This window comes from Theropithecus gelada, chromosome 20 (genome assembly GCF_003255815.1).
Source record: "Theropithecus gelada isolate Dixy chromosome 20, Tgel_1.0, whole genome shotgun sequence".
Classification (NCBI taxonomy): domain Eukaryota; kingdom Metazoa; phylum Chordata; class Mammalia; order Primates; family Cercopithecidae; genus Theropithecus; species Theropithecus gelada.
In genome coordinates this window covers 29630439-29774617 of record NC_037688.1, presented here as the reverse complement: position 1 = coordinate 29774617, position 144179 = coordinate 29630439, and the positions used below count along the sequence as shown (strand labels likewise).

The following is a 144179-nucleotide window of genomic DNA, read 5'->3' as shown; positions in this document are numbered from 1 at the left end:
TTGAAGACAGCATACAGTTGGGTCTTGTTTCTTTATCCAATTTGCCCTTCTGTGCCTTTTAATTGGGGCTTTTAGCCTGTTTACATTCAAGGTTAATATTGATATGTGCAGATTTAATCCTGTTATCATGGTGTTAGCTGGTTATTATGCAGATATGATTGAGTGGTCACATTATAGTGTCAATGGTCTATGTACTTAGTGTGTTTTTGTGATGACTGGTAATGGTTGTTCCTCTCCCTATTTAGCAATCCCTTAAGGGCCCCTTGTAAGACAGATCTGGTGGCAACAAATTTCTTTAGCATTTGCTTGTCTGAAAAGGATCTTATTTCTCCTTTGCTTATGAAGCTTAATTTGGCTAGATATAAAATTTGTGGTTGGAATTTCTTTAAGAACATTGAATACAGGCCCCAATCTCTTCTGGCTCGTAAGGTTTCTGCTGAAAGATCTGCTGTTAGCCTGATGGGGTTCCCTTTGTAGGTGATCTGCCCTTTCTCTCAAGCTGCCTTTCACATTTTTTCTTTCACTTTGACCTTGGAGAATCTGATGACTATGTGTCTTGGGGATGGCTGTCTTGTATAGTATGCAGGGGTTCTCTGCATTTCCTGAATTTGAATGTTGGCCTCTCCAGTGAAGCTGGGGAAACTTTCATGGATGGTATCCTCAAATATTTTTTCCAACTTGCTTGCTTTCTCTCCCTCTCTTTCAGGAAAACCAGTGAGTCACAGATTAGGTCTCTTTAGAGAATCCCATATTTCTCGGAGGTTTTGTTTATTCTTCTTTATTCTTTATTTTTGTCTAAGTTATTTCAGAGAACTGGTCTTCAAGCTCTGAGATTCTTTCCTCAGGTTTGTTGATCTGCTGTTAACACTTGTGATTGTTTTATGAAATTCTTGAAGTGAGTTTTTCAGTTGTATCAGTTTTGTTCTTTCCTAAAATAGCCATTTTGTCTTTCATCTCCTGTATTGTTTTATTGTATTCCTTAGATTTCTTGGATTGGGTTTTGACTTTCTCCTGAATCTTGATGCTCTTTGTTCCTATCCATATTCTGAATTCTGTTTCTGTCATTTCAATCATTTTACCCTGGTTAAGAACCATTACTGGGGAATTAGTATGGTAATTTGGAGGTAAGAAGATACTCTGGCTTTTTGAATTACCAGAGTTCTTGCACTGGTTCACTTATTCTTTGTGGGCTGATATTCCTTCAATCTTTGAAGTTACTGTATTTGGATTTTTTTTTCTCTTATCCTCTTTGATGTATTTGGGGGTTTACTTGTAGTAAGGGGGGGTTGAGTCAACTGGTTTCATTTGTGGAAGATTTCAGGGGACCAAGGCTCAGCTCACTACTCATGGACTGTGTGCTGTAACTCTTGGGGGGCTGGTACCAGGCCCCTGGCTTTGTTCTCTGGCCCCTTGAGATTAGGAACCTGCTGTGCTGGAGGGGCTGAGGTGTTCCCAATCTGTTGGTCACTACACTTTAATGGGTGGTGCTGGCCAAAGCACTTTGTCAAGATGGTGGCAGCAGGATCCATGGTCACTTGGATGCTAGCAGCCATGGCAACACAGTGGGGTGTGTGTGCATCAGCTGGGATGGGGTACTGGTGGGAGTAGGGATGCAGCACTCCTGCACACACTTGTGCCAGTGGTGGTGGCAGAAGGCAGGAGCAGGGCACTGGCAGGGGTGGGGTTGCTGGTGTCCATGCTTGCATTCACAGTGGTAGTGGCAGCAGGGGGCAGGACACTGGTGGGCACAGGATGTTGGTGGATGTGGGATGCTGGAAGGCACAGGCATGCTGGTGTCTGTGTGTGTGTTCACCTGAGGAGTGGTGTCAGGTGGAGGACGAAGCTGCTGGTGTCTATGAGCATATTCGCATTGGTGGTGGTGGCGGTGCAGGGGGGGTGGTATTGCTAGCACCTGTGAACATTTTTGTGTTGATGATGGTAGCTAAAGTTTTTAAGTATATAAATAAATCATGCTTTTAATCCATTCTTCTACTGCCATTTAGTTGTTATTTTTTCCCCCAGGTTTTACCATTATAAGCAATGTTGATACAAACAGTCTTGTAAACGTTTCCTTTTGCATATCAACAAGGTATTATAGAGTAGTGATTGTCAAGTAAGGTGGGGTATTGGACCCCTCCCAAACTTGGAAGTGCTTGGAAATGTATAAAAACAGTATGGGTTATCAAATTACTGGCAGTAGTACTACCAGCTTTAATACTGGGAACCAGAGATGCTCAATGTTCTTCAATGCGTTGGGTGGTAACACATAAAGAACTATCCCACTCCGAATGCAAATAAGTCCACCACTAAGAACACTATTCTAAATATATCTCTGTATGTGACAAAACTGTATCAGAGTATGTAAATCCTCCTCAACTATTTTGATATTGAAAGATGGCTTTTCCATCTAGTTTTACCAATTTATAACCCCACCAGTTCTTATTAATGCCACAACCTTGTCAACACTTGTGACTATCAAAATTTATAATTTTTTGCACATTTAATAAAAATTAAATTGTGTTTCATTATTTTCTTAATTTGCATTTCTAGGGATACTAGTTGAAACGAAACATGTTTTCATGCAGCCATCGTAGTCTAGTCTTCTGTTCAGTCTAGTCTGTGAAATGTCTATTCTTATCCTTTGTTTACTTTTTTATTGCATATTTATCTTTCCCTTATTTGTTTATAAGAGTTGATTGCATCTTGGATACATTGTGGCTACAAATTCTTTGTGTATATTGTGGCTACAAATTCTTTGTGTATATTGTAACTATACATCAATAGTATATATTATAGATATCTTGCCTCACCTATCTCTTACCTTTGAATTTTGTTTGTGGTGTCTTTTGTAGAATAGGAAATTTTAAAAGTTTTAATGTAGACAAGTTTATTAATATTTTCTTTTCTGGTTTGTGCTTTTGGCATTTTGGTCAATATGTTCCTTCTTACCACACTCTCCTATATTTTCTTTGTGAAGCTTAATGCTTCTGCTTACTCCATCCCTCATATCTGGGTGTTTAATCTCTAGCTTTTTTTTTTTTTTTGGTGAATTAGTTAGAAAACTAATTTTCTTTTCATATGGATTACCAATTGGTACATCAAATTAATTTAACTGTCATTCTCCCACTGATTTCTAATATCCCTTCTTTGAGTTTCAGTTGTTCTGTATTCTTGCCAACACTTGTTACGATCAATATTTTTAATTTTAGATATTTTAATAGGCATATAATGGTATTTCATTGTGGTTTTAACTTACACCTCTCTAATAACTGATGCTGCTGAGCATATTTTCATGTACTTACTTACCAACTATATCTTTTTTGGTAGTGTCTTTCCAATTCCTGCCCATTTTAAGTTTTTCTTTAATTGTTGACTTTTGAACATTTTAAAATATAGTCTGGATATAAGTCCTTTATCAGAAATACATTTTGCAAATATTTTCCATTCTGTGTCATATCATTTCATTTTTCTACAATGTCTTTTAAAAAGCAACATTTCAAGGTTTTTTATAAAAGTCAATGTATCAATTTCTTCTTTTATGGTTTGTGCCGTGTTCTACCTAAAAATCTTTTTCTAATCCAAGAAATTTTATATACAAATGCACTAAGGGCTGAGATTATTTTTCTTTGCAGACGTATGTATAATCGTTCCAGCTCCATTTGTTGCAAAACTATCCTTTCTCCATTGAATGGCCTTGGCACCTTTGTCAAAAGTCAAATTGGCCATATGTGTGGATCGATTTTTGGACTCTCTATCCTGTTCCATTGATCTACAGATCTTTTCTTATACCAGTTTGAATGTCTTGACTACTGTAGCTTTCTATTAAGTCTAGAAATTAGATGGTATGAGTTCTCTAATTGTGTTCTATTTCTCAAAAGTATTTCCCCTTTGGTCCTTTGCTTTTCTAAAGAAATTTTAGAAACAACCTAACAATTCATAGTGGGGAAAAAAGCTGCTGAGATTTGGAAGATCAGACTTGCATTGAGTCTCTAGACCAATTAGAAAACTGATATTTTTTTCCATATTGAGTCTTCCTGTCCATAAATATGGTATTATTTTTCAATTTATCTGTATATATTTAAATTTTTCTTAGCAATGTTTTACATTTTCAGGCTACACATCTTGCACATATTTTGTTAGAACTGCCTCTGAGTATTTCAGGATTTCTGATGCTATTGTTTTTGAATTTCATTTTCTACTTGTTTACTGCTGCTATATAGAAATGCAATTGATTTTTATAACATTGGCCTGGTAACATAAGACTTGCTAAACTCACATATTCGTTCTAGGAGCCTTTTTTTGTAGATTATTTGGAATTTCCAATAAACATTATTATGCCATCTGTGAATAAAGACAAATTTTACTTCATTCTTTCCATTCTGCATGCCTGTTATTTCCTATTTGTGCCTTATTGCACTGGTTAGTGCCTTCAGTACAATGTGTTTTTTTTGTTTGTTTGTTTGTTTTGTTTTGTTTTTTGAGATGGAGTTTTGCTCCTGTTGCCCAGGCTGGAGTGCAATGGCCAATTGCAGCTCACTGCAACCTCCACCTCCCAGGTTCAAGCGATTCTCCTGCCTCAGCCTACCTAGTAGCTGGGATTACAGGCATGTGCCATCACGCCCAGCTAATTTTGTATTTTTAGTAGAGATGGGGTTTCTCCATGTTGGTCAGGCTGGTCTCAAACTCCCGACCCCAGGTATCTGCCTGCCTGGGCTTCCCAAAGTGCTAGGATTACAGGCGGGAGACAATACACCCAGCACTCAGTACAATGTTAAAGGGCTGCTTTGTTAGTGATCTTAAGAGGAAAACCTTCAATGTCTCACTATTAAGTTTGATGTTAGCTGTAGGTTTTCGTTGATATCCTTTATTAATTACAGGACATTCCCTCCTATTCCTAACTTGCTGAGCATGCCTTTTTTTAAAAATCATGAGCAAATGTTGGGTTTTGTTAAACACTTCTTCTGCACCTACTGAGATGAATATTTTTGAAGGGAAGGAGACTGTTTTATTTGGTGATTGTTGCCATTTTTGACAGATACTGTTTGTCAGGTTAATGACATTTTCTTCAATTCCTAGTTTCTAAATTAAAATTTTTTTGAATGGGTTTTATTTTTATTTAATACTTTGCATCATTTTGATGCTTGTATAACTTTTATTGTTTATTCTGTTTACATAATAAGTAATACTAACATATTAAACAATGCTTGCATTCCTAATACAAACCTTACTTTGCCTATCTGAATCTGATTTGTGTTTTACTTGGGATTTGAATCTATATATCAAAATGCAATTGGTCTAACAGTGTCCTTCCTTCCACAGTTCTTTCCATCAGTACCAAAATTATTCTTGCTTCATAAGAAAAATTTGGTATATCTTGCTTTTCCTGTTTACTATTTTCTAATCAAGTTTATATAAAATAGTAATTAATTTTCCTTAAATGTGTGGTAAAATCGTCATTTCTGGTCCTTTTTACATGGATTCGTTGATTACTAATTCAATTTTCTTAATGATTATTCATTTATTCAGATTTTTATTTCTTTCTGGATCATTTTTATAATTTAAGACAAAGTCCATTTTAGGCCGGGCGTGGTGGCTCATGCCTGTAATCCCAGTGTCAGGCCTCTGAGCCAAAGCTAAGCCATCATATCCCCTATGACCTGCACGTACACATCCAGATGGCCGGTTCCTGCCTTAACTGATGACATTCCACCACAAAAGAAGTGAAAATGGCCTGTTCCTGCCTTAACTGATGACATTACCTTGTGAAATTCCTTTTCCTGGCTCATCCTGGCTCAAAAGCTCCCCCACTGAGCACCCTGTGACCCCCCACCCCTGCACGCCAGAGAACAACCCCCTTTGACTGTAATTTTTCTTTACGTACCCAAATCCTATAAAACGGCCCCACCCCATCTCCCTTCACTGACTCTCTTTTCAGACTCAGCCTGCCTGCACCCAGGTGATTAAAAAGCTTTATGGCTCACACAAAGTCTGTTTGGTGGTCTCTTCACAGGGACCTGCAAGACACCCAGCACTTTGGGAGGCTGAGGCAGACGGATCACGAGGTCAGGAGTTCGAGACCAGCCTGACCAACATGTTGAAACCCCGTATTTACTTTAAAAAAAAAAAAAAAAAAAATAGCTGGGTGTGGTGGTGCGTGCCTGTAATCCCAACTACTTGGGAGACTAAGGCAGGAGAATCACTTGAACCTGGGAGGCAGAAGCTGCAGTGAGCCGAGATTGCATCATTGTACTCCAGCCTAGGCAATAGAGTGAGACGCTGTCTCAAAAAAAAAAAAAAAAAAAAAAAAGAAAAAGTCCATTTTAAATGTTTTTGAATATATTGGCATACAATTATTCATAATATTCATAAGTGATTGAAAAATTACCTACAGATTTATACCTCCATTCTATTTTTAATCCTACTTTTTATTCATCCTTGTTTTTATATCTGTTCTTAATTCGTCTGGCTACATGCCTTTTTTTTTTTCTTTAGTCTTATCAAAGACTGGTTTTTGACTTGTTGATCCTCTGTATTATTTCTTTGTTTTTAATTTTATCAATTTCTGTTTTTTTCTCCATTATTTCTTTCCTCCTACATTTTTCAATTTATTCTGTTCTAGCTTCATGAGTCAAACACTTAAGTTACTTTTTTACAATCTTTTTTATTCTTTACAAATATATTTAAAGGTATACATTTATGTTTCAGTACCATGTGGTTACAGTGCATGAATTTTAATATATAGAATTTTAATTTTCATTTCTATCTAAATCTTTTGATATTTGCTTTGTAGATTTTCTTTTAAAGGCAGCCCAGAGAATAGGGAAGTGGAGTAAGAGCAGGGAGGAGTCACAAAAAGACAAACCAGGAGACTCCTTCCCCACTGGAAGTTCCCAGGTCTGGGTCAGAACTGAGCTGCAGGAGAGTAGAGAAGGGTAGGAGCTTTAAACTGGATTTACAATGGACTAGATTTTTTAATACCTGAAAATGAAGGCTGTTTATTAATACCTGAAAGTGACACACACAAAAAACCCTGTGGGGTCTGTCTCAGAGGAAGTAGATCAGACAGAAGTGTGAAGGGGATTAGTTGGAAGAATACAAGACTATTTCTTGATTGAAACCTACTGAATCCAACATGTTCAATGAACACGTATTGTAATTACTGATATATCTTGACTCATTTCTAAATTGTTATTTTGCATTTTCTATTTACTTTGCTTTTATTTCTTTTTTAATCTGCATATTATATTGATAAAAATTTTCATATTCTTTTCCATTTCAAGTTTGAAAACTATAAAGTATTCATTTATAAATAAAATTTTCTAAAGTCTAAAACATTAAGTTATTAGATACAAATCTCTCCCTCTCACATATCACATGGATATTTGTGCATTTTAATTGCCCATTAAACATTAAATAACACCCTCTACCATTTTATTTTTCTCTTACTTTTGGATTAACTTTTTTTAAAACAAAAAAAAATCACTAAACCTTCTACAATTGGCAATTAACAACATACGTATCAATTTTTTTTTTTTACTTTAGTTGAGTTTTAATGATTTAATAGAATTTTGCTGAACAGAGAATGAAAGGGCACTCTAGACAGAGATCTAGTTCATATGTAGCTGCTGCACCCATTGCAGACTCTGAACATACTGCAATGTATTCCCTAATTATAGAGATTTATGTTTCCAGTGCTTTAGTATTACAAACACGCTGCAGTGGCCTTTCTTGTTCATGCCTCCTTGTATATCTGTGTATTTCTTAGGATTGGTGACTAGATATGTATCAATTTTTATGCTTGTTGTACTTTCTTATGTCCCACGCCTCCCTCTGGGTTAACATTTCTTTCTTTCTCCCCTTCTCATTTCCTTCCCTTTCCCTTCCCTCCTGTCTTCGTTCCTATTTCTTTTGAGACAGGGTCTTGCTCTGTCACCCAGGCAGGAGTGCAGTGGAATAATCGTAACTCACTGCAACCCCAACCTCTGAGTCTCAAGCAATCCTACTATCTCAGCCTCCCGAGTAGCTAGAACCACAGGTGTGCACCACCACATCCTGTTAATTTTATTTTTTATAGGGATGGGGTCTCACTATGTTGCCCAGGCTGGCCTTGAATGTCTGATCTCAAGTGATTCTCCCAGCTTGGCTTCCCAAAGTGCTAGGATCACAGGTGTAAGCCACGGTGCCTGGCTAACTTTGCTTCTTATATGCTTGAATCCTTTCTAGTTGTGTAGTAAGGATCTGTACTTTTGCCTTCCTCCTTGAATGTTAGTATAGCTGAGTATAAAATTTTGAATTGGCCGGGCGCGGTGGCTCAAGCCTGTAATCCCAGCACTTTGGGAGGCCGAGGCGGGTGGATCACGAGGTCAGGAGATCGAGACCATCCTGGCTAACATGGTGAAACCCCGTCTCTACTAAAAATACAAAAAAGAAACTAGCCGGGCGAGGTGGCGGGCGCCTGTAGTCCCAGCTACTCGGAGGCTGAGGCGGGAGAATGGCGTGAACCCGGGAGGCGGAGCTTGCAGTGAGCCGAGATCGCGCCACTGCACTCCAGCCTGGGCGACACAGCGAGACTCCGTCTCAAAAAAAAAAAAAAAAAAAAAAAAAAAAAAAAATTTTGAATTGGCTATTTTTTCTCCCAAACACCATTATATGATGTTATTTATGGGTATTCATTATAATGTGATATGATGTGATTTTATATTTATTTATCCTGCTCACTATTCAAGACACAATTTAAACATGAAGACTGCTGACTTTTGAATTCTGGAAATTTCCAAGATGTCATGTTTCAAATATTCCTTCTATTTCAAATTTCATTCCTTCTATTTGTTTCTTGAAGATCAACTTTTAGATGTGGCTTGGGGCCTCACAATATATCCTCTTTATCCTAACCATTTCTACTTTACTTCTTTGTCATTCTCTGTGAATTTTTTACTACTGCCTTATATGTCATTAATTATTTATTTGCCTGTGCAAAACCTACAATTTATTACATCTAGTGAGTTTAAATTTTCCACCTATAGATATTAAGATACTATTCTAGTTTGAATGCAGAATAGATTTTTAAAAGATAATCATCCTAAGGTTACTGTTCTGAATTTGAGAAGTGTGCACCCCAGAATCCATGGAAAGAGACAATTTATTATAGTGTGTCAATTGTGTTATTTCATAACTAAGTAGATATGGCTTATCTTGCCTAACAAAACCTACTTTTGTTTATTCCTATGATACATTATAAGAATAATGTTTGGATAATGTTAGTAACTTTGATTATTCTTTTTCTTCAATGGTCTGAGTTTAAAGCTCTTTAAGGAGAGGAGACCTTTTGCGATTGTTTAAAAAGAACAGCAACAAAACAATTGTGTTTTCAAAATAATACAGCAAGGATGTTTGGAGTCAGTTTTCTTTTTCTTTTTTTTGAGGTGTAATCTTGTCCTGTCGCTCAGGTTGGAGTGCAGTGGCACGATCTTGGCTCACTGCAACCTCTGCCTCCCAGGTTAAAGCAATTCTCCTACCTCAGCCTCCAAGTAGCTGGGAGTACAGGCGCCTGCCACCACGCCAGGCTAATTTTTGTATTTTTAGTAGAGATGGGGTTTCACCATCTTGGCCAGGCTGGTCTTGAACTCCTGACCTCGTGATCCACCTGCCTTGGCCTCCCAAAGTGCTGGGATTACAGGCGTGAACCACTGCAACTATCTTATTTTTATTTTATTTTTTTACTTTTTTAAGACAGAGTCTTGCTCTGTCGCCAGGCTGGAGTACAGTGGCACCATCTCGGCTCACTGCAACCTCTGCCTTCCTGTTTCAAGCGATTCCCCTGCTTCAGCCTCTTAGAGTATCTGGGACTACAGGTGTGTGCCACCACGCCCGGCTAATTTTTTGTACTTTAGTACAGACAGGGTTTCACTATGTTGACCACTGTGGTCTCGATCTTCTGACTTTGTAATCCGCCCGCTTCAGCCTCCCAAAGTGCTGAGATTACAGGCGTGAGCCACCGTGCCCGGCCCAGTTTTCTTAATTCAATACATTAAGGAAGACTGAATAATGAGTACATTTTAAATATTTCAAATACAAATAAAAAGCTAAACAGCCATTCTGTTGAATTTCTCCCAAATGATTTCAAAATCTATCCAAAACATGTAATGCTTTTGTCTAAAAAGAATTGTGTACAGGAAATGCTAAGAGATTAAAAATAGGGATCTTTAATGGAGAATATTTGGCATTGTAACATAGTGGTTGGTATGAAAGTTATAATAGTAAATTTTAAGTAAATTTAATTTTTATTACACATTGGGTGATTAAATGAGAGTGGTTTGAATGAGTTAGTTTATGATTAGCTCATTTTAATGTATTAATTATTGTCATCTGAACTGATTAGCTTATGGAAATGTTTTCCTTTCCCCTGGGGAGTATACACACATTTATTAAAGGAAACAAAAGCTAATGCCTAGTAAACCTTCTAATTAATATAATGCCTAATAAAACTTCTAATTAATACAGCATTTATACTTTTAAAACATAATTTACAATAGCAGTTAGAAAATGGATAACTAGGGGCTGGGCATAGTGCCTCATGCCTATAATCCCAGCACTTTGGGAGGCCAAGGTGGGAGGATTGCTTGAAGCCAGGAGTTCAAGACCAACCTGGCCAACATAGCAAGACCCCATCTTAAAAAAAAGAAAGTGAGTAATTAAAAAAACACAAATATCCTCTGTATTCTTGCAGACCATTAGAAACTCCCTCAGTCTTGAGTATCTGACATTATTGATCAGCCTTTAAATAAAGATATCAATTTTTGAATCCTGTTTCAAAATGTTAATCTGTTCTCAGGATTTCAAATTTTGTTTCTGATAATCAAAATCTACTTCTACAACCTAGTAACATTCAAAAATGTCCACTGCATATTTCCAATTGCATAAACAGCCATATTTTGGCTAATCAGTGGGCACTTTCTATATTAATATGCTTAAAGTTTATTCCAAAGGGGTGTTTATGGAAGCCTTAACTATGCCTGGAATACTGTCCTGGGTGCTGGGCTTATATAAATCATGAGGTGTATGGAGCTCAGAATTAATGATGAAGAGAGATCCATAAACAAATAGTTACAGATACGGTGTGATAAGGGCTGGGAACAGAGAAATGTATACAGTGTGCCCAGTGCCCAGAGATACTGGCTAATCCCCTGAGACTCTCCTCCCTACTTCCTCATTCTACTTATTGGAGCTCAAAACACTACAATCATTTTCAACTCACTCTTCCTATATCCCATATTATCAGATTAGTGCTTATTGAACCCAGGTCTACCATCTAAATCTATGTAGATTTTGCCCAAGTTACTTCATTTCTCTGGACCTCTTTTCTTCATCTGTACAATGGATAGTATCTTTAAGTAATTAAAAAGAATACATGTAGGTATAAAAAATAGTGCTCAGCATATAGCAAGTACATGTAGCTCAGTAAGTGTAGCTGCTGTAATAATAACTACCCGTTGTCTCTCTCCAACTCCCATGACATGTTTCTTATTAAAGCCTACACCATTCTTACTTTATTTTGTAGTTTTCTGTGTCTTCTCTCTATATTAAATCCTATGCTCCTTGAAGGCAAGGATTAAATCTTATTTATCTTCAGACATAATTTATGAACCAATTTTTTCTTGTTCTATGATTTGTCACCCAATAGGATTTGATAGGCTCCTGTTTGATTCACTGTTGATAGGACAAAAAGCACCAGAGCTCAATTAAAATGATACTTGATAGATACATGGTATCACTAAAATCCATGGAATTATGTATTATATGATCCCCAAAGAATCAGCTATTTCAAAATTAAAAATTATTACAAAGAGCTTCATATATCATGTTATATCATATATCACAAACCATAAAAATGTCAGAAGTAGCTCAATTTCACATTACTGTATTTCTTAATGGTGATCTATCTGGACAAGTAAGTCTTGCTGAATTTGAACATGGATAATAAAGCTCACACCCTAAGAAAATGTTTAAAATATGAAATAGAACTGGGGATGGTGGTGGAGAATTCATTGGGAGAATGCAGTTAGGGGATCTTTGAGTCTCAACAGTTTGCAATTCTTTTCACAGCATATAAATGATTTAACGGTAACACAGAGTGGCCAGAGTAAATTATTTCCATTTATATCACTGCACAACCTATTATAAGTAACCAGATGAGATGCTGAATGATTATATTGTTATGATGTATGCTGATCTGATCTGAGTTTTTATTTTCTTTTTTTGTTTTGTTTTGATTTTCGATGCCTTGGATCCTTGCCCAATCAATCAGCTGAAGCTGGCTTGAACAATGACAATGTAACTTGCAAAAGCCAGTTCATCAAAACCCTCAGGATCATACAAACAAGGAAAAAAGAAAACCAAGGGGCTTCTCTTATTTGTCTTCTTGGCTATCTGTGTTCCATGGGAAGGACAGAAAATAACATGAACAGGATTTAAATGCTCAGTTTTGACAGGTTATTAAGATTCCAATCACAACCTGCCTACTCTCCCTGATCTAGCTAAGTCCAGAAAGGTGGCAGAATGTCTCTAAAGCAGCTACACACATACACACACATAAAACAAAAAATGCCAGAAAAGATGGAAGAGTAAGAAAATCAGGCGAACATGAATAATTTGGTAGAGCTGCGGAGCCGGGGAGGGTTTTAAACCAAGACACTTGCTAGCATGGCAGGGTATATTGGTCCAGCTGACTGGCATAAAATTCCCTGAAGAGAATTTAGATACTGGTAGCTCAAGTGCTGTCAATCTCATCTTGTTCTACCATATAATCAATAGCTCCAACTGAGACCTCTGTGGGAGGCCAGGTTCTTATCCTCTGAAATTAGAGCCCACCCTCTGTATGAGATTTCCTACCACAGGGCTAGCTCTGATGCAGGCAGTGGGGTACTGACTTGGAGTTCTCTAAAGTCCTTTACAAACATTCTTCTAATGATGCAAATTTCACCATGATGGGCACAAGTCCTTGCCTCACACCCTTGTTTCCAAGGCTCTGTTATAATAAAGCATGGAGGCTTCTATGGTGAAGGACACTGGGGAATTACTGCAGGATATAGAACTAGGGAGTTTCAAGAATTACAGGAGACAGAGTACTCTGAAACTATGTAGACTAAAATATGTAAAAAATGAGTGTCTTTGATGTATCACAAGGATTGGCCAAACTATAGCTCATGGGCCAAATATGGCTACTGTCTGTTTCTGTAAATAAAGTTGTATTGGACCATAGCCTTGCTCACCTATTCATTTACACATTGTCTATGGCTGTCATAAGTGAGTGGCTGCAACAGACTGTATGGTCCCCAAAGCTTAAAACGTCAACTATTTATCCCTTTATAGAAAGAGTTGCTTATCCCTGATACAGAATAACTAAGCAAAATCACCTAAGCTTAGTTCTTTGCTTGGAAATAACAAGCATGCAGATGATTTTCTGACAGGCCTAAGAAAATAACTACAAAGGCCAGGTGCAGTGGCTCATGCCTGTAATCCCAGCACTTTGGGAGGCTGAGGTGGGCAGATCGCATGAGGTCAGGAGTTTGAGACCAGTCTGGTAAATATGATGAAACCCAGTCTCTAACAAAAATACCAAAATTAGCCAGGCATGGTGGCATGTGCCTGTAATCCCAGCTACTCGGGAGGCTGAGACAGGAGAATTGCTGGAACCAGGAGGCAGAGGCTGCAGTGAACTGAGATCGCACCACTGCACTCCAGCCTGGGCGACAGAGCAAGACTCCGTTTAAAAAAAACAACAACACTACACAAAAGTCATATGGCAACAAAACTCTCCAGGAAGGTACTTATTAGGATACCTGTTATAAGAGGCAGTATGTATTGTAGAATGAGCATCAACTGTGAACCTAGATTTGACCCATATTCCTGCTGTTTATTGGGCTGAACAAACCTTGCCTCAGAGTTATTATCAGGATTAAATATTATGATTTAATTCAGCAGTACCCAACCTTTTTGGCACCAGGGACCAGTTTTGTGGAAGACAGTTTTTCCCCGGATGCCAGGGGTCAGGGGGAATGTGATTTTGAGATGAAACTTCTACCTCAGATCATCAGGCATTAGATTCTCATAAGGAGCACACAACCTAGATCCCTCGTATGCAAAGTTTGCAATAGGGTTCGTGCTCCTGTGAGAATCTAATGTTGCTGCTGATCTGACAGGATGTGGAGCTCAGGTGGTAATGCTCACTCACCTGCTGATCGCCTCCTGCTGTGTGGCCCTGTTCCTAACAGGCCACAGACCAGTACCGGTCCTTGGCCTGAGGGTTGGGGACCCCTGATCTAACTGAGAATACTTACTACTCACTAAACTGTTGTGTTCTTCCTTCCAGTCTTTCTGTCTTCATCATTTCCGGCACTGATCTAAACACATCATAAGAACAAGACCTTGATATCTTTTGAATAACAAGTAGCACCTGTTTGGAACTGTATCTTGACTCTCACTGGTGCTTTTCCTTTGGTTGATGCAAAGCTTTCAAATCCTTTAGGGAGATGCCATTGTGAATATCTATGATAGTCTCCTCTGCCTTCAAAATCTTTGCCTTCTCTATAAAACCTGGAAAACACAGAAAAGAGGCCCCCATACATAAAAGGGAAGAAGAAATTATTTGTCACAATTAGATACAGGTTAAAATATCCATTCAGTACTTAATAATTATAGGTTATTATCAGTATTGGTCACATGATTAGATCAATACTTTACATTGAAACCACATGAAATTATTACTTCGGTGTCACCATCATCCATAATGATTGAATTCTACCAGTCAATATTAATAACTGCAAATGAATTCAATTAACAATCGCAGACATTGTCCAAAGCAATGGGTTATAAATTCAAAAAATTATTTTTGTTTGTTGAAAATATAAAAATGTATTTTATACTGAAAACAGTCTGATAATATTAATGTTATATTATTATTAAACATTAGTAATAGCTAATACTCACCAAGCCCTTTTTGTGTGGCAGAGTCAAAGACTGCATATGTATCATCTTATTTAATCCACACAACAACCTAATGAGAAAGGTAAAATCATTACTCCCACTTTGTAATAACCTAAGACTTAGAGGAGTTAAAATGACAACTGAAACACATTATAGCATTTCACCAAAACAACACAGCATTTCACTGACAAGTTATATAAATTGTCGGTGAAGAAAGAAAATGTTTAAAAAATACGAAGCTTGCTATTTCATTACTCAGTATCTCCTTGCTAAATGTTTGTATGTTGAGTCCTTTCTACAACTTAATCTTCAGGTAATTTGATTAAACATCATTTTCCATGATGATTAGGTAGCAGCAGTCAATGGCCTTTTCAGTTTCAATGCATGTTTTTTTTTTTTCTTTTTGAGACAGGGTCTCGATTTGTTGCCCACGCTGGAGTGCAGTGGATCAATCACAGCTCGTGGTAGCCTTAACTTCCCGGGTTAAAGTGATCCTCCCACTTTAGCCTCCTGAGTAGCCAGCACTACAGGCATGTGCCACCACACCTAATTTGAAGTCCTAGGAATGTGACTGTATTTGGAGCTAGGGTATTTAAATAGGTAAAGTTAAATGAGCTTATTGAAGCGGGCCCTAATCCAACATGACTTATAAGAAGAAGAGATAAGGACACAGGCCCAGGGGTAAGACCACATGAAGACATCACAAGATGACAGCCATCTACAAGCCAAGAACAAAGGCCTTCAGAAGGGCCAACATCTTGAGTGTGGACTTCCAGCTTCCAGAATTGTGAAGAAATAAACTTCCGTTAATTCTTCCAGCCTATGGTATTTGTTTTGGCAGCCCTATAAAACTAATACAAAAGTTATACAAAGAATAGAGGAACACATTAAACTACAGCACAGGGACACAATAAACCAAAAGCAGACTGTGGGAAAGTCTCTATATTAAACAAAGAGATTTCTTCTTCAAATAAATTGCAAGGAGAGTGAGGACATTGGAAGGAAAAAGCTTACGCATTAAAATATACCTCAAAACTATATTTTTAAAAACAATGGCAATATAAATGTAATTGGATCCTGATTCAAACTGTATATTTTTTAAAGTTATGATATGAACTTCCTTAAATCAGAATCTTGTCACCAAATTGTCCAGTCTTCAACTTGAACTTGCCAACTGGTCACCTTGCCACCTTGGGAGTGGCCGACCTGCCTGTGTTGCACTTTGCTCTGCCACCATTTGCCTACTCCATGAGGGCATCTCCCCACAGTAGCTCCCAGGAGGCTTTGGCTACCCAGACGGCAGTGGAGGAAAATCTTTGGGCTGAGGTATTAGAAATGAACACACTCATTGAACTAGTTTCCTTTTATTAAATATAGCCAATCACTCAAGGAACCAAAAACATATAATGAAGAGTCAGCTAGATCAACAGATCAGTATAAAGAGCCCAGAGACAGACCCAAGCATGTGTGGGAACTTGGTGTTTAAAGGAAGCTACCTCACAAATTTTTGAGTGAAAGAACAGATTATTCAATAAGTGGTTTTAGACAACTGCCTGTTCATACAGAAAAAAATACAAATAGACTCCTTACCTCAGTGCCCACATAAAATATTTTTCAGATATTGGATTGATGACCTAAAGGGAAAAACAAACTCAAACTATTAAAGTTGCTTCAAGGTAAAGAAGGCTTTCTTAAATAAGATTAAACCATAAAATTGAAAATTAAAACATTTGACAACATAAGTGTTGGCAAAGGAAACAAAGCAGCAGCTCACTGAAAAGTAAATCTGCTTGGCCAATAAGCACATTCAAAAAAATGTTTTCACTAGAAAAATAATAATGGGGAGAAGGTTCCAAGATGGCTGAATAGGAACAGCTCCAGTCTACAGCTCCCAGCTTGAGCAATGCAGAAGATGGCTGATTTCTGTATTTCCAACTGAGGTACTAGGTTCAACTCACTGGGGCTTGTTGGACAGTGGGTGCAGCCCACGGAGTATGAGCCGAAGCAGGGCAGGGCATCGCCTCACTCAGGAAGCAAAAGAGGTCGGGGAATTCCCTTTCCTAGCAAAGGGAAGCTGTGACAGACGACCCTTGGAAAATTAGGACACTCACACCCTAATACTGTGCTTTTCCAACGGTCATAGCAAACGGCATACCAGGAGAATATATCCCGCACCTGGCTTGGAGGGCCCACGCTTTATATTTGCTGTGTCAGGTAACTGTGGCTACTATCAGTCCAGAAAACCAACTTTAAATCTTGCAATTCCATGGATTTCCTAGTGAATTTGAACTCAGACTGTCAATCTGGATGAGGCCTGTTCTATCTATGGATTACCCCTCGAGGCTACCTCCACGCCCACGGAGCCTTGCTCACTGCTAGCACTGCAGTCTGAGATTGAACTGCAAAGTGGCAGTGAGGCTGAGGGAGGGGAGTCCGCCATTGCTGAGGCTTGAGTAGGTAAACAAAGTGCTGGGAAGCTCAAACTGCGTGGAGCCCACTGCAGCTCAAGGAGGCCTGCCTGCCTCTGTAGACTCCACCTCTGGGGGCAGGGCATAGCTGAACAAAAGGCAGCAGAAACTTCTGCAGACTTAAACGTCCCTGTCTGACAGCTTTGAAGAGAGCAGTGGTTCTCCCAGCATGGAGTTTGAAATCTGAGAATGGACAGACTGCCTCCTCAAGTGGGTCGCTGACCCTGGAGTAGCCTAACTGGGAGGCACCTCCCAGTAGGGGCCAACTGACACCTCATACAGCTAGGTGCCCCTCTGAGATGAAGCTTCCAGAGGAAGGATCAGGTAGCAACATTTGCTGTTCTGCAATATTTGCTGTTCTGCAGCCTCTGGTGGTGATATCCAGGCAACAGGGTCTGGAGTGGACCTCCAGCAAACTCCAACAGAACTGCAGCTGAGGGCTCTGACTGTTACAAGGAAAACTAACAAACAGAAAGGACATCCACACCAAAACCCCATCTGTACATCACCATCATCAAAGACCAAAGGTAGATAAAACCACAAAGATGGGGAGAAACCAGGGTAGAAAAGCTGAAAACTCTAAAAGTCAGATCACCTTTACTCCTCCAAAGGAAAACAGCTCCTCGCCAGCAACAGAACAAAGCTGGACGGAGAATGACTTAGATGAGTTGAGAGAAGAAGGCTTCAGATGATCAGTAAAAACAAACTTCTCCCAGCTAAAGGAGGATGTTTGAACCCATTGCAAAGAAGCTAAAAACCTTGAAAAAAGATTAGATGAATGGCTAACTAGAATAAACAGCATAGAGAAGACCTTAAGTGACCTGATGGAGCTGAAAACCATGGCACGAGAACTACGTGATGTGTGCACAAGCTTCGGTAGCCGATTTTATCCAGTGGAAGAAAGGGTATCAGTGATTGAAGATCAAATGAATGAAATGAAGCGAGAAGTTAAGAGAAAAAAAGAGTAAAAAGAAATGAATAAAGCCTCCAAGAAATATGGGACTGTGTGAAAGGACAAATCTACGTCTGATTGGGGTACCTGAAAGTGATGGGGAGAATGGAACCAAGTTGGAAAATACTCTGCAGGATATTATCCAGGAGAACTTCTCCAACCTAGCAAGGCAGGGCAACATTAAAATTCAGGAAATACAGAGAACACCACAAAGATACTCCTCGAGAAGAAGAACTCCAAGACATAACTGACAGATTCACCAAAGTTGAAATGAAGGAAAAAATGTTAAGGGCAGCCAGAGAGAAAGGTCGGGTTACCCACAAAAGGCAGCCCATCAGACTAACAGTGGATCTCTCGGCAGAAACTCTACAAGCCAGAAGAGAGTGGGGGCCAATATCGAACCTTCTTAAAGAAAAGAAATTTCAGTACAGAATTTCATATCCAGCCAAACTAAGCTTCATAAGTGAAGGAGAAAAAAAATCCTTTATAGACAAGCAAATGCTGAGAGATTTTGTCACCACCAGGCCTGCCTTACAAGAGCTCCTGAAGGAAGCACTTAACATGGAAAGGAACAACTGATACCAGCCACTGCAAAAACATGCCAAATTGTAAAGACCATCAATGCTAGGAAGAAACTGCATCAACTAATGAGCAAAATAACCAGTTAACATCATCATGAGAGGATCAAATTCACACATCACAATATTAACCTTAAGTGTAAATGGGTGAAATGCCCCAATTAAAACACACAGACTGGCAAATTGGACAAAGAGTCAAGACCCATCAGTGTGGTGTATTCAGGAGACCCATCTCACATGCAGGGACACACATAGGCTCAAAATAAAGGGATGGAGGAAGATCTACCAAGCGAATGCAAAACAAAAAAAAGCAGGGGTTGCAATCCTAGTCTCTGATAAAAAAGACTTTAAACTAACAAATATCAAAAGAGACAAAGAAGGTCATTACATAATGGTAAAGGGATCAATTCATCAGGAAGAGTTAACTATCCTAAATATATATGCACCCAATACAGGAGCACCCAGATGCATAAAGCAACTCCTTAGAGACCTACAAAGAGACTTAGACTCCCACACAATAATAATGGGAGACTTTAACACCCCACTGTCAACAATAGACAGATCAATGAGACAGAAAGTTAACAAGGATATCCAGCAACTGAACTCAGCTCTGCACCAAGTGACCTAATAGACGTCTACAGAACTCTCCACCCCAAATCAACAAAATATACATTCTTCTCAGCACCACATCATACTTATTCCAAAATTGACCACATTGTTGGAAGTAAAGCACTCCTCAGCAAATGTAAAAGAACAGAAATTATAACAATCTGTCTCTCAGACCACAGTGCAATCAAACTAGAACTCAGGATTAAGAAACCCACTAAAAACCACTCAACTACATGGAAACTGAAAAAACTGCTACTGAATGACTACTGGGTACATAACGAAATGAAGGCAGAAATAAAGATGTTCTTTGAAACCAATGAGGATAAAGACACAACATACCAGAATCTCTGGGACACATTTAAAGCAGTGTGTAGAAGGAAATTTATAGCACTAAATGTCCACAAGAGAAAGCAGGAAAGATCTAAAATAGACACCCTAACATCACAATTAAAAGAACTAGAGAAGCAAGAGCAAACACATTCAAAAGCTAGCAGAAGGCAAGAAATAACTAAGATCAGAGCAGAACTGAAGGAGATAGAGACACAAAAAGCCCTTCAAAAAATCAATGAATCCAGGAGCTGGTTTTTTGAAAAGATCAACAAAATTGACAGACCACTAGCAAGACTAATAAAGAAGAAAAGAGGGAAGAATCAAATAGACACAATAAAAAATGTTAAAGGGATATCACCACCAATCCCACAGAAATACAAACTACCATCACAGAATACCATAAACACCTCTATGCAAATAAACTAGAAAATCTAGGAGAAATGGATAAATTCCTGGACACATACACCCTCCCAAGACTAAATCAGGAAGAAGTGGAATCCATGAATAGACCAATAACAGGCTCTGAAATTGAGGCAATAATTAATAGCCTACTAACCAAAAAAAGTCCAGGACCAGATGGATTCACAGCCGAATTCTACCAGAGGTACAAAGAGGAGCTGGTACCAGTCCTTCTGAAACTGTTCTAATCAATAGAAAAAGAGGGAATTGTCCCTAACTCCTTTTATGAGGCCAACATCATCCTGATACCAAAGCTTGGCAGAGACACAACAAAAAAAGAGAATTTTAGACCAATATCCCTTATGAACATCGATGCAAAAATCCTCAATAAAATGCTGGCAAACTGAATCCAGCAGTACATCAAAAAGCTTATCCACCATGATCAAGTTGGCTTCATCCCTGGGATGCAAGAGTGGTTCAACATACGCAAATCAATAAACGTAATCCATCACATAAACAGAACAAATGACAAAAACCACATGATTATCTCAATAGATGCAGAAAAGGCCTTCTACAAAATTCAACAGCCCTTCATGCTAAAAACTCTCAATAAACTATGTATTGATGGAACATATCTCAAAATAATAAGAGCTATTTATGACAAACTCACAGCCAATATCATACTGAATGGGCAAAAACTGGAAGCATTCCCTTTGAAAACCAGCACAAGACAAGGATGCCCTCTCTCCCCACTCCTATTCAACATAGTGTTGGAAGTTCTGGCCAGGGCAATAGGCAAGAGAAAGAAACAAAGGGTATTCAATTAGGAAAAGAGGAAGTCAAATTGTCCCTGTTTGCAGATGAGATGATTGTATATCTAGAAAGCCCCATTGTTTCAGCCCAAAAGCTCCTTAAGCTGATAAACAACTTCAGCAAAGTCTCAGGATACAAAATCAATGTGCAAAAATCATAAGCATCCCTATACACCAACAACAGACAAACAGAGAGCCAAATCATGAGTGAACTTCCATTCACAATTGCCACAAAGAGAATAAAATACCTAGGAATACAACTCACAAGGAATGTGAGGGACCTCTTCAAGGAGAACTACAAACCACTGCTCAACAAAATACAAGAGGACACAAACAAATGAACAAACACTCCATGCTCATGGATAGGAACAATCAATATTGTGAAAATGCCCATACTGCTCAAGGTAATTTATAGATTCTATGCCATCCACATCAAACTACCAATGACTTTCTTCACAGAATTGGAAAAAAACTACTTTAAAGTTCACATGGAACCAAAAAAAGAGGCTGCATTGCCAAGACAATCCTGAGCCAAAAGAACAAAGCTGGAGGCATCACACTACCTGCCTTCAAACTATACTACATGGCTACAGTAACCAAAAGAGCTTGGTACTGGTACCAAAACAGAGATATAGACCAATGGAACAGAACAGAGCCCTCAGAAATAATACCACACGTCTACAACCATCTGATCTTTGACAAACCTGACAAAAACAAGAAATGGGAAAAGGATTCCCTATTTAATAAATGGCACTGGGAAAACTGGCTAGCCATATGTAGAAAGCTGAAACTGGATCCCTTCCTTACATCTTATACAAAAATTAATTCAAGATGGATTAGAGATTAAATGTTAGACCTAAAACCATAAAAACCCTAGAAGAAAACCTAGGCAATACTGTTCAGGACATAAGCATGGGCAAGGCCTTCATGATTACAACACCAAAAGCAATGGCAACTAAAGCCAAAATTGACAAATGGGATCTAATTAAACTAAAGAGCTTCTGCACAGCAAAAGAAACTTTCGTCAGAGTGAACAGGCAACCTACAGAATGGGAGAAAAATTTTACAATCTACCCATCTGACAAAAGGCCAATATCCAGAACCAAGAACTTAAACAAATTTACAAGGAAAAATCAAACAACCCCATCAAAAAGTGGGCAAAGGACATGAACAGACATTTCTCAAAAGAAGACATTTATACAGCCAACAGACACATGAAAAAATGCTCATCACTAGCCATCAAGAGAAATTCAAATCAAAACCACCATGAGATACTATCTCACACCAGTTAGAATGGTGATCATTAAAAAGTCAGGAAACAACAGGTGCTGGAAAGGATGTGGAGAAATAGGAATGCTTTTACACTGTTGGTGGGACTGTAAACTAGTTCAACCATTGTGGAAGACAGTGTAGTGATTTCTCAAGGATGTAGAGGCAGAAATACCATTTGACCCAGCTATCCCATTAGTGGGCATACACCCAAAGAATTATAAATTATGCTGCTATAAAGACACATGCACACGTATGTTTATTACAGCACCATTCACAATAGCAAAGACTTGGAACCAACCCAAATGTCCATTAATGAGAGACTGAATTAAGAAAATGTGGCACATATACACCATGGAATACTATGTAGCCACAAAAAAGGATGAGTTCATGTCCTTTGTAGGGACATGGATGAAGCGGGAAACCATCATTCTGAGCAAACTATCACAAGGACAGAAAACCAAACACTGCATGTTCTCACTCATAGGTGGGAATTGAACAATAAGAACACCTGGACACAGGGTGGGGAACATCACACACTGGGGCCTGTCTTGGGGTGGGGAAGGGGGGAAGGATAGCATTAGCAGATATACCTAATATAAACGACGAGTTAACGGGTACAGCACACCAACATGGTAAATGTATACATATGTAAGAAACCTGCACGTTGTGCACATGTACCCTAGAATTTAAAGTATAATAATAATAAAAAGAAAATAATCCAAAAATCCACAAAAAGGGAAAATTATGTTGAATTTTATACTGCAATGAAAAAGAATAAACTATCAGATGGGTAAGTCCAAAAAATTATATTAAACATTAAAAGCAAGAAGCAAAATAATAGAGGATACATAATATTTTAATATATACCAAGTAATCTATGTATTGCTTATGTATGTACCTATAAATGTATGTTAAGATATGAAAAATGAGGCTGGGCGTGGTCGCTCACGCTTGTAATCCCAGCACTTTGGAAGGCCGAGGTGGGCGGATCACGAGGTCAGGAGATTGAGACCATGGTGAAACCCCGTCTCTACTAAAAATACAAAAAAATTAGCCAGGCGTGGTGGCAGGCGCCTGTAGTCCCAGTGACTCCGAGAGGCTGAGGCAGGAGAATGGTGTGACCCCGAGAGGCGGAGCTTGCAGTGAGCTGAGATCGCGCCACTGCACTCCAGCCTGGGTGACAGAAGGAGACTCCGTCTCAAAAACAAACAAATAAACAAAAAAAGAAAAATGAATTTGAGGCATAGATTGAAACAAATTCTAAGGTCGGGCATGGTGCTTCATGCCTGTAATCCCAGCAGTTTGGGAGGCCGAGGCAGGTGGATCACCTGAGGTCAGGAGTGCGAGACTAGCCTGGCCAACATGGCGAAACCCTGTCTCTACTAAAAGAATACAAAAATCAGCCAGATATGGTGGTGGGTGCCTGTAATCTCTGCTACTTGGGAGGCTGAGGCAAGAGAATCGCTTGAACTCGGAAGGCAGAGGTTGCAGTGAGCTGAGATCACGCCATTGCACTCCAGCCTGGATGACAAGAGCAAAACTCAAAAACAAAAACAAAACAAAAACAAAAACAAAAACTCAACAACAAAATCTAGTAGTTGCCTCGGGGAACTGAAGAGAGCAGAACTGGACAGAAGAATGGTGGTTATGAGGACTTTAGCTTTATGTGTAATATTTAATTTTTTAGTGTAGAATGTGATTGGTGTATTATTCTTTGTACTTTTCTATATTTTAACATTTATTTCCCAAAAGTCTAATATGCCACTTTGAGAGATGTTCCCTTTTGACTTCCTAATGTTTTGATATAGACAGTTCCTATTACAGGAAGAAGAAACATACATTATAAAGTGTATGTAAGATTCTCTGCTACTAAAACTGTTTTATGGCAAAAAATTTTTAAATTTTATTTTTGAAAGCAATTATATTCTTACATTATATGTATTTATTTATTATCCTATGTGAATAGGATAATAAAATTAAAGAGTCTTTGTTCTGAAGGGGGACCTCAGAGATCATTACAGAATAACCGCTTCATTTTACAGATGAGAAAACGAAAGCACAGAGACTGGCTGAAGGTCACGCAGCTCATTAGTAATCCAGTCAGGATGAAAACTCCAAGACCACACTGGAATGTTATATAAACTATCTTTTCCCAACTGTCATCTTTATTCATTCTTCCTCACCTTCCTCCCTACACACACCCATGTTATAGTCAGCGTGGGTGTTATTTATGTATATCTATTATCCTCATGGAACATGAAGTTTTACTCCTGCAAGTCCAAGACCAAGTCTGATTTATCTTTGTAGTTTCGCACATAGTAGGTGATCAATAAATATTTGTTAAATATTCTACCTCAGTTATTATCTTTATGGTATTGCCAGCTTGGCATGAAGGACAATATATTCAAAGGAATTTAGCACTTAGATTTGTTATAACTCTAATAATAGAGTAATAAAACTATTTAATATCTAATCTTCATTTTAGAGATAACTCGATTCAGGGAGCTGAGCCATAACGTCTCTGCCATGTTGTTTGATATATACATTATAGGAAAGACATATCTTTAACAGCTGAGCTTGCCTTATCATCCTAATGGTGTATGACTCAGTAGAGCACAGGCAGGGTTTTCCTAGAGGGGTGAACGTGAGTGCCCCTCAGTTCTCTCAAGCATCATCTTAATCTTGAATTTCTCAACATTTAGCTCCTGCAGCTGAAGCATGTTTAAAAGATTTTCACTCACGCTGTTTTGCCATCGTGATAGAGTTTATTCACCAGCTGGGATTTTCATGTGTTCCGTAGCTTCCTATGGTTTTTCACTGGGTTTGGGTCTCTCTCTGCTTTCCTCATATTAGTAATGATTCTAGAATAATGGAAAAGGGCTCAATTCGAGCTTCATAGCAATTTAAATATCACTTTTTATAGTTTTCTCCCTCACATTTCTACAGCATCCTGTCTACTAATATTAACACCCCAGCTTGAGGCAGGCACAGACCAATTTGCCTTTATGGATTCTTTGACCCCTAAAAGTCCTTGCTGTTTCTGAGCTCTTCCAACATGAGCCTGGAATTAGCCCCACAAACCTATATCTACTTATCCCCTACAAAGGCAAGTAAGAACTAAGGCAGCCTTTTTCTCTTCTCTCACAGCAAACTGCATAAATTTTAAATGTACACACATCCTTGCTTGCTTTTAGTAATTCAAATAGCAAATCTGCTCAGAGAACATGTGAAGTAGATTTGATTTTTTATTGAGTGATAACATGAAACTCATGGAATGAACCTAATATGAACTTACTGAAATCACTGTGGTTGACATACATGAAAAAAACTTGGATTCCTAGTGAGGTCTTCATGGAGTCAAAGTTATGTTTTTAACATGTTTAAATACTAATTTTGTTCAGGGGATGACCAGAAAATAGTATTTGTTTCTTACTGAATTTGGAAAAAGCATTTAAAAGAGCATTTTATATTGAATACTTTCCTCTATCTTCTCAGCACTAAATGAATGACTAATTAAATCTGTTATATGAAAACATCATAGCAGATGGTCCTTCCCATTAATAAGTATGTAATGAAACAATAAACATGCTGAAGAGAAAGACATGAGAAATTGCAGATCAGTTGTGCAGTGAGTAATTTATCTCAGGACACAGGGGTCAACCAATGGGAAAGCTGTTGTGAGAGTGAACATTCCCCTCTTCTTTCTCCATCCTGCTGGCCACCTATTAATGCTGCAAATGATCTATTCAAATTACTGAGTCTTCAGCACGAAGTGTCCCAGAAACATACTCTACAACGCACACAGATAAAGCTAAAAAGGGCAAACTCATTTATGAATACATAAACAAAAGTTATAATGTTCTAACAAATGGAATCCAGCAATGTATCACAATAATAATGCAGTAAGACCAGGAAGGGTTTGTTCCGGGAATGAAAGAGTATTTCAATATTAGAAAATCTGTCAACATAATTCATTACATTACCAAAATTATTACATCTGTAGATGTTGAAAAGGCATTTAATACAATTCCAAAGTTATTCTTAATAAGTACAAGGAATCCATTTAGCTATAATGAAGGCAATTTCCAGAAACCAAAAGAAAATTTCATTCTTAACAAAATCCTAAGACCATTTCAATTAAAATCAGAAACAATTTGGGAAGGGTCACTAATACTAATTGTTACTTTAATGTTGTCTTGGAGCTTATAATAATAATAAATATTTATTATTTATTAATAATAGTGTTATTAGTGACTGCAGGAAAGGCATGGGAAAGAAACTACAAAGACAGGTGTGCTGGATTGTTCTAATGTTAATGAAGTTACAATGGGAACTGTGTTTTTCAGAAATCTTTTCTTTCATGGTTTTGTGCAAGAATTGACAAAAATCAGAGGTCACATGAGACTTGGGAAGCAAAAACAGCCATTATCTTTGAAGATTTTCCTAGTCAGATACAATGAAGGATGGATGCAGAAGTGGCCAGTAAATTCATTTGTCATTGTTTTCCCCACTCCATGTCCAGCTCTACTTCCCAACTGCTAGATCTGCTGACCAAAAGTAGCCCCAGGTCCTCCACCAGTTACCTGACTGATGGCTCCACAAGTGGGAGCTATGCAGAGGTACCAGCTTTCCAGAAACTTTTCTGCCATGTCCTCTTTATGTTTTCTCTCTGGCACCAGATTTCTAAGAACATATCTTGAAGAGGGCTTGTTAATGACTTCTCTCTAATCCTCCAACTCCCCATTTTGAATCCTTACTTCCGAACATCTCTCACAATTATGTAAGGTCTTTTTTCTACAATTAAACCCTATTTCATGATATTAGTTGTTCTGCTTCCCTGACTAAAACCCTTAATAATAGAATCAGTAAAATAATTGGTTAACAGGGCTGGATATAAGATAAATATTTAAAAAATATGTTTTTTTTTGTATTTTAGCAATATGAAGCTAGAAACAAAATGAAAATAATAGAATTTTTTCCACAACAGTGACAAAAACCATAAAATAACAAGAATAAAGTTACAAAGAAGGGCATAGGATTATATGAAGAAAAGTATAAAATCTTACTGAAGGACATAAAATAAGATCTAAGTAATTGAAAAGGCATTTCATGTTCTTGGACAGGGAGATCAAAGATGATAAGATGTTAATTCTCCAAATTAATGTAAAAGAAAGTGCATTTCCAATTAGGATCCTAACAGAATTTTTAAAAAGTAAGTTTTTGTTATCTTAAAATTTATACGTAAGAATAAATGTCCTATGATATGAAAAAGAACAATGTATGTGTGTGAGGATTCTTAATTTACTGTATGTATGAACATATACAGTTTTTGTAATCAAATCAATATGGTATCAGCATAAGATAGATTATATGATAGAAAATTCAGAAATAGATTGTAATATGTGTGAGAATTCAGCATGTGAAAAAATTGGTAGCTCAGCTTTGTGGGGAAAGTAAAGTATAATTGACTTAAGCAATAGTGCTTGCATTCATAGTTAATATATGGATCCATGAACATAAAGAAAAATTCAGAAGAATGCATAAGTTTGTTAATGCAAATTGTCTAGAGGGTGGGTGTGGGATATAAGGCAGGAATTGGGGTAGAAAGGACAAAAAGAAAAATAATAAATTGTAAAGCAAACTTAGAATGTATGATGTATACCATGAAAGTAAATTTATATTTTAGTGTGATGTGTGTAAGCATATATAGAGAAATGGATGTGGGCAAGGAGAGAGATCTGTTGACGTCTAAGAATATGCACAATCTATCAGTGAAAAAAACAAGTTGAAGAGTACATGTACAATTTGATTCTGAGTAGATAAAAAGACACCAACGCACTGTATTGGTCAGGGTTTGATCAGAGAAGTAGGAATTCAAGGAGTCATATAGAATAAGGAATTTATTATAGAGCCTTGACCTTATGCAATGGTGGAAGGTAGTTAAACAGCTTCTGTATAGCTGTTGCTTTAGCACTGGGAATTAGGCCTAACATCTCCAGGGCAGGCAGCTGGGAAGGAAAGATGGACAGGAAATGACATGCCATTCCAAGGACATATTAGAACCCATAAGGTCAAGTGGGAACCTAGGTAGCTCTTTTATTTCCTTCAAACCTCCAGCTTTTATGATGTGGGTGTCCTGCAGGAGAAGCTGACGCCCTTGGTCATGGAGCAGAACCTGAATAGGAGTAGGAGAAGCTGGAAGAGGAAATCCTGTGGCAGCTGGAGAATCTGTGGGCCCAGATGCGACCTGATGCCAACCAGGTGAGCCAGCACATCCGCAATGTGTGTAAGCTTCGACAACACCTGAATTTATTTCAACCTTCCTAATCTAATCATACCTGGTGCTTTATTTTACCTTTCAAATCTCAGGCAAATTTGTTTTGTGGCCAATCCTAGCCCAGAACCATTCAGGGAAGGGAATTCTGGAGAGAGAAATTCTGGGAAACATAGCTATCACATACACACATGCAAATAAATGAGACCCCTATGTAAGTGTATGCATACCTTTATGTTGGTATGGATAAAAAGAAATGCACAGAAGGATACAGCCCAACTGTGAAGCCTGGTTTCATTAGAAGGAGATGGTAGTAGAGGGATATGACCAGGGTTATGAATAAAAAGGTAGATGATCAGTCTTGCCAGGATACAACTTATTTTATTGTTTCCATTTGTTATAAGCAATTACTATTTTAGTAATTTAAAAATATTGAATGAATTAAAAATACCAAAAACCAAAATGAATTCACACAGGCCTTCAATTCTTTCCGATTTTTTATCATATTATAGTTGTTCTTGTGCTCACATCCCATCTCTGCCAGTTACTACTTGTGTGACTTCGAACAAGTTATTTAATTTCTCTACTGGACACAGTAATAAGAATGATAACACCTGGCTTGTACAGTTACTGTATAAATTAAATTAGATGCACAAAATGCCTAGAATTGTGCTTTGCAAACAGTAAGTGCTCAATAACATTAGTCATCACTATCATTATTTTCATTATTTCTATCATTATTAATATATCTAAGTGGAAATCACTCTCCTCCTTCTCATACCCTATCAACTCAATTCTGTCCTGTCAAATCAAGAAGAAAAGGAGAAGGAAAAGAAAGGAATCTGATTTAAACAGAGATGCCCCAAAAGGTTGTCACTAGCCCATGGGCCAGTGAGTTGTAACCCTAGGTAGTCATTAAAAGGATGTTGATGACAAATAGATGCAAGGTCAAGCAATGTAATGATTACCTAGAAAAAGCCTGGGAGTGAGACAGTCAATTTAGCTGTGTGAGTGTGTTTGTGAAGGTGTGCATGTGTGTTCTCATGTGTTAGCACAAATAAGTTTGTGTATAAATTGCAAGTAAACAATACAAGAACTGAGAATAAATGCACATTAGGAAAGGTTTATAAATGCCTGCAAATGTGAGGTCAGTGTACCATATATAATCTTACATATTCTGATCCACATATATGAGTTAAAAGAAGGGACTGCCAGAATCCTCATTTACACACCCTGAGTCCTACAATTTATTTCACTCTATTTGATGCTGGCAGGGAAGCATTTATTTATTTAAAATTACTCAGAATACAGCACAAAGAGCTATTCTGTAGGTATAAACTATTCTGTAGGCATGAAACGTGTCTAAGCTGGAAAAAAAAAAATCCCCCTCCTGTACTTTGACATATCGTGACCACAGTGAAGGCAACATGAGGCTTCTTTTGTTTCTAGATGCTGCAGGAGGAAATGAAACAGTGGGGCAGGAACATGGTTTTTAATCTTTTTTTTCTATGGGGGCACACGTGGCTGACTAATGTTCCCTATCACAATGCTCTTCTAAACCCAATTTCCAGCATACTGGCCATTACTTCATCTCATTCACTGCCACCCAAGAGAGCATTTCAGGATACAAATGAGTGAGACTGACATTGGAAGAGGATAACCTTGGAGACATTCTATTTTTTAATTAAAAATGTAATACATGAGTATATTCTCATTGTAAAAGACTGAAATAGGAAAATATATAGAATACACTCCTGTACCAGCTCCTCTACACCCAAACTCCTACTCTCCACAGAGAAGTTAATAAATTATTAACAATTTGGTGTGCATCTTAAATTTGCACTTCCATTTATTTATATGTATGCATGTGTTTATATATCTAAAAACAAATGTGTGTATAAATATGCATATGCATGCATAGTATGTTTTTTCCATAAATAAAATTATAGTTTAGATGTTTTCTGGTGACTTGTTTAATTTCCACTTAACATTACAACATAAGATATCTTTCCATATAAGTACATACAGCCCATCTTATTTTTATAACATCTGCATAGTATTGTATCACATAAATATACAATATTTAAATTCAACCTCTTCCAAATTGGTGGATATTTAGGCTGTTTCTTTTTTATTATCAAAATAACATTACACAAAACATACTTGCTTATCTTTGTACATGTCTCCTTGTATACGAATGCTCTAATTTTTACTTAATTTGTTTAGAGACAAGGTCTTACTCTGTCACCCAGGCTAGAGTGCAGTGGTGCAATCATAGCTCACCGTAATGTGGAACTCCTGGGCTCAAGCAATCCTAACACCTAGCCTCCTGAGAAGACAGGACTACAGGTATGCACTATCTTGCTCAGCTAATTAAACAATTTTTTTTTGTAGAGATAGAGGTCTCACTCTGTTGCCCAGGTTGGTCTCAAACTCCTGGCCTCAAGCAATCCTCCCACCTAGGCCTCCCAAAATGCTGGGATTACAGAGGGGAGCCACTGTGCCCAGACCAAATATATTTGTTAAGAAAAGATACCTAGTAGCCGCATTGCTGGATCACATTTTAGTTCTTTTAGCATTTAATTCAATGCAAAATGTGCTGAAAATTTGTACCAATTTATACTCTTACCAGTGGCATATTTTTTTTTCTTTCAAAAAATGTTTTTTCAGCAGCTACTTACCTACCTACTACCTATTTAACATGGTGGAGGAAAATAAAGCAGGTTGAGAGGTATTGGAAGTAACGGGGTGGGTTGCATATTTAAATTAGGTGGTACAAGTATTATACTTGTACATTATACCAAAAAAAGCTTGGAGGAAGTATTGGAGTTAGCCACCCCACTATCTGAGGGAAGAGGATTCAAGGTAGAGGAAACAGCAAATCAAAGTATATAAGGGTGGAGAGAGAGCTAGTGTGTACTACCAAGGTGGCTAGTGTGGCAAGACGAGAGTGAACAAGGGTGAAAATGGAATAGATAGGTAATGGGTGTATGAGAGTGTACTTGTTTCCTCAGGTTCTTGCTAATACTGAGAATTATCAATCTAAAGTACTGGCCAATCAACTGGCAAATCTCACTCCTTTTTTTCAATTCGCTTTCTGTCTGATTACTAATGAGATGAAGAATATTTTCACATGAGTCTTGAACATTTTATTTCTTATTTAATATTATTCTGTATTTGTCTCTATCTTTTTATCATTTTTGATTGAATTTTTCTCTACTGATTTTTAGGACCTCTTTACATGTTGTGGTTATGAACACTTTTTCAGTTATACATGTTGCAAATATCTTCTCCCACCTTATGTTACCATTTGTGAAATCCAACCTATACATTTCTTCACTTACGACTTCTGGGTATTGTTTTTAACTTAAGAAGGTCCTCCCTACTATAAAATAGAGAAATATTCCTCTCTTCTCTTCTGATAGTTTTGTAAATTTTTTGTCTTTAGGTTTATCTCTGTAATCAATTTGGAATTTATATTCGTGAACATTATAGTTAGGGTCTAACCATATACATAATATTTGTATATATATCATTTCTTACTCATTTTGCTGATTTCAAATATACCACATATTAAAATTTTATATATATTAATGTTTCTGAATCATCTATTTTTCTATTTTGCTGTTCATACCATGCTGTTTCAATTATTAAAGCTTTATAATATATTTATATTTCTGATATGGATCTCCTCATTATCTTTTAAAAAGTATTCCTGGATATCCTATTTTGGATGAATCTGAGAATTAGATTATTAGGTTCCACTTTATGGGATTTTGTTTAAATGTGTAGATTAAGTTGAGGAGAATTAATACCGGTGAAATATTGAGTGTTTCCATCTAGGGAATAGATAGAGTATCTTTCCATTTATTTAGATTACCTTTTATAACTTTTGGTAAATTTTTATAGTCTTGCGTAATTCTTGTTAGGTTTATTCTTAGGCATTTAATGCTTTTTGTTGCTGTTTATGAATGGGCTATATTACATTTCATTTTCTACTGTTATTACCTTTAGTGGACAAATTCAGCAAAAGAATCCCTGCAGTAAATATAAGGGTAGTTTTACTCTGATTGTAGTCATTTAATAATCTATTGCTAGTTACAGAGCATCTGAATTGATTCCTTCATCAGAATGATCTCTGGGATATGACATATCAAAGTGATTACCTTTAGCCTTTGCTTTGGGACATTTTTTTTACTTGGAGAGGAGGCAATTAGGCCAAGCCCTGAGGCTCACATATGTTCAATCATCCTGGAATTTCAGAAGAACAAAGAAACCTCTGATATTTTATTTTGACTTCCTTTTGTTTCAAGCCTTTATTTTATACAACTAAAGATTTTTTAATTACGCAACATTTATACACATAGAAAAACACATTAACAGCTAGCTGTTAATTGTTTGCCACAGTTGATTTGGAACACTTCGCTATTGTTTTTGTTAGCTTTAAGGAAATAAAACGTTACAAATAAAGCTAAGATGCCCCTACCGCATCTCATTCCCTTCCCATTCCCTCTGATATTGGTGTTTCATTCTCATGAACATTTTCTATATTTTTATGTGTACCTTTAAGTCATATTTATTAAGCTGTATGTTTTAAACATCTATACAGTTGGTATTACAATGCCTGTAGCCTTTTGTAACTTGATATTGTGGGCTTTTGAAATTCATCTCTGTTGACAAGGACAGTCCCTTGAAGTTATTCTTGATAACTTTGTTTATAGCTAACTTGTCAAACTTAGCCAGCCTCATCACATGGCTATACCTGGTGGCCAGGGAAACTGAGAAATGTAATTTTTATTCCAGGTGTCAGGAGCCTGGCTTTAAAAACAGGATTCATCATATAACTGAGGAAGAACAGAGAAACAGATAGTGGAGTACAGCTAGCCATCTCTGCCAAATACTTTTAATTATAATGTTTATTGTAGATTTCTAGCATAAACCTTTATTGGATAAAGGTGTTTGTTTTTTCCTTTTCTCAGTTTACTAAAAGATTTTAAAAACTGCATTCAATTAGAAATAAGTGTTATCAAACTGTTCTTTGGCATCTTTTAAGAAGACTGTCTGGTTTTCTACTTTAGTCTGGCAATGTAATATATTAAATTAATAGATTTCCTAATGTTAAACTATCCTTGCATTCCAGAAACAAAATTTTAATCAATCAAGATCTTAAATCTCATATCAGCTAGAAACACATTATTTTCTTTCACAACAGCACTTAATTTGCTAATATTTAGAATTTAAACATGTTCATAAATTGGCTTATTCTGTTGTTCCTTATTATTTGTATGAATTTATAAACAAGATTATGATAGCCATATACAGCCAATGGGGAAGGTTTCTATCTTTTTCTATTCTGGAAAATTTATATATCCTAGGAATTATCTCTTTAAGTTTTAAAATAGTTTACCCACAATACCATCTAGTCTCAAGGCTTTTTAAGGATTACATCTTTGACTATTTGAAAAATTTCTTCCATGATAGTATTCTGCTTCTTCTTGAGTCAATGTTTATAATTTATATTTTCTAGAAAAATCAACCTTATACTCTAGATTTCCAAATTTGTTGGCATTAATGCATACTTAGCTTTCTTTTACACTTGGAAAAAACTCTTTGTCTGCATTTATGTCTGCTGCCTTAAGTTGTTTATTAGTGACTCTGTTTTCCTTTGTCAGAATTGCCAGAATTTTCACAATTAGGTTGAACTTTTAAAGAACTAGCTAATAGTCATTAAGTCAATTAGGTTGGACTTTTAAAGAAGTAGCTAATAGTCATAGTTTACAATAAAAGAGGCACTGAAAAAGCTAATAGTCATTAGCTAGTTCTTTCAGGCTTTTTGTTAGCTATCAGTTAGTTCTTTCTATTAGCTATTCTAATGGCTATTAGCTAGTTCTTTCAGGCTCTTTGTTTACTTCACTATTTTCTGCTACTTTCTAAATTATCTCCACCCAAATTGTGTTTATTTTGTTTTGCTTCAAAATTCTTGCATTATGTGTTTAGGTCATTATTGCAGACATGGTTTATTAGCTATCCATTTCTGACCTCCTTCTCCCTTGCCCACTTCCAACCATAGAGGTGGAAATAGCTAGATACTCAATTTCCCAGATATTCTTGGAGTTAGGTATGGTCATGTGTTCCAGATATAAGGAGGAGGTGTTCTAGAGGCATATGAGAAAATATTTTTTTTTTTACTGTCACTAATGCAGAAAAACACACAAGAACATGATTTTTCTCTAGCCAGTGGAAGGAAAAAGTATGGAGAAGGCACACCTGATTTCTCAAAAGACCAGCCCAGAAGTGGTATATATCCTGCCAACTCATACTGGAGAAAACCTACTCATGTGGTTGTAATTAACTGGGAAGAAGGCTGGGAAATGTAACTAGCCATGTCATTGGCTATAATCCTTTTGCTGTGAAAGAAAAGAAAAGATCTGAAAGTTTTTTAGCATATTACTTGCAATTCTTCTCACATTCAATGATACTGCAGTTAAGAACTTAAGTTACTCATGAAAGCACAGGCTTGGAAGTTGTTCTATAATCCTTTAGGGGTTTATAGGAAAAAACTGAGTTTTGAAAATATTCATCCAAATATTAGGTGACACCTGCCACCTGCAATCTTACCTGACTAAATGCTAAAATTTGAGCTACAAAAACTAGTCTTGGGTAAATAGGGACAGAAAGTCTGAACAATCAACTTGAAGTAATAATGCTACCTTTATTTCTGTAAGGGAAGATGATCACACACACATACTGGCATATAACTGAATAGGTTTTCAGTTCACTGTGAAACTATATGTAACTCAAACCAAATTAATACAGTCACAGGTGGCTTTGTCAGTGTCATACAATTGTACCAATTGTATCCATTAGCACTAGCAAAAAATTAACGATAAGTGTATGTACAAGAAGCAATATTCTGCTATGCATTCAGAAATATTAAAATAATAGAAAAAGGAATACTACCTTTTAACTTGAGATGTCAGCATCATTGTCTTCATCAAATATTTTCCAAATCCCATCAGGCGCTTTAAAATCTGTTATAGAAATAAACAAAAGAAGACATAGTCTTTTTTCTCAGGGGCTTTCAGATTAAGACAGAGGTAACATGGACATACTTATAGTAAATAAAATACATGCTGTGATAACCAGTACGTGTTTAAGTATCTTTCCCTTCTCTGTTTTATTATTGTTAGCCTGTGAGTGGGTTGAGTGGAAGGAGTGGCTGGATTCAGCAGAATGAAAGAAATATAAGAACATACAGAGGCATCATGAAAAGGAGGACAGAATAGAGATTTAGTAGAGATGGCATTATAAAAAAGACGATAGCTGGGCGTGGTGGTGTGTGCCTGTAGTCCCAGCTACTCAGGAGGCTGAGGCAGGATAATTGCTTGAACCCAGGAGGCAGAAGTTGCAGTGAGCTGAGATTGCACCACAGCACTCCAGCCTGGGTGACAGAGTGAGACTCTGTCTCAAAAAACAAACAAACAAACAAAGATGATTGTCATAGTATGTTTAGCTGAAATGAGCCTTGTATAGTGAAACCCTCCAACTTGTAGATGAGGAAACAGGCCCAGAGAGGTGCAGTGACATGCTCAAGGTTAACCAGAGAGTTTGTAGCACAGCCAGGACTAGAACTAGCTCTTCTAATTCTGTTCTGATGTCTGTTTTACTGTCACACATGGCTTATCCTAGCTGTTTCCAAGAAGCAACTGGTAATTCCCCACTTATTCACACTAGCTTTACAAGACCCCTGACACCCTACTCCAGCTTTACAAAAGAAATACATTAGCCATCATCTGGGGACAATACCCAATGCTTTGAGGGCTCTCCCCTCACAGTCTTACTCAAAGATCCATCTCTGTCTTTCTTTTTTAAAACCCTCTTGGCAGAGTTCAGGTCCCCTTCTTTGCTGGAGGCTTTGAGAATAACTCACAGTAGGGCTGGCTTAAAACCTTGTCTCTCTTGATATCATTTTTATGGAAGAAAAAAACACATTCCCAGTTTCAAATAATAAAATTAACCTTTTAGCAAAAAAAGCCAAACCCTGGGGAACTTCCTGTGAATTTATCTCAATATGTATTTTTTTGCTATTCTGAAGAGAAATTACATGCTGCACAAATCTGAAACTCTGGCCTATTGTATACAGAATCAACTATAATATATACAACTCGCCATAGGACCTGGTGAAAACTGAACTCTTCCATTACTGTAGCAGACCTCACTCATAATTCCACTCCACATTAAAGAGAATGGAGCAGTTTCTCATCTGGAAAATGTGCAGAGTACAGTATATGAGAAAAGAATGTTTACAATAAAAGAGGCACTGGTAACAGTGTCCTGATGCTACAGTTCTTTGCTGAAATGTAATTTTTGTTCAGGTGGCTCCTCTAAAAGAAAATGGAGAACTTGGATACCAAGTTTAAGCACACAAAAAAAATTCAAATGAGCCCTATACCAAACATAGCACTTTCAAACATCATCTCTGGGCATTTTCACCAGAATATTCCATGTTCAAAAATATTTTTGAAATGTCTGCATGTGCACAACACCCTGCTATGATGAATATAAAAAAGCAGAATAATAGCAACATAGGGACAATTGGGAGGCAGAGGCTGTGTTGTAGGAATTGAGAATTTAAAAAAAGGAGACTATGGAATAAGAAAGGTTTCATGAAGGAAGTACAACTTATGCCAAGGAAGGATAGGTTAGATTTCTGCATATGGAGAGGAGTAAGAAGCAGAGTTGATACTCAGTTGGATGTTTTGGTACAGTGGCACTGGCTGCTGTGGGGAGCATCTGTTCTGTGCAAGTGGTGCATCCATTCTGAATGGCTGCTGTACCTGTTCTGAAAATCACCCCGGGGGCATTCCTGGACACAGGTATAGAGCAGCTATTGGGAAGTCAGGGAGCCCTTCAACTTGTGCAGGCCATCAAAAAGTAACAATCAAACTGATCAGAAATATTTACATCTAATTGTTGTTGCACTTCAGATAAGTCACATATTCTGTGCACACATTTCTTCTAAGATTATACAATTACTGTCTCAGTCATATTGACATGAGTCTTAAACTTCATTATAGCATAGCCATAAGTATCAAACTGAGAAAACCCACTCAGTGGCTATAGATGATGATGATTATTCTTTACCAGAATGAGAATTGTACTGTCACTTATAACACTCTGATCCAGTTTCAATCCCTTCTCCTACAAACTTTAAAGCAATCTCATCCAGAAATAGCAGAGCTGGTCAGTCTTCTCTAGCAGGTACTTCTGCTGTTTCACCTTTTCAGGTAAGTAGCCTCAGGGACATGGAACCAATTTTCAACAGTGATTTGCTACAATATTGAATACACATCTCAATACCCTTATAGATAGAAGAGGAGGGTGTGATTCATCAACACTTTCCTTTAGGTCAGCAAACACTCAAGGAACAATTAGACTGTTTATAAAGCCTTGGTACCTGGCATAGTGCAAAGTCCATTTAAAAAATATATTGAATATGTGAGCTTTTCCAAATTGTCATCAACTGTTATGACAAGCTATTAAAGAAGCTATTGTAGAGGACTGAAGCAGCAGCTGATTTCAAAACAGTAAATCAAGTCTTGGTCAAGAGCACTGATGAAAAGAGAACAGGATTCTTGCTGTGTTTATGAGTGGCTCAAGACAGCTTTAATACACATCAATCACAGGTAGGCAGCGTGCTCTGGTCCGTGCCCCCGACTCTCAGTGTGACCTTTTGTGAGTCACCAGACGGCTTTCAGGCTCGGTTACTCAGCTGAAAACAAAGCTAAGGAGCAGAAACCTCAATGAAAAACAGGCACTGCATCACTAATGAGATTTCCTGGGGAAATAAATTCCTCACCTCTACAACCACCTCTCCCGACAGCCCCCAATCTAGACTGCCACGTCCCACACATTCAAGAGAAGGTGAACAAAGTGAAGTGTTTGAGGCATGTGGTTGTGCTATCCTCTCAGCTTCAGAAGCATTTATCAGGAAGAATTCACTGTCTCACTGAAAATAGGAAAGCCGTGGAAAAAGAAATGGTCACACTATCTTGCTTTAGAAATTAGAGCACTAGCTTTGGGTTCAAAACTTCTCAATCTGCCATGGTTTGTTTAGAGACTTGGGAGAGCTAGCCAATGAATCTCTCCCCCTTTCAATTGGTTCTAAACAGTTTACAGCTGTATAACCAGTACTTTGAAATATTTCCACTCCCTCTAGGCAAAAGCATTTGTTATTGTGAAACTTTCTGCTAAAATCATAAGATCAGAGTTGCACGAAAGTATAACAGCTTCTTAGGAGGGTGGTAAAACGGGGCTGGGGATTGCGGCCTGGATTAGGAAATGCCACCAATTTCTTCAACGTCCATAGCTTCATGGTGCAGCAGGCTACCTGCGGAAGAAGGAAGCTCTGAAGGATGTGGCCGACAGAACCGATGGCCCTGGAAAATGAGGCAGCACTTCTTTTTGCTTTTAAAATTGTTGGCCCCTTAGGGATTGCACTAACCCCCTAGGCCTCTATCTGGCACAGAGGGGTCTCCTTTCTGAGTCTAGGCCCCTTGGAAAGGTTCCACATGACTGAACCCCACTGAATCAGTCAGTCAATTTAGTGGCTCATAAGAAAAGCTGACGATATCATGGCTCCAAGGCAGGCTGCCACCCTAGAGCCTCAATCGTAACTAATGGGGGTTTAAAAGGGAGATCAGAAAATATCATGCAGATAAAATACAGAGATAGAAGGAAAGACCATAACCTCAATCTGCAAAATGTGATAGCTTTGTCAAAATAAAAGCCAAAGCTAAACTCTCCTGCTGCTGCACACCTCCCAGCTCGCGGGAACTGTTCACGCAGAGAGGCATTTTCTATTAGAGCAAACTCGGAAGGCAGCAGGGAGAAACTCAGCCATAATATCTGCACAACAGCCCCTCCATGCAAACACCATTCCAGTAATGGGAAATTTTAATGATTTAAAGCAGCAAGGTCACACGATATGTCCAGGCAGCCCTTGGAAAGACACTGCCTTGGCAGATATTACAGAGGAGAGCTCAGAATTGCTCTTGGTTCATTAGGCTTTGCCTGAAGGTTTTTTCTTCCACTATTAACTACAAACAAGGCTGAGGTTCTTATTACTCAGTTCCTTGTATGCAATGCAAAGAGGTGAAGGGCAGGGTTTGTAAATATGGAAAGGCAGACAGCTTAGACATGTTTTTACAATACTTGAAATATTCTGAGTCACCTTAAATATGAAAATTGCAAAAGCCTTATCAATGTTGCAGTATTTTTTTCTAACAGAACTTTTTATCTACTCGTGTACAGATAAAGGTACTATATGCACATAAATATACACACATGGGGTGGATTGATTCCCTCCCCTCCATACAGCACCACCACATCTTCTTACGGTTTGCCTCCTTCTCCCAGCTTTATGACCCCATTGAGATGGCTCTTACTGTTTTCTTCCTCGTTACATTTTGATATTTCAAAGCATGGCCTGGATCTCACTCCCATCTCCCCACTCCACATTATTAATGAATTGGAAAGCAGACATCATTAGTTTTCGGAGACCATTTCTTTTAAAATTTACAGACCCCTTCATCTGAATCCCCAGAGACAGTCTGCTGTTCTCATCTTAGAATCTTATTAGCATCATATCTTCTGTATCCTGCCATGCAAACTGCATGGCTATGCACTTTCTAGCACTTGACCCTTTTGCGGACAGAATTAATTCACTCTTTGAAGATGCAGCAGCATGCTGTTGTGCTTGTTAAAGAAAGAAAAGCCAAGCAAGGATATGGCAAAGCAAGCAAAGAAATTCTCAGTTTAAAAGCAAGCTCTTGTAAGGCAAGTTAGGTGAAGACTGGGCAGCGGAAACAAATAGCCAGTAACTATTGATGGAAACAGGCAAATTAGCTGATTAGCAGGAATCATTGGGAATTTCTGCATCCAACCACTAATGAGCATTGGGGCAAGCTCCTGATATGGACTAGATTGCAGGGCTTACTTTGTACTAGAGCCTTTTGTTCTTAGAAGGCTTAGAAGACAATTCAAACAACTAATTCTGATTTCATCAACTACATGATCTCTTTCCTGAAATGTTTCAGACTCATTTACTCACTACTCACTGTGTGCCAGGTAGTGTTCTAGATGAAGGAGACACAGCAGTGAGTAGTACAACGTCCTTTCATTCATAAAGCTTTCTTTCTAGTGAATAATTAAAAAAATAAAAAGTAAACAGTTAATTAAAAATAGAACTTCAGGTAGCTATAAGTGCTATGAAGGAAAATTAAGCCATATAAAAGAGTAGAGATTATTAAAGGGAATTATTTGAAACAGGGTGATCTATTACTTAGGAACTGACATTCAAACTGGGGCATTAATGATGTAAAATAACAAGCCCTGTGAAGATCTGGGGGATGAATGTTTCACATAGAATGTAAAGGCTTTGAGACCAGAACAAGTTTGGCATGTTCAAAAATTTTAAATACAGCCAATGTGTCTGAAGTAAAGTAACATGGGAGAGAGTGGTGGGGGAAACAGGCAGTACCCCAGTACCCAAGAGAAGTAGATACTTAAAGGCCATGATAAGGAGTGTGAATTTTATTCTAGCCATGAGGAAAGCAATCAAAACGTACCTTACAATTTTGCCTAAAGTGTACCTTACAATCAGACTAAACTGAAGGGTGGGATGGGGTAGCAGAAAGAAAGCAAGAAAACCACATAAGAAGTTATCACAGAAATCTGAGCAAGAGATGATTATGGATTATGGTACCTTAGACTAAAATGGCAACAGTGGAGGTGGTAAGAAGTAGAGGGATTCAGGATATATTTTGAAGATAGAGCTTTGCAGTCTGTAGAGGAATCAGATGAGAGAGTGAATAGTAAGCCTTTAACTGAATGGCAGAAGACAGAAGAGGGAGCAAATTGAAAATGAAATAAAAAGCTTCAGTTTGACCAGGTTAAATTTGAGATGACCATTAAACATCCAAGTGTAGACAGAGTGAGGCTCACAGGAAGTCTGGAATGAAGATAAACATATATTTTGTTATCATAAGCTTATAGATACCATTTCAAGCCATGTAACTGGATGGTATCGCTGTAAGAGTGAGTTTAGACAGATAAAAGGCCTAAGGATTGCTTTGGGGTACTCCAGAAAGTAGAGGCCAAGAAGAGGAAAAAGAGGCATCAAAGAAGACAGAAAAGGAGTGACCTGTGTTACAGGAGAATAACCAGAAACTACCATAAACAACAAAAACAGAGATTTGAAAAAGAAGGGAGTAATGAGCTGTAAAAAATGCCATCAAAAGTTTGAGTAAAATAAGAACTGAGAATTGGTTATTTGATTTGGCTGGATGAAAGTCACTGGCCACCTTGACCATAGAGTTCCATTGGATTAACAAGAACAAAAGCTTGACTGGAGGACAAAGTGGGAAATGGTGGTGAATAAAATGGAGTCAGCAAGTATAGACAACTCTATTGATGAGTTACAAAGGAGAGCAGAGAAATGGGGTGTTAGTTGGAGGATTCTATTTAGATAAAGGCTTTGTTTATGTTGGGAGCAACCATAGCATGTTTGTGTACCATTAAGAACAATTATAATAGAAAAGGAAAAGGATGATGTGTAAGAGAGTATATAATTGCAGGGACCAAGGCTTTGAGGAAGAGATGGAATCCAATTCCCAAGTCAAGGCACTGGCCTTAGGAGCAGGGACATGCCATTCAGTGTAATTGCAGGGAAGGCAGAGATGATAGGTGGTAGATTTGGTTGTGGGAGGAATAGGTTCTCTTTTGATGTTTTCTAATTTCTCAATGAAATAAGACATTAAGTTATCAACTAAGACTGAGTAATACCAAGGATGTTTAAGATTTGTAGTAAAAATTTTAAATGAGACCAGTCAGTGTGATTGTATGTTTTCCTTAACCACATTTAGCTGTTCAGGTAAGGATGAGAGTAGGTGAGATGTTGGATTTATCAGCTTTAGGGTTAACAGCACATATAAGGGAAAGAGGCGCAAGGGGATATACATCAGGTTAATTATAGTGATGGACCATGGGATTCATTATTGGTGACATAAGAAATGACAATATGAGGAAGGAAATAAGAAGTTGAATCAGTTGATGGGTAGGTACAATGTGGCTGAAGAATTGTTGGCAAATGAATTCTGAACTTTGAGTGAGCTAGAAACACTTTTAAATGGGATTCTTAAATCTAGATTGTGGATGTGGTATGGTGGGTATCTGAGAACGGATAGAGGAAAAGATGAGTGGAAGTAAGGAGGTAAAAGAATCAGGCAGATGCTGAAGTCACCAAGAATGTTGAGAAGTGTGATGGTGGAGAAGAATAGGATCGATCAAATGCTGACTACATAAATTGCTCAACCAGGAGATTGAACAAACGACCACAACAAAGGAGACACAGCAGGTACCATAATCTATTGGCATCTGATTCAAAGGATTTGGTTTTTGAGAGAAGAAGGAGGAGAAAGGGCCTGAACAGGGCAGTGAGGCAGAAGGAAGGCATCTATCCCACATAAATATCCTGAAGATATGTGAGAAGAGGCAGCCACCACTTTTTTTTTTTTTTTTTTTTTTTTTGAGACGGAGTCTCGCTCTGTCGCCCAGGCTGGAGTGCAGTGGCCGGATCTCAGCTCACTGCAAGCTCCGCCTCCCGGGTTTACGCCCTTCTCCTGCCTCAGCCTCCCGAGTAGCTGGGACTACAGGCGCCCGCCACCTCGCCCGGCTAGTTTTTTGTGTTTTTTTTTTTTTAGTAGAGACGGGGTTTCACTGTGTTAGCCAGGATGGTCTCGATCTCCTGACCTCGTGATCCGCCTGTCTCGGCCTCCCATAGTGCTGGGATTACAGGCTTGAGCCACCGCGCCCGGCCCAGCCACCACTTTTAACAGAGCAGAACGAGAAGCAGGGTGCTAAGGGATAAGCAGGTTTGGGTTAGAACAAGAAGTTGAAAGGAACATTTTTGAGATGAGATTAATAATAGAGGAGTTTTTTTTTTTTTTTTTCTAATGACAGACCATGAGTTCCAGAGAACATAGGAAAAGGATTTGGGAGAATAAGAAGAGATGAAAAACTGGGTCAGATTTGGAGATGTACCGAACCACAGAGGGATAAGCACACAGGTCTGATGATGACCTTAGAGCTGCACTGTCCAATATGATAGTCACTAGCAAATATGTGCCTATTGAGCCCTTTAAATGTATCTGACCCAAATTAAGAGGTACTCTAAAACATATAATGGATTTTGAAGGCAGTACAAAAAAGAATGTAAAGTTTCTTATTAATAATTTTTCAGTGCTTGCTTCAGCAGCACATATGCTAAAATTGGAAGAACACAGAGATTAGTATGATTAGCATGGCCCCCGTGCAAGGATGACACACAAATTTGTGAAGAATTCCATATTTTTTGCTATTATTAAAAAGTCAAAAAATAACAGATGCTGGCAAGGTTGTGGAGAAAAAGGAATGCTTTTACACTGTTGGTAAGAGTGTAAATTAGTTCAACCATTGTGGAAGACAGTGTGGTGATTCTTCGAAGACCTAAAGACTACTGTTTGATCCAGCAATCCCATTACTGGGTATATACCCAAAGGATTATAAATTGTTCTATTATAAAGACTCATGCACGTGTATGTTCATTGCAGCACTATTCACAGTAGCAAACACAAGGAATCAACCCAAATGCCCATCAATGATAGACTGGATAAAGAAAATGTGGTACATAGACACCTGGAATATTCTGCAGTCACAAAAAAGAATGACACCAGGTCCTTTGCAGGGTTGTGGATGGAGCTGGAGGGCATTATCCCTAGCAAACTAACGCAGGAACAGAAAATCAAAATATCACATGTTCTCACATATACGTGGGTGCTAAATGATGACAACACACAGACACATAGAGGGGAACAACACACACTGGGACTTACTGGACGGTAGAGGGTGGGAGGAGGGAAAGAAGCAGGAAAAATAACTAATGGGTGCTAGGCTTAATACCTGGGTGATGAAATCATCTGTACAACCAACCTCCGTGTTGGCCAGGATGGTCACCATCTCCTGACCTCATGATCCGTCCGCCTCGGCCTCCCAAAGTGCTGGGATTACAGGCCTGAGCCACCACGCCCAGCTATTTTTCTTTTATTCTCCTATTGCACATTGAGTAATTACTTAGTTATATGGTACCAAATGCTAAGATGCATACCAACTTTGAATATGATGAAACAGATTCAAGTTAATTTTTTGACTAGTAATTATGTGCCCCTTTATAATGTGGAAAGGAATAAACTTATTAAGATTATTATTGCTTATCATTATTGTTCTTCCATCTCCATTTCTGCTATACTTCTCTAGCTCAGGCCTTTAGTAACTCCTGTGTTTTATACCAACATACTCCCCAGATGGGTTTCCCTTTCTTAAATTTATTTTCCTCTGTAACCAATTCTCCTCGCCATTTCTAGGCTAGTATTTTAAAAACACTACTTTAATATTCAGAATTCTCTGATAAAAAATTCTCAAGACCTACAGAATTTTAAAACCCTTCTGTCAAGTTCATAAGCTGACCTTAGACAATCTTGTAATCTTATTTCCCATTAATAATCTCCATTCTTCTGCATCTCCATTCTGCCATAGATACAGATCTTAATTTCTCAAACTGGTTCTCTCTTTCACTTTCTTCCAGAATAGATTTTGTTAAGGTTATTGTCTTTAGTCCAGACTGTAACAATCACTTATAACAAATTTCACAGTTATCTTTATTCTCTCACTGCTTCAATGCAGAAACCATACAGCTGCTGTAGAATTTTCCTAAATCATAAACCTAGCTAGGTCATTACTCTGCCTAAAGTTCTTCAACAGTAACTCATTGCCCTACACTTATGTTTCTTAATCTTTCTCTTTTTTTGTAGATCTCTTTGAGATTCTGAGGTCAGCCATAAAATGCATATAAGAATGAATGCACATAGTTTTTAAATCTAGGTTGTAAAAAGTCACGGGTGGCCTTTGCCCTGTGGTAACGAGAAAACAAACAAAATAAAAATCATACTAATGTAGGGGACTCTTAAAGACTGGTGGGTGCAAAGTAGTTTTGATGAACTCATTTCTAGAAAAAGGAACCCTTTGAAGGTAAGCAGAAAGAAAAATCCTATAAAAGATGAAAAGATTTTTTGGAGTCAAAAGGTAATCAGTCAAGCTAATAGCAATAGTGAAGGCTGACGGGGGCAGATTGAAAGTCTGGAGGAGCCCCATACATACCAATAATTTAGTTGGCATAATAATCCTTTCTCTACCCCAAATTTTGCTGAGAAAGCAACAGTGAAGGCAGGCTTAAAAGAGTGAAGAATTTGAATAATCTTTTACACTCTTAGGGTGCCTGGAACCTAGTGCCATAGAGCTCTAGTGAAGCTAAATACAAAGAATGGAAAATAGGTGAAATTACAGGCCAACCTCCTCTAAGCTCAAATACTGATAAAATAAGAGGGATTAGTTTCTCAGTGGAGGCAGCCTGGGAGATGAAGGACTGAGCTATCAGAGGTGAGATTAATTTTTATTAAGGCTGTAGCTCACTCACAGATTAACTTGACCCCTCAAAAAGTTTAAATTCTGTCACCTCTCATTTTAGATGCCAGACGTAAGAAACAGTTTACCCTTTTGGGGGAAAACTGAAACAAAACAAAGCAAAGCATGCTTAAGTCTCCCCATGCTTTGTCTATACACAATGTTTGGTATATAAGAAAATATAATGACTCATGTAAAGAAGCAAGAAAACGTGATGCACAATGAAGAGAAAAAAGCATTCACAAACAGATTGATGCCTCAGATAGTATAATAAGCAAATCAGCACTTTGAAGTCAATATAAATATGTTCAAAAGTTTGGAGCACAAAATGGGTAGAATTTATGAACAGAAAGGTAATTTCAACAGAGAAACTGAAATTTCAAAAAGAATCAAATGAAAATTCTAGAACTAAAAATAAAATATCTGATATAAAAAACATATCGGATGTATTTAACAGCAGACTGGACACTGCAGGAGAAAGAATGAGGGAATTTGAAAATAGGCCAAGCTAAATTATCCAAACCGAGGCAAATAAAAAATAAAAAAAATAAAAACAGCCACAATGAACAAAGCAAAGCAGTTAACATATGTAATTGAAGTCCCAGAAAGGAAACAATGACAAGAAATATGGTTGATTCCTTGAGAAACAATGAAAACCAGGAAAAGATGGAATTACATTTTTTAAGTGCTAACAGAAGAAAATCGTCAATTTAGAATTTGATAGCCAGTGAAAAGAGCTTTCAAAATGGAGGCAAAATAAAAATATTTTCAGATCAACAAAAGCTGAGACAATCTATTAAGAGCAAACCTACAGTATAAGAAATGCTAAAAGAAGTTTTTCAGCTTGAAAGAAAATGATACTAAATAGAAACTCCAACCTATAGGAAGGAATGAAGAGCACTGAAAATGGTAAAAATAAATAAATAAAATAAAAAGCAGGTAAATATAAAAGAATGCTTTTTTCTACTTCCTTTAATAGAAAAATGATTTTTGAAAGCAAAAATAATACTTTCACATATAGTTCTAAAGTACAGTAAAATATGTAACAAAATAGCACCAGGTATAGAAGGGGATAAATAAAATTATAACATTAAAGCTTATTTATTTATTTATTTTTAGATGGGGTCTCGCTCTGTTGCCAGGCTGGAGCACAGTGGCACGATCTCGGCTCACTGCAATCTCTGCTTCCCGGGTTCAAGCGATTTCCCTGCCTCAGTCTCCAGAGTAGCTGGGACTACAGGCGTGCACCACTACGCCCGGCTAATTCTTTTGTATTTTAGTAGAGATGGGTTTCACCATGTTGGCCAGGATGGTGTCAATCTCCTGACCTCATGATCAGCCCACCTCGGCCTCCTAAAGTGCTGGGATTACAGACGTGAGCCACCATGCCCGGCCAACATTAAAGCTTTTAAATTTACATGTGAATTAGTATAATAACTCAAGATCAACTTTGATGAGTTAATAATGCATATTATAGTCCACACATATCCAGTAAGTAACACACTTATAAAAAAACAAACATGTGGATCAACGAAAAAATCCAGAGGGAAATTAGGAATTATTTTGAACTGGATAAAAAGGAAAGAATAACTTATCTAAACTTGTGGAATATCTCTAAAGTAGTACTTAGGAGAAAATTTATAGCATAAAATGTTTATATTAGAAAAAAATAAAGGTCTTAAACTAAGAACCTCAGACTCCTTAAGAAAAAAGAAAAAAAGTAGCAAATATGACCCAATATGAACAGAAGAAAAGAGCTGACAGCAATCAGAGCAGAATTCAATGAAGTAGGAGAAAAGAAAAACAATAGAGAAAATGAAAAGTCCAAACACCAGTTAGTTGAAGAGATCAATAAACTTGATAAATGTATACCTAGGCTAACCAGGAAGAAAAGAGAGAAAACACAAACTACCAAAATCAGGAATGTAAAAGGGAACATCACTACACATTCCACATAAAAAGACTAGTAAGGGGATATAATTTTTAAAAACTTTATAGTCATAAATGCAACAATTGAAGTCAAATGTAAAAATTCCTGAAAAAAACACAAACTAGCAAAATTCCCTCAAGAAGACATACAGAACTCAAAAGCCCTATTGAAGAGATCATATTTGATTTGAATGTCTTCCCCAAAGAAAACTCTAGGTTCAAATTACTTCACTGGAGAATTTTATCAAACATTTAAGCAAGCAATACTAATTCTACATAAACTTTTCAGAAAATTGAAGAGGAGAGACCACTTCCAAACTCACTCTATGAAATGAGGATTACCTTGGAAATTACAAGGATTACAAACCTGAGAAGGACATTAGAAGAAAACTACTAACCAGTATTCCTCATGGATGTAGATGCAAATATTCAAAACAAAATTTAATCAAATTGCATCTAATAATAAATAAAAAGATGACACAAATTACCTACTGGGTCTATAGCAGAAATGCAAGGTTTGGTGCAACCAGCATTGGAGTATGTAAATACAAATGCTTGTCAACTTATGATGGGGTTGTGTGCTGATAAAGTTCAACATACGTTGAAAATAAGGCAAGTTGAAAATGCATCTAACTAACCAAGCATCATAGCTTAGCCTAGCCTATCTTAAATGTGCTAAGAACACTTACATTAGGTTGTATTATGCAAAAACATCTAACACAAAGCCTATTTTATAATAAAGTATTGAATATCTCATGTAACTTACTAAATACTGTACATAACGTAAAAAACAGATTGGTTTTTTACTTAGGCACTCACAGTATGGTTTCTACTGAATCACTTTTACCCAATCATAAAGTCAAAAAATTGTAAGTTAAGCCATCTGAGATCAAGGACTGTTTATATATCAAGCAAATATATAAAGAGAGAAAGAGACAAGGTTACCACAATAGTAGGGGACTTAGCCCACTTTCAATAATATATAGAACAGAAAATCAATAAGGAAACAGCTGATGTGAATAACACTATAGACCAAAAGGACCTTATAAACATTTACAGAACATTTCATCCAGGATCAACAGAATACACATTCTTCTCAAGTGCACATTGACCACTCTCTAAGAAGGTCATGTGTTGGGCTACAAGTCTGAAAAATTTTAAGACTGAAATCATATGAAGTTTCTTTTCCAGCCCCAATGGTATGATTGGAAATCAAAAACAGGAGTAACATGGAAATATTTACAAATATGTGGAAATTAAACCACACACTCACGATCAAAGGGTCAAAGAAAAAATCAAAAGGGAAATCAAAAAGTACGTTGAGACAAACAAAAATGAAACCCAACTATCAAAACTTACGGTATGCAGCAAAAACAGTTTTGAGAGGTAAGCTTATTATGATAAATGCCTACATTAAGAAAAAAGAAAGATCACAATAAACAACCTATGGTTATACCCAAGAAACTAGAAAAGAAAACAAATTAGGTCTAAAGTCAGCAGAAGCAAGGAAATAACAAAGATCACAGAAGAAATAAATGAAAGAGACCAGAAAAACAATAGAATAAAAGATCAATAAAACCAAGAGCTGTTTTCTGAAACAATAATGAAATAATTTTTTTTCTGCTTATAGCAGCTTTATGCACAATTGTCAAAAGCTGGAAGCAACCAAGACGTCTTTCAATGTGTGAATAGACACAGAAACTATGGTACATTTACAATATGGAATATTACTCAGCAACAAAAAGAAATGAGTTATTAAAGTACAAAAATACATGGAAGAGCTTTAAAAACACATTGTCAAGTGAAAGAAATCAGTCTTAAAAGCCTACATATATATGACTCCAATTTACATGTAGTAAAATTCACATATCTTAAATGTAGAGTATACATCTATTACTTTTATTATTATTATTATTATTATACTTTAAGTTCTAGGGTACATGTGCATAACGTGCAGGTTTGTTACATATGTGTACTTGTGCCATGTTGCTGTGCTGCACCCATCAACTCATCAGCACCCATCAACTTGTCATTTACATCAGGCATAACTCCCAATGCAATCCCTCCCCACTCCCCCCTCCCCATGATAGGCCCCGGTGTGTGATGTTCCCCTTCCCGAGTCCAGGTGATCTCATTGTTCAGTTCCCACCTAGGAGTGAGAACATGTGGTGTTTGGTTTCCTGTTCTTGTGATAGTTTGCTAAGAATGATGGTTTCCAGCTGCATCCATGTCCCTACAAAGGACACAAACTCATCCTTTTTTATGGCTGCATAGTATTCCATGGTGTATATGTGCCACATTTTCTTAATCCAGTCTGTCACTGATGGACATTTGGGTTGATTCCAAGTCTTTGCTATTGTGAATAGTGCCACACTAAACATACGTGTGCATGTGTCTTTATAGCAGCATGATTTATAATCCTTTGGGTATATACCCAGTAATGGGATGGCTGGGTCATATGGTACATCTAGTTCTAGATCCTTGAGGAATCGCCATACTGTTTTCCATAATGGTTGAACTAGTTTACAATCCCACCAACAGTGTAAAAGTGTTCCTATTTCTCCACATCCTCTCCAGCACCTGTTGTTTCCTGACTTTTTAATGGTCGCCATTCTAACTGGTGTGAGATGGTATCTCATTGTGGTTTTGATTTGCATTTCTCTGATGGCCAGTGATGATGAGCATTTTTTCATGTGTCTGTTGGCTGTATGAATGTCTTCTTTTGAGAAATGTCTGTTCATATCCTTTGCCCACTTTTTGATGGGGTTGTTTGTTTTTTTCTTGTAAATTTGTTTGAGTTCTTTGTAGGTTCTGGATATTAGCCCTTTGTCAGATGAGTAGATTGCAAAAATTTTCTCCCATTCTGTAGGTTGCCTGTTCACTCTGATGGTAGTTTCTTTTGCTGTGCAGAAGCTCTTTAGTTTAATTAGATCCCATTTGTCAATTTTGGCTTTTGCTGCCGTTGCTTTTGGTGTTTTAGACATGAAGTCTTTGCCCATGCCTATGTCCTGAATGGTACTACCTAGGTTTTCCTCTAGGGTTTTTATGGTATTAGGTCTAACATTTAAGTCTCTAATTCAGCAAAGTCTCAGGATACAAAATCAATGTGCAAAAATCACAAGCATTCGTATACACCAGTAACAGACAAACAGAGAGCCAAATCATGAATGAACTTCCATTCACAATTGCTTCAAAGAGAATAAAATACCTAGGAATCCAACTTACAAGGGATGTAAAGGACCTCTTCAAGGAGAACTACAAACCACTGCTCAGTGAAATAAAAGAGGACACAGACAAATGGAAGAACATACCATGCTCACGGATAGGAAGAATCAATATCGTGAAAATGGCTATACTGCCCAAGGTTATTTATAGATTCAATGCCATCCCCATCAAGCTACCAATGAGTTTCTTCACAGAATTGGAAAAAACTGCTTTAAAGTTCATATGGAACCAAAAAAGAGCCCGCATCTATAAGACAATCCTAAGTCAAAAGAACAAAGCTGGAGGCATCACGCTACCTGACTTCAAACTATACTACAAGGCTACAGTAACCAAAACAGCATGGTACTGGTACCAAAACAGAGATATAGACCAATGGAACAGAACAGAGTCCTCAGAAATAATACCACACATCTACAGCCATCTGATCTTTGACAAACCTGAGAGAAACAAGAAATGGGGAAAGGATTCCCTATTTAATAAATGGTGCTGGGAAAATTGGCTAGCCATAAGTAGAAAGCTGAAACTGGATCCTTTCCTTACTCCTTATACAAAAATTAATTCAAGATGGATTAGAGACTTAAATGTTAGACCTAATACATCTATTACTTAACACAGTAATCAAGATTTAGAACATCTCCATTCCCTGCTACCCCAAACTTTCTTTAACTCCTTTTCAGGCAATAGTCTCCCTCAGAGCACCTGTTGTTATATCACCAGAGATTAATTTTGCCTGTTCTTGAACCTCATATGAACAGAATCATTACTATTAATTTTTGTGTATGTTGACTCTGTAAGTGTATACTTTGTTAACTTTAATAAGTGTACACTTTCTTATTAGTTCTAATTGTTTAGGAAGTTCAGGAAAACAATGACGTTCCCAAAATTAATACTTTTGTCTTCTTTCATACATTTTAACTCTTGTTTTTTGTTTATATACCATTGCATTGATTTGAATGAAAACTGACAAGCCTTTAGAAGAGTAACTAAAGAAGAGAGAAGATTCAAAATTATGAATGAAAGAAGAGACATTACTACTGATACCACAGAAATATGAAGGATATAAGAAAGTACTATGAACAATTACAGAAGGAATTAAAATAAAAACTTATGAGACCATTTTCCAGACCTCTATACAAATAAATTTCAAAATTTAGATGAAATGAATAATTACTTAGATACACATAGTAGAATTAGCTAAAACAGACCAATATTCATAGAAGAAATAGTATGTTTTTAAGGAACTACCCTACAAAAAATCACCAAGCTCACATGTTTTCACGTAGGAATTCTACAAATCCTTTAAAGACCTTTAAATATTTATAAGATCCCAGTGCTCTGTAAATTATTCCAAGGCACTGAAAAGGAAGGAAACTTTCTAATTCCTTTTATCTAAGCCAGACAAACACAGGTTGAGTATCCCTTATCGAAAATGCTTAGGACCAGAAGTGTTTCAGGTTTGTTTTTTTCAGGTTTTGTAATGTTTGAATATACACAATAAGATATCTTGGGGATGGAACCCAAGTCTAAACATAAAATTCATTTATGTTTTATATACACCTAATACACATAGCCTGAAGGTAATTTTATATAACACTTTAAATAACTTTATGTATGAAACAAAGTTTTCACTGCACTTTGACTGTGATCTGTCTCATGAAGTAAGTGTGGAGTTTTCTTCTTGTGACATCATGTTAGTACTCAAAAAAGTCAAGACTTTGGAGCATTTCAGATTCTGGACTTTTGAATTAGAGATGCTTAAACTGTGTAGTACAAAAAGAGAGAACAGTGGTCCAGTGTCCATATCCAATGAATACTGATGCAAAAATTTGAAACTATACATTAGCAAACCAAAACTAACACCACATTAACCACATTAAGAAAAGAATACTCGGCCGGGCGCGGTGGCTCAAGCCTGTAATCACAGCACTTTGGGAGGCCGAGACGGGCGGATCACGAGGTCAGGAGATCGAGACCATCCTGGCTAACACGGTGAAACCCCGTCTCTACTAAGAAATACAAAAAACTAGCCGGGCGAGGTGGCGGGCGCCTATAGTCCCAGCTACTCGGGAGGCTGAGGCCGGAGAATGGCTTGAACCCAGGAGGCGGAGCTTGCAGTGAGCTGAGATCCGGCCACTGCACTCCAGCCTGGGCTACAGAGCGAGACTCCGTCTCAAAAAAAAAAAAAAAAAAAGAAAAGAATACTCCATGATCAAGTGGGATTTATTACAGAAATGCAAGGCTGATTCAATAAAAAGAAATCCATTAATACCATATGCCATATTTGCAAGTAAAAGATCATATGATTACCTCCATAGATTGAGGAAGCTTTGACAAAATTCAACATTGATTCATTAGAAAAACACTCAAGAATACAGAGAATATATTCTTGAATATAGAATATATTGTAACCATGATAAAACTTATATACCTAATCTAAAAGTCATTATTTTATGATGGGAAAATACTAGAGACATTTTCACTAAGATGAGAACAAAGTAAGAAGACCACTACCTTTATTATATTAAACATTGTACTAGAGGTATTAGCTAATGCAATTAGACAAGAAAAGTCAATTAGAGGCATTTGAATAAATAAAGAAGTAAGACTATTTCTATATGCAAATAATATGATAGTATATACCTGGGTAATCTCGGAAAAAATAAATAATAAAACTAAATCAAACAATAAAAGAGTTCAGTGAGGTAGCAAGATTTAAAGTTAGCAGAGAAAATCAATAGCCCTTATATATACAAATAATAAACAGAAGACATAACAGTAGAGAAAGCCTCATTTACAGTATCAATAAAGAATACTAAATGCTTATAAGTAAGTTTAACAATAAATGTGCAAAACTTCATAGAAAAAAAATATTAAAACACTCCCCCAAAGACTCCAAAGGAGACTTTTGGGAAAAAGTAGAACAAATGGAAATATATCACTTATTCTTGGATAGGGCAACTCAGCATTACAGAAATGCCATTTCTCCCTAGGTCAATTTATAAATTAAATGTAATCCCAGTAAGATATCAGCAAGCAATTTTATGGAATTAGATAAGTTGATACTAAATTTCATATGCAAAAACAAACATGCAAGAATAGTCCTGGAAACAATGAAATGGAAAATGTATGGGAGACCACTATTCCTATCAGATATTATAATCTACTGCAAATCTGTCAACTTCCATGGGTTTTTATGTAAATTTCATTGAATTTATTGGTTAATTTTGGAAGAAATTAAATCTTTACAATATTAAGCATTTCCATTTGTGAACATGGTATATGCCATTGCATTCCTAAAGTATAATATAGCTATTATACTAATATATAATATAATATAGCTATTATATTATAATAATTATGCTAAAGTGTTTTTAAAAATGCTTTTTTGTTGGCCAGGCATGGTGGCTAATGCCTGTAATCCCAGCACTTTGGGAGGCCAAGGTAGGTGGATCACTTGAGGTCAGGAGTTTGAGACCAGCCTGGCCAACATGGCGAAACCTGTCTCTACTAAAAATGCAAAAATTAGCCGGGCATGGTGGTGTGCATCTGTAATCCCAGCTACTCAGGAGGCTGAGGTAGGAGAATAGCTTGAACCGAAGAGGTGGTTGTAGTGAGCTGAGATCACTCCACTGCACACCAGCCTAGGCAATAGAGCAAGATTCCATCTTCTTATTATTGTCTCATATAGTTAAAAATTATTTAGATTTACCCATATGTTTGTCATTTTCTTTGCTCAGCATTGCTCCTTCCCTTATCCGCCTTGCTTCTGAGTTTTTTTTCTGAAGAACATTTTTTTTTTTCCAGTGAAAGTACATAAAACTCTCAGTTTTGTCTGGAAATACAATGTTTAATATCCTCCCACTTGAATAATTTAGTATAGAATCTCAGGTTGACAGTTTTAATTCTTTTCCTCATTGGAAAACAAATTTCCTCAATGGAGCCACTACTCCATTGCCCTCTCACTTCTGTTGTTGCTACTGAGAAATCTGCTGTAAATCTTATTATTCCTTTTTCACTAATGTCTTTTTAAATTCTCTGGTCACTTAAAAAGTTTTCTTTTTGTCTTTGCTATTCTGAAGTTTCACTATAAGGTATCTTGGAGTAGGTTATTACACTCAGGTTTTGTTATGTAACCTGAATCTGAAGACTCACAGCTTTCATCTGTTCTGAAAAATTGTCATTCTCTTTCTATTAGCTCTCTCTATTTGTTCTAATATATCTCTAGATAACTTTTATTGGCTGTTTGAGGAGCTTAATTCTGCTATTATGTTTAGTAATTGCCATTTATTATGGATTGTTTCTTTTAGTGTTATAAAATATTGACTAAAGAGCTAATCCTCAATGGGTTTTATCTGTAAAATGTCCTTCCAAAGAATTTTGTATTAGTTCTTTCAAGGGGTTTTAATGTTCCATGACAACTTCTTATGTTATTTTTTGGCCTACAGAATTACCCAAACCATGCAGGTCCTATAAATAATATGTTCCCCAAACTCATATATAGCTGATCATTATTACTCTCAGTTTAAAAAAAACCATCTTTTTTAAACACTGAAAGACTGACAAGCTTCCTTGTCATTTCCCTGTGTAGTCAAGGATTTAAAGGTGCTGGTTTTATAAGGAGGGAGTGAAAAGCAAGTGGTAGCTCAGTTCTTGGCCTATGTGAGCTCAAGGTCTCATTCTCTGTTCACTCATGGGTGTTAAATCAAGCTTCCAGATTTCCAAGACTAATAATCTCTGTCTCTTATCAGGTCCAACATCTCAGGTGAGCCACAGACTTGGTACACGTGTTTATCACTCTGATTATAAGTTTCTAGGTCATTTCTGACCCCTGTATATATATTTTTTTCATTTTTCTAGAAGGTCAGCCATATATTCCAAAGGAAATATATTCTATGTTATATGTACCATTTCTAGGTCATTATAGCAGGTTGTCTTTTAGGTGAGCTAGTCTATCCCACTATCAGAAGCCCTGTCAGCCTGTGCTTGATTTTTTAACTACGTCTACTTCCAAACCCACATTCTCTGCTCTAGTCAGACTTTTCTTCTATCTAGCCCATTAATACATCATACTCTTTAATACTTTTATGCTTTTGCTCATGCTATTTTCTGAGTTATCATACCCACCCTCTCCATTGCCTGCCCAATTCTAGCCTTTAAGAGTCAGCTTAACCTGCATTTCCTCCATGGTTCCTATATCTCTGGTCACTGTCAACTTCCTTCTCCCCCAACTTCTCCTAGAGTTACAGTCTGCACTTAATCCTGAGTTACATGTAGTCTTCTGTTATTTGCTTTTGTTTCTTGGCTCTTATTCCACACACACAATTTCAGGAAACTGAATCTGAAGAAACCTTGTGCTGCTTAAAGCATCAAAGAGTCTGGTATTTAATGTCTGTTATCATTCCTTTAACATGCTGACTGTAATCAACAGCAATTTAGAAAATTTATAATTTGTGCAGACCTCTACTTTGACAATATATAAAGATTTTTTTCTGTTTTATTCATGAAAGAAAAGTTATGTTGCCCCCAAGCACCAGAACATTCCTTGTGTAATCCACTCTGAGACCTGCAGTGGGACTCATTCCCAGGGTATTAATCAGCTTTGGAACAGGCAGTACTCATGCCAGATACAGACTGGCAGGAAGCTGATGAGGCAGCACAATGAATGATCTACCATAAAGGCCATAGGCAAGAGGTAGCCATTAGTCCAGAGCTCGGTAATGCACTCTTCAAGTACATTACCCACCAATCCATCAGGCAACCTGCTACAGGACCGAGAGATTCCATCACTTTTAAATCTGTAATGCGATGGCTGCCAGCCTGCTCTACATGCCCTAGGTTACAAGGGCACAGTAGTGTGGGAGGAAGGCAATTCATTTGGTGTCATATCCAGTATTTTTTCTATTCTTTCTTCTGTGTGTACTTAAGAAATGGGCCTTCCATTATCCATAGATTAATAGTGGAGCAAATGCTCTGGTGTCTCTATTAGCATTAACTACTGACAGATATTTTTCTAGTGTCTAATTGGCAGAATTTTCATTAGCTAAAACAAAAAAATACTTGTATAGGAAAATAGATCTTATTTTTTAATTCTAAAATATGGGTACATAAATTTCTGCTAAAAGAGACTATCAAAATGAACTCAACTTAGTAAATAAAAATAAAGCCACAGAAACATAAATATGCCAAAACTTAGTTATAATCAAGAGTGGCACTTTTATTTTTATTTTTATTTTTGAGACGGCCTCTTGTTGCCCAGGCTGGAATGCAATGGTGCAATCTTGGCTCACTGCAACCTCCACCTCCGGAGTTCAAGCGATTCTCCTGCCTCAGCCTCCTGAGTAGCTGGGATTACAGACATGCGCCACCACGCCCAGCTAATTTTATACTTTCAGTAGAGATGGATTTTATCCATGTTGGTCAGGCCAGTCTCGAACTCCCAACCTCAGGTGTTCGAGGTCTTTCCAGATTGCTGTGATTACAGGCATGAGCCACCGCGCCTGGCCTTTTTTTTCTATTCAGGTAGCATTTACCAAATTTGGAGGATTTCTGTGCATATGCCATAATTATAACTGCAAGTGAAGGTTTAGGCAAAGAAAGTGATTATGTTAACTACAATAAATTTTTTCCATTTATAATAAACAAAGATATGCAATTAAACAAACTATAGCCATATATAAAAAGAGAGGATGTATGTTTAACTTGATTATGGTAGGCTTATTATTTATCCTGATATTACACTGTTCCCACTTTTTTCGTGTTACAATATCTTTTATGACTATATTTGATTATAATTTTTGAACGTTCTCGCTTGGTAACATGTGTCGGCAAATCTGTTGGTGTACTCACTTTTCCAAGTAGCTTATAAGATCCAAAGATGTGAGACGCACTGATCCAGAACATTCAGTGAGTATAGTGAGGGGAAGGAAAGGTATTGCCTCCACAGCAGTTATGTTTTGATGGCCTCTTGAGAACCGAAGCCTGTGTGAGTTCCCTGTGGCGATAAGCAGATGGGGAAGGAGAGAATTAGGAATGAGGAATTCTTGCTCACGAAAGGTATGAGGATCACCTGCTCTCTGTCCCTCCTGGCAGAGGTGACTATACTGTCACACGATGTCCTATATCAGTGCTTTCTCAGCCTATGCATGAAAATCAGCAGCAAATATTTAAATACACATAGGTCATAATAATGGTTAATATTAACTTAACAGGTCTAAGTGGTTTTTAGGTTTTTTACTTATGGTAACTCATTCAATCTTTACAATAGCCCTTCAAGGTTGTTATGCCTTTTTAGAGATGGGAAAGCTCAGAGGATTTAAGCAACTTATAAAATCACGAGTATGAATTTGAGTCCAGGTAGTCTGGCCCCAGAGCATGTACTCTTTCTTAACCACTACTTTATACTGCCTCCCATATCTAGATTGCTGTGTTCAGTAGGCCTGACATAAGGCTCAGGAATCTGTGGTTTTTAAAAGCTCTATACGTAGCTCTAGTGCATAGCCACGGTTAAGGACCACACGTGTAGTGTTAGTTGCCTAGCCTTTTCTTCCTAGAGCATGGCTCCCTGGAATTGGGCTTATACTCTCATTTTATGCCACAGGAAATCCCTTAGTGTAATCCCACTGTCACGGACAACATTCTTTCAAATCATAACCTAAATTGGTATATCCTACACAGCTCAGCTCTGAGCATCATAGCTAAGCAAAAACAGAGAATACTACAATAATGGGGGAATATTAATCACAAAAAATAAGGATTAGTTTAAGAAAACAAGGATATCAATTTTTAGAAGAAATTACTTAGGAGCAGATATGATGGCCCTATTCAAATATCTAGAACAGACTATGCTAAGGTCCTTCAGTATGTAATTAGGCTCTGTGTAAATTAAGAAAGAGTCTGTAATGTCTAATGGAAGAAATAATTGTTTAGAGTGAAATGTGCTCAAAGACAGAACTGGTTACTCCAGAAAATTCTGATTCCCTGTCATTAAAGGTCAGAGTGATATTTGGTGTCACTGTTGTAGAGGTTTCAAGCAATAAATGTTGGTTAGAACCCCATTTAGGGTTCACTAAAACCTCCAATGTCTTTTTTTGACTGGTTAATGTCCATGCAGTAGATGTCAGAGTTTAATATTTTTTAATATTGCCTGCAGACTATGGGCATTCATTCAATTAAGCAAGCATATTTTGAGTATATGTCCAGACACTAAATTAAAGAAACAAAGAAAGGTAAATGACACATGGCCCCATCCTTACATCTAGTGGGGTATACATATACACAATAAATTCAGGTCACACCATATGACATTGCTGACATTCAACCATTTTTTTTTACCTAGAAAAAAATGGTGATTTCATATGGTTCAGCATAACATAATTAATAATTGTTATCATAAAATATTTAAAAATGCTATAGGAACACAGATAAATGAGTTTAATCTATCAGAACAAGTCTATGTGCAGGATGGAATTCCTGGAAAATTTTTGAAAAGTGGACATAATATTCGAGCTGTATTAAAAGTATAAGCAAGAAAATTTCAAGTAAACATATAGGGAAGAGTTTTCCAGGGAGATGAAAGAGAATGAGGAAAAGGATGGAGAAATGGGAAGCATTTATGATTTAGGATTAAAAGGACAGAATTTCTCCCATAGTACTAATAATCTGTAACAGAGCTGACATTCTTTTGTTTTTCCTATCCTTGTGTATCCTTTATACCCTTTACTGAGAGGCTTTTAGATATGTATCAATGCTGCAAAATAGTAGGAAGGCTCTAGTAGATACAAATATAGCAGTACTCTCTCCATGACCATACATTTTATGTTGACGAGGTAGAAGAATGCATATAATTGTGTAAAGGGCATATGAGGTAGTTGTTAATGGCATGAGTATCAGAGAAAAGCTGGGTGTGGGTTCCAGTGTTATCACTTACTAATAGTGGGTCATGGGTAAGTTATTTAGCCTTTCTGGCCTCAGTTTCCTCATCTATAAAATGCATATAGCCATAGTATCTTTATCTCCCATGCTAGAGCTTGTCTATTTATTTTATTAGAAAAACAAAAGTGATTATACTTTATGCTCTCATTCCTTTCTGGAGAAAATAAAACATTTAAAAATAAAAATATATTTTTTTCCTTCAAGAAAATTGTTCATCTCTTTTCAACAAAGTGGGACAAGTGAGAGTTTTCAAATAGAAAACCTCCTCCTTGAAGCTTCTGGGCTACTTAACATTAGAAAACTTGGCTCTTTCAATACCAAATGCAGCTAAGCCAGTATTTATGAGGAGTCCAGGAATTTTGTTCTAGGAGGAAAAAAAATCTTCTTGCAAACAAACAACTAAACATTCTGGATAAAAGATTTACAACATCCTTTTAAATATATAGCTGAGTTCACAATAAAGAAAGGAAAATCCTTAGAGGCAAAGAACTAAGCAGAAGCATGAATTCAGAGAGGTAAACAAGCTAAAGCCAGAGGCTGCCCTAAGGGCAACTGCCAATTCCCCAGAAACCTAAAGCATCTTATTTGTGAAGCTGGAATGCAAACCCCAACTTAAAATCAGGATTCTGGAAGAGATACACCTTCCCTGAAAGAGTAACCTACAAATTCTGCCCTGCAAATGGAGAAACAGTAAAAATTCTGTTCAGTCTTGGGTATGGTTGGAACAGGCAAAAAGTCTCTCTTCCTAATACTCTTAATAGGGGCACATGTAACTGATAATCCAAACAAGGATTCTCCTGACAGTAGAAGAGGACATTATTAATAATTACACAAGGACAAAGGGCATTAACTAGGACTGTCTTGAGCAAAGCAGGATGTATGAACACTCTAATTTATAACCACAGGTTAGTTGCCAGGTTGGCATGGGGATTGAAATCAGGCCATCTATGTAGGTTAAAAAATATCCAAGCTTAGAAATTAAAGTGATCCTCAGTTCGTAGTTCTTTCTAGGCACTCAGCAGTGAAAAAAAATGCAAATCCATTCTAGGAAAATGCATCCTCAACCCTGAACTCATAGAATTTGCTCAGATTTTCGAGTTTACATGATCTTATGATAGAAAAGACAAAGAAAAGTCATAAAAAGCCCACGAGTAAACAAGATTCTATGAGCAAAAGCAAACAAAAATAACAGGGAAAAAATCTAATGAAGAAACACGGTATTTCAAATATTTGGATCACATAATTTAGAATATAAAATAAGTATGTTTAACATGTATAAAGATGGAAGGAGGGAATAGAAATATGAGCCAGAAAAAAGGGACTACAAAATATAACCAGGCAGATTTTTAAATAAAGATTCAACTAAATTGCTTATGAAAAATAATTAAAATTTAAAATTCAATAGATAACTAAAACATCAGATTTGACATAGACAAAGAGAGAATTAGTGAACTAGAAGATAAAACTAAAGAAATTAGCCAGAATAAAGCATACAGAAACACAGAGATGAAAAATACGTGAAAGAAATGATAATACATGGAGGGGACAATGAAAAAATCTAATATATTCTTAGCTTTAGAAGAAGTGATAATACAGAAAATAAGAGACAATATTCAAGGAGATAATTACTGTGAATTTTCAAGAAATTTTGGAATGCATGAGTCATTAGAATCAGGAAGCATAATGATCTCAAGCAGGATAAATATAAAGAAATCCACAATTACACCATACCTCATCAGAGTGAATCTTCAAAACACCAAACATGATGAGAAAATCTTGAGAGCAATCAGAGAGAATGACAATTCACCATGAGAGGAACAGCATTGATATCTGATTTCTCAATGGCAACAATGAAAACTGGAAACTAGAATATAATATATTTAAATTACTGAGAGGAAATAATTTACAATCTATAATTGTATTCCCAGAAAATTATCTTTAGAGTCTGAGGTTAAAATAAACATATTTCAGATAAAAACAAAGTTTACGAGCAACAGACCCTCACTGAAGAATTCTTAAGGGCTGTACCTCAGGAAGAAGGTAAATGATCCCAGAAAGAAGGTATGTGCTGCAATAAGAAATGGCAGCCAAAACCACAAACAATCAGAAAAGGAATATATTAGATATGGATATATCTAAATAAACATTGCTGTGTAAAATGATAAGACATAGGGCTTTACTTTAGTAAAGTAGATTTTGTTATCAGGCGAACCATTCTGCAGATAACAATGATAAATTCTGGACAAATATTTTAAAAAGAGCTATTCGAAGGGACTGATTTATAGACAAAGCTAAAATTATCAAGTGTCTAAGAAACAATCACAGGAGAATCTCTTTACAGGTGTGTGTGCTGGGGCATGGGGAGGGCATGTAAATATTTCTTAGGACACAAAAAGCAAGAGCTATAAAAGAAGACTTCAGGCCTGGGCATGGTGGCTTACACCTATAATCCCAGCACTTTGGGGGGCCAAGGTGGGCAGATCACTTGAGGTCAGGAGTTTGAGACCAGTCTAGCCAACATGATAAAATCTTGTCTCTATTAACAAAAATGGAATAAAATAAATTAAGAATTAGCCAGGTGTGGTAGTACACGCCTGTAGTCCCAGCTACTCAGGAGGCTGAGGCAGGAGAATCACTTGAACCTGGAGAGCGGAGGTTGCAGTGAGCCGAGATCACGGCACTTCACTCCAGCCTGGGTGATGGAGAAAGACTCTGTGTCAAAAAACGAAAAAACAAAAAAACAAAAATCTCATTATGGGGGGAGGGGGGAGGGATTGCATTGGGAGTTATACCTGATGTAAATGACGAGTTGATGGGTGCTGATGAGTTGATGGGTGCAGCAAACCAACATGGCACAAGTATACATATGTAACAAACCTGCACGTTATGCACATGTACCCTAGAACTTAAAGTATAATAATAATAAAAAAGTAAAATAAAATAAAAAATAAAAATAAAAAAAATAAAAAAAATAAAAAAATTAAAAAAAATAAAAGCAACATTAATCTCCTTAAAAAAACACAAAAACCTCATTATGATTGTGCCACTATTGCACCAGCCTGGATGATAGAGTGAGATCCTGTCTCAAAAATAAGAAAAAGACATCATTAAAATATACAACAAAACCCACCATTGATAAGATGGAAAGGCAAGCTACAGAATCAGAGAAAAAATACTTGAAAAATATGTATCTGACAAAGGACTTGTAAAAAACACAAGTCAATGACTAAAAATAATCACTCAATTTTTAAAAAGGGCTAAAGATTTGAACTGACACATCACAAAGAAAGATATAAATGACCGTTAAACACATGAAAAAGTACTTAAAGTCATTAGTGATCAAGGAAATGCAAAATTAAATTGTAAGATACCAGTACATACTCACTAGATTGGTAAAATTAAAAATACTAAATGTTGGTGTGGATTTGGAGCAATTCAAACTCTTATCCATTGCTGGTCGGTGTGTAAGATGGCACAATTATTTTGGAAAACTTTTTGATAGTTTTTTATATAGTTGGCTATTCACCTGCCCTTTGTCCAGCAATTACCAGAGAAATAAAAACCTACATACAAAAGATTTGTACAAGAATATTCACAATAGCTTTGTTCAAAATAGTCCAAAATGGAAACTCAAATATTCACAAATGAGAGAATGAATAAATTAATCATGGTATATTCATACAATGAAATATTACTCAGCAATGAAGAATAAACTACTGACGCTCAAAACAACATAAATGGATCTCACAGACATTATGCTGAGCAAAAGTAGTTGGACACAACAGAGCACATACACTATATAATTCAATTCACATAAAGTTATACAACAGGTAAAACTAATCTATGGTGAAAAATAGATCAGAAAATTGTATCAGGAGGACTAAGTAAAAAAGGGTTCTCAAAAAAACCTTTCTTGAATGATGTTCAATACTTTAATAGGGACATGCATTACATGGATAGATATATTTGAAAAAAATAAACTTATCGAAATGGACATTTTGCTGTATGTGAATTTTATCTCAAAAAAGAACTATGAAATATTAAATTCTAATTAGTAGTCTTGGGTTTTTGTAATAATCTGAGTGAATAATGTCAAACTAACTTCTGTGTCTAGGCTTGAGCAAATGAATAAACACATTTGAGAATAATGGAAACCAGGTTTCTTCGGTGTTAGAGACAGGAGCTACAAATATGGAAAGGGGGAAGACTAGAATTTAACCCATGATGTTGAAGTGGAATTAAAGTTATCAAGATAAACACTTTTAAAATGATGATTAAAAATATAGATATAGGTATATATAAAATATGTGTGTTTTAGAACTATAAAAACAAATTTCCTAGTTCTATCAGTTGAGGGAGCATAGATGCAATGATACACCAACATCAGTGAGCACATTTAGTACACAGATTTTGGTTTAAAAATGCCACTGTCTACTAAAAGCAATTAGGCTCCATGGAGAAAAGGCTAATTTTAGACCGGTACAGGGAAATATAAGGTAAGTCTAGAATATCTTGCTCCACCAAATGAGGAAATGCTCAAAGAATGATGGGGACATGTCAAAAGAGTATAAGAGACAGTTTAAAGGGGCTCCCACTTGAGAATTTTGGAACAGCTTATATATCAAAATAATAATAGTAGATTATAACCTATAGAATAAAATTGGTGTCAGTAAACTCATACTGATATAAACAAGAAAACAAACAAACATAAGGGAGAAGGGAAAGAGCTTCCTTACAGTAAAATGTGAACTAATAGAAAAGGAATAGTGGTGTCATATAGTACTTTAAAAAGGTTGCTAAAACTAATAGGTAAAAGTTTGATGAGAAATTTACGTCACATAGTCTCAAAAGTAGCTACTCATACATTATCTATTAATTAGAAAGAGAAAAGCAGTAACTTATCGAGTGGAAAGACCCTAGCAGATACCACCTTAACCAAGTGATATAACTTATCATCACCAATATTACAGCAAACCAGTATCAACAGCCTTCTGATACAGTTGGCTGAGAAGGACATGTCATCAGTTCTGTGCTATTTCTTCCCCACATGCCTAATCAAAATCTAATTATGAGCAAACATTATGCAAGCCCAAATTTCAAGGCCAAGTAAGAAAAAGATCTGAGGAAATGTTATAGATTAAATATGCCTACAGAGATATGGCAGCTAAATTTAATTTGGAGCAATTCGAACTATTGATTAGATCTGGACTGAGTAGGTGGGAGGATAGCTATGAGGTCATTATTGGGACAACTGACTAAATATGAATATGGGCTAAAGCATAATAGTATTATATAATGTCAAATTTCCTGATTTGGGTAATTGTACTTTGGTTATGTAAGAGAGTGGGCCATTCTTAGAAAATATATATTGAAGTATCAGGGGTAAAGGGGCATAATGTTGCTAACTTTCCACATTACTCTTAGATGGGAGTAGGGATTGGAGGGGAGTGGGGATGGGGATGGAGAGAGAGAGGAAGAGAGGGTGTGGGGAGGGAGAAAATGACAATTTTGTAGCATTTCACCTTTTAAGGTGAAAAAGCACACCCTGAGGATGGTAGAGCAAGACGGGAAACTTGAACCTTAACGATTTTGGACCTACCATATTGCACTGAATTGTTTACCTCTGAACTTTATCTACATGAAGAGAAATAAACTGTACTTTTGGTGAAGTTACTGTTACTCATTTGTTCATGTCTTTGTTTTTGTCAAGCACAACCAAATCTAATTTGAAATAATACATGAAGTAGTCAGAACTCTTACCTACTGCTGATGGGAGTGTGGATTAATACAGCCACTTTGAAGCACAAATTGGTATTATCCAGTAAAGCTGAAGATGCAAACATTCTATGAGCCAGAAATTCTACTCCTAGTTATATACCCTAGAGACAACTGCACATGGGCCATGGGAGACAAGAATTCTAACAAGAATTTCACAGCAGCATTTGTTTTAATAACAAAAAACAACTGAAAAAATACTATCCATGTGTGAAAATTGATAAAGGATATTCATACAATGGTATACTATTCAACAGCAAAAACAAGTGAACAAAGCTACATGCTCAATGAGTGAATTTCGAACACATGAAGTTGGGTAAAAAAGGCAAATTACTAAAAAAGATGTCAGTATGATAACATGCATACTAAAATAAAAAACTATGCTGCATTTATTCTGGGGTAGAAAAGCTCTGGGGTACTAAAAATGAAAATAATTAAAAATATTGGTGCAAGTATTGAGAAAGAAGATGTCTTTAATGTCTAGACCAGGGTGCGGTGGCTCACACCTGTAATCCCAGCACTTTGGGAGGCCAAGGTGGCTGGATCACCTGAGGTCAGGAGTCCAAGACCAGCCTGACCAACATGGAGAAAGCCCATCTCTACTAAAAATACAAAAAATTAGTCGGGCGTGGTGGCACATGCCTGTAATCCCAGCTATGTGGGAGGCTGAGGCAGGAGAATCGCTTGAACCCCGGAGGCAGAGGTTATGGCAAGCTGAGATCGCTCCACTGCACTCCAGCCTGGGTTACAAGAGTAAAACTCTGTCTCAAAAAAAAAAAAAAAAAAAAAAAAAAAAAAAAAAAAAAAAAAAAAAATTATACTAAAAAAAAATTTAAAAATCTCCCTGGTTTTTTGGCCGGGTGCGGTGGCTCACACCTGTAATCCCAGCACTTTGTGAGGCTGAAGCGGGCAGATCACCTGAGGTTGGGAGTTCGAGACCAGTCTGACCAACATGGAGAAACCCTGTCTCTAAAAAAAGAAAAAAAGAAGAATGTCTAGACTAACACTATCCAACAGAGCTTTCTGCAATGAAAGAAATGTTCTATTATCTGTGCTGTCAAACACACTAGCTAAATATGGCTATTGAACACTTAAAATATGGCTGGTGCAACTGAGGAACTGAATTTTAATTTAACATTTTAATTAATTTAAATAGCCACAGGTGACTAATGGCTACTGGTTAACACAAGTCTAGAGTATACATTCTTCCACAAGTATGGTGGTTCCCCAACTCTTTTCTTATATATTTGGTATATTACTCAAAAGTTGAGTTCAAAGAATGATGACACTGCTATAATACGTCTCCTCCTATTTCCATCTATTTATTTATGCTAACAGGCTTCTCAAGGCTTACATCAGCAAAACGAAAATATAAATTAAAAAAATTCATTCAGTCAATCAGTAAAATTGACATACAGGCACATGAGCTAATTGGGGAAACAAGTCTTATGCATCTCACTAATAGAGATGCATTGAAACAAGTTTTTAAAAATTTAATTGCTTTTGATAAAACAATTATATTTGTTTAATAATTACTTATAAAATTTGGGTAATTAAGTTATTTTGATCAATTGTGTAAAAAATATATGTAGTGATAATTTGATACAAAGATATTTTAATGCTTAGAGAGGAGATTCCCAAACTTAGTTCTTGAGGCCCTTAGTGTCGCAACAGGTTTTTTTCAGGGCTTTTCTAGGGCTAAAAGAAAAGAAGTCCCAACTTAGTAGTGGTAGTTCAGGTCATGCCCAACAGATGTCGCTGTGTTTCTCTCTAAAATTTAAAATATCCCGCAGATCCCCTGCAATGAGTTGGCTGTAATGCTCAGGGGTGTCTTGGTACACAGTTTGGGATTCAGGGAACTAGAGCCTTTGGGGCCTACAAAATGAAACAACTGGCAAATCTGGATAAATAACACATGGGAGTATCTTATATTTTCAATGTTTACAAGTAGTTTCCCAGAGTCATTTAACTAACGGAAAATATATAAAACACCTGTAAAAAGGCAGATTTAAATAATTTTAAAAAATTATAAATAATTTTTGGACAGACCAGTAGTGAATGGTACGACTGTCTAGGAGTACACAAATAAATTATGAATTTTACATGAAAAGTCCTACCAAAGAAATGGATTGATATGCACATATACTATAAACATATCAGTGCCTACAGCAGGAAAAAGATTTAATTAATAAGCCTCTCTTAGCCCACATCTCATCTTCCCACTATGGAGGTTGCTTGTGGCCACATACTGAGGAGATTGTCTAATGTGCTATTCTTTGATGATTCACTTCGACCAGGCTAACAGAGTAGATCCACCCTGGGAAGATTTACATAAACGAAGAGAGACAAAGAAAGGTATGGGTTGGTGGAAGCGAGGAGGAGTGGGAGAGAGGCAGAGAGATAAAGGGAGAAGAAAACGGAGGAGAGGGAGAGGGAGAGGGAGAAGAAAAAGTGCTCTAAGTGGGAAAGAGAAGTACAACGAATTGAAGAGAATGTTAAGAAGGGTTTAGAAAGAGGAAGAGGAGTGATTACAGGCTATTGTGAGCATCTTTAAATATACAATGAAAGGTAGACAGTTGTATTTTCCTCATTATGTTTATAAATATATTTCCCCCTTGTTATTTTCTACAAACAGTCCCCATCTACAATTTAAATTAGTAGTTTGTGGAAAAACAGAGATGTTCCTCAAGAATAGTACATATAGAAGGATAAAGTCATATCAAAATAAAACATCTCTAGCTAAACACATACTTTTTTTTTTTTTTTGAGATGGAGTCTCGCTCTGTTGCCCAGGCTGGAGTGCAGTGGCGCAATTGTGGCTCACTGCAACCTCCGCCTCATGTGTTCAAGCAATTCTCCTGCCTCAGCCTCCTGAGTAGCTGAGACTACAGGCGCACACCGCCACGCCTGGATAATTTTTGTATTTTAATAGAGGTGGGGTTTCACCGTGTTGCCCAGGCTGTTTGCGAACTCCTGAGCTCAGGCAATTCACCTGCCTTGGCCTCCCAAAGTGCTGGGATTACAGGTGTGAACCACCACATCTAGCCCATACATGAATTTTGAATAAAATATTAAGATAGCTTATTCACCACCAAACCTGATTTTTTATAATACACTTTGGCAGAATTGAAACAGCATAGATGCTTTGGTTTGCTTATTACTGCTATGAATCATGGGAGACTGCTCCATGACAAACTACAGAAAGTCTTCTACTATCAGCAAGGATTTTTAAGAGTGCAGAAATTCTCATCTTTAAAATACGGCTGGCCAGGCATAGTGGCTTATGCCTGTAATCCCAGCACTTTGGGAGGCTGAGATGGGCGGATCACTTGAGGTCAGGAGTTTGAGACCAACCTGGCCAACACGGTGAAACCCCATCTCTACTGAAAATATAGAAAATTAGCCAGGTATGGTGGCTGGTGCCTGTAGTCCCAGCTACCCAGAAGGCTGAAGCATAAGAATTGCTTGAACCCAGTGAGTGGAGGTTGCAGTGAACCGAGATTCACTCTAGCCTGGGTGACAGAGTGAGATTCTATCTCATTTAAAAAAAAAAAAAAAAAAAAAGGAAATAAAAAATAAGGCCTACGTGGAAAGAATTTTTCTCCAATCACAATGTGAAATTTGAGAGACTCAATCTTTTCTCAAATGTCCTCCTTGTCCAAAGTCAGTGGTTTCTCCACATTGTTTTCATTTTTTAGAAATTTAGACAATTACCCCTTCTTTCCGTTCCTCATCAGTACAAGAGTATAGTAACAATCATTTCAGTAAGTTGTTGTAGAAGTCAAGATACTGTCTGGGAAAGCCCTGTACAATCCTGCAATGTAATTCAGTGTAAACCAGCACAGTTATTTGTCTTTTCTCTTGCTTCGCCTTGAGTAAAACACTGTGTCTTCAGGTTCTTAATAGCTTACTGGAGGTCCCCTTTGGTAGATTTTGAGATGAATTTATAACATTGTCTATTATATGGATTGTGTGGATTTATGACAATTTGGAGATTCAACAATTTCTTCCAACTCTCTCTGATGTGTCCACCTCTAGTTCATTTCCTATAACTGTGCACTTTCAAGGCTAAATTCCAAATTTCTTACTCCTTTGATACTCCCTTCTGGAGGATCTAGATAAGTTTTATGGCTTCAGATGTTATCAAGTTTGGGCTACCATACGACCATCTACGATTATACTTCTATCCACCATTGTCCACAGAACATTTCAGTTTGAATGCCACACAACTCTTGAAACATCATATTTAAAAACAAGTCCATCTCCCCAAAGAGCCATCTTCACAAATTTCCCCATCACTATTGACAACATCTTGAGTGTTTCCAGGCTCAAAGCTGTCTTATCATTTTTTTCCCTAATTCTATTTTAACCTACAATTGAAAATTCTGCTAATCCTTTCTTTGTAACAACTTTGGTCCCACCATACTCCCACTTCCAGCTTCCAATTCCTCTACTTCCCAAATCTCTGGTGTATTAATCTGTTTTCATGCTGTTGATAAAGACATACCTGAGACTGGGCATTTTATAAAGAAAAAGAGGTTTAATGGACTCACTTTTCCACATGGCTGGGGAGGCCTCACAATCATGGTGGAAGGCGGAAGGCGAAAGGCAAAAGGCACATCTTACATAGTGGCAGGCAAGAGAATGAGCGAAGTGAAAGGGGAAACCGCTTATAAAATCATCCGATCTCCTGAGACTTATTCACTACCACGAGAACAGTACGGGAGAAACCCTCCCCATGATTCAGTTATCTCCCACCTGGTGCATTCCACAACATGTGGGAATTATGGGAGCTAAAATTCAAGATGATATTTGGGTGGGGACACAGCCGACTGTATCATTTGGCCTTAACTATATCATGTGTAGATGATTGCACAAGGAATTGCTGGGAAATTCTCATCATCTGACTTTTCCTACACCAACTAAACTTTGAGAATATTTGCACAATATTATTCTTCATTTCAAGTATCCTACTGGCTGCCTATTAATCAGTAAGTTCATTACTCAAGGTACTTCATCATTAGAACTACTGTTTTATTAACTACGACTTTATTTGCATAAAAGATATTCCACTTCAGCAGCTCACTATGTTTGCTATTCTCAAGTTGGACTTTTCTTGCCTTCTAAGCTTTTAGGCCATAAGGCATAACATTGCCTAAAGAACATCTTCATTACTGTGTTGAGTGGGAGATCATTAAAAAAGGGTGTGTGTGTGGCTAGTGGTCAGCGGGGAGACTTCTGCTGATGATCATTTGCCAGTGACATTGGTAACAGCTGTAAAGAATTCAACTCCTTGGTTGACTGGTCAGAGGATGCTTACCAGAACTGACCTCTAAGTCTGAATAAGCATCCCTAGAGGTCTCGGAGTTGTTATTAAATAAATAAAATTCAACTTGATTTTTTTTTTGGCTTGGTAGCCTAGGATTTATATCACTTCCCTCTTTCATCTATAAAGATACATAGGCTTCATCCTCTTCAAAATCCAAAGTTAACTTCAGGAATCTTTACTGGGACTGATTGTTCATGGATAAAATTTGTCTCTTCTTGGTATCTGTGCTCTTTATTCACAATTTTTAAGTACACAGTTGTTGATATGGTATCACTGTCAAGTACTTTCCCGTCCATATATAATGTTTGTTATATGTGTATACACACATCTGTTATCATCAGCCTAAGATACACAATAATGTCACATTCGTTTTAATTTTCAAATTAAATGTCTCTATGCCTTTATTTTCTCCCCAGAATGTTTGCTTTGCTGACAACTCCAAGACCTCTAGGGATGCTTATTCAGACTTAAAAGGTCAGTTCTGGTAAGCATCCTCTGACCAGTCAACCAAGGAGTTGAATTCTTTATAGCTGTTACTAATGTCACTGGCACAAGATACCCTTATTGAAACAAAGAGAACCCAGCAGCCCCAGAATGTTCTTTGTTGTCACTATTGAAATACTCTGATGCCATAATTCTTGGTCATTGCTGGATAAGCCACAATAAATTGGGCATGGCTCTTTTCTGAAAACCTACCCAGTGCAAGCCTGCTTAGCGCTGAGCCTGTGAGTACCTCTCAATGCATGGGAGAGGCTCAGCTGTACTTACCCACATTTCTTGTGACTTTGGCTCACAGCCAGGTCTTCATGTACCAATGGATGAGGCTCACATCTTTGAATCTGGGCATACATATACAAATATTTTCTCTAAGTGTGCCCATAGTACCAGGGTGAATAAGTTTGAAGTACTTTCTAGACTTAGTCTCTGCCCTTTATAAAACCATCAGATCTCGTGAGGCTTATTTGAAGTACTTTCTAGACTTAGTCTCTGCCCTTTATAAAACCATTAGATCTCGTGAGGCATATTAACTATCATGGTAATAGCATAGGAAAAGCCTGCCCCCATGATTCAGTTACCTCCCACTAGGCCCCTCCCATGACAGGTGGGAATTATGGGACCTACAATTCAAGATGACATTTGGGTGGGGACACAGCCAAACCATATCACCATGCTAGCTTCTTTCCCCAGTGTGGCTCCAAGAATGCTGACAACCAAACTCATAATCTTAAGACAGGAACTTAGAAAAATCCTCTCTGAAATAACACCACCATAAAATAAGAGACTTAGTAATACTGACATTTGGAGATCCCTAATAAAATGACTACTCATTCTGTCTAACACTGATTTCAACAGATAACAATCCACATTTATGCACAAGAAGATTTCAATTGTCTTTTTAGTACCTCACCCTCAAATACAAATGGAAAGTCAAGGACCAGATATCTAAACAAAGTTCCTCTCTTCATACACTAAAAAGCTGAATAAAGAAAAAAAAAAAAAAACATTGAGGAAAAGAGAACAGGAAGCCAAAAATAATCTTGTAAGACCCATAATCAATATTGTTAAATAAGAAAGCATTTTGATTGCATTCATGAGACAAGAACGAGAGGTCACGAAAAAGGAACATTCTATGTACAAAAGTGTTATTCAAATTTTAAAATTATGATGCCATTACACTTTTGGTGATGGTAGATTGACTTGTATTATGTTAACCTTCCAATAGATAGCAATAAATTCTGGGGAAAAATATAAAAACAACTACTTGAAGGCACTGGGACAACTTAAAGCAGGTAGAAACTGGAAGGGGAATTGCATTGATTCTGCATCTGGCTTTTCACTTGAAGGCTCTTTCCAGTCAGTCTACACCACATGGAAGAGCTGGAACTCAAGCAGAAAGTTATAGTCTTACCTGATTTGAGGATTCAAAGGCAAAAAGTTTGGGCTGATGGAATGGCTAGAAAATCTTGGGAAAACCTCAGACAGGAGAAAGCTGAGGGCCTGGAGGTACAAAATCTTCATATAACCCCTCTCAAAACCTTGGCTGGTTTTGATTAATGCACATGCAGAGGACCTGGCAAAAAAACAACAGCTAGAAGGCTAAAAAAAAATGAGCAAAGAGTTTAGCTCAGGGAGGAGTTTCATTTTTGAGCTCAGCCCCTTGAATTTCTTGCTAGAACAAAATCAACAGTATTTAAAGATAGCCATAGCCTCCACAATAGCACAATTAAAAACTGCTAAACACATGAAGAAACAGTGGATGGAAACAAAAGTAAGTTAGAGAAAGCCAAAGAAAGGAAGCTGTGAACTTGAAGATACATCAATAGAAAATATTCAATCTGAAGATGAGAAACAATATTGAAAAAAAAACTAGAAAGACTCAGTATTCTGTGGGACTATATTTAAGTGGTTTAAGTTATATTTAAATGTATGCTCAAAGCTGTGAAAATGCAGTATAATAAAAGATTTGAGGAAATAATGACCAAATTTTTCCTAAATTATGAAAGACATAAATTTACAGATACAAGATCTGATGCACCAGGCACATTTTCACCAAACAGTTGAAAACATAAATAAAGAGAAATGCATCCAGAGGAAAAATAGCCCCATTATAAACAGGGGAACAATTATAGAAATTACTGCAGATTTCTCATCAGAAACAATGGAGGTGAAGAAATAATGGAACATCTTTAAAGTGCTGAGGGAAGCGGGAGCTGCCAAACTTACAATCTCTATCTAGGAAAAAACTCATCTTAAAAAATGAAAGCAAAATAAATATATTTTCAGAAAAAATTAAAGCAGAATGGTTCTACAAGAAATACAAATTCTTCAGGTTGAGGAAAATTAGATGAAAATTTATATAGAAAGAATGAAGAAAATATGAAATGGTAAATACTTGGATAACTATAAACTTTTTCTTATCTTCAGAAGAAAATGACTAATGAAATATAATAACAGTCACCTTTTGGGTTAATGTATACATTACATATAAAATAATATCACAAAGGATGAGATGGTAAATAGAAATAGAAATAGACTGTTACATGGCTCTTATTTTTATTTATTTATTTATTTATTTTGAGGCAGAGTCTCATTCTGTCAGTCAGGCTGGAGTGCAGTGGCATGATCTTGGCTTACTGCAACTTCCACCTCCCAGGCTCAAGCCATTCTCCTGCCTGTCTCCCAAGTAGCTAGGATTACAGGTGTGTGCCACTGCACTCAGTTAATTTTTGTAATTTTAGTAGAGATGGGGTTTCACCATGTTGGCCAGGCTGGTCTTGAACTCCTGACCTCAGGTAATCCACCTGCCTCAGCCTCCCAAAGTGCTGGGATTACAGGCGTGAGCCACCACACCTGGCCACATGGCTCTAATTTTTAAAAAGTGGCTTCATTGAAATACAATTCACATACCATACAACCTACCCACTTAAAGTATACAATGTAATGGCTTTAATTATATTCATAGTAAGGTAAGAACGGAAATGGTGGCCAGTTGCAGTGGCTCATGCCTGTAATCCCAGCACTTTGGGAGGCCGAGTTGGGTGGATCACTTGAGGTCAGGAGTTTGAGACCAGCCTGGGCAACATGGTGAAACTCTGTCTCCACTAAAAATACAAAATAGTCAGGTGTGGTGGCACCCACCTGTAATCTCAGCTACTCAAGAGGCTGAGGCAGGCAAATCGCTTGAACCCAGGAGGCGGAGGTTGCAGTGAGCCGAGCTTGTGCCACTGCACACCAGCCTGGGTGACAGAGTGAAAGTCTGTCTCAAAAAAAAAAAAAGAATGGGAATGGCTAATACTGAATTTAAAATTGTTTTCAATGCCATGATGTAAACACATGCTCCAATTCACATCCACAAATCTTCCCCAGAATTGACCTGGAAAACACAGATTAGTCATTGCTTATAAGTTGTGGTTACTAAGTTAAGTCTACTTCAATCAAGTCTTTTAATAATTTAGATTCAAGAATTCAGGAATTTGGAATTATAAAAATGTTAACATAAAAATAGGGCAAAGGATAGAATGATTAAAGTTTCTGTAATAAGAACCTATATAGGAAAATTAATATGTATAAAAATTTCCCAACAAAAGTAAATTTTCTGTAATGACAATATAGTTTGAGGCTGATCACCAACTTGAGTAACCACTAATTGTTGATAGGATCACAAATGAGGACTGGATAGATGTAGATTATATTTCTATAGAAGTCGTTACCCTACCAAATTGCAACTTGGCAATAAACAAGAACAGTTACAGCTTTTCATTAAAGGTACTCAAATAAATCAATTGTTTATCAAATAAATTTCTTCTTAGAGGAAGACAATGCTGCATAGTAAAGTGTTTCTCAAATGTAAGAACTATACAGACCCTTTAAAATGAAATTCTGCATAATCTTAATGTTATATTACTTTAAACATATAAACATAAAATCATAAAGTTAGGTTTAATGCATGTTCTTAAGCTCTTATAACTATAAAACTAAAACAAATTTTTAAAAATTATAAAATCAATATTTAAATAAAAATAATATAAATTATTTTGCTTTACTAAAATTGCTAATGTTAGGTTTAATGTAAGGTGGTATTTCTTCAGGTATGGGTCTAAACTTAGATTTATTATTTGGTGTTCTATATTTCTAAATTTACTGTTTTAAAATTTTCATGTTACTACTGTGGACACTGCCTCATTACAGAAGTATATTGTATAAAATGGCACTAATGTTCACTGAGTTGAAAACTAAAGATTTATGTACTTTAACATGTTAAACCTTTATTTAAAAAATAGTTTCACAATGTAAAGGCTTTGTTTGATAGTACAGTATGATCAGACTTATATTTAACAAAGTCCTGCTCAGAAACAATCTTTGAACGCCTATTTTAATAAGGTGTCTGTATTAGTCCATTTTCATGCTGCTGATAAAGACATACCTGAGACTGAGCAACTTACAAAAGAAAGAGGTTTAATTGGATTTACAGTTCCAAGTGGCTGGGGGAGCCTACAATCATAGTGGAAAGCAAGTTGGAACAAGTCATATCTTATGTGGATGATGGCCAGCAAAAAATGAGAGAAAGAGGAAGATGCAAAAGGGGAAACCCCTGATAAAACCATCAGATCTCGTTCACTACCACGAGAACAGTATGGGGGAAACCATGATTCAATTATCTCCCACTGGGTCCCTCCCACAACACATGGGAATTCAAGATGAGATTTGAGTGGGGACACAGCCAAACTGTATCAGTGTCATTGTTAACATTATAGAACTTTTATTTAAAGATAAGTTTAAATATTCCTATTATTTCAATTTGCATTATATAATCTGATTGATGGGATTTGGAACAGGGTATTTGGCACCATGGAATTATTTTAAATATGCACATACAAAAATATGGAAATATGGTCTCCGCAATACAGTGACTATTTCAAATTCAAGATGATACCAATGACAGCAGTGTTCATTTGGGTTCATGTTGCCTTTACTACCATATGCTATGTTACAGATCAATCCTCTTTAAACCACTATGGCACCTTCAGTTTTACATTGTATGATGACATTTTTTGTATTCTCTATCTAGCCAAACACAATCAAATAATTGTGTTTCTAGAGAAAACACCAAATAATTGTTCTGGAATGCAGCCATCAACACTGTTCACTGCAGCCTTGACCTCCTGGGGCTCAAGCAATCCTTCTAGCTCAGCCTCCTGAGTAGTTGGGACTATAGGCCCGTGCCACTATGCTCAGCTAATTTTTCAAAGAGGCAGTCTCACTTTTTTGCCCACGCTGGAGTATTTTGTTATAAGAGGTTACTAACATTATTCACATTATCGTTGTTAAATATAATTAAAAAGAAGAAAGCACAATTTAAAACTGTTGAATTTTCTTTTTTTATAGCACTTGTCACCTTCTAACATATTATGTATTTCACTTCTTTACTTGTTTATTGTCTATCTCCCCTATTCCCACAACACTGTAAGCTCATTTAAGCTCAGGGCAGCAACACGTTTCTTTTTTCATAATGTATCTCAAGTGCCCAGAAAAGTGTCTAACACATAATAAGCACTCAGTCAATATTTGTTGAAAGAATAAAAAACTTGTTATAAGATGACATCTGGGGACATCCCAACCTTTCAGGATTCATAGATTGAGAAATGCTGGAAAGAAGGAAAAAGCTTTGGCTTAGAGGCTTATGTCTTAGCTTTCTACTTTTACTCATCTGCTTACTACCTACATAACATGGGACAAGTTATTAGACTTAAACTCAGGGAGTCTGATTTTGCCAGGAAAATCAGTAAAATGTGAAGTCAGTTTAAAATTGGGATAATGGTTAATATGTAAAATATATAAAATACCAACAGATATGGTGATCATCATTATTATTACTATTGGAGATATCATAGAAAAATATATAATCAAGCAAAAATAAACTTTTCCATATTATCACAATTATTCCCTCCCTTATTTCATCTTATTCATAAAAATATAAAATAAGAAACAGGTTCAGGATAAATGAAAAAGCAAAAAAGAATAGAATCCAAAACTTTCACCAAAACAGCTATATGAAAACACTGGAAAATGTTTTCCTAACAATCCTTTGTCAGATGTTGAAAGAGCTGTGTTATAATAGAGTCATAAGATAAGCTGAAAACAAAGCATCAAAAAGAAAATAGAAACGCATAAAACATGTAAAATAGAATAGAGATCATTGTGTGACCTCAGCTGCATGGGAGTGGTTTTTCTCCCCCATCATTCATGCACACTTTCTCCACTCACTTTCTTCCTACTCGTAAGCTCTACTTGGCTCATCAGGAACCTTAACCCTCAGGCCAACCCTGAAGGAAGAATTAACCTGCTTATTGAACCCTTAGGCAGTGTGCACGGCCAGGAAGCGGGGTATTTGGAGAACACAGAGAGGTGATCTCAGCATTTTACTGCAATATCCCATAACCACTGAAGGAAGAGGTTAAAAATGATTTATATTAAGAAAAAGCAGTGTATTTATTGGTTTATATTTTGCTGCCAAATGGAGTTCTCAAAATACTTTGGAAATAAAAGCAGATTTAAGATCTTTTTAGGTAAGCCTTATTTATTTTAAAAAGAGGGGATAAAATATTTCTTACTTATTAGCAGGGATATATCATTAGTATTCACAGTTAAGCACACACTAAAAAGCAATTTTGGATGGCTAAATTCAGTCTTAACCCAAGCCATGTTCCAACAATGCAAACAGGTATTGGTAGATAAAAATGGATTTTCCCTTCAACATCCTAATAACAATAAAAAATAGTTAAATATGATATACACTCCTGAAAATAACCCAGGTGTTAACAGCCAAGAAAACTATGTGACTACTTGTCACCTAGTTCTGCCGGTGTGCAGTTTGCTGATCTCCTTTAATCTTAATGTACAGTAAAAATTATCTTAAACAGTCTCCACATAGGTGATTCACTCTATTGCCTGGCACTATTTGCTTTTTTTTTTTCCCAAGATGGAGTCTCGCTCTGTTGCCCAGGCTGGACTTCAGTGGCATGATCTCGGGTCACTGCAACCTCCACCTCCTGGATTCAAGCAATTCTTCTGTCTCAGCCTCCCCACTAGTTGGGACTACAGGCGCCCAACACCATGTCTGGCTAATTTTGGTATTTTTAGTAGAGACAGGGCTCACTCTATTGGTCAGGCTGGTCTTGAACTTCTAACCTCAGGTGATCCGCCTGCCTCGGCCTCCCAAAGTGCTGCGATTACAGGCATGAGCCACTGCACCTGGCCCTTTTGCTCTTTAAAAACATGACATATCCACCTTGCTGAAGGCTCATGGCTAATAATCTCTTCTCTAGTATGGCCAAATACTTGTTCCTCTAGTTAAGTAGAAGCTTACTAAAGATCAACTGTGTTTGTTTCCAATACTGTTTATGCCTGTTTTGTTACTTTTATTACAAAATGCAATTAACTATATATAAATTGATAAAATATGAGTGCAGCAAAAGAACTGTAGCCTATAAAAACAGCAACAAACTAAGCAGAATGCTTCAAAAGGACTCAATAAAGAGGTCACTAAAAGTTAACCTGTGGATGAGACATTGAAAAAGATTAGAACAACTGTCAATATGTAAAAGTATTCTATATTTAAATTGTTCCAAAATGTCTTTAGTTTCTTTCTCCGAAGAAATCAAAATGGGAAATCATACATCATGCATTAAGAGTGTGATATTTGTGAGAGCTCTGAGAACACCATCCAACAATCTAAACTCGAAGAAAAGATCTTGGCAGCTTTACATCTAAGGACTGGTGAATAAATGCAGTTTTATGTTTTAAAGAAAGTAAAATGCTTAAGTCTTAACATTTTATTAGTCACAGCTATAACCAACTTTTTCAGTTAACTGCCCAATTACAAGTCCCGATTGTATTATTTAAGAGGGTTCTGCTCTGTTAATCTTGATTATTCCTCCTCGGTCTCAGAATGCTGGAAGCTTCAGATGCCAGGTTGTCCCACCACTCTCAAATTCTGCTGAAAGGCATCTGCTACAAACATTAGCCATTCATTGGAACTTAAAGACTTCTAGCTAAATTTAATTTAAAATTTCAAAGTGTTTGTAACAACAAGAATCACAACTGAGAATATTAAGCAGGAAGAAAAGCAAGAATAAATGGGTATACCAAAAACACAACTTTCAAAGAAAGGGGAGAAGGAAGGAAGGATGAACATACTAAGAACAGGGACAGCAAATCAAAAGCAAACAAAGTAATGCTAAAAGATGGACGACTGATTGAATGAAAGCTGAAGATACTATTATAATTATTGCTATAGTGAAACAGGTTTATCAAATGGAAAATGGTTTAAGTACAATGCATTCATTGTGTGGAATTCTATGTACAGTCATGCATTGCTTTATGATGGGGATATGTTCTGAAAAATGCATTGTTAGGTGAATCTGTCATTGCGCAAATATAATAGAGCAGGGGTCCTCAACATCCAGGCCACTGATTGGCACTGGTCCCTTTAGGAACCAGGCCACACAGCAGGAGGTGAGTGGCAGGCAAGGCATTACTGCCTGAGCTCCGCCTCCTGTCAGATCAGCCACAGCATTAGAGTCTCATAGGAGTGTGAACCCTATTGTGAACTGCACATGCTAAGGATCTAGGTTGCATGCTCCTTAAGAGGATCTAATGCCTTATGATCTGAATGCAGATCATGCCACTGCACTGCAGCCTAGGTGACACAGTGAGGCTCTATCTCAAAACAAAAAAAGAAACAAACAAACAAAAAAACAAACCCGTAAACCAGTAACATAGTCATTTATTATCAAGTATTATGTACTGTTATAATTGTATGCGCTATACTTTTATACAACTGGCAGCACAGTAGGTTTACACTAGCATCACCATAAACATTTGAGTAATCATTGATGACGTTATCACTAGGTGAGAGGAATTTTTCAGCTCCATGATATGCATAGAATCACTGTTGTATATGTGGTCTGTCACTGATTAAAATGTCATTATATGGCACATGACTCTGGCTGTTAAAAATGAGACAGAGGCTGGGCACGGTGGCTCACACTTGTAATTCCAGCACTTTGAGGGGCTGAGTTGGGCAGACTGCTTGAGCCCAGGAGTTCCAGACCAACTGGGCATGATGGCATGTGCCTGTAAGTCCTACCTACTTGGGAGGCTGAGGAAAGAAGATCGCGTGAGCCTGGGAGGTCGAGGTGGCAGTGAGCCATAATGATGCTACTGCACTTCAGCCTGGTCAACAGAGTGAAACCCTGTCTCAAAAAAAACAAAAACAAAAACAAAAACAAAAAACCAACCAACCAACCAAACAAAAAAACCCCAGAAGACAGATATGTAGACATAGGCATGAAAAGATTCTGATGCTTTATTATTGAGTAAAAAAAAAAAACAAACCCAAGATGCTGAAAAATAAATACAATCCCATTTTTGTTCAACATTTTGCATATGTAGTTGTCAATGCACAGAAAAGAATACAAAGAAAGCTGTCAGCAGTGGCTACTCTGGAGACTTGCAGTGGGGATAGTAGTGAGGGGTATACTTTTTATAGGGCTTATTTTCATACAATATTTTCTTTCCTAAGTAAATAACAGCCATTCAGCTTTGGAAAAGGCAATAGTAAATGTTGTATGAAAATATAAGAACAGAACTGATGGCTATAGAAAAACTATTTTATATCCCAGTTTAAATACTTTGGATATTGTTAATGTTTCTAGGTCTATGAATTCTGGAGTGATAGTAGAAAAATAGTGTGAAACAACTTTTTCAAACTGGAATGGCTAAGAAAGCCTAAGGGAATGCTCTAAAACAGAATAATGAAATAAATGTTGGTAACTACATCTCAACTCCTATGTGGTATTTCTAGAGCACTATGTTATAGGGGATTCCTTTCATATTATTCAGTCAGTGATGTGTCACTTTATCAATTCGATTACATTTTCTGTTTTAACTGTCATGCCTTTGAACCTTTCCTGCTGATTTCTGCTTTGCATGGAAATCTGTTATCTTTCTAGTTGTCTTTGGTGGATATCAATCCTCTTGAGTCTCTCTCTAAGCCTTCAGACTAAAGTTTTTAAAGTTATCTTTTGGCCGGGCGCAGTGGCTCACGCCTATAACCCCAAAACTTTGGAAGGCCAGCACAGGCGAATCGCTTGAGCTCAGGAGTTGGAGACCACCTTGGGGAACATGGCAAAACCCTGTCCCTACAAAAAACACACAAAAAAATTAGTCAGGCGTGATGGTGGATGCCTGTAGTCCCAGCTACTCAGGAGGCTGAGGTGGGACGATTGCTTGAGCTCAGGAGGCAGAGGTTGCAGTAAGCCAAAATTGCACCACTGCACTCCAGCCTGGGTGACAGAGTGAGCTCCATCTAAAAAAAAAAAAAAAAAAAAAATTGCCATTTGCTTCTTGTGTCATCTACATTTCCTCTGGAATCAGTAATTCATTTTTCTAATTTCATTTTACTGATCTTCCTCATATGTCTGGTGATCTTTACGTGTATGTTCGTGTTTACAAATGAAGGACTAAGTTCTTGACAGTTGATCATCATGGATTTCTTGTACCTCTGTTGTAGTCTTGTGTCGTTTCTCCAGCAGGATACCCCTCAGTGAACTGGCTGACTATCAACTGTGATTAAGTGGAAATGGTATGCTGACATACTTAAGGTCCATGACAAGCACATATAAGGGAGTCTTTGCCACAGTGCTATAAGGCACTGATAAATGTGAGAAGCCCTCGGTATATTTATAGAGGATCTCCTACTAGATTTAAAAAACAGTTATCGTAGTCTTAACACAGGGACAAACCTTGTACTGAGATGTCTGTATAGGAAGAAGGGGTTGCCTTTAGTCATCATGTATTTTTAGTCCCTACCAATCAATGGCAGTTTCTCAGTCTTTCCTTGTTTTCCCATGACCTTGACACTCCTGAAGAATACTGATTAGTTCATTTGTAGACTGTCCCTCAATTTGGTTTTGTCGGAAATTCTCTCATGTTTAGACTGAGATTACTCATTTTTGCCAAGGTGAAAGGTTAAAAGGCATGACAGGTAATTTGTAGAATGTCCCTCAATTTGGTTTTGTCTGAAATTCTCTCATGTTAGGACTGAAATTACTCATTTTTGCCAAGGCGATGTTAAGCCCAAGTTATGTACATAACATGATGTTACGTGTATAATATCGGGAGATACCTGATGTCAAGAGAGTGGTTCATATTAACTCTGAACATGTAATTAAGGTGGCATCTACCTGTTTTTCCACAGTAAAGTTACTATTTTTCCCTTTGTAATTAATACATATCTTTCATGAATATATTTGAGATAAGATTTTTAAAAGGAAATATATAAAAAATAATCTCTTTTTAATCATAATTTTTCAATTTTAGCGTCCATAGATGATTATTGCCTGTAAAAATGATTTCTGTATTTACCAATGGTGATTTTCTATTTCCATTATTTTTCTGCGTTTATTTATTAGAATTTACTATAAGGACAAGCTGTGTCCTTTTGCCTTAATTTATTTATTCAATTTTTAAAATCAGTATAGACTCAATGATATTTAATACTATAGATTTTAATTCATTACTTGCATTATATAATCTACTTACATGGGGTTTTAAAAATTACTTTTTATGTTTGATTTTGAATATAATTGTGTGTTACTCAGAAAATACCATTTGAGTGATATCAGTTTTGACATTTATTGAAATTTCCTTTGTGAAAAGCATCTGGTTAATTTTTGTAAATATTCTTTGTATGCATGACATAATAAACATTATTTGTTTGCTTTAGTCTTCATTGTGAAGCATAAAACACATAGAAAGTACACCAAATACAATTAAATTCTTAGAGAACTATTATAAAGCAGACTCCTGTGTTACTACCACCTACGTGAAAAAACAGAACCTAGTGACAGAAAAGGCTCCCAAATACCATGTTCCAGCCTTCCTCCTGAAGAAAACCAATGCCTTGATTTTTTTGTTTTGTTTTTAAGAGATGGTGTTTTGCTCTGCTGCCCAGGATGGAGTCCAGAAGCAATTCACAGGTGCAATCATAGTGCACTATAGCCTCCAACTCCTGGGCTCAAACAATCTTCTTGCCTCAGCTTTCTGAGTAGCTACAACTACAGGTACACGCAGGCATACCCAGCTAATGCTCTGATTTTTAGGTTAACTAGTTCCCTGTTTCTTCTAATAAGTTTACCACCTAAGTAGTCATTACTAAAAACTATAGAGGTGGCTAGGCGTGATGGCTCATGCCTGTAATTCCAGCCCTTTGGGAGACCGAAGTGGGTGGATTACCTGAGGTCAGGAGTTTTGAGACCAGCCTGGCCAACATGATGAAACCCCGCCTTTACTAAAAATACAAAAGTTAGCTGGGCGTGGTGGCACACGCCTGTAGTCCCAGCTACTCAGGAGGCTGAGACAGGAGAACTGCTTGAACCCGGGAAGTGGAGGTTGCAGTGAGCCAAGATCACGCCACTGCACTCCAGCCTGGGTGGCAGAGTGAGACTCCATTTCAAAAACCAAAACCAAAACCACTACAGAGGTACAAGATGTATTATGGAGACACGATTAATCAATTAATACCAAAGTAAACTTCAAAACAAGAAATACTACGAGTCAAAAAGATTTCATAATGATAAAAGGTTCAATTCACTAAGAATGCATTACATTCCTAAATGTGTTTGCATCTAATAACAGAACTTCAAACGACATGAAACAAAAATGATAGAAATGAAGACAAATAAAAAGTACCTGCTCATAATTGAAAATTTTAAGTCATTCCTCAGTAATTGATAAATAGACAGCAAATCAGAAAAGATATAGATGTGAACAACCATCAACTAGAATCCTATGCCTAACAATTGCAAAATACTTTTTTCAAATGTATATGGAAAAGATGGTATCTCATCGAGTTTTAATTTCCATTTTTATAATGAATGAACATAAACATACCTTCATATAATTATTAACTACCTGGCTATTGCAGATGCTATTGTTGCTCTGCCCAGATCTTGTTAACCAGGACATTGCAACTATACAACTGACCATAATAGCTTACATTTGCCTCTTATAAGATTGTTGTTGGCTGATGGGAGCACCACCTCAGCCTTCAGAAGCCACTTTGCTTGGAATGGCTAGGATATGCCACCCCACCAGAGGCAGCCCAGAACCAATGATTGACTGATGTGGGGTACAACAGGCCAGCTAGCTACCTTATGTCTGATAAGGACAAGCTTTGGGATACAATGCATGCTCCAGAGCTCCCTATAGGATTAAGCTGAGGCTAGACATCTTCTGAAACCCTATCTTTGTTTAACTTTTTCTCTGTCCTATCCTGTTTCATTTCCTCCCTTACAAGAATCTCCTGAAAGAGACTGGTATCTTAATATATCACTCATACAAAAATTGCTGTTTAGGGCTCTGCCTTTAGACAGTCCTACCTTAGGACAGCTGCTACCAGTATGATCACCGGAAAAATAGTATGGAAAAGGTTGTGGAGTCCCTGGCAGGTTGTTGTGGTGTAAATTATAAGACTTTCACCTACAGTAAATGGGAATGTGATACAAAGCAGAAAGACAGTGTTAGCCTGTGTAAGAGAGTAGGTATTAGGACTGTGAAGCTGGGTAATTATTGCTGAGTACGAATGATTTAATGAAGAAAGAGAATGACGAGTTAGATCAATTAAACACCAACTTATAGTAAAGAATAAAAATTAATAGGCAAACATGGTTTAAGAATAGAAATGTGAGTTAATGATAAGAGGTGGCAGGATTTAAGAGAAGGCTACTTTCTCATCCCAGCCAAGTTTTCTATGCCAAAGTTAAGTTCCTGATAGAAAATATTACTTTGAATCTTGTGGGCCTGTGGAAGGAACCCATTCTTTCTCATTAGCATATAGGAGCTCTATCTTCCTTATGACCATGCAGAGACTTCAAAGTACCCTATAGAATAATGCTTTCCTTTCTTAGAGCTTAACCTCAAAACCTTGGCCACTAGAGGAATAACTTGTGTCAAGTCTCAGCATAGCCCCATGGGAAAATCTTGGATCTGCTAAGGGAGAAAGGAGATTTAATGCCAATAGAGTGGCAGTACCTGGCTAATAAGTACTGCAGAAACTGGCAGAGTATGCCTGGGAGTAAATCCTAAGGGTGCTGGACCAGGGGAAGTATAATGTAAAGCTGCTTAATGAAGAAACTTTTCCATAACTCTGACTTAACACTCTGACAAAGGCCCTTGGAATCAGGTTTTTATTTTTATTCTTTTTAGACTGAGTCTCACTCTTTTGCCAGGCTGGAGTGCAGTGGCGTGATCTTGGCTCACTGCAACCTCTGCCTCATGGGTTCAAGCCATTCTCCTGCCTCAGCCTCCTGAGTAGCTAGGACTACAGGTGCACGTCACCACACCCAGCTAACTTTTGTATTTTTAGTAGAGATGGGGTTTCACCATGTTGGACAGGATGGTCTTAATTTCTTGACCTCATGATCCACCCACCTCAGCCTTCCAAAGTGCTGGGATTACAGGCCTGAGCCACTGCACCCAGCTGGAATCAGTTTTTAATACACCGATGCAGTGGTTCTTGTATACTTCAAACAAGTGAAAGCTCCCATTAAACAGAGACATGTTAATGATGTTGTAAACTCTTCAGAGCATAATAAAAACCTCAGAAAAGTGGGTATGCAGAAGTAGACATGTTATATGAAGCCAAAAACCAGTTCATGATGTTCCCTGGAAGGATCTGGAAGTTGCTTCATTTACCAGCATCAAGCTTAGTAATGACTGTTCTGTAGATGGGGACTTTGAAGTTGATGGTGTTACAGAACTGGAATCTCCTCTACCAATGCGGATGATATGATCCAGGAATAGCAGAGATTGGGTGCCAGCACTTAATTATCAGGTGCATGATGGAAACGTATACCACACACATAATTATATAATATTTTACAGATCCATAAAACACATATTCAAGAGACTGAGATTAGATGAGCAGGAAGATGAAGTCAGCCACTATGAAAAGTCGTAATCCTGTGCTCAGTTTCCACACCTAAGTTAGTTCTGACTCAGAATCCACCAACTAAAAGAGAAACTAGGGTTCACTTGTTGCCACAAGACAGCAAATCAATACATTAGTGGCTAACTTCATCTTTCTGGGATCTGGTTCTATGAGGTCTGAATAATACTGTCTTATATTAATATACTGACTCCAGCTTTCATTTGATTAGTGTTAATATGGTATATCTATCCCCCCTACTTTGATTTTTAAACTATTTATATTTAAGGTGGTTTGGTGGTAGGCAGCCTATATATCAGTCTTGTTATTTTTTAATGCAATCTGAGAATATCTGCCGTTTAATAAAGGAATTTAGGTCATTTACATTTAATGTGATTATTGAAGATTAAGTTTAAATCTATTATTTTGCTATTTGTTTTGGATTAATTGAACATTATTGGTAATTTCATTTTCTCTTCTTTGTTAGCTTATTAACCATAACTGCCATTTAACTTAGTTTTTAAAAAATAAGACTTTAATTTTTAGTCTACCTTCAAGTGCTATTATCGACATTATACCACTTCATGTATAGTATAACACCTTATAATAGAATCTTCCATTTGTTTTCTTCAATACTTTTTATGCTATTGTTGTCATGAGTTTTACATGTTATAAGACAAATACATTATTATTATTTTTGCTTTAAGCTATCAATTATTTTTAAATGTTTGTAATAAAAAAAAAGTTTTCTAAATTCACCAACATAATCACCATTTCCAAGGCCTTTTATTGATGTGGTATAATTTTGCTTTTGCCTGCAGGGCTTAAGCAGGTTTGCTAATGATTCATTCTTTCAGCTTTTGTACATCTGAAAAAGTTTGTTTCACCTTTTTGTTTTGTTTTGTTTGAGATAGAGTCTCGCTCTATTGCTCAGGCTGGGGTGCAGTGGCGTGATCTCGGCTCACTGCAAACTCTGCCTCCCGGGTTCAAGGAATTCTCCTGCCTCAGCCTCCTGAGTAACTGGGATTACAGGCACATGCCACATTCTTGCCTAATTTTTGTGTTTTTTTTTTTTTAGTGGAGATGGGGTTTCACCATCTTGGTCAGGCTGGTCTCCAACTCCTGACCTCGTGATCTGCCTGCCTCGGCCTCCCAAAGTGCTGGGATTACAGGCGTGAGCCACCATGCCCGGTCTGATCTTTGCTTTTAAAAGGTATTTTTGCTGTGTATAAAATTTTAATTGAACTTTTTTCTTTTGATATTTTATAGGTGTTTCTCCATTGTCTTCTAGCTCACATTGATTCCAATGTTTTCTGGGTGTTATGGTGGATTATTTCTACGTCTTTACTAATCTCTTCTAAAATATCCAATCTCCTGTCAATCACCTCTAGTGGTATTCTTAATCTCAGACATGGTAGTTTTTACTTTCTACAAGTTAAATTACAATCTTTGTCTTTCATGTCTCTACTTAACATGTTTCTGCATTACTCAGTTACGACAGCTGTTTAAATGTCCTCATCCACTAATTCTATCTTCTGTGTCATTTTTAGTCTTGTTTAATTCTCCTCCTTGTTATTGGTAGAAAATATTTTATCTTAGTATGTAGCTTATGTTTTCATTTACTTTTTGCCATTCAAATAGTAGAAGTTTTCAATTTTGCTGAAGTCCAACTTATCTAATTCATTCGTGGTGTAAGTTCTTTCCGTGCTATCTACAGGGAAATCTTTTGCTTAGCCCAAGGTCACAAAACTTATCTTTTCTTGAAGAACTATTTTAGTGTTATGTTTTTATTTTATTCTAATACCCATTTAAGATTAGTATTTGTATAAATAATGAGTGGGTCAAGTCTCTCATTCACATGGTTCCAGTACTGTGTATTAAAATGACTATTCTCTCTACATCAAATTGCCTTTGAAACTTTACCAAAAAATTGTGCATCAATTTCTGGGCTCTCTACTCTTTTCCATGGATCTTTACCTCTATCCTTATGTAATTATCACACTGTTTGATTACTGTGGCTTTATGCAATATTACATAGCTAATGTGAGTCCTCTAATGTTCTTTTTACAAAATTGTCTTAGCTTTCTATTGCTTTTCTTTATATATTTTAGATCAGCTTGTCAATTTCTAGAAAAAAATTATTGGGTTTTTGATGAAGATTGAATTAAATTTCAATATATATCAATTTAAAGAGAAATTACATTAATAATATTGAGTCTTCCAATCCATGAGCATGGTATTTCTAATTTGTTTGTTCAGTGTATTATAGTTTTCACTATGTAAACCTTGAACATATTTTCTTAGGCTTATCCCTAAAACTTCATGCTTTTTAATATTATTATGATGGTACTTGTTTTAAAAATTTCTAACTATTTATTACGAGTGCATTTTTGAATTTTGATTTTGTATCCCATGACATTGCAAAACACACCTATTAGTTCTAGAAACTTTTTCATGAATTTGGAATTTTGATGCAGACAATGATATCATCTGAAAATAAAGATAATTTTATCTATTCCTTTCTAATCTGTTATTCTCTTGTATAGATACCTTTAATTACGCAAAGGAAGTTATCACTTATTCCTTGTTAGCAAAGATATTTTATCAGGAATGGATATTAATTTCTATCATTTTTGCCCTGCATCCATTGAAATGATTATTAAAATAACAACCTGGTGATATGATGAATCTCATTGATTTTAGTATATTGAACCAACCTTGCATTCTTGGAATAAACTTGGCTTGGTTGTTATTTCTCATTCTTTGGGCATATTAGCAAATGTGATTCAATTTGCTAATATTTTGTGCTTTTTGTGTCTATGTTTATGAGTTATTGGTTTGTAGTTTTCTATTCTTACACTGTCTTTGTTTTTTGGCATCGGGTAATGCTGACCTCATCAAATGAGTTGGGGGAATGTTCTTCCCTTTTCTCTTTCCTGAGATTGTTTAGAATTGGTATGATTTCTTCCTTAAAGGTTGGTAGAATTTGTCAGGGAAGCCATTGGGCACGGTATTTTCTTTACAGGAAAGTTTTTAAACCACAAACTCAATTTATTTATTTAAAGATATAAAACTATTCAGGTTTAGTTTACTTGAATGAGTTTTGGTAGTTTGTGTCTTTTGAGGAATTTGTCTATTTCATCTAGGTTATCAAATGTATTGATGAAGTTGCTATTTACTTTTATTATCCACTTAATATATGTCAGCCTTAGTGATTGATACCCACTCTTTCATTCTTAGTCTTGGTCATTTATGTCTTCTCAGTTTTTTCTCATTTAGTTGGGCTAGATGCTTATTGATTTTCATAATCTTTGCAAAGAACCAGCTTTCGAGGACTCTGACTTTAGTGTTTTTCTATTTTCAACTTTACTGGTTTATGTTCTTATTATTTCTTTCCTTCTTCTTGCTTTGAGTTTAATTTGTTTTCTTAAGACACATATTATTGATTCAAAACTTTCTAGGTTTCTAGAACAAGACACTAAAACATATTTTCCTCAATGCACGTCTTTAGCTGCGTCTCAGAAATTTTATTTTCATTTAATTAAAAACATTTAAAAAATTTCCCTGTGACTGCCTCTTTGACCCATGCCGTTTAGAAATGTGTTTAATTTCCAAAAAAATTGGGATTTTTCTATATATTATTCTGTTGTTGATTTCTAGTTCAATTTGTTTGTGGTCAAGAGATGATATTTTGTCTTTGACTTGAATACTTCTAAATTCATTGATTTTTTAAAAGGGAACACAATGTGGCCTATTTTAGCACATGTTTTGTGTGCACTTAAAAATAATTTATATTCTGCTCTCGTCAGATGGGTCATTTTTTCTGTTTTCTTAAATGGCTATTATTTGAAAATAAAACTTTGCAAAAAGAAGGAATGTCACATAAGGTTGGATTCAGAAATCTGAAGTAGTTCTCCATATGAACTTAATGAAGTACTGGTACACATAATTAATAATAACGTAAGAGATTAGGCACCATCAAATGAAAGTAGATAATGAACAAGTTACTCTTCACATGCTTACCTCTCAATCTGTTCCCAATTGAGCCAATAACCAATTCTCTATACTGTAGTCACACTGGACTTATTTTACTTCTTCCAAGTAGCCATGTTCTTTTTCTGCATCAGGACTTACTGAATATAATCTCTATCTGAAAAATACTCCCTCTTTTTGTTAAGTTCTCTTCAACTTTCAGACTTGACCTTGAATTCACTTGCTTTAGAAAGTCTTTTTGACATTCCCTCCAAGGATTATGTCCTCTTTGTTAAGGATCAGTGGTTTGCACTTTCATGATGGTCTGTACCTCTCTTTCACAGAATTTATGATTATAATGAAAACTACAAGGACAGATTAGACCATATTATCAAAGATGTTATGACTTCTCAAAAGGTTCACAATCCCCTACTCAAAAAAGTCAGCACAATGAGACATAGAGTGGCCAACTAAACTCACTTAACTGAAATCTGATTTTTACTGGATATAATTTCTCCTGTGAAGACTATTCTGAAAGCAGAATTATACTTTCAGAAGAATATTGATTGTATGAGTCTTCCATAACAATATTTAATATATCTGGGAGACTATTATTTATAAAATGTTACAGGGCACACATAAAACCAACCAAACTGAGAAATCCCATTCTTCTGCTTTCTATAGGTTCAGGCAAATGTTAATAGATAGTGTCTGCTTCTCTAAGACATTCCTTGCGTAAGAAAAGAAAACCCATATACAAAGAGCAAGTTTGGCTCAAATAACTTTTCTTTTCCAAAGTAAATCCAAAATTTAAGGCTTTTGAGTCCAAGTTTCTTGCAAATGTTAGACAAAAAAAATCAATGGGTGAAGGAAGTGAGAGGAAAACCTTTGCCTTTCATGTACATTTGAAACCTTCATTTATGTTAAATAGCACTTGATGATATTATAAGGGATCATTTACAGAAAAATATACAGAGCTTTCCTGGCAATGGAATCAGAAGAGCTGCCTTCCTCATGCCTCTCAGGCTCACTTTGTAAATTATGTGAAACACTTTTAGACAGACACTGGCACTCATAAATTATACAGTTCATTTGCATATTCCAGTCATGAGACATTATGCAAAGTGACATGATTTGCATAATGGATTCCTCTTGTCGCTTCACTTGCTGCATGCTTTTAAAAAACAAAATGAAATAAAATGAAAGCATGAAAAGGTGAAAGCATCAAGTCCCCAGTCTTGCCTGTCTTCTTCCCAACTACAGTATCAGTTGCTTTCATTTCCTACAGAGGATTGGGGGGGAAGGGACAAAAAGCAAAGAGATACAGACATATAAACAAAGAGCTTTCATATGAATTTTGTTCTTAATTACAATGTACCCACTTTCTCATTGAAATCCTTCACCATAAATAACCCTTTTGAGCCAACAGACATCAAAACAAAACAAAACATTGAGACAGAAAAACTTTATGGAACTTTTTCTTAAAAAAAACAAAAACAAAAACAAAAAACAAAACTTCTATGTCTGTAATTTTTAGGGAAGAGGTAAGCCTTTCTTTTTGTAACTAAAAAAATAAAAAAATAAAAAAATTTAAGGCACCAGCTATTTGTCATTGGAAATAAAACCATATTATGGATGAGAGAGAGGTTTGGTGGAAGGATTTTATCCCTTTCTAGGTGAACTTCTGAATGGTTTTCCTATTTTGAAAGAGAACGGAGAAGAAGAAAAACAGGGTGGTGTTTTGATTATTTAACAAAAATATATAATGGCTATATATATTGTAAAGGATGAGGCAATGCCACGTCGACTTCTATCGGCTCTACTCCAATAAGCAGGCAACGCTCCCTCAGCAGTTGCTAGCTTTGCTGCGGGCTTTCCCTGCTCCCCTGCACCAGTGCGAAAAGCAGTGTGTGCCAAGCGGCTGGCGTCTGTACCCTGTGGGAAAAGTTAACTGTAATTCTTCGGCTTTTAAAATCAATTAACCCGTGTGTTAATTAACGTCAAGTCGACGGGAGGAGGAGAAGAAGAAGGGGAGGGAGGGAGAAAAGAAAAAAGCTGCAAGGGCGGATGGCAGAAGAGTTGGCACGGTGCCATCCATTCAGGGGCAACGCCACAGTTTCGTGTGATAGCAGCAGCGGGTATATGTTACGGGGCCCTGTATGCGGGCCAGACAGTGCGGTAAAGCCAAGGGAGATTATCCAGACCCCCAGGAGCGAACAGCAAGCAGCAACCGAAGGCGCAAGTGCCAGGATTACAGCCTAGGCTGCTCCAACTATGAGCCCTTCCTCGGACCCTGGGACTCGGCTACTTGGGGTTTGGGGGTCTTCCACACCACAGAGGCACAAAGCTGACTTTAATCACTTTTTTTCCTTTAAACTTGATTCTGCCGCAGTGGAGCCAGCACAGCGGATGTTTTCACACCCAGCAAGACAAAGGCCGTCGTCTCCGCCATGACACTGTTCCGTTTCAGGCAGAGGCCGGGATTCTGGACTCCTCGAAAAATCAAAAGAAACAAGGAAAACAAACAACAAATACAGCAACAAACAGAAAAAACTGAAAACCAAAATCGTTTGCCCATTTGCCCGTGCCAGAGGTGATCTGGGCATCTGTTGCAGCAGAAGGCGCTTGTGTGGGGCTAATTTTTTTTTTTTTTTTTTTTGGTGGGGGGCAAGCTGTTGGCTTGTTTGCTATTTCAACTTCGTTTATAATTAACTTAAAAAAAACCCCACCATTCAGCCTAGTCAACAACAAACAAAGAAAAAGCAGACATCGGAAGAGAAATGCCATAGGAAGCGGCATGAATACATGCCACAGCCTGTGCCACTTGCCACTTGGAAAACCTCAGGGAAAGACGCCAGTTCTACAGCTGCGAAGAAGGCAGAGAAGGGAGCATAAAGGTCTACAACTAGAAATCATAAGGAAAGAATACTGCTTGTATAATCCTGGATTGCAATTGCACACAGCCTCTGCTGGGAGAAGAGAGGGAATATTTAAATGGAGATATAGACGGGTATAAATTAAAAGATAGGCACCTATCGATTGCATATAAACACATGTGTAAGGTTGTATGTGTATATAAATACGCATATTTTGAGACAAACGTTTAGATATGTATATATTTTGTGCTGTAGGTATGGGTATGTATATATAGGTGTATATGTTTATGCATATACACATATGTAGGATGTATGCATGTGTGAGAAAAAGGAGGGAGACAGAGGAGAGAGAAGGAAATATGTGTATGTGCATGTATGTGTACGCATACATCCCACTTTTTGACCCAGGTATACACAGAAGACAAAATAAAAATCATACTCCAGCAGCAAGCAGGCAGCCAGAGATTTATCTACATTCACTGCTATCACCAGGGAGATGAATGGGGCCGATCTGAAGCCCTTTTACAAGATCCACTATGGGAGTGAAGGAGGAGGAGGGATGCCACACAGACATGCACAAACTTGAAGGCAGAGGGATTTGGAAGGGGCTACTGAGGAAACACTGGTGGCATAATGCAGGGGAGAAGAAGGGGAAAGAGGCTTGTCTCTCTATGTTTTAGGTGGTTGTTTTTAAAAAATCTGCAAAAGGGTTTCAGGGAACGGCTGGTACTTACGTTGTCTGCGTTGCTGTGGATCTGAAAGGTGTTCTGTTGGCACCGGGCGCTGAGCCAGGGGCAGGCGCTGGAAACAAAAGGGAGAGACAAAAAAATAAAGTCATTCAATGGGAATATTAATTGCTGCTCTTGTGGATTTTACAAAACACACAAACTGTTTTTTCTTTCTTAAAAAAAATGTGGATTGGCGCGTGTCCCTTTTGCATGGAATATACAAGTAGTATGGGATTTAACAGCCCAGTTACGGGACTCAGGATTAGCTGCGCTGGCATCTTTTGGGCATATTCTTCCTTTTAATGAATGAGCTTTCGCTGTTAATGAGGAATAATCGTTTGGCTAATGAGCTTTGAAACATTAAGAGAAAAGAGGTTTTTTCCGTTAATCGCTCTGGTGCGACTGCATGGATGGATTACAAAAGACAGCAATAGGAATGCAGTACAAAGGGGGGGACCTCTCCTGGAGTGGGAGAAGCACCGAGATGGGTGATGTGTCCCTGCGTCTTTCCTTCATTCTCTCTTTCGCTCTCTCTGCCAACTGCTATGGGTTTCCATAACTCCGCAATCAAAGTGGATGGTCGGGAAGGATTATTACAAAGAGTGAAGCCTCCGCTGTTAATGTCTCCAGTGTTTAATCATCATACAGTAGAATGGTTTTATGCATATTTCATTTGCATATCATTAAACTGTGTTAGCGAGGGGCATTCAGAGCCAGGAGAAGTACAAAGTTGGGGAGAGAGGGAAGAAAAAAAGGTCCCTATGATGCTTATCTTCAAACAGGGACTTGTTCCATGATCTGTCTTCTACTTTTGCTAAAATCATTATGACTTGGAAACCTTTGAAGTTGGATACAACCTTGGATTCTTCTAATTCCTGCAGAGCAGTGTATTTTAAAAAACAGCAGAAATGTTCCTGCACTAGACAATTAAAGGAATATAAACTCCAGTGGGTTGAAACTAGTAGCTCTTTGGGGAATGCAGTGGCAGAGGCTTCTACAAATACCAACACTTAGAAATATATAATAAAGAGCATCATATTAGAAACAAAGAAAACGAAGACAAGAAATATTAACATGTGGATTATATTTGTTTCTTTTGGGGGGTAATGAACTAAAGAGAATGAAGAAGCCATCGGTAATTTATCCCTTCATTAATGAACAGTCACCTTTTTGTATGTGTTTGTTTTTGTCCTTTCTTTTTGAAGAGGGATGTTGTTACTTTTGAAGCAATTAGTCAATCATTTTGTAGCTCTGATCTTTTTCCCCTGAACCCGACAGGAAAGAAAGGTGGTGGTTAGGGACTATGTGAGTATTGGGGGGGACTTGGTGGGGGAGAGAAAGAATACAGTGAGTTCTTTGTAGATCTTATACATGCACAACATATTAATTGGGGGCTTTTAAAGCTCCCTCAATGGGCTATTTCATTCCTGGTAAAACCGCAGCTGGTTAGCCACTGTTGGTGACTCTTCAAATATTACTTTATTTTTATTCTGTCGCTGTTGTTGTTGTCTTGTTTTGTTTTTCCTCAGTTAAGAATGAAAATGTAGTATCACCCCTTCTTTTTTGAGTCTCTTCTCCATCTTCTTCTTCACTCCAGTTTCCAAACTGTAAAACAATGTTGGCTTAATATTGAAGCCTGGTGCACAGTCTAACTGGCACAACTTGATTTGGAAATGAGACGCTGTTTTATATTTAAATTACCCCTGCTCCCCCCTTATCCTCCAAAGCTTTGTCTCTGTTATGAATATGCAGATGAGGCATGATGTGATTACACTGTACAATTACTCCTGTCCATGGTGGTGGCAGGGGCTGCTAGGGAGACAGAGAGTCAGACAGCCTCCAAGCCAATACAGAGTTTTGTTTTCGGTATTTTTCCTATCTCCTTGGCACTGCGGCACATGCAGATGTCGCTGTTGTTCTTTATAAAGCCCTAATGATATGCAAAAGCATAACGATTTGGTTTGGACACAAAGCATCAACGAAATATTATGGATGTCTTTAAGAAAGGGGGAGAGAAAATCCTGACTGAAGGAATGTCCACATAAATTATTTTTATTTAAATGAATTCAAAGGATGGGGTGAGGGCAAGTCAGACAGAGTCGCATGGAAAACATGAATAATATTAATATGCATAAAGAATTCTCACCGAGGAGAAGCTCCTCACTACAGCTCTTGGGACAAACAGGTTCATTAGGAAACAGCTCAGAGCGACTACAGCATTTTGTTATTTCAATTTTTTTCCCTTATTTTAAATAAAGAGTCAGACAGATGTGTTTTCTTTGTATAGCAGCATTGAGATGGATCCAATCTGTGAAATTTGCTGCCCAAATAGCATTTCTAATGGAAATTGGAACTAAACAAGGGCACGGATATGGAAGGGAGGGGAGAAGAGAGAATACACGAAGAGGAGTACATTCAGAGCCACTGCATGGCATTTTTAGTACAGGAGGTTTTCAGAAACCATCTTTGCTTCGTTAGTCTCCCATGTGGGCTCCTGATGTAGGGAGCTATCAGGGTATACCAAAATGAGCACTGAGACAGGCCTTTCTAGGTCTGAGGCTGAGGAAAGCAGCGGCAACTTGGTGCCTGTCCCCCAGAGCTGTCTACAGTTCAGAAGCCAAAAGCACAGCTACTTCTAATTTGGGGATGCAGTAGAGTGCCTACTGATCCAGGTATTTGTGAAAGATGGAATTCTTGGTGCTATCATAGTATACATTGCTAAAGAGCAGATGAAATTGGCTGCTTAAGGAGTCCTGATAATATTTATGTTGGTTAATTCTCATGATAATGATAACTGCAGTTGTCTAGTATTTTCAGAATGTTAAAATTACCAGTGTGGCTTAATGCATGTTTACAATGAATAGAGAGGGACAAAGAGTGAATGAGCCTATTGGGTGGATTCAAAACTGATAAAATATTTGGACTATTACTCATGGTCTCCAAGGACTAACAGAGAAGTCAAAGAAGCAGTAGTTGGAAAAAAAGATTTTGTTACCTCCCTTGGTCAGGTGGACAAAGAGTTCAAATTACTTTCATAATTCAGCTAAAGGAATTTTATACTTCTGTTTAAATTACATGAAGACATTTTTGATCTGATATGTATATCTGCATAAATTTCTATTATGATAGCATAATGTTGACCTGGAACTGGTCTGATTATAAGCATGTTCTAAATACTGTTGCTCTTCACCTATAATCTCTAAAACTTCCATTTATAAGTTTCTTTTAAGACTCCCCTTCCAATAATTTTCAACTGTTACACGATTCTCAACTGTTGGTACAGTGTACAAAACTACAGAGTACAGTGAATTGATGATTATTTGGAGAATGGCTATTTAATCTGAATTATTTATATTTAACCTCTTATACTTTCCATCTCTTTTGTCAGAATTATGGATATAGAATTTTGAAAGAATACATGTAAAGAATTGAGCACAGTATCTGCACATAACAAGCTCTAAATAAGTGTTAGATTTTATTACTGCTATCATTACTATTATTACTTCAGTGTGTTGGTTACCATTTGAGAAAAACAAGGAAAAGAAAATAAAATTCAATCTTTACTTTTACTATTAAATAGCAATGCAGGTAAAAGGCTGAGTGGAAAAGTGTTAAACAGATATCCATGGTGAATAGACTGTGAATGATCTGTAATCAGAAGTCAAACTACAGCTTATGTCAATGCATAATAGACCCATGAAAGGGCTCCATTAAAAATGTATGTATAATTCTGAAATTTTTGTGTTGCATGACATCAATAGTCTGATAAGAGAGTTCTATTGTGATTGGTATGGAGGGTTTTGGGAAGTGAAAGGTGCTCATTATTTAACTACAATGATGAAGCAATGCCAACTTTCAGTATTTTTTTTACAAAAATAAGTTATATTTTTGAATAATACATTACAATGAAGTATCAATAATTTAAAAAATGTAGAAAGGAAAAAGTCTCTGTCTTTCCCCTCTTCTACCCATGAGTTCCTCACCCGACCCCCGAATAAGTAATCACTGTTACTGTTTTCTTGTTTATTCTATCAGCTATTAATATATTAAGACGATATTAATATAATTTCTCTCCTACATCTTACACAAATGATACTTTTTACGAAGATTCCTTACAATTTTCTGTCAACACAATAAGTTCATTTGTGACTAGACAGCTTCATTTCCAGTAATCATGCCAATTATTCCTTTGTCCTTATCTCATTGGTGAGGATATCTAGTACAATGTTGAATAGAAGTAGTGATAGGTGACTGTAAACATCCTTACCTTGTTTCCAATCTTAGGGGATGTCACTGTCTTGTTCATGGTCACAGGGGAAGAAGAATTCAGCCTTTCATTACTAAGAATTACGCTCTTTATCATGTGAAAGAGGTTTCCCTCCATCCTTAGCTGCTAACAATTTTTTTAGAAATCATGAATGGTTATTAAATTTTGTCAAATCATTTTCAGCCTCTATTGAAACACATAACAGCTTAAAGCTGTGAGTATAGTGAATTACAATGACTGATTTTCATATGCTAAATCAACCTGGCAATCCTGGGACAATCCCCCATTGATCATGATATACTAATCTTTTTATATATTACAATAATTGACCTGCTAACATTTTAAGAATTTTTGAATCCATGTGCATGACAGACATTAGTCTATAATTTTTTGGGGGGCATAGTAACTTCGCTATTGTTATCAGGGTCTTGCTAATAGCATAGAATGAGTTGGAGAGTGTCTCCCTCCTCTATATTCTGAAAAAGTTTGTATAAGATTATTATTTTGTCCTTAAATGCTAAATTGAATTAACCAGTAAAGTTATGAGGCCTGGGGATTTCTTTGTGGACAATTTTTATATAAAAAATTCAATTTTTTTTTTTTTTTTTGGAGACAGAGTCTTACTCTGTCACCCAGGCTAGAGTGCAGTGGCATGATCACAGCTCACTGCAGCATCAACTTCCCGGGCTCAAGTGATCCTCCCACCTCAGCCTCCTGAACAGTTGGGACTACAAGTGTATGCCACCACACCTGACTAATTTGTTTTTATTTTTATATTTTGTACAGACAGGATCTCACTTTGTTGCCCAGGCTGGTCTTGAAGTCCTTGCCTCAAGCGATTCTCTTGTGTCAGCCTCCCAAAGTGATGATATTACAGGCGTGAGGCACTGGGCCTGGCCTACAAATTCAATTTTAGAAAAATGATCTTAGACTATTCAGATTTCTAATTTCTTATGTCAATTTTGGTAAGCTGGGGTTTTCAAAGAATTTGTCTATTTTCATCTCAGTTGTCAAATTGATTGGAATACAGTTGTTAATAATATCCTACTATCCTTTTTCTTATCTGTCAGAATTTTGGTGATGTCCTTATTTCATTTGTGATATTGGTGATTTGTTTTTTTTCCTTAATCTTTTTAAAATCAATTTTATTAATCTTTTCAGAGAATCAATCTGATTGTTAATTTTTTTATTTCAACTCCTCATTATATAATATCCTTTCTTCTATTTACTTTGGGTTTAATTTGCTTCCCTTTTTCTAGATTCATAAGGCAGAATCTTAGATAATTTTACACTTTACTTCCTATTACAGATGTGTAAAGTGATACATTTTCCTCTAACAATTGCTTTAGCTTCATCACACACATTTTCATAGGATGTGTATTCATTCTCATTTAGTTGAGATTAAAAAAAAAATTCCCTTGTCATTTTTTTTTTACAGGTGTTAAGTATATTGTTTAATTTCTAAATATTTGTGTTTTTTTCTAGGTATCTTATTACTATAAATTTCCAACTTGATACCACTGTTTCAGGGAAAATATTCTATGCAATTTCAACTCAAGACTTGTATGCCCCAACATATAGTCTATCTTTTTGAAATTCCATGTGCATTTGAGAAGAATCCATTGTTGTTCTGCTGTTGTTGATTTTTTCAGTTAAACATTTGATTTCCATTCAGTTAATTTTTCTTATTATTTTTTGCCTTCTACTTTCTTTGGGCTTCATTTTACATTTTGTTTCTAGTTTCTTGATGAGATATTTATATCATGATTTTCCAGCCTTTTTTTCCTTTTAAACATGCATTTAAAGGTTATATATTTTCCTCTAGGAACAGCTTTAGATACAACCCCCAGGTTTTCACATGTCATGTTTTGATTATCATTTGGTTAAAAGTACTTTCTAATTTATACCATAATTTCCTCTTTTGCCTATAGGTTATTGGATTCTGTCTTTTATCCAGTCTAACAACTTGTCTTTTAACTGCAAAATTGAGTCTATTTATATTTAACATAATTACTGATATATTTTGAACTATAAACATATCATCTTGTTTCCTATTTGTTCTACCTGATTTGTTTTCTTTAAATTCTTTTTTGCATCACTTATAATTAACCAAGTCCTTCTCTTATTACATTTTTTCTTTTAGTTTGATAGTAATACATTATTTTACTATTAAGTGGTACCCCAAATATTGCGACATACGTCTCTGACTCACTATAGTCTATTATAAATTAGTACTTTTGTCACTTCCCACACAATGCTAGAACTGAAATTGGTATTATTTTATTTACTTCCTCCCACCTTTTGTTATTATTGACATGCATTTGATCATTCATATGTTTTAAGTCTCACAAGATATTTTCATTTTTCTATTTTGCAGTCAAGATTCATTCAGACTCGCTCACATATACACCTTGTGCACTGCTCTGTGTTTATTCTTCCATTTTGACATTTCTTTCTGAGGTCACATTTCTTCTACCTAAATTCTCCCTTTGGTGTTTCTTTTAGGTTGGGTATGCTGCTGATAAGTTCTCTCAGTTTTTGTTTTCCTATAGTTATTTTCATCTTCAATTTTCAAGGATATTTTCACAGCACAGAATTCTAGATTGGCAGTTATTTTCTTTCTGCTTTTAAAAGATGTCATTCCATTGTCTTTTGAGCTCCATCATTTCGTTGAGAAGTCAGCTGTCAGTCTTATTGCTGCTTCCTTCAAGTAGCATGTCTTCTTTTTTTGTCTTCACTTAAGATTTTCTCTTTCAACTTCAGAAGTTTTACTAACGTGCCTAGGCGTGATTTTCTTGGTATTTATCCTGCCTGGGATACCTATGGCTTAATATCTTTCCCCTTTTTGGAAACTGTTAGTCCTTAGCAGTTTGAAAATTACCTACTGCAATCTTTTTTTTATCTTGTAGGATTCCAATTACACATATATTAAATATTTTCAATGTATCTCCTATGGGATTTATGCTGTTTATTTTCCAGCCTTTTATCCCTTTATGCTTTGGTTTTAGCATTTTTTAACTGATTTATCACACTCAACAATTCTCTCTTTATTTCCAATCTGCTATTAAGCCTATTTATAAATGCCTTAATTTAAGTTGCTGTATTTTTCAGTTCCTGAATATACATTTAATTCTTCTTTTGTAAGTTACAGTTCTTTTGTTCTCCAATATATTATCATTTTAGAGCTATTTAAGAGCCATATCTGATAAGTATATCTGATTCACTTCACTGTGGATCTATTTCTGCTGTCTGCTTTTCCCCCCCAGCTTTGGTCCTGTGTTTTGCTATTCCTAGAAAATATTGAATGGATGCCACATATTGTATGTGAAAAATCTTAGAGGTTCTGTAAGATATCTTCTTTTGAAGAAAAATTACCATATCACCTGGGAGGTAGCAGGATAGAACAAGGGCAGATTAACTCCAATCCAATAAAACAGTAAACTGGCTCGAAGCTAGGTTAGTCTTTTTAAGACTCACATTGCATCTGGTTCATCTCATCTCTTAGGTCCCATTTCCGTGACAGACCCTGACACTTGATTTTTGTCTTCCCAGCACTATGAGATTACTGAAAGCTCTACTAGGCTTTCAGTAGACTTCTGCTTAGGATCTTATTCTGGAAAAGACAAACTGAAACTCTGAGCTATATGCTTACTATAAAATCTCTCTGAAATAATACCATCAAAAAAGGAAGTGATGACATTTGTTCTTTGTGAACCTGTATTTATTCCTAGTAATGAAATTGAGAATAATTTCTCCTCTCATTCAGACTTTTGGCGTCTCTCCCAAACTGTATTTTTTTTTTTAAGTCTGCAATTCCTTAAGCTCAACTGCAGATGTAATTCTTCAGGATCAATGGCAAATTATCATAGTACCTGTGAAAATAATAAGTCTGGGATAGGAGACTTGAATTCCAATAATTAGTTGTTCTCTTTCAATCTCTGTGACTGATCCTGTGCTGCAATCCTCACTAATCAATGCTAGTTTTGTCCTTTCCTACCCTAAAGGCTATTCTTCTTGACAGAGAAAAAGAATCTGAAGAACAATTCTCTCTCTCTCCCCTTCCTTCTCTCACTTTTAGTAATCTCTCTCTTTATTTTTTTGAGACAGAGTCTTACTTTATCACCCAGGCTGGAGTGCAGTGGTGCAATCTTGGCTCACTGCAACCTCCACCTCCCGGGTTCAAGTGATTCTTGTGCCTCGGCCTCCCAAGTATCTGGGATTACAGGCACACATTGCCACGCCTGGCTAATTTTTGTATTTTTAGTAGAGATGGGGTTTCACCATGTTGGCCAGGCTGGTCTCAAACTCCTGACTTCAAGTGAGTCACCTGCCTTGGCCTCCCAAGCTGTTGGGATTACAGGCGTGAGCCACTGTGCCCAGGCCTCGTTTAGTAATCTCTTGACATCAAAATCCTGCAGCAAGTCTCTTTTATTTTTCCCTAGAAGCAACCCACAAATTATTGGCCTTATATGCTCCTCCTTATATTTTAATATAATTATTTATACCTAAATTTAATATAAAATCACATTGGTCTTCTTTACATTTCCCCCTCTCCCTTTTCCTGAAAACGGGGGAATTAATTTATTCATCAATTACAGACAAACACACTGCTACTTTAAAGACTGGTTGCGATATAAGCAGTAAGTCAATAACTATACAATGTGATATGTGTTAGGTGCAATTTTAGTGTTATTGTTATTTTCATTTATTTTTTAGCTTTCTTCCTTTTTTTTTTTTTTTTTTAGAGATTATGTCTATGAAGTTATATTTACCCTTTATCTGAATGTTTTTAAAATGTGCCTTATCAAGTCCATGGTAACACTGTCCAAAAGAACTTTTGGAAACTATGGAAATGTGATTTCTAATAGGGTAACCAATAGCTAGTACAATGGACCAAATCTTTAACTTAATTTTAACTTAATTTTAATTTATTAAACTTAAATAGTCACATGTGGCTAGGGGTGAACTTATTGGACATGTAGCTATATAATATGTCCAATATTCATCAGTCCTGCCTATTTTGCCTTAAAATTGAATGACTACTTTCTTTAAGAGTTCTAATTGTTTTTAACCTATAAGTACTTAGGTGTTGATCAAAATTAGGTTCATATAGTTTCCCTATCATTTCTTTCATCTATTGAGGATGCAGATTATTAGCAAGGCAAAGCAAAAATATGTCCAAAATTCGACTTTTAGTAAAATGGATTTTGAGAATGCATTTGAATAGCTGATACCACATGATTATTATATCTTGAGTCTATACTTTTTAAAAGGATCTGAATCAGGATTTCTAGAAATATACTACTTATTTGACCAAGCAAATTATAGCATATCCTTTTGAAGCAATTACTTCTGGTCTCTATCTTTATGCTTACCCTGGTGCTTTCTATCATGTTTCCTCTCAAATTCTGCTCCCAACTGCCAATGTATAGTCATTTATGAATGCCGTGTCTACAGTCAAGAATGCAATCTCATGAAAGAGAATGCAACTAAATGGCCAACTTTGAGATTAACACAAAACTTGTAACTAAATTATTACAATGCTTATGTGTGCTTCTATATATGTGCAGATAGATATATACATAATGCATGTATTTTATAGATTTGTATGAAGTAGAAACAGCATTTTCCAGAAGGTTAAAATAAATGATTAAATTTAAAGAATTCAGTATAAAGAATTTAGTTTTATGAAGTGAGGGATGTCCTGTATTAAGAATTAATTACAGGCTGGGTACGGTGACTCATACCTGCAATCCTAATACTTTGGGAGGCCAAGGTAGGTGGATCACCTGAGGTCAGGAGCTCAAGACGAGACCTGGCCAACATGATAAAACTCCGCCACTGCTAAAAATACAAAAATTAGCCGGGTGTGGTGGCACATGCCTGTAATCTCAGCTACTCAGGAAGCTGAGGCAGGAGAATCTCTTGAATCCAGGAGGTGGAGGCTGCAGTGAGCCAAGATCATGCCACTGCACTCCAGTCTGAGCAACAGAGCAAGACTCTGTGACCAAAAACAAAAACAAAAACAAAAACAAAAGGCCAGGCATGGTGGCTCACACCTGTAATCCCAGCACTTTGGGAGGCTGAGGCAGGCAGATCATGAGGTGAGGAGATCGAGACCATCGTGGCTAACATGGTGAAACCCCGTCTCTACTAAAAATACAAAAAATTAGCTGGGCGTGGTGGCACGCACCTGTAGTCCCAGCTACTTGGGATGCTGAGGCAGGAGAATCGCTTGAACCCAGAAGGCAGAGGTGGCAGTGAGCAGAGATCGCGCCACTGCACTCCAGTCTGGGCGACAGAGCAAGACTCCGTCTCTAAATAAATAAATAAATAAATAAATAAAATAAGAATTATAGAAGAATATTTAAAAGTTTCCATTGGTCTTAAAAAAATAAAGAATAGCATTTCATAGAGAGAATCAGATGTTATCTGAAAGTAAATGAGACTAGAAAAATAACATGTGGACTCTCAAAATATCTCCCAAATTTGAGTATTGTGCAATACGTGTGTTCAATGCCTATATGAAATACTAATTGATTTCTAGATAGTCATTTAAATATTTTTCTAATGAAATATGTTTGTCCATATTTTAGTGGATTTCATTGTGAAGGGATGATAGTTCAGGCTTTGGAATAATACAGACCTAGGAATTCTGTAATATATAGCTCTAATTATGATGTTTCCTGGCCTCAAAAATAAGTTAGCAGCTTTCCCATGATGTCTTTTTGATAGTATTTTAAGAGATTATAGGTGTCAGTCAACATTATTTAAGAATGTCCTCCTTTGAAAACTTTAATTGTAAAAATTTAAGATTTTAAACAGATAATTAGAGAATTAGTCACGTTACAAATTGGTTCTTTACTTGTTACAGGCTTCACCCAGAATTAAAAAGCCTCTTTGGGCATTAAAAATAGTATTATGTTTTTACATTTTTTTGTAGAATTACTTACAAATTTTCAGGAATTTTTTTTTTTTAATCACACAGAATAAGACATACTTGCCTTTGGGATAAAATGCATAACTATCAACACAGTTATAATAAAAGTGCTTCATATTCATTACCATTATTATAATTATACCTTACATTTGTCTAGGACTTTACAATGTACAAAGTACTTTTACATACACTGTTTCTTTTAAAAGAATGGCATCACAAGAAAGGGAACTGATACTAATATTTTTCAATGAATACTGGCACTCTTAAAATGGAGATAGAAACCATGCCTATCATGTTATAACAACAACAACAACAACAACAAAACACATTTTGCTGAGCTTCTCAAAAGGAGGTATGGCAAAGCATAGGTTCTGGAATCAACAGGACCTATAATGGGATCCTAATTTTACTTACTTTCTAGCTGTGTGAATTTGAGCAAGCAACTTAACTTGTCTGTACTTCATTTTCCTCATCTCTGAATTCAGAATTTGAACCTCATAGAGTCAGATTAAATGAAAAACTTTTTACATATCCTAAAGCAACACATAGAATTGCTGATACCAGGTATATAGTGGGAACTCAATAAATAAAGATGATAATGAAAATGTTACTTTTATTATTAAGATGATCTATTCTTTTCCACTGACCTTCATAATCTTTCAATAAAACATACTATACAAAGTAAATAATTAGATATGACAATGACTGATCTTAGATCATAGATCAGGTGAGGAAGAAAGGTGAAAGTCTATTTTGGAAGCAGATGAGACAGTACACCATAGGAAATGGAACTCATTAGAAATAATCGAGGTTACACCTCAACTGGTTTAAATTTATGATACTTAAACAGGGTAGAAAGTTATACTAAAAGCATCACAGGCAATTTTGCTTTAGGAACAGTAAAATGGAAGCCTGTTTGTGATGTGAATGTTAAATGAAAGAAAACAGAATCATATCTGTAAAATAAGAAGTAATATCATATAAAGTGAAGAGGGGTACAGGGAACATGAGGCTAGAATAGTTTAATTTTTATAAGCATATTAGCTCACTTAGATTGATCACAGAGATTAAAAGAACAAGGATAAAAGATTGACCTGCAGTTTGGCACAAAAAACCTCTCTGCTCCTAAGCAAAAGATCCTAATGAGTCTCCTTACAAATGTGTGCTGTCTGTTAAACAAGGAGCCTCCATTTAAAGTGTTTATTGCTTAAAGTAGCCATCACTATTATTATATAAACAACTGAAATTATAGGCCCTGTTTACATAAAATTAATATCATCTTTGCATTAACATTTGCTGATTTTTTAATTTGTCTTGAAGTTCTTCTTTCAGAGTGTAACATTTACTCAGAAAATTAACATTATTTGAGGGCCTATTGCAGGCATACCTCAGAGATATTGCAGGTTTAGTTCTATATCACCACAGTAAAGTTAATATTGCAATATAGTGAGTTGCATGAATTTTTTTGTTTCCCAGTGCATATAAAAGTTATGTTTACACTATACTGTATTGTCTAGTAAGTGTACAATAGCATGTCTAAAAAATGTGCATACCTTAATTTAAAAGACCTTATTACTAAAAATTGCTACCAATCATCTGAGGCTTCAGTGAGTCATACTCTTTTTGCTGGAGAAGGATCTTGTCTTGATGTTGATGGCTGCTGACTGATCAGGGTGGTGGTTGCTGAAGGTTGGGGTGGCTGTGGCAGTTCCTTTTCTTTTTTCTTTTTTTTTTTTCTCTCTGTCTCTCTTTCTTTCTTTCTTTCTTTTTTTTGACAAAGTCTAGATCTGTCTTCCAGGCTGGAGTGCAGTGGCACAATCTTGGCTCCCTGCAACCTCCGCACCCAGGGTTCAAGCAATTCTTGTGACTGGACTGTGGCAGTTTCTTAAAATGAGACAACAATGAAGTCTGCTGTGTCAATTGATTCTTCTTTTCATGAAAGATTTCTTTGTAGCACGTGTGCTGTTTGACAGCATTTTCCCTACAGTAGGATGTCTTTCAAAATTGGACTCAATCCTCTCAAACCCTGTTGCTGCTTTGTTAACAAAGTTTATATAATATTCGAAAACCTTTGTTGTCAATGTCAAGAGTGTTTACAGCAGACTTCATCTCAAGATGGAGTAGATACCATGTTAAGAAACCGCTCTGTTTATTCATAGCAAGCAACTCCTTAGCCATTCAAGTTTTATCATGAGATTGCAACAATTCAGTTACATCCTCAGGCTCCACTTCTAATTCTAGTCCTCTGGCTATTTCCACTATGTCTGTAGTTACTTCTTCCATTGAAGTCTTGAGCCCCTCAAGTCATCCAAGAGGGTTGGAATCAACTTCTCCCAAATTCCTGTTAATGTTGACATGTTAACTTTCTCCCATTAATCACAAATGTTCTTAATGGCATCTAGAATGGTGACTCCTTTCCCACAGGTTTTCAATTTACTTTGCTAAGATCCAGCAGAAGAACAGCTATCTATGGCAGCTATAACCTTATAAAATGTATTTCTTAAATAATAAGACTTCAAAGTCAAAATGACTCCATAATCCACAGGCTGCAAAATGTTTGCTCTGTTAGCAGGCCTGAAAACAACATTAATATCCTTGTATATCTCCATCAGAATTCTTGGATGTTGAATGACTTAGGTGCATTGTCAAATAGTAGGAATATTTGGAATGGAGTTTTTTTCCTGAGCAGTAGGTCTCAACAGTTGGCTTAAAATATTCAGTAAGCCATGCTGAAAGCAGATAAGCTGTCATGCAGGTTTTGTTATTCCATTTAGAGACCACAGGCAGAGTAGATTTAGCATAATTCTTAAGGGCCCCAGGATTTTTGGAATGTTAAGTGAGCATTGGCTTCAACTTAAAATTACCAGCTGCCCCTAACAAGAGAATCAGTCTGTCCTTTGAAGCTCTGAAGCAAAGCATTAACTTCTCCTTTCCAGCTATTAAAGTCGCAGATGGCATCTTCTTCCAATAGAAGGCTATTTCCTCTATATTGAAAATCTGTTGTTTAGTGTAGTCACTTTCATCAATTAACTTAGCTAGATATTCTGGGTAACTTGCTGCAGCTTTACCATTAACACTTGCTGCTTCATCTTGCAATTTTATATTATGTAGATGGCTACTTTCCTTAAACCTCATGAACCAACGGCTGCGAGCTGTAAACTTTTCTTCTGCAGCTTCCTTGCCTCTCTTGGTCCTCACAGAATTGAAGAGTTAGGGCTTTGTCCTGGATTAGGCTTTGGTTTAAGGGAATGTTGTGGCTAATTTGATCTATTCAGACCACCAAAACTGTCTCCATATCAGCAATAAGGCTGTTTTACTTTCACTACTTCACTGGAGTAGCATTTTTAATTTTCTTCAAGAATTTTTCCTTTGCACTCATACTTGGCTAAGTGTTGAGGGCAAGAGGTCTAGCTTTTGACCTGTCTTCACTTTTTACATGCCTTCCTCACTAAGCTTAATCATTCCTAGTTTTTTATTTACAGCGAGAGATGTGTGACTCTTCATCTGAACACTTTTTAGAGGCCATTGTTGGGTTATAAATTGGTTTAAGTTCGATATTGTTGTGTCTAACATCCATATTGTCTTAGGGAATAGGGAGGCCTGAAGAGAGCAACAGAGATGGGGGAATGCCCAGTTGGTCAAGCAGTCAAAATACACACAACACTGATAATCTAAGTTAGCCATCTTACATGAGCATAGTTCATAGCATCTCAAAACAATTACAATAGTAACATCAAAGATCACTGACCACAGAATACCATAATAGACTGAAAAAGTTTAAAATATTGAGAGAATTAACAAAATGTGACACAAAGTGAGCACCACAGACTTGCTCACCCAGGGTTGCCACAAACCTTCAATTTGTTAAAAACAAATCAACACAATATTTGTAAGTGCAGAGGAGGGTAATAAAACAAGGTATGTCTGTATATGTCAGGTGTTTACATAAACTGCATAATTTTTATGCCCATATTACAGGTAAGAAAGGGTAAATGAAAAGCTTAAAGTAACAGCTAATACCTCGTGGAAGTAGCATACAAATCAAGATTTAAAAACTTGGAAATAAATGTTCTATCCCCACTCTCTGCACGATTTTTCCAAGATCAAATGTACCTGATTAATGGTAGCACTGAAGAAATGTTATTTGTTCTGGTTTCTCCAATTTTTCCTCCCTGCCTTAGCACAGGGGAGTTCACAATTTGTAGGGTTTTATAAATTATATTGAAATACCATAGAAAAATAATAGTAGCTTGCTTGAAAACATACTAACAGCTGTGCAGGGCACACAACAAGCACTCAATAAGCATCTGACTTATCCAACTTTAAAAATGAGTCATTAAATATTGAAAAATTATTTCATGGCACAGAAAGCACATCAGCCAACATTAAAAAACAAAGTACACAGTTAAAAAGAAGGGCACACTAAGGTGGTGGTATATTATCCCTGACTATTTTTTATGATTCCCCTAGACAAAGGATGTCGAGCAAAGAGGGAACCGTATTTGTTCATTGTAAACATTTAGTCTAGAGATTTAAAGGCTGTTTTGCACACTGAGTCTATAGAGAGACAGGCGATTGCTCTCTGTCACAATTTCAAAGTCCATCTTCTTTACCTCATCAATTTGCAGCTTAGTAGGGGTGAGGATGAGGGAAGAGTTATATTGCACTCCCAGAAGTAAGGGGCTGTTTTCCTGCCTGTCATTCTACCAACCTCTCAGAATAAATTGCTACTTAGAAAAAGGAAAGTCAAACATTTGTGAAACATATTGCTATTTAGAAAAAAAAAAGAATTGTTTTGCAAATAGTAGCACTATTAAAAGAGGAGAGAGAATAGCATCAGTCATTTTATATTACATATAAGCAGTTTATTAAAGAATTAAATATTTATAGACTATAAAGCAAGCAGGCGATGAGTCGCAAACAGCTTGCTGAGAAGTACATTATAAAACAATGAGTCTGTCAGTGATTGATAAAGAATGGAGAGCACAAATGCTTTATAAATTCTCTAAGTTAGCTATGAATTTCCAGACCAGAAGAATAGGACACAGTAGCCAGCAATGTCACACCAACTCAAGCTGATGTATATGCCAAAAGCTTTCAGTGAACAAAAAGTACACTTCTCTTTGATCCTTCCACCTCCATCTAATGTAAAGAGCTGCAAAGCACAGAGAACTGCAAGGGCTTTATGGATGCTCACTTCCAAGTTAATAGATGTTAGATTCAGATATCCATATAACTCACTTTATTTTCTTCTGACTTTTTTCTTATCAGATAACAAAGTCTATATAATTTCAAAGAAAGATATCCCCCTTCCTTTCAGAATCATATACATTAGAGACCAGATCACCTAATCTAATTCTATCAGTTTAGAGTAAAAGCAACTAGGACTTAAAGGTGTAAAGTGATTGATCCAAGTTCACACAGCTGGTTAATACCACAATTAAGATTAAAACTTGGGTCTCCTATCTCCTTGATCAATATTCTTCCCATAGTATCACCTTCTTTAGCCAATCCCTTTTTAAAATGAAAATTCTGGGCTTTTGCTATTCATAACCATTCATCAGTTAGAAATTGTGAACTCTTTCTCTCATAAAATTATATTTCAATTCAGTTTAGATGATGGTTTTAAGAGAAAAAAAGCTTTAAGTGGATAAAACTTTAATCTATATATTCTCTGAGAGAAACAGAATATAATCTGCCTCTCCATAGTCATTCTAGAGTTTGAGATAATAGGATGCTATTAAGACAATGTTGGCTCTTTCTTGAGGAAAGGCTTTCTTTTATGCACTAACTACCTGGGAGGATGAATTTTCATTCTTTATGAGAGTGACTGGTCAAGACCTAAAGGTGTTCATAATCTTAAATGCCAGAAAAAGTCATCTCTCCTTGACTTCGTGAGTCATAGCTTCTATGTGTTCTGGATACAGTACTTTGGAATTCCATCCTTTTCTATTCTCTGTCTTCAAATTTAAACAGTCATCTGGTTTCCATGTAATTGAGCCTGAAGTTCCACTTGCAAACTCGACAGAGACACACTGTGAGTCAAATAAAATTATGAATCAAATCCTTTGTACCTTGTACAGATGCCAAAGCACCAAGTAGTAGAAATCAAACCACTGATGCCCCTGCCCATAACCCTACCATTATTTTTTTGGTAATACTTGAATTTCTATGAAATTATATCCCACCAGAAAACCTATTTGATTACATTAGATGCTTCTTTTTAACTTTATTGAGGTATGGTTGGCATATAAAAAGCTGCACATATTTAATGTATACATCTCAATGAGTTTGAGGAGACGTATACACCCAAGAAACCACTACCATTATCAAGGTCATAAACATATCCATCACTTGCTAAAGTTTTCTCATGCCTGCTTTACCATTATTATTGTTGCTGTTATTGCTTTTTTTTGTGTGTATGGTAAGAACATGTAACATAAGATCTACTCTCCTAGCAAATTTGCCTACGGGCATCATGTTATATGGTAGACCACCAGAACTTACTTATCTTGTACAAGTGAAACTTTGTACCCATTAACCACAACCTCCCTGTTTTGCCCTCTCCCCAGCCTGTGGCAACCATCATTCTACTCTCTGCTTCTGTAACTTCAACTTCTAAAGATTCTACATGTAAGTGAGATTACACAGTACTTGTCTTTCTGTGCCTGGATTACTTTACCTAGCATAATGCACTCCAGGTCCACCCATGTTGTTACTGACAGGATTTTCTTCTTCTTCTTCTTTTTTTTTTTTTGTTAAGGCTGAATAATACTACATTGTGTTTATATGTCATAATTTATCTATTCATCTGTTGGACATTTAAATTGTTTCCACATCTTGACTATTGTGAATCATGCTGTAATGAAGATGGAAGTGCAAATATCTCTTGGACACTGGTTTCATTTCCTTTAGATATGTACCCAGAAGTGAGATGGCTAGGTCATATGGCAGTTCTATTTTTTAATTTTTTCAGAAACTTCCATAATATTTTCCATAATAACTGTACCAATATACATTCTCACTAACAGTATACAAAGATTCCCTTTTCCCAATACCCTTGCCAACACCTGTCATCTGTTGTCTTTTTTGTAATAGCCATCTTTTTAAAAAATTATACTTTAAGTTCTGGGATACATGTGCAGAATATGCAGGTTTGTTACATAGGTATACACAGGCCATGGTGGTTTGCTGCACCCATCAACCCATCATCTACATTAGGTATTTCTCCTAATGCTATCCCTCCGCTAGTCCCCACCACCTGACAGGCCCCAGTGTATGATATCCCCTTCCCTGTGTCCATGTGTTCTTATTGTTCAACTCCAACTTACAAGTGAGAAAATGCAGTGTTTGGTTTTCTGTTCTTGTGTTAGTTTGCTGAGAATGATGGTTTCCATCTTCATCCGTGTCCCTGCAAAGGACATGAACTCATCCTTTTTTTGTGGCTGCATGGTATTCCACAGTGTGTATGTGCCACATTTTCTTAATCTATTATAGTAGCCATCTTAACATGTGTTAGGTGATAGCTCATTGAAGTTTTGATTTGCATTTCCCTTATAATTAGTGGTTTGAAGCATTTTTTCATATACCTGAAAAGTTATTTGTACGTTATCTTTGGAGAAAGGTTTATGCAGGTCCTTTGTCTATTTTAAAATCAGGTTATTTCATTTTTGCTATCAGTTGTATGATTTCCTTGTACATTTTAGATATTAGCCCCCCTTTTTTGAGAAAGGGTTTCACTCTGGTGCCCAGGCTGGAATGCAGTGGTGTGATATTGGCTTACTGCAGCCTCTAGTTTCCCAGGCTCAGGTGTTCCTACCACAGCCTCCCAAGTAGCTGAGATTACAGGCATGCACCACTACGCCGGGATAATTTTTGTATTTCTTATAGAGGCAAGGTTTCACCATATTGCCCAGGCTGGTCTCAAACTCCTGAACTCAAGTGATCTACTTGCCTTGGCCTCCAAAAGTGCTGGAATTACAGGTGAGCCACTGTGCCCAGCTATCCTTTATCAGATACATGGTTTGCAAATCTTTTCTCCCAATCCGTAGGTGGCTTTTTCATTTTGTTAATTGTTTCTTTTGCCGTGCAGATGCTTTTTAGCTTGATGCAGTCCTACTTATTTTAGATTTGTTGCCTGTGCTTTTGGTGTCATATCCAAAAGATAATTGCCAATACCAATGTCAAGGAGCTTTTATCTTATTTTTTATTCTAGGAGTTTTATAATTTCAGGTCTTATGTTTATGTCTTAAATCCATTTTGAGTTGATTTTTGTGTATAGTGTAATATAAAGGTCTAATTTCATTCTTTTTCATGTGGATATCCCATTTTCCTAACACCATTTATTGAAGAGACTATTTTTTTTTCCTATGATGTATTCTCAGCACCCTCGTGAAAAGTTAGTTTACTGCATATATGTGGGTTTATTTTTGGGCTCTTGATTCTGTTCCTCTGGTCAATGGGTCTGTTTTTATGCCAGTACTAAATGCTGTTTTGATTACTATAGCATTGTAACATAATTTGAAATTAGGAAGGGTGATATCTCCAGTTTTGTTCTTCTTGCTCAAGATTGCTTTGACCATTTGGGGCCTTTTGTGCTTCCAATTTTGAGATTGTATTTTTATTTCTGTGAAAAGTGTCACTGAAATTCTGATAGGGATCACACTGAATTTTACATGTAAACAATATCAATTCTTCCAATCCACAAACATGAGATATCTTTCATTTTCTTTGAGGTATCTTTTCATTTCTTTGCATCTACCTCAATTTCTTTAATCAGTATTTTATTGTACTACAGATATTTCACCTCCTTGGTTAAATTTATACCTAAGTATTCTATTGTTTTTTGATGTTATTGTAAATGGAATTGTTTTCTTAATTTCTTTTTCAGAGAATTTGTTGTTAGTGATATAAATATAACTCTATTCCGGCAACTTTACTGAATTTATTAGTTATAACAACTGTTTGGTGGGTTCTTTAGGAGTTTTTTTTGAAATAAGGTAAAGTTATCTTACCTTAAGTTAACTTAACAAACAGAGACAATTTTACTGTTTTCTTTCTGATTTGGATGGATTTTCCCCCCTAACTGCTTTAGCTAGGACCTCCAGGCACTGTGTTGAAAAGAAGTGGCAAATATGGACCCCCTTGTCTTGTTCCTGATCTTGCAGGAAGCCTTTCAGTTTTTCATCACAGAGTAGGATGCTAGCTTGGGCTTGTCATACATGGCTATTATTATGTTGTGGTACATTCGTTCTACATCTAATCTATTGAGAGGTGTTTTGTTTTGTCTTTTTTAAATCAAGAAATCATGTTGAATGTTATCAAATGCTTTCTCTGCATCTATTGAGATGATCATATGATTTTTATATTTCATTCTGTTAATGTGGTATATTACTTTTACTGATTTGTGTAGGTTGAACCATGACTGGATCCCAAGGATGAATCCCACTTGACAATGGCATATAATCTTTTAAATGTGCTGTAAAATTTAGTTTACTAGTTTCGTTTTTAGTATTTTCACATCTATGTTCGTTACAAATATTGGCTAGTAATTTTCTTTTCTTGCAGTGTTCTTGTCTGGCTTTGGTATCAGGGTAATGCCGGCCTTGTAGTATGAGTTTGGAAGTGTTCCCTCCTCTTCACATTTTGGAGGAGTTTGAGTAGGACTGGCATTAATTCTTCTTTAAATACTTGGTAGAATTCACTAGTGAAATCATCTTGTCCCGAGATACTCTTTGTTGAAAGGTTTTGCATTCCTTAGTCAATCCCATTACTTGTTTTTGGTCTATTCAGATTTCCTATTTTGTCAAGGCTCAGTCTTGTTAATTTGTATGCTTCTACAAATTTATCCATTTCCTCTAGGTTATCCAATTTGTTAGCATATACTTCTTCACAGAAGATTCTTATGATCCTTTGTATTTCTGTGATATCAGCTGTAATGTCTCTTCTCTCATTTATAATTTTATTCATTTGATTATTTTCTCATTTTTCCTTAGTCTAAAGATTTTCATTATAATTTTCATTATCTTTTCAAAAAACAACTCTTTGGCTGATTTTTTCCATGGTTTTTCTAGCCTGTTTCATTTATTTCTTCTAGATGTTTATTCCTTCCTTCCTTCTGCTAACTTTGGGATTATTTTGTTCTTCTTTTTCTAGTTCCTTGAGATATAAAGTTAGGCTGTTTATTTGTGATCTCTCTTTTTTCTTAATGTAGGCATTTACTCCTATAAACTTCTTTGTTAGAACTTCTGTGGCTGCACTGCATAAGTTTTGGTATGTTGAGTTTCCATTTTTGTTTCTCTCAATATACTTTTTGATTTCTCTTTTGATTTCTTCTTTGTGACTCTTTAGTTTTGAGTGTTTACTTTTTTGATTTTTGATTTTAATTTTTGTGCGTACATAGTCGTATATGTATTTACAGGGTACATGAGATATTTTGACACAGGCATGCAACGTGCAATAATCATATAATGTAAAATTGGATATCCCCTCAAACATTTACATATGTGTTACAAACAATCCAATTATACTCTTTTAGTTATGTTAAAGTGTACAATAACATTATTATTGACTATAGACACCCTATTGTGCTATCAAATACTAGGTCTTGTTCACATTCTTTTTTTTCTTTTGACCCATTAACCACCCTCACCTTCCCCTTATCCCTCAACTACCCTTCCCAGCCTCTAGTAACCATCCTTTTACTTCTATCTCCATTAGTTCTATTGTTTTGACTTTCAGACTCCACAAATAAGAAAGAACATGTGATATTTGTCCTTCTATGCCTGGCTTATTTCACTTAGTATAATGACCTCCAGTTCCATCCACGTTGTTGCAAATGACAGGATCTCATTCCTTTTTATGGCTGAATAGTACTCCATTGTGTATATGTATCACATTTTCTTTATCCATTCATCCGTTGATGAACACTTAACTTGCTTCGAAATTTTAGCTATTGTGAACAATGCAGCAACAAACATAGGAGTGCAGATATCTCTCTGATATACTGATTTCCTTTCTTTTGTGTATATACCTAGGAGCAGGATTGCTGGATCATATGGTAGCTCTATTTTTAGTTTTTTCAGGAACCTCCAAACTATTCTCCCTAGTGGTTGCACTAACTTGCAGTCTCATCAACATCATCATACATCATCAAGTATAGGAGGGTACTCTTTTCTCCACCACCTTGCTGGCATTTGTTATTGCCTGTCTTTCGGATATAAGCCATTTTAACAGAGGTGAGATGATATCTCATTGCAGTTGTGATTTGCATTTCTCTGATGATCAATGATGCTGAGCACCTTTGTATGTCTTCTTTTGACCATTTAAAAACTGGATTATTAGATTTTTTTTTATAGAGTTGTTTGAGCTCCTTATATATTCTGGCTATTAATTCCTTGTCAGGTGGGTAGTTTGCAAATATTTTCTCCCAGTCTGTGGGTTGTTTCTACACTTTGCTGATTATTTCCATTGCTGTACAGAAGCTTTTAAACTTGATATGTTTTCATTTGTCAATTTTTGCTTTGGTTATCTGTGCTTGTGGGCTATTACTCAAGAAAGAAATTTTTGCCCAGACTAATGTCCTGGAGATTTTCCCCAATGTTTTCTTGTAGTAGTTTCGTATTTGAAGTCTTATATTTAATTATTTAATCCATTTGCTTGATTTCTGTATATATATAGAGAGACAGGGGTCCAGTTTCATTCTTCTGCATATGGATATCCAGTTTTCCCAGCACCATTTATTGAAGAGACTGTCTTTTCCCCAGTGTATGTTCTTGGTACCTTTCTCAAAAATGAGATAACTGTAGGTGTGTGGATTTGTTTCTGGGTTCTCTATTCTGTTCCATTAGTCTATGTGTCGTTTTTAATGCCCGTATCATGTTGTTTTTGTTACTATAGCGCTACAGTACAATTTACAGTCAGGTAAAGTAATTCTGCCAGTTCTGTTCTTTTTGCATAAGACAGCTTTGACTATTCTGGGTCTTTTGTAGTTCCATGTAAGTTTTAGGATTGTTTTTTTCTATTTCTGTGAAGAATGTCACAGAATGCAGTCTACATATTATATAGAATCTATAGATTGCATTGGGTAGTATGGACATTTTAACAATATTGATTCTTCTAATTCATGAACAGGAAATGTCTTTCCACTTTTTTGGCGTCTTCTTCAATGTCTTTTATCAGTGTTTCCTAATTTTGATCGTAGAGCTCTTTCACATCTTTGGTCAAGTTGATTCCTATGTATTTCATTTTATTTGTGGCTGTTGTAAATGGGATTACTTTTTGAATTTCTTTCTCAGATTGTTCAGTCAGCATACAGGAATGATACTAATTTTTGTATGTTTATTTTGCATCTTGCAACTTTACTAAATTTGTTTATCAATTCTAACAGTTTTGATGGCATCTTTGGATTTTTCCAAATATAAGATCGCATCATCTGCAAACAAGGATAATTTGACTTATCTACCTGTTTGGATACCCTTTATTTCTTTCTCTTGTCTGACTGCTCTAGCTAGGACTTCCAGTACTAAACTGAACAAGAGGAGTGAAAAAGAGTATCCTTGTGGTGATCCAAATCTTAGAGGAAAGGCTTTCAGTTTGTTCCCATTCAGTATGATATTGGCTTGAGGTCGGCCATATATGACTTTTACTCTCTTGAGGTATGTTCTTTCTATACCCAGTTTTTGAGGGTTTTTATCATGAATGGATGTTGAATTTATGCTTTTTTGCATCAATTGAATGCTCAAATGTGGTTTTTGCACTTCATTATGTTAGTTTGATGTATCACACTGATTGATTTGCACATTTTGTACCATCCTTGCATCTCAGGGATAAATCTCGCTTGGTCATGATGAATGATCTTTTTATTGCATTGTTGAATTTGGTTTGCTAGTATTTTGTTGAGGATATTTGTGTCAATATTGATCAGAGACATTGGCCTGTAGTTTTTTTTTTTTTTTTTTTTTAATGTGTCTTTAGTTTTGGTATTAGGATGATATTGGCCATGTAGAATGAGTTTGGAAGTATTCCCTCCTCCTCTATTTTTCAAAATAGTTTGAGCAGGATTGGTATTAGTTCCTTTTTAAATGTTTGGTAGAATTCAGTGGTGAAGCCATAGGATCTTGGGCTTTTTTTTACTGGGAGACTTTTTATTAAGGCTTCAATCTCATTACTTGTTATTAGTCTGTTAAAGTTTTGGATTTCTTCAAGGTTCAATCTTGGCAGGTTGTATGTGTCAAGAAATTTATCAATTTCTTCTAAAATTTCAAATGCATTGGTATGTAGTTGGTCATAGTAGCCACTAATGATCCATTATCCATTTCTTCTAAATTTTCCAATTTATTGGTATATAGTTGCTCATAGTAGCCACTAATGATCCTTTCAATTTCTGTGGTATCAGTTGTAATGTCTCCTTTTGCATCTCTGATTTTATTTATTTGGATCTTCTCTCTTTTTTTCTTAATCTGGCTAAAGGTTTGCCTGTTTAACTTCTCAAAAAACAACTTTTTGTTTCATTTATCTTTTGTATTGTTTTCTTCATTTCAATTTCTGCTCTGATCTATTATTTATTTTCTTCTCTCAATTTTGGATTTGGTTTGCTCTTGCTTTTCTAGTTCTTTAAGATGCATCATTAGGCTATTCATTTGAAGTTTTTCTTCTTTTTTGATGTAGGCACTTAGAGCTATAAAATTCCCTCTTAGTACAGTTTTTGCTGTATACCATAGGTTTTGAAATGTTGTGTTTCCATTATTGTTTCAATTAATTTTTCAATTTCCTTCTTAATTTCCTCACTGATCCACTGGTCATTCAGGAGCATACTATTTAATTTTCATGTGTTTCTATAGTTTCCAAAATTATTTTTGTTGTTGATCTCTGGTTTTATTCCACTGTGGTCAGAGGAGATGCTTGATATTATTTCAATATTTTTTGAATATTGTTTTATGACTTAACATACAGTTCATCCCTGAGAACGATCCATGTGCTGAGGAAAAAAAGTGTGTATTCTGCAGCCATTGGATGAGATGTTCTGTAAATCTCTATTAGGTTCATTTGGTCTATAGTGCAGATTAAGTCCATTGTTTCTTTGTTGATTTTCCATCTGGAAGATCTGTCCAACGCTGAACGCAGGGTGTTGAAGCCTTTAACTATTATTGCATTGAGGCCTATATCTTGCTTTAGCTCTAATTATCTTGCTTTAGCTCTAATAGTATTTAGTATATATATCTGGGTGCTCCAGTGCTTGGTGCATATATATTAACAACTGTTATATTCTCTTGCTGTATTGACCCATTTATCATTATACAGTGACCTATTTGTCTCTTCTTATAGTTTTTGTCTTGAAATCTATTTTGCCTGATACAAGTATAGCTACTCTTGCTTTTTGGTTTCCATTGGCATGGAATATCTTTTTTCATTCCTTTATTTTCAGTCTATGTGTGTCTTTATAGGTGACATATGTTTCTTGTAGGTGACAGATCACTGGGTCTTTTTAAAAAAAAATCAATTCAGCCACTCTATGTCTTTTGATTGGAGGGTTTAGTCCATTTACATTCAATGCTATTATTGATAAGTAAGAACTTTCTCCTGCCATTTTGCTATTTTTGTGGTCGTTTTGTGGTTTTCTCTTCTTTCTTTCCTTCCTGTTTTCCTTTTAGTGAAGATGATTTTCTTTCATGATATAATTTAGTTTCTTACTTTTTATTTTTTGGTGTATCTGTTGTATGTTTTTTTGGTTTGAGGTTACTATGAAGCTTGCAAATACTATTTAGCAACCCATTATTTTAAGCTGAACACAACTGAACACTGTTTGCGTATACAACAGAGAAACAAGCAAAAAGCAAATAAACATTCTGCACTTTTTTTTTTTTTTTTTTTTTTTTTTTGAGGCGGAGTCTGGCTCTCTTGCCTAGGCTGGAGTGCAGTGGCCGGATCTCAGCTCACTGCAAGCTCTGCCTCCTGGGTTCACGCCATTCTCCTGCCTCAGCCTCCCGAGTAGCTGGGACTACAGGCGCCCACCACCTCGCCCAGCTAGTTTTTTGTATTTTTTAGTAGAGACGGGGTTTCACTGTGTTAGCCAGGATGGTCTCGATCTCCTGACCTCGTGATCCGCCCGTCTCGGCCTCCCAAAGTGCTGGGATTACAGGCTTGAGCCACCGCGCCCGGCTACATTCTGCACTTTAATTTAGTCCCCCCACTTTTTAACTTTGTGTTGTTTCTATTTATTATCTTATTGAACTGTGTCTTGAAAAGTTGTAGTTATTATTTTTGATTGGTTCATCATTTAGTCTTTCTGCTTAAGAGTGGTCCACACATCATAGTTACAGTTTTATAATATTCTAGGTTTTTCTTTGTACTTTACTATTACCAATGAGTTTTGTACCTTTAGATGATTTCTTATTGCTCATTAACATCCTTTTATTTTTGATTGAAGTACTCCCTTTAGCATTTCTTGCAGGACAGGTCTGGTGTTTATGAAGTCCCTCAGCTATTGTTTGTCTGGGAAAGTCTTTATTTCTTTTTCATGTTTGAAGGGTATTTTCACCAGATATACAATTTTAAGGTAAATTTTTTCTTTCCTTTCAGCAAATATGTCATGCCAATCACTCCCAACCTCTAAGATTTCCACTGAAAAGTCTGTCGCCAGATGTATTGGAGCTCCATTGTATGTTATTTGTTTCTTCTCTCTTGTTGCTTTTAGGATCCTTTATCCCTGACCTTTGAGAATTTGATTATTAAATGCTTTGAGGTTGTAATCTTTGGGTTAAATCTGCTTGATGTTCTACAACCTTCTTGTATTTGGATACTGATATCTTTCTCTAGGTTTGGGAAGTTCTACTATCCCTTTGAATAAACTTTTTACCCCATCTCTTTCTCAACCGCCTCTTTAAGGGCCAATAACTCTTACATTTGCCTTTTGAGGCTATTTTCAAGATCTTGTAGGCATGCTTCATTGTTTTTTATTCTTTTTTATTTTATTTCCTCTGTTTTGTTGTTGCTGTTGTTGTTTGTTTTTTGTTTTTTTTTGAGATGGAGTCTTGCTCTGTCACCCAGGCTGCAGTGCAATGGTGCAATCTCGGCTCACTGCAAGCTCCGTCTCCCAGGTTCACGCCATTCTCCTGCCTCGGCCTCCTGAGCAGCTGGGACTACAGGTGCCCACCACGATGCCCAGCTAATTTTTTGTATTTTTAGTACAGACAGGGTTTCACCATGTTGGCCACGCTGGTCTTGATCTCCTGACTTTGTGATTCGCCTGCCTTGGCCTCCCAAAGTGCTGGGATTACAGGCATGAGCCACTGTGCCTGGCCCTCTGAGTGTATTTTTAAATAGTCTATCTTCAAGCTCACTCATTCTTTCTTCTGCTTGATCAATTCTGCAATCAAAGGACTCTGATGTATCCTTCAGTATGCCAACTGCATTTTTCAGGTACAGAATTTCTGCTTCTTTTTATTTCAATCTCTCAGTTAAATTTGTCTGATAGAATTCTGAGTTCCTTCTCTGTGTTATATTGAATTTCTTTGAGTTTTCTCAAAACGGCTATTTTGAATTCTTTGTCTAAAAGGTCATAAATCTCTCTATCTCCAGGAATAGCCCATGGTGCCTTATTTAGTTCATTTGGTGAGGTCATGTTTTCCAGATGGTCTTGATACTTGCAGATGTTCATCTGTATCTGGGCATTGAACCCTTAGGTATTTACTGCTATCTTCTAAGTCTGGACACATTTGTACCCATCCATCTTGGGAAGGCTTTCCCAATATTTGAAAGGACTTGGATGTTATGATCAAAGCCGAGTCTGCTTTAGAGGGCACTCCAAGTCCAGTAATGCTGTGGTTCTTGGAGACTCATAGAGGTACTGCCTTGATGGCCCTGGACAAGATCAGGGAGAATTCTCTGGATTACAAGGCAGAGACTCTAGTTCTCTTCTCTTATTTTCTCTCAAACAAACAGAGTCTCTCTCTGTGTCTGTTTTGGGCCACCTAGAGCTGGGGGTGGAGTGACATGAGCACCCCTGTGGCCACCATGACCCTGTGACTATGCTGGGTCACACTGGAAGCCAACACAGCACTGGGTCTCACCCACGGCCTTCTGTAACCACTCCCTGGCTACTCCCTATGTTCACTCAAGCCTCTGAGGGTCTACAATCAGCAGGTGGCAAAGTTAGCCAGACCTGTGTCCTTCCCTTCAGGGTAGTGAGTTTCCCCAGGCCCCAAGCAGGTCCAGAGTTGCCATCCTGAAACCAAAACTGGAATAAAAAAGCTTCAGGGTCTACTTAGTGTCCTACTGTACTGTAGCTGAGTTGGCACTCAATCCACAAGACAGTCTTTCCCACTCTTCCTTTCTCTTTCCAAAGGCCTCATCCCATAGCCACTGTCATCACAGGCCCATGGGGTATACTGCTAGACTACTACTGATATTCGCTAAGGCCCAAGGGCTCTTCACCAAGCTTGTGGTGAATGCTGCCTGGTCTGAAACTGACCTTTTAGTGCAGTAGGTTCCTCTCTGGCCCTGGGTAGGTCCGGAAATACCATTCAAGATCCAAGTCCTGGAATAAGAGAGTCCAAGAGCCTGCTTGGTGCTCTACCTACCTGTGGCTGAGCTGGTACCTAAGGTCCAAGACAAAGTCCCCTTTACTTTTCCTTCTGCTTTTCTCAAGAAGAGGAGTCTTGTCCCATAGCCACCACAGCTGGAAGTGTGCTGAGTCTCACATGAAGTCAGCAGGTCTCAAGAGTCTCACACAAGGTCCTCAGTGTAGTAGCTGGTTATTGCTGCTGGTTATTCAGGGTCCAGGGGCTCTTCAATCAGCAGGCGAGGAATCCTGCCAGGACTGGGTCCTTCACTGCAAGGCAACAGGTTCCCTTCTGACCCAGGGTATGTCTAGAAATGTCCAGGAGCTAGGGCCTGAAAAAGGGCCTCATGACTCTGCCTGGTGCCCTATCCTGTTGTGGCTGAGCTAGTATCCAAGATGCAAGACAAAGTCCTCCCCACTCTTCGCTCTCCTTTCAAGTGGAGGGAAGTGGTCTCTTTAGGAGCTGTAAGCTGTGTAGCCTGGGATTAGGGGAGGGATGCTGTCAGTACTCCCTCAGCTGCTCAGGCTGGTGTCTCAGTAGGCTGTATACCCCACTAGTCCACTGGCTCTGGGCTCAGTTCAGCCCTAGGACTTGCCTAATAGTTGCAGTCCTTGTGGCCTAGATTACCTTTCAACTTTATTTGGAGTCCCAGAGTGCTTTGGCCCACAATGGTGAGACTTGTAGGAACTCAAGTTCAGACTGCTGGGATCAGTCAATCCCTCCTGGCCAGGGCTGGTTTAAATGCTCACTCTGTGGGTGGGCATCAGTTGAATTTGGTCTGTTTTGTTTCCTTGCTATAACAGGGCAACATTGAGTTCAGTGCCTCACAACTGCTGTGCTCTTCCTCTTCCCAGAGCAAAGAAACACTCTTGGCACCATGCCAACACTGTCAGGAAGGTAGAGAGGTGGCATTAGCAATTCAATAGCCCAGCAATTCGGGGTGATCAGTGGAGCATTTTATTCTGCCATCTTGCTCCGCCCTCAGGAGTGTGTTATTTAATTTCTGCATATTTGTGAATTTTCCTCCTGTTTCTAGTTTCACAGCTTTGTGGTCAGAAGATACTTGATATGATTTCAATCTTCTTAAATGTGTTAAGACTTGGTTTGTGGCCTACACGTAATCTATTTTGGAAAATCGTACTTGTGCCCTTGAGAAGAATGTGTATTCTGCTGCTATTGGATGGAACGTTCTGTATATGTTTGTTAGGTCCATTTGTTCAAGTCTGACATTTCCTTATTGATTTTCTGTCTGGATGATCTATCCATTGTTGAAAGCAGAGTATCAAAGTCCTCTACTATTATGTTGTTGTCTATTTCTCCCTTCAATTCTGTTAATACTTGCTTTGTATTTTTCAGTGTTCCAACACTGAGTACATATAAATTTACAAATATTATATCCTCTTGATGAATTGATCCCTTTGTGATTACACAGAAATATTCTTTATCTCTGTGACAGACAGACACTCTTGCTCTCTTTTGGTTACTTTTTGCATGGAATATCTTTTTCTATCCCTTGACTTTCAGCCCATGTGTCTTCTTAATTCTAAAGTGAGTTTCTTGCAGGTAGCCTATAGTCAAATCATGTTTTTTTAATCCATTGGGTTACTCTGCTTTTTGATTGGGGAATTTAATACATTTACATTTAAATTAATTGATAGGTCAGAACTTACTGTTGCCATTTGAATAAAACTGATTATTTTATAGTTCCTTTGTTCCTTTCTTCCTCTCTTGCTTTTTTTTTTTTTTTTAAAAGTGGTATGATTTTATTCCTTTTTCTTTGTCTTGTATGTATTTATTATGAGTTTGGCTTTGTGAGTATCATGAGCATCTTATAGTTATAACAGTCTATTTTAAACTGACAGCAGCTTAATGTTGGTCACATACAAAAACTTTATACTTTTACTCACCCTGCCAACATTTTCTGTTATTGATACCACAATTTACATCTTTTTGTACTGTGTATCAATTAAATTTTTGTAGCTGGTTATTTTTACACATTTGTATTTTTAACCTTCATCATAAAGTAAAAGTGATTTACATACCACCATTACAGTATTAGACTATTCTAATTTGACTATGTATTTACCTTTATTACTGATTTTTATACCTTCATATATTTTCCTGATGCTAATAAGCATCCTTTCATTTCAACCTGAAGAACTTCCCTTAGCATTTCTTGTAAGGCAGGTCTAGTGGTGATAAACTCCCTCAGCTTTTGTTTGCTTGTGAAAATCTTTCTCTCTCCCTTATTTCTGAAGGACACCTTTGTCAGGCATGCTATTCTTGGTTAGCAGCTATTTTCTTTCATCACTTTGAATATATCATCCCACTCTTTCCTGGCCTGTAAAATTTCTGCTGAGAAATCTGCTGATAGTCTTATAATGGGCCCTTTGTATGTGACAAAAACCCCTTCTGTTTTCAAAATTCTCTTCATCTTTGACTTTTGATAATTTGATTTTAATGTGTCTCAGTGATGACCTCATTATGCTTAACTTATTTGGAGTTGTTTTGGGCTTCATGGAACTGCATGCTTATTTCTATTTCCAGATTTGGGAAGCTATCTTTCATTATATCTTTAAATAAACTTTCTTCCTCTTTCTCTTTCTGAGCTACTTCTGGGAATCTCATAATGCATATTTTGGTTCACTTGATGGTGTCCCATCATCCCATACGCTTTCTTCATCCTTTTCATTCTTTTATATTTTTGTTCTTCTCACTAGATAATTTCAAAAGACTGGTAATTCTTTAGTGGTAGTATACTTCCTTGAATCTTCATGTTCCTTGAAGCCTTCACGTTTGAAGAAACAGTCAACTCTTCCTGTCTTTATTGATTACCATGAAGAGAGAAAGACTTTCACCAGTGAGCCTGGTTAGAGATGCTGAAGGTTTCTCAGACCTTTACCATGAATGCATTTGCTTCACTCCTCTTGTTTCCTCTTATGGGGAAATCTTAATACTATGTGCCTTCTCGTCATCCTACAAAGCTGGGACTGGTGCCAATAACCTTTCATTTATTTTCCCCAGAGCTGTGCCCTGAAGTGTTTAAGGTTGTGTGCTTTCTCACAAACCAGTAGATCAGGCTTTTAAGATACATATTGGCTACTGAGATCCATACACTGTCTGAGGGAGCTTGCACAGGCCATGCACCAGGGACGCACGGGGTACCATCCATGGTGGTGGTGGTGAATGGGGTCCTAAGGGTGCACAGCAACTTGTTGGGAGTGTATATGGGAAAGTTGTCCTGCAGGATTTGTGGGTGGATCTCTTGATGGACTCCATGAACCAGTTAACTATATCTGTGGCTGGCCGTTGAAAACTGCATGCCAGTTGCTGTGAGTGTTCACTTCTTCTCCCTACTCCTAGTTACCATTGGATTATTCAGCCATGTAGATCCCCTTGGTATTCTGGGTGGGGCAAGATGATGTGAGACTCTCAGGCAGCATCCCACAAGGCTGGGTAACTCAGGCTCTCACTTTGCTCTCACTTTCCCTCATGAGAGAAATTGTGGGTCAAGGAGGCCTCTTTTGGCACAAAGATGTGGTACTTTAAGGAAGGGTGATATTAGTAAAATGAAATTGCTCTTCTTACTCTTCAATGTTTCCACTCTCAGATTTTTTGCTCCACCAGTGTGCTGGAAACTCTCAGCTAGATTTTGTGGCTCCCACAAAATCTATTCTCGTCTGTGGGTAGTTACACAAACTGGTGTTTCCTTGAGGGGAATGAAAGCTAGATTCTCCTGTTCTGCCATATTGATGATGTCACATTCCCTAGATGCTTTCTTTGTAGAGGAACATTCTGAGGCTTCTTTGTAAGAAAGAATAACTTAACCATTTTTGGTGTGTAAGTTCCCTCATTCCTCCAATTCTCATCACTACAGAAACACAGCTATCTGCATCTCAAAACCAGGCAGTGCCAGTATAATAAAAATAAATGATATAGAAAATAAAGCAAACACTTAGTTCATATTGTAATTGAACATAACTAGAAACAATATTTGATTAATGGTTGAGAATAACTATCTTTCAAATAGAAGTAAAAGTATCCACATATCAAGGCAAATAACTCTATAAAATAACAAAAGCCACAGTTCCCTGAAATTTTCTCTTCCAAACTTTTCCAAAGATGGGAGGTACTGAGGAAACATATTGTGTATATTAGGTATGAATAAGTGCATATGTGGTTATAATGCTATTTTAAATGCGTTATCTACCAAATCAACTCACTGATCAGAGAAAGTTAAAATGTAAAAATTTGAAGCTAACTTCCATCCGAATTAAAGCTACATGCTCAAAAGACAATGAATGTCAGAGGTAACACTTAGAGAAATATTAACTAATAAAGGCAATTCAACTTTTAGAGGCCAAAAAATAATCCATTATGTTAATGTGTGACTTTCTTAGGGAGTTACTAAGTGCTCCCTGCACAGTTTAACTTACTGTGTTGGAGCAATAAAAGTTATAAATAAAAAACAAAATCCTGGCACCATTGGAAAAATATACCATATAAGAATGAATTCAAAAAGTAACTATGATTCACTCATGCTTGATATGCTAGGTTCAGATCAGAGATGTTAAACATTAAATAAAGGTCACTACAATCAAAGAAGTTAGGGAATGGGAAGACAAACTCAAAACAATTAAGATGTCTGTCTGGAAAGCTGAGAATAAAGGAGGTTTTTTACAGAATGAAAACTGATTTACCAAATCCTAAAATCAGGGGCACCTTTTGTTTTTTGTTTTGTTTTGTTTGCTTGTTTTAGAGACAGGGCCTTGCTCTGCACCCAGGCTGGAGGGCAGTGGCACAATCAGAGCGTACTGCAGCCTCAAATCCCTGGGCTCAAGCAATCTTCTCACCTCAGAATCCCAAGTAGCTAGGACAACAGGCATGCACCACCACACTCAGCTAGTTTGTTTCCATTCTGGGGGGCAGATGGGGTCTCACTACATTACCCAGGCTGGTCTCAAACTCTTGGCTTCAAGTGATCCTCCTACCTTGGCCTCCCAAAGCACTAGAATGATAGACATGAACCACCACACCCAGACAGTAGCATCTTTTGAAGCTTGAAAGTGGTAAACACAGAACCAATATGATGAAACAAAACAAGACAGAAGATTACTTGACATAACAAAGTAAAGTTTCAGAAATTGCTATTTCCCAGCCTGGTCAACATAGTGAGACTTTGTCTAAAAAAAAAACAACTAATTAATGAGATACTAGCTGAGCACAGTGGCACACACATGTATTCCTGCTGCATGAGGGGCTAAGGCATGAGAATCGCTTGAATCCAGGAGTTTGAGACTAGCCTGGGCAACACAGCAAGATCCTGCCCTTAAAAAGAAAGAAATAAAAAATCGTTGCTTTGAGAGAAAAAAAAATCAGGTTTAAAAACTATCTAAATAAATAAATGCATGCTAAATTCATCAGGTGTTATTAAAGGGAAACTAGGATGCTAGGACCCATAGCATTGAGCACCACAAAGCATTATTCAAAACCGCTCTCACTGGGAGTCAGAATACTAGGATATTTTCAGTAAAGCAATCGTACATTGTTATAAATGTTACTTGCAGTCTTCCTTAAGTTTCAGTAGAGAAAAGTAAGTATATTAAGACAATTTAATCGATGTAAAATTTAACAAGGTTTTAAATCTAACAGCTTTAAAGAAAAAACCCAACTCTGAGATTGGGGGTTATTATTTTGTAACTCAAACAGTAAAAACCATGATGTTAAGATCTTTACCTACACTCTTGTAGGTAACAAATCTACTGCAGGAAACAACAAATGAAAGTTGTTGCTATTTTGCAGTATTCTGAAGGAATATACTAACACTCAGTTTATGTTCATGTATTTCTGCACTTCCAAACCACAAGGGCAACTAATATTCATCTGTGTGGCATCTCAACAAATAAACCCAAAATGAGTAACAGGGTTGAAAACCAGTTTTTTGTTTTTTTTTTTTAAATCTTGGCTTAGATGTAGAGAGCTATTATGAAAGAATATGTTAAGTTAATGAAGACAGTAAATTAGTAGGTTTGAGAACCAATTTCTTGTGTCTTCAGAGTTTTCAACTCATTATGACAAAGATAAATTCACGTCAGTGAAAATAAAAAGTACAGACTAAAACAGTAATTCTAGGAGCTGTATTAGGAACCTAAAAGCCAATTGTTTACAACGGGATAAGCCAAATATCCATAGATAACTGAAGACCATAGATTTTTCTTCTTTGTTTTTTATTTGTTTCTTCTATTTTGCCCTTTAAGGTAAGCAATACCTTAAAGGGCAGGTATTGTACCTGCTTGTTTGTCCCTAGGAAAAAAACAGATGTCATGATAAAGCTATTGTTTCTGAAGAATGACCACCAATGGCAAGTTTCTCTTCGTAAAATGAAACAGAGGGAGCTATCTTATTCTCAATAGGGTCTCATAAAAAGATACATGTTTAAGGCTGATAATTCCCATGTACACATGGTAAGAAGGAACAAGATCTGCTTAGAGTTAATCTTCAAAAAAAGATAGGGATCCTTAGGCACTGTTTGCAAACAATAGGTGCCATGGGGTGAGTGCATCAGCCAAAATGGCATATGTGTAAAGTGAGCACCAGCATGTGATAACCGTTTGTGGATGACGGTGTAATACAATATTTTGTTTGTGTGACCATTTATTTTAAAATACACCAGATCTGTAAATATTAACAAATAAAGAAATAATATTTCACACAGAGAATTTCAAAGACTATCCTGATTATTGATAGATGATGTACAATAAGACAAGCATAATTTAAGGAAGCTAATACAAATGACAGCAAAAATGTTGCTTTTTTTTTTGAGACAGAGTCTCACCCTGTCGCCCAGGCTGGAGAGCAGTGGTGCGAACACTGCTCACTGCAAGCTCTGCCTCCCGGGTTCATGCCATTGTCCTGCCTGAGCCTCCCGAGTAGCTGGGACTACAGGCACCCGCCACCACGCCCCGCTAATTTTTTTGTATTTTTAGTAGAGACGGGGTTTCACTGTGTTAGTCAAGATGGTCTCACTCTCCTGACCTTGTGATCTGCCTGCCTCGGCCTCCCAAAGTGCTGGGATTACAGAATGAGCCACCGTGCCCGGCCTGTTGCTTCCTAATCTATAAAACAATTATATATAATGTAATGATTTCTAAGGTTTCTTGGCTATCTAAAGATCCAGAACATTGCCATTATTTTACCAAGTCAGACGACTTTCTCTTTCTCACTTGGCAATATTTACTATGTTCCAGCCAGCTTTGTGAGCATAGGTTACTCAATTGAGAGAAAAACTAGATATAGATCCCATAGTTTATAGACATTAATCATGTAACTATATCTTATCAAAAATTGTGTAAGTGTTATGAAAACATAGGGAGCTCTGAATGCACAGTAGGGAACTGATTCGGTTTGCTGGGGAACGTATGAAAGTATAGGAAGATTTTCATGAGGAACTCAATTTTAAGCTGAGATCTGAAGGATGAGTAGAGATTATCTAGGAAAGGGAGGAATGGGATGAAAATGGTATTTGTAGGTAGAAGGAAAGGCTTGTCCAAAGATCCAAGTTAATAGGTATGTAGCTGAAATAGTACGGGGAAGAATGTGATGTAATGAAGTTGGAGCATGAGACTAAGTTCAGATCATGCTTAGCTTAGAATGCCATATTAAAGATGGTAGTCTTCATTTTAGGGAAAATAGGAAGCCTTTGAAAAGTTTCACCAACAGGAGACAAATGACCAGATTTTTAAAAGATCACTTTGGTTGTGATATGGAGAAATAGTTGTCAGAGGTAAGAACGAATGTTGAAAAAACAGGAAGCTTTTGTGGTAGGCCAGGTGAAACATCACGGTAATTTGGCCTAGGACGGTAGCAGTGGAAATTGACATAAGTGGCTGAATTCAAAAGATATTTGTAAGGTAAAATGGACGTTAGGTGATGAAGTAGACATGGGGAGGGAATTATCAAAAATAATTCTAATGTCTCTGCAATTAGTTAAGTCATTTACAAAAAGTAAGGAATACGGGACAAAAGAACAGATTTTTTTCTTTATTTTTAAAGTAGGGGGTTATTTGAAGATCAGGAGTTCATATTTGGACATGTTAATTTTGAGCTATGTTTAGAGATGTCATGTAGAAACAGAATAAGAACAAGGAATGCAAATTAAAAGAATCAAAGGCATATAATGGAAACCTAAGTATAAATGAGATCTCCTAAGGGAGAAAGCATTCTATAACTGTTTAAAAAATGTAAAAACACATAATTTTAAGGCTTTTTGGAAAAAAGAACATATTTACTGTATCAAATTCTCACAAGCCTTCCAATGTCAAATAATAATCAGCATTTCAATGTTTTATCTTAATTGAACATCATAATCATTTTATGGGATAGGTACTATCATTATTCTCATGGTGCATATAAAGAGGGTAAAGCTTTGGGAAGTAATTTAACTTATTCAGAAGCCAGAGTTCAAACATACGGTTGAGCTCCTGACTATTCTACTGGGCTGCTTTCTTAGTACTCCTTATATTAAATCAAAAACAGTAGCAAAGTCTTGTGAAGACTTTAACAGTCAAAGTCTTGTGAAGACTTGTGTGCAGAGTACAACACTGCATATTTGAAGTAATAATGTGGGAACAGAGTACGGCAGCTTTAATTTGATAGAACTATGGGAGAACAAAGATTTTAGGAACATAAAATGAGTCTGGTTTACACAAATGACAGAAATCTCCCGCTCAGTTACCTTAAATTGCTTCATATCATAAAACCATAAAAAGTATAATCATCAGCAATACAGCATCCAACAGTAACTCTGTTTAGGAACTGGTTTCAGTTTTGACTCTCAGAAAGTAGTATTTCCCAGAAAGTTATCAATGTCAAAAGACTTAGTTTTTCTTGGGCTATATGAAAATCTAACTCAGTTTACGATACCCAATAAGGATCATAGCCATAGAAGAAGTTGAAAGTTTACTAAGTGACAAGAATTTGAAAATCAAGAGAACTAGGAAAGGCTTGTAAGTAGATAGCTTTGGGTATTATTATCAAATCAAGAAACCTTATTTTATACTTATACTTTTTTTAAAAAATGCTTGTGCCTTTATGTTTGTAAGTATTGAAATACTGGGGTCCCCAGAAAGTATAAGAATAAAGTCAAATTAGGCAAATACATAAGCTTTAACTGAGTTTAAATTTCAAAATAAAGTTATTGTCTTAGTCTGCTTAGTATTGCTATAAAGAAATACCTAAGGCTGGGTAATTTACAAAGAAAAGAGGTTTATTTGGCTCACAGTTCTGCAGGCTGTACAAGAGGCTTGGCACCAGCATCTACTTCTGCTAAGGGCTTCAGGCTGCTTCCCCTCATGTCAGAAATTAAAGAGGAGCTGGCATGCACAGAGATCACATGGCGAGAGAGGAAGCAGAGAAAGCAGGGGGACTGGGGGTTTGTGCCAAGCTACTTTTAACAACCAGCTCTCATAAGAACTAATAGAATGAGAACTCACTTACCCCCAGAGAGGACAAATCTATTGATGAAGGATATGCCCCCATGACCCAAACACCTCCCATTAAGCCTCGTCTCCAACATTAGAAATCAAATTTCAACATGAGATTTGAAGGGGTCAAACAAACCAAACTATAGCAGTAATAAGAGAGCAAGTGTTTGCACTATTAGGATAAGGAGTGCTTTGGAACTGAGTGGAATGTGGACACAATGTCTCTTAAGAGCAGGAATGCTGGTTCTCTGATCAGATACAAAATTTTTATACATGTGTAACTCTTAATGATGACCAGAACAAATACTAGAATTGTCACTTCAATAAATTGCAATGTAGGTATTTATAGTCTAAACTTGCATGCAATTTCAGCTTCTGGATATAACATCAGTGATTCGAATTTTATTTATTTTATTTGCAGCTTAAATGACTTGTGTGCAATATACATGATTGGTAACCTTACTAGAATGTCCTAAAACATGCTGTGCCAGAGATAAGTTTAGTTGCCACAAGGATTTAATGACTGAAGTTGAATTTTTAGGTCATAATATGCCTGAAAAAAAGGGTTGTATCATTTTTAGCATTAAAGATATTTAAGGCATTTTATTATTATGAGCCAAATACCCATCTGAACAACAAAGATGCCTTGAGTGTTCAAGTCCATCCATAGTTTGGAAGGTCTTGAATACGGTTCTTGAAGCTTTTCTGTGCCCAGCCTCTGCAGACTGATTAAGCTATACGCAAATTATCTTTTTCCATAAGCATTTATTTCATGAACTTAAGGAAAAAGCCAAAGTGAAAATTAAGGTTTATATCAGGGCCAAGACTGGGATGAGGTAAGAGAAATGCCTATGGTGTAAAATTTAAGGAGTCTCTCAATCCCAGGGTCATGTAAGCGCTAAGCTGACACCTGAAAGTGGGTACCTCCTTAAATTTTGCTATATAAGCACCTTCCTAGCCTCACCCTAGTCCTGGCCTTGGATTTTATTGTCAAAGGTCTTTCAAAGTCAAGGCAGTGCTATCTCTGATGTACATCGTTTTGTTGTTGCTCAAAAGCTAACAAAAATCAAGTACATAATTTTAAAATTTTGTATCTAAAAGGTACTGCAAAAAAATGAAATGCATACAGGGCAATATTAATAGAGATCTCAGCTAAATCTGAATAATAAATAACAGCATAACTGTTTTTACTATTTGCTATGTGCAATTATATATATAACATTTATATATAAACACACAGACACACACACATACATACACACACACATATAAAATCTTCTTCAGTCCTCAACTCTGAGTTAAAGTATAATTATCATTATTATTCCCATTTTTATGGGTAGGGAAATTAAGGCTTACAGATGTCAAATAAAAAACTGCTCACTGTCGCATAGCGAGTAGGAACTCAAGTTGATCTAACTCAAAAGTCCAATCTCTAACTGCTACGCGTTGCTGCCTTCTAAATATCATTTAATACTGGTGATCTGTTGATTGTATCTCTACTATAGTTAGGCTTGGACATGCTAATTGCTTAAGTAGATTTAGCATTTTTCATGTCAGAAAAACTGGTTAATAAGCTTTAGAGTACTCTTATTCTTGCAGCCTTATAGCATGGTTTACTAAGAAAGGGAAAATGAAATGTAAGAAAAAGAAAAGAAGGAAAAAACAAAAGATTGTAAGAGAAAATACATGATTCAGAGATCATATCCCTTTTGTGAACCAGGATAAAATAATAAGCATGAGAATGCGATTAGTATATGCAAAGAGGCTGCTTTAAAGCAAAATCAAAAGAAAAAGGAGGTCTCATCTATAGTGGATCAAAAGACAGAAATAAAAGGTTTATTAGAGAGGACAAAAAATGTTACTTTGGTTTTAATTTCAGCTTTTTCAAATTAAAAAAATAAAAAATAGACTTCTTTTTTCAGACACAAAGTATCAAAACTTGTTACTTTTCCTATCTGCTGTAGAAAATACTGATGTAAACCAAAACATAGGGTGAACAACCTTACAGTACTTAATTTTAAAAACAAGTTAAATAAGTGGTATTCAATTCATATATAAAGAAACACTTATGCAGAAGTAACTAAGATTATTAATCTCTAAGAAATACATGCTTCACGAACAATTTTAAGAATATGTTTTAAGAGACATAGTATTATTGGCATTGATTGTGATATTCCAGTTTTTTGGGAAGAGTAGATATTATAAAAGGTTAAATGCCATTTTTTCACCCCGCACCTGCCCAAACCTCTAAACTCCTCAAACCCTTACCTCCATCACCAAGCCAGGCTTTGATACCAGTAAGAAAGTCCCTATCTTGCAACCTGCTAAAGAGTGCCCTCTAGTGTTGCATGCACATGAAATAACTTTTTTTTTTTCCCCCATAAAGTGTTCTGGTTACATGGAACCTTAGGTTTTCCTTGGCATTGCAGCCAAGAAAGATAAATGACGCTTTAGAACAATTTTCTGGCTTTTAACGTCAGCTAAGTAAAACTATAACACTATATTAAAGAGTTATAGGTTTTCTTTAAAAAACTTTTATAAAATAAGGGACATCCACTTTAAAAAATAATGTGCCTTTTGTTCAAAGGCTAGTTTTTAAAGAAAACAATTTGCATAAAATGTAAGTACACTGCTAACATTAGAATGTACTAAGAATTTTAGTACTTAGGAAAACAGGAGTTTGTTCCATCAGAAAAAAATAGTGGTGACAATAATTTGCTTCTCTCAACCTCTGGAAACTTACCTAATTTCTCATAAGTGTATTTGTGCTGAAATTTTTATTTCTGGTGACAGTCAAGATTTTGTTCATGCTTAATAAAATCCAAAAGGGAGAACATAAGAAAAACAAATTACTTGACTATAAAGTGAGTATATCTTTAAATTCCAGGGGGGAAAAATGGGATATTTCAAAAGAGAGCATTACATAACATCAGTATATTCCTCTGAACAGTTTTGACACAAGTACAAAGAAATTTAAAGGAATGAAGGAAATCAGTGTTTTCATTGTCTAATACACACCAAGAAATTTGAACTGTGAGACTAGTAACTTCATAAATTACCACTCTATCCTCGGCATAACTTTTTCTCTTTTAAAAGAGCTTATTTACATAATGAATTACAGACATAGCATGAGAAAGATTATGAAAAGCTCAATACTAAGAAAGGACTAAGAAGAATGTTAATGAACACAAGTATGTGATATGTCTATACACATATATATGTTTATGTATTTCTATCACTTTAATAATTAAAGTGAAGATCAATCAAACACTTGGCTCAGAAACATGGGCAAAAATAAGATCTCTGAAATTGTCTTCTGGTAAATAAGGAAGTAAAAACACTGAGGAAAGGATCAGAATTCACGAACCCACTAGATTTGCTTAATATTTTCTTCTTTTAGTTTGTTTTTAAGGTGGGGGAATGTTATTCTGCATTATGCACACTAAATAAGGTTAAACGTGTGCAACATATGAAAGATTAAACAAATCTGTAAAAAATACCAACCCAAAATATAAGAGGTACAAAGAAAAAGTAGCACATATCCTAATGTTTCCAGAGTGGGGCAATGTTTAGAAATAAAATATTATTGAAACATGGCTCTTCAGGTACTTGTATTATCTAAATCCCTTGAATGGTGTCTAAATAGAACAGGGACTTAACAAATCCAAGACAAAAATAGACAGAGAAATGGGTATAAAAAGGCCACATACTTGGAGTAAGAAAAAAAACTCTAGGTTCTATTTCTATCCCTGACTCACCATTGACCTTGAAAAAGTCAGTGTTCTCCACTGTGATTCAGCTCCTCTGTCAAACGGGAGCAATAATTCTTGCCAGAAACCACATAGGAGTGTTGATAATGGGAGGATTAGTGTGATAATGCACAGAGCTTATAGAAATTTTAGTGTGCTGTGTACACTTTTGGGAAAGATCATGTTTTCTTTTTCCTATCCCACAAAAGCTTAAAGAAGATAATGGATGTATAAAACATTATGTTAAATTCTGCTTAACATCTTCATTTTCATTTATCTTGACAGTTTCTTCAATCTACTGTTTTTATTACCTCTTATGTGTTAATATTTTCATGTCTGGGAATTTTTAATTCCCTTTCTATCTTATTCTATTTGTTTTCTTTTCAGTTTTCTATTTCTAAAAAAAACAAGAATTTATTCTTGTCTTGAGTTTCTCCCTTCCCTCCTTCTATATGTATGCACAAGTACTATTTTTTCTTCTACTACTCTGTTGTTCAAGTATAATAAAAGCAATCATAACAATGATACTAACACTTAATATATTTGAAAGTGCTTCGTAAACAAACGCTAATCTCATTTCAGTATTTATTCAAGTTACTCTCAATTAGAAAAATCATTCATAGTTTTTATATCTTATTTATGAAGCCCTCAAAAGGTAAAATTTTTTTTTTTTTTTTTTTTTTTTTGAGACGGAGTCTTGCTCTGTTGCCCAGGCTGGCTACAGTGGCGCAATCTTTGCTCACTGCAAGCTGCACCTCCAGGGTTCACGCCATTGTCCTGCCTCAGCCTCCTAAGTAGCTGGGATTACAGGAGCCTGCCACCACGCCCGGCTACTTTTTTTGTATTTTTAGTAGAGATGGGGTTTCACTGTGTGAGCCAGGATGGTCTCAATCTCCTGACTTTGTGATCCGCCTGCCTCGGCCTTCCAAAGTGCTGGGATTACAGGTGTGAGCCACTGCATCCAGCCAAAATTTTTAATAGTAGTAAAATTTTCATCCTGTCACTATGAAAGAAGAAATAACCACTGGATGTAATAAAGCAACAGTAAACTTTATTATAGTTTTTAATAGATTTCCTAGTAAATAAAAATATAGACAGAAAAAACTATTTTCTAAATTTATCTCAATTTATAGAATAAGATATATTTTATATAACCACAGGGTGAGAAAAACAGAAATGTTTCACATTTCTATTTTCAACTCTATTACTTTTGGGTGGATAACAGTGGAAATCACTTAATATATATGAAATATGGAAACGACTACCTCTCATTGTGCTCTTGGAATGATTAATTGTGCTTTTACATTAGAACAAAAGCTGTGGGAACATATGGTATTATTACTTTAATACAGGTAATTCATTGTAGTATGAAACAGCTATATATAGACCAAATAATAATCACTTACATTACATAGAATAAAACTGCCACTGAAAAAAATAGAGAAATGCCTCTTTCTGCCTTTAATTAGTTTTTAATAAATGATACATAATAAATGGCAACATTCTAACTTATCACAATTTAGGCATACTCCTTTTATGGGAGGTGGGGGGGTATGGAAGTATATGAACTCTGGTATCTGTTTGCATTGCCTGGGAAACCTTCTCTGTTAAAGGGCATTCATTGTTTCAACATCTGAAAAGACGCAAGTTCTCATAAAGTCCTTTCAGGTATGCATGACTAATGGGAAGTAGTCCTTCTATAGCACAAAGTTCCAACTACAGATAGTCTATCTGTTCTTGGTTCACATCTCTATGAACATCCATTTCATTTACTGTTGGTTTTAAATCACACACTCTTCTAGTGAGATTAATACCTAGAGTATAATACAGCCCTTTTTACTTCACAAATGTGAGAAATACACTTAGATTAATAGTTTTGATTTTTTTTTTTCACAGCTGCTTTTTGGTTCCCTGACATTAAATTCTGTAAACCAGGCCTCCAAATATATTTTTTCATGGTATATTTCAATAGATTAGAAGACCTTCTGGTGTTTAAATTTGTTTTTAAGGATCCAGATGGGATTTATTTTTCATATATGGTTTCTGCTTACATGCAACATTATATTTTAAAGTTTTTTAGTCTTCCTCAACTAGAAAGGATAAAGGGATAAATGATCACCACAAGCAGTTAATAAGTATCTAACCGTGGTATTCTACTTACTATAGGGGGAATATTTGTGCTTTTCTTACTCTCATCTAGACCTACCTGAGAAGTAAAGCAGGTGAGAAGGCAGATTTTATCATTTGATGTAACTGTCAAAATGGTGTCACATGTTCACTGAATGCACTCCTCCCTCCATGCTTGCATTAGCCCTTTCCATTGCTGTAACATCACACTGCCTGCATGCATGCACTTTTGCATGTAAAGAGAGGAACTTTTATGCCTAGCATTGTCTTGGAATAAAAGAGCCTGGAAGGAAAATCATTGTTTCCTTTTAAAGGGGATAGAAAAAACATACTTGGGCTACAAATAACTATTTCCATATGCCGACAGCTAACTTACCCTAAGAAAATTTTAGGTAGATTTTCTATAGAGAAATCTTTTTTACCCTCATTGGATTACCCCATGAGTGTCTTTGTCTTCAAACAGTATGGTTTTCCTATCTGAAAAATGTTGAGTAAATTTCTACTACGACTAGTAGATTCAGGAGATTAAATTTACTTAATTATCAGTACAAATATACCTCTTTCTTATGTGGTCTTTATCAAAATAAACACATAACAAAAACTGAATTGATCTTCATAAAATGGACACATTCATACAAAGCTAAATCACCTTCTGTCACATACTGAAGGCAAATGATCACATACTTACAAAAATATAGGTGTATCTTGATGTAGTGTGTATACTTACAGTATTATGCCTGACACTTCTTCACACTGCTCTTCATGTGTTCACAAGCATATACACGTGCAACTCCATTTCTATAAAGTCAAATTCATCTAACGTTACATAGTCTGGTTGATATTTCTATATCTTTTCCTCCTTTAAATGTGACTAGCTATTTACACCATAACAATTCTGGTACAGCGCTGATTTAGCATTTTTATTGGAATGTGAAAGCTCTTAAAAGAAGAAAAAAAATCTAATCAGGCAGAAGAGATAGAAAACTTGCTGAATTTTCTTTCCCCCTTCCAAGACCCCCCTGAATCCTATCAAAAGCACATCTTCCATTCATTGCTTCCCGGTGTCATTATGACAAGCGGCTACAAATCAATAGCAGAGGGAAAGGCAGGACCAACCCGCACTCACCAAGTGATAAAGATTCACTCTCAGCCCCGATTTGCTAATAGCCCATAATAACAGCCATTGGTGCCCTGCATTAAATCATACATTTCACTCTGCGTTTATTATGGGATTTTTAAAACTCCTCACCAAATTGGATTTTCTCGATGGTCTCTAATTTCCACATTTATCATTTAAAATTAAACTCCTCTGTGGAAAGGGGGGATAGAGAAGGAGAAGGTAGAGAGAGGCCAGAGAGTACTGTATTTTTCCTTTTGACTCCCCCCTTTATGAAAACCCATAAATAATACCAGGTATCACAGCTATAAGCAGCAGAATTTTTTAAATATTAAAAATTCCAGAAATCAGGATAGAATAGTCTGTATGTGCTGATATGTGAATGAAGATGACAATTCAAGAGGACAAAATATATATACATAAAGCAAGTTTTAAACAAAATAAATTTGGTTTAAAAATTATCAGTAATGTTGCCATGAGGGTGAATGATAAGAGCAATGGAAAATATGTTAATGTTACAATATGCAAATACTCCAAGGAGCTATAGAGTTCAGCAAGTAAGGTATTCTAGCTTTAAAAAACAATATTTTTCTTATTCCAAAGTTGAGTGACAAACAGATGAAAAGTAAAAATTCTTTTATTGTTTTGTCATTACATAATAGCTTGCTTTACCCTCCATACTTTCTTAATTTAAACATTAATTGTAAAATTTCATAGAGTCCTGTAGCCACAGGACTCTCTTCTTGGCTGCTATGGCAAATCCCAAATAAGTTCTTAGAGCTCCCATAGATGCCACCAAAACAATGGAATCAACCCATGGAAACATAAATCACTTCAAGTTTAAGTATATATCTTTTTAGATAATTTTTTTTGTCCTCTGGGTATAAAAATGAAAATTACATTTCAGTTCTATAGCATAATATGAAAAGGCTATATTTTCTCGAGGCTGCACAGTTGAGACTCAACTATGGCTGACTTATAACTACAGCACTAGCAGGATCCAAAGACATCAGAAGAAAACTAATCAGTACATATGTAGAGATGCTTGAAAAGGCTAGAGGTTTAGTGAAATGTCAAATGATCCCCTGATTTCTTCCTTTTGGGAACTTCCTCAGCAATATAGTCTTATCTATATTATTTGCCTTAAGAAACAGAAAAATGATCTTTTAAATCAGAGAGTTTAAAGGAGTTGAAAAGTTCAGCCATTTAATAACAATATTTCATTTCATCTTCACACTTTTGTTTTGGAATTTTGTTATTGACCTAATAATTTTTAAACGTTTTAATGGTCCTTTAAAAAAATCTGTCATTAGTTGCCGTGCCTTTTCTTTCTTTCTTTTTTTTTCAGGTAGAAAAGTACTGTTGTACATATACCTGTTCTTTCCTCTCCTACTCCATATAACTAATAGCTTCCCATTTTAATGAAGTCTTTATTCAAGTAACATACATATTGAAAAGTGCACAAATAAAAATATGCTATGAATTCTCACTAGCTGAACACACTTGTGTATCCAGCATCGAGATCAAGAAGCAGAATGTTTTATTAGTTACCCAGAAGCTCCCCTTTGCTCGTTTTCAGTCACTACCAGCTCCCTCAAGGGTAGTATCTGTCTTGCTTCTAACATCTCAGATAATTCTGCCTACTTTTGAACTTTGTATAAATAGAATGCTCTACTATGTACTCTTTTGTGTCTAGCTTCTTTTACTTAAAATTATATGACATTAATTTACAGTGATGTATGTGGTTATAGTTTGTCCATTCTCATTGCTGTAGAGCAGAGATTGACAAACTAAGGTCAGATCTGGCCCACTGCCTGTTTTGTATGGCCTGTGAGCCAAAGATTTTTACATTTTTTTTAAAAAAAAATAAAAATCAAAAGAAAGATAGTTCATTACATGTGAAAATTCTATGAAATTCAAATTTCAGTGTCCACATATAAAATGTTGTTTGTTTGTTTTACAAAACAGTCATTCTATTTTGTTTAAGTATTGTCTATGGCTACTTTCACGCTATCACAATATAGTTGAGTAGCTGCAACAGAAACCCACATGGCACACAAGGTCTAGCATATTTACTATCTGGTCCTTTACAGGAAAAATCTGCTGACCTCTGCTGTAAAGTGTTCCATTGCGCGACTATACCACAATTTATTTATTCATTCTAGTGCTAAAAACATTTGGATTGTTTCTGATGTTGGGCTATTATAAATACATGTTGTAAACATTCTAAAACATGTATTTGGTGGACATGTACACACCTAAGAATGGAACCCTGCTGGGACAGGGTATGCATATGTTCTGCTTTGCAGTCACTGCCACTTTTCTATAGTGGTTTTTAAAATCTACTTATACTTCCACTAGCAGTGAATGAGGATTCCAATTGCTCTGTTTACTTGCCAACTCTTGGGATATTAATTGTTCTGGTTGTTTTAATCTGCACTTCCTTTATGTCTAGTAAGAGTGAGCATCTTCTCAAATGTTTATTACTGCTTAGGTATCCTCTTTGGTGAAGCATCTATTTAAATCTTTTCTCTATTTCTCCCTTTGGTTACCTGACTTTTTCTTATAGATGTGTAGGAGTCATTTGTATATTGTGGATACAAGTCTTTTGTCAGATCATCTTTTATAAATATCTTCTAGGTTGTGGTATGCCTTTTTACTCTTTTTAAGGGCATCTTTTGATGAACAGAAGTTCTTAGTCTTTAAGGGCGTCTTTTGATAAACAGAAGTTTAATGAATCCATTTTTTCTTGACAGAGTACTATTTTTTCTGTTTAAGAAATATGGCCTATCCCAAAGACATAAATATGGCAAATTCATTTAGATTTTTAATGTATACAATAGGTTATTTGTGAATAGTGACAATTTTCTTTCTTCTTCCAATGCTTATGCTTTCGCTTTCTTTTTCTTGACTTATTAAACTGGTTAGGACCTCCAATACAATGCTGAGTGGAAGTAGTGATAGTGGGCATTTTATATTGAATTCTGCTGTAGGTTTTTGTAGATCCTCTTAATCAGATTAAGGAAGTTAATCTTTCTATTCCTACGTCTTACTATGAATGAATATTAAAGATTTTAAAAATCTATCAAAGTGATCATGTGATCTCTCTCTCTCCTTTTTCTGTTAATATGGTGAATTACATTTATTCGGAAATGTTAAACCACCTGTGTATTTCTGGAATAAATCACAGTTCGTCATAATTTACAATAATTTCTATATATGGCTGGATTCAATTGGCTGACATTTTGTTTAGGATTCTTATATTTATGTTCATGAGAAAGACAGTTTGTAATTTTCTTTTCTGTATTATCCTTGCTTGGTTTTGATATTACCTTCCTTATATTTATAAAAAGTCTGAGGAAATCATAAGAGCTACTTTAGGCAAATTGCAAAATTTTGGTGGAAATTGAAGTTGGCTATACTTTCATAATAATGTATGGGGAGCTCTGATACTTCTGGGCTTTTCTTGCTCTGCTTTAAGTTCCCTACATTTCGTGACTCGCTATTCGTCAGTACTCGCTTCTTCTACACAACCTTTTGAAAATTCTAAATTTTCTAAATTTCATTTCACTTCTTGGCAGGATGAATTCAATGGTCCACAGTAATGGCTTCTGTCAATAATTACACCTTATGCTGCTACTGTCTGCAGGAATTGGCATTATGAGAAGTTATAAAGAAGAAGAAATTTGCTTCCCTAAAAGAGTTTATAATCTGGTAAGCTAAATCAGTCCCTTTTAAAAATTATAAATTAATTATGGAATCATCTTTAGTTAAATTTCTTCTTTCAAGTTTATGAACAAAGTGACTTCTAGTATAATGAGGAAAACAAGTTAATGAAGGAAAAACTGGAAAGAAAAGCAGAAAGAAGGTAAAAAATAATTCATAGTTCCATCAAAAAACACAACCATTATTAGCATTTAAATTTTGTTATAAATTAGATAATCTTCAATGTGTTGCATTCTCCTATTTTTTAAAGGCAGATACCTCCATAGTTAATATTTCCTATTAATTTCAGCTGCGAATAACTTTCCATTTTTGTCTAGGATTTTCCAAAACTTTTTTAAAAGATAAATTTAGAAAACAGCTTCAATAGTGTGTATCTTAACAAAACAAGTATAAAGATTAGGAAAATGTGTTTGAATGTATGAAATGAAGCTCCATTCTGTTTCTCAACCAGTCAGATATGACACTTACACCATATCTGGCTCCCAACTCAGAAAGTTGCTATTACATGTCTGATAGGTCCCATATCTTGGTATATCTTTATGTTTAAGGTATCTTCATCTCTGATACACAATATACTAAGACTCATACAAAAAAATTTTTCAAATTTGCTGTATGGCATCGAAGTAAAGGATTGCTAATTTAGAGTTGATTGAGCACAGTGGCTAAGGGCACATGCTCTGGTGCTAGACTGAGTTTCAAACCTGGCAATACTACTCACAAAGT

The 144179-nt window shown here is 36.5% G+C and overlaps 1 pseudogene; it reads left to right on the top strand.

The window, feature by feature from the left end:
• Positions 1-43976: 43976 nt before the first annotated feature.
• On the top strand, positions 43977-44089 carry LOC112614931 (annotated as a pseudogene).
• Positions 44090-144179: the final 100090 nt, after the last annotated feature.